The sequence below is a fragment of the Mesoplodon densirostris genome, chromosome 12 (assembly GCF_025265405.1).
Source record: "Mesoplodon densirostris isolate mMesDen1 chromosome 12, mMesDen1 primary haplotype, whole genome shotgun sequence".
NCBI classification, from domain to species: domain Eukaryota; kingdom Metazoa; phylum Chordata; class Mammalia; order Artiodactyla; family Ziphiidae; genus Mesoplodon; species Mesoplodon densirostris.
Genome location: NC_082672.1, coordinates 41,729,677 through 41,873,855, shown reverse-complemented (window position 1 = coordinate 41,873,855; position 144,179 = coordinate 41,729,677).

The window sequence follows — 144,179 nt, the reverse complement described above, 5'->3', positions numbered from 1 at the left end:
CGTGCCCCGGCTCCACTCTTCTCACTCAGGCTGTTCCCCTCTTCTTCCCAACCCTCCAGGTTCTGAGCCTTACTTCTCGCAGGCGAGCTAAGACTCGGAGCACAGGTTTTCCTTGTTTGTTTGCACAGAAACCTTTCCACAATGCAGAGATTTCACACTAGTTTGAAACTGAAGAAAAATAAAATGGTGGTGGGGAGGGGGTAGAAAAGAGAATGGAAAGACAGAGAACAAGGGAGAGAAGCCACACACTAAACCAGGAGAAATCCCTGGAAGCAGCAACCCTGTGGGGACTTTACAACCTACTGATGGCTACTTAGTCACGAGTCTGAAAGATCCCAGGCAGGTTAATAAGCTTTGACAACTGGTGGCTCCATCTCATTTTTTTCACGGCTTTATGAAATACACTACAGACCCCACCTTATTGCTATGGATATGGTAACAGCTGCACGGGCTCGCCTGGTGTGTTATCAAACGTTCTGCACTCAGCCCTGCCGTGTGCTGTACGCAGGTCCGCCTCGCAGGAGCTCTCCTGAACCTTCTGTGGATGTCTGGGGGCAGAGCTTTCTGCACAGGTGCACTCTGTCACTTCCAAATGGGGATCCTGGTGAGATATTCAGATTTGACACAGTTTGGTAGATTTTAAGGTATAATATGCCCTGAATTACAGGTGCTATGGAAAAGATGTGCCTTGTGTTTGTCCCAGACAGCTTTTTTGGCCTCGGTCTCACTAGGGAAACAACTCATGGGAAGATAATTCAGTGCGTCTGCCTCTTTCAGAAAGGAAGAGGTGACTATCTTTTTTTTAGCAAGTTCGATAGGCATGGTTGGGATGCATGAAGTGAGGTTTCACACTATAAACACAGTCCTGAGAAGTACATTGGCTTACTTTTAAAATTTAAGCATTTTTCAAGGGCGGAGTTTATCACCGAGGTCCTAGGAGATAGCAGATTATATTGGATTTACTAAAAATCACTTATAAGGAGTGACAGTGCAGAGGACATAGTACTCCTAGAGAATGATCTTAATACTGATTTCTGTTTGTGTTTCCTAATGGAAAATAGCTGCAGTAAAATGCAATAAATATTGATGGGGACAAAAAACTTGTATTGGAAAGGTCATTATAGCTTAAGGATACTATAATAATAAATTAGTGATTATCTCCAAACATCAACAGCAGCCCATACAAGACAATCAGGTGAAGAGCTAATAGTGACCCCAGATGGGGCACTGTGGAGGTTTGGGATCATCTTGATCTTTTCTGTTGAACCTTCCTTATTGTATGACATCTTTTACACAAATGTAGTGTTTTCACACAGAGGTGTGAAGACATTTATTTACATCCTGTACAGGAATCTGCACTGCAGGTACTGTGAGTAAAAGAGAATTTAGAAGCTGAAGCATAGCTTGAGAAAGATGGCAAAATGATGACATACCACACATGCTGTTGGGAAGAGCAATGCCACAGGAGAATGTATCCTCCAAGAGGAGCATATCCATCTTTGTTCTTGCCCATGCACTGCAATTCACTCTCCCGTGGTGGAACTTGGGGCAGGTCATTCCACCATTTGTGTTGATTCACCCATCTGTAGAATGGGAATAATCACATATACTCAACTTGTGTATGCAATACAAATAAGATAACATGAGGAAAAGCTTTTGAAAAGTTTATAAAACCTTTTATAAACAACAGGGACCCTTGAGTAAGACAGTAGCATGAAAGCTACCTTGCACGTGACACTCTAGGATGGGGTGGGGCAATAGGAGAACAGACATCTCTTTTAGGGTTAGAGCAAAGGCAAAGAGGCGCAAACAGCAACATGCTTTGAATGATTCACTGATCATGGAATAACAGGTGAATGGTTTGCTGAGGTCTGGGAGTAGTGGTCCTTGAAGAATAAATAGAATAAATAGAATTTTATCAGGCAGCTAAAGGAGGCAAGAAGGGGCAGCACAGTGGAACAGTCACTTATGTTTTTAAGGCTCCGGGATGCCTCTGCTACAAAATCTTTCCCTACTTTTAGTAAAATTGACTCCTTCCACTTTTCTGCCCCATTTGTACCCTTTGTAAGATTTTATAACAGTACTTATACCATATTTTAGAACATACTATTTACATATGTCTGATGAGTTCTACTAAATTGAGCTCCTGAAAGTTGGGGGGTGTGATTTAATTTTAAATGGCAAATTCCTACTATCAATACAATGCCTGCCATGTGGTGAGTACCTAATATGTATTTCTTGGATAAATTAATAAATGAGGTCAAAGGAGTGGGGGTCTAAAAACCAATATGTGAAATTGCACATTTATGAAACCGTGCAGTACAGCAAGGCTAATTTATAGGCCGCTTGGGTTGGGGAAAACAGAGTTATGTACAGGAAGTCATGACAGGTACGATTAAAGAAGGAGGACAGACACCTTGATCTTAGACTTCTATTTTCCCGAATGGAGACAAATTTCCGTTGTTTTAAGCCACCCAGTTTTTGGTACTTTGTTACGGCAGTCCTAGAATACTGTGAAGACTTTGGGAAAGAAGAAACTTAATACCAACTCCTTGAAGTAATTGCTATTAGCATTTTGGTACATTTTCTTCAAATCTTTTTAAAGCTTCTCCCAGGAGTAAATGACAGGGCCTGACTCACCACATTCTGTCTAGCATTGATCATCATTACTTTGCTAATTTTATAGGTAAAAATAATTTGTGTCCTTTTCCCATTGAGCCCCTTGTGTAGAAGATGTTGAAGTATTACAGGAGATAAAGATCCCCTTTCCTATGCCAGTCACTCATAATCCCACACTTTTGTGTCACTCTCAATATTTTAAAAGATTTCCTTTCAGTTTCCTACAAATTTTTTCCAGTTTAGTTCATATTGTATAAAAATTTTTGAGTTCTACTATTGAAAGGAAATATTACAATATATTTACTTTCTCATGTCATTGGAAACCTCAGAAACTTGATATTCCATAATACATTGTAGTATCCTATCAGCAGATGTACCATGACATATTTAATCAGTTCCTTAATGGTGGACCTTCGTGTTGGTTTTTGTTGTTGTTGTTATTAGTAAAAACACACTGAAATAAATACTCTTTTGCTTTCAGAATGTGTCTACATTTCTGATTATCTCCTTGGGATATTTTCACAGAAGAACAATTACTGGGTAAGAAGGAAATGTGCAATTATAAGACTCTTGATACGTATTGCTACTTATTGCTTTCTGGGATAGTTGCACCAATTTGTACTCCTACAAGCAGTATATGAAGGAGATTATCTCATCTAAGATCACTTGGAGGCTTTCATTTTAAAAGTCTTAGTAATTTGATAGGAAAAAACCCCATTATATCATTGCTGTTTTAAATTACAATTCTTTCATTGATAGTGAGTCTGAATATTTCCCCGTATCTTATTTAGACATTCATATTTCATCTTTTTAAATAATTTGTTCACATTCTTTACCTATTTATGCATTGGGTTTTTAGTGTTTTTCTTATCACTTTGAATTTATTATAAATTTAAAATATTAATGCTCACATACATAATTTCCTTTCATTCTTTTTTTAAATGCAAAGGAGGTAATGATTTTCAGAATTTTTTTTCATTTTTCTATTTCTTCTTTTTAATGTATCCATGTCTTAAGTAAATGCAGTAGGGTCTCCTAGGTAACCTAAGCTAAGATTCTGAGTTTGCCTGTTCGTGGAACTTGTGGGTGGAGCCACCTCATTTACAGAGAATGTAATTATTAGAGATGATATGTATTATAATTCAAGGAAATGGCTAGGCAAAAAATAAGAAGGTCGTTTTTGCCAGACATGCTGGCTCACTGACTAGTCTGGCAGAGAGAACTGAACACCACAGGTTTCCTCCTTGACTCTTTGAACTGGGTGGTAGTTCTAAGAAATGAAGCATGAGAAAAATGATGGGGTAGATTTCTGAGAGATGCTGTAAGAGCAGTAATTCTGCTCCCAGACCAGGAGACAATATGCAGCCTGAGTGGGGCGAAGGGCCATGTTTTCATTTGTACATAAAATATGACGCTCCCTGATGTCCCAAAGGGAAACTTGTGGGAGAACCTTCTAGGCGGCCTCATTTATTTTGTAACTTTGGGCACCATTAGTGGCAGTTATGAAGCACCTAAAGGTGGCATTCTGGTCAGGCCTTGTACTTATTTAGGGAAGCTAATGCAGAGAGAACAAAAACTGCAGGTGGTTTGTGAGCACATGTAAGGCTCTTGCTTTGCAGACGGGGGATATCAGAGGCCCACATTTACAGGTTGTAAAGGGAAAAGGAACTTGGATTATTTAAGTAAGTGTGATTATACCTACAGGTGCTTGAGTCTTAGAATATATAGTTAACGTTTAGAAAACTTTCCACTCTCCAGAAATTTGAAAAATATTGAGAGATATTTTGAACGTAGAATTGACTAGATTTCGTGACTGACTATCTCTGACATGTAGGAAAAGAGATGCTTCCCTGGGGCCTGACTGTGCTGGAATTCCCAGCTTGGGTAGCTGGGTGGATTCTTGCCTAATTCTTTATTGTGGTCTCAAGATGTATCTAGGTAGAAAGTGTTCGAAAGCACTTGGGAAAATAAGTGGTTGAGTTTAGGAGAGAGAGCGTTCAGGAGATACTTTTGGAAATTGTGAAATATGAGTAAAGGTTAAAGCCATGAAAGTAGATAAGATCAATTAGGGAGAATATTATCTATTCATGCATTCTTCCTGTCTTTTATTCCATGATTCATTCCTTGGCTTTTTCAGAAAATATTTAAATCTCTGAAACTCAGAGCATTTAGGAATCTTGGTTTCATGTGTGAGAGATGTTTCAGTGAAGTGATGGGGGAGAAGCCAGATTGCAGTGGGCTGAGGAGTAAATGAGAGGAGAGGAACTGTGGGCACAGAATTCAGGGTCTGGAAGGAAGGGAAGGAAAGAAAAGATGTTGTAATTAAGACTGGGAAACAGAGTCCTTAGAACTGATTCTGTTTCGGATGGGGAAGAAATAAAGGAAAGGAAGTATATTTACTGAGTGAGCATATGTATCAAGCATTGGGCTGAGTGCTTTATGTGCAGTATCTCATTTAATGCTCCTCCAAGCTCTTTTGAGACATGGATTATTACTTCCATTTTGTAGATGAGAAAACTGAGGTTAGAGAGCTGGTCCATGGTTACATAGCTTGAAACTGATGACACAGATCTGTTGTCTTCAAACCTCTCAGCTGAGACATAAAATGAAGGTACAAGAATGAGGTGCTTAACTGATGGAAAGAAACCCTGGAGTGTATTGAAAAGGAGAAAATCCATTCATAGGTGGTTCACATCAAATGGAATATGACATTTTCCTCTGAGAAAGGAAGGAAGGAAAGAGAAAAGGATGAGTATCGAGTTAAAGAAGTAACAAGGAGGTAAAGAAGAAAGAAATGGAAGAATGATGGTCTCTATTTTCAGTGGGGTATTATGACGTGTGATGGCAGTCAGATCCTGGAATTGGTTTTAGGGGGATTAGGAGAAGATTAAAAGATTAAAAATTTGAAATAGCTGCATAAGAGATAGAGATAGGCCAGGGAGTGGAAAAAGTGATAGAATTGCTGGGTATCACCATAAGCCCCTGAGGTTGAAAACTGTGTTTAGAATAGATCTAATTAGCATATGTGTATGATTATTCATCTGCCTTACCAAGTGACCTGGGAGCAAGAACAGATGTTTTAGCTCCTTCAGGTTAAGGATCCACAAGGAAATACCCCCAATCCATTCATTAGACATTTATTGAGTACCAGAACCTGTGCTAACTGCTGGGGCATGTGCACGAATAAGTCAAGGGTCTGCCTTTTGTGAGTACAGTGCCAATGGAGGCATCTAAAAGCAGAAATTATATTATTGGGATTTAAGAAATATGATGAACAACACTGCAGTGGAGGAAGCTATCTGGGAAGTAGGGAAAGATCTCAAACAGGTGCTTATTTAAAGTAAGCCTTGAAAGCATTCTAAGACTCCATTATTTCTGGCTCTGCTGTAGCTTTGTGTGTCTTATATGACTTTTTCTTCTGTCCTGCAACAACAGAGGCATTCCAAGTGGGCTTCTGGTTTCTGGCTGTTCCTTAATCAGACAAAACACACAAACCTCTTCTAAGTACAGTTGGTCTTAAAAGGTGAAAACTCTTCCTTCATGTACTCATATCTTGTGACTTGCACTGATTATTCTCCAGAAAGCATGAAATAGAACAGGTAAGACCTGCCGCAGGATGTGGATGGTCTAAAACCAAATAAATTGCTCATTGTTTTTGAAAAACAGGGAGACTACCCAAGGGTTACCCTGGAAACTGGAATGGATTTTCCTCCACTCTCTTCCTGGCACTTGGCTTCTAGCTGGCTCCCCAGCGTCTTAAGAGGAGGGAGGCCTCTGCTGCCTCAAGTAAATGCTGTGTGGGAGCACGCTGGGGGAGGAGATGTGTCTGCCTGCACGGTGGAGAGCTAATGTCCTTCTGCCATTTTGATAGCATTCAGTCAGTGCATTCTAGGCAGAAGCTACAGAACTGTGGATTAACATGCTTCTCTAGGTCAGACAGGCAGAAAGCATTCATTCTGTTTAATAAGAACAAAACCTCCTTAAAAGGTGGCCTTGGAATGATGGAGGGAGGCGAGGAGTTGAATAGCTATTTCTTGCTTCCCTTAAATGCAGTCCTAATATTCTTCTCAAAACTTTCTGTATAAAGGCTACAGTGTATTTTTTTTTCTCCTCTTTTCTCTGAGAATGAGTATTTTCCAGAATAGCTTTAATGGGTGAAAGAGACTTCAAGCTTCTCATTTGCATTGTGGTATTATGTTCTTTCATAGTTTCATGAACAATAACCTCCCACTTCACCACAGGCTGATGGGATAATTTGCTCTGCTGAGGAGATGAAAACCAAAATGCAGAGGTTTTTTTTTAAAGCATGTGGTTCAATGGAAAAGCTTTCAGCAGTGCCAGCAGTGAAGTTTCAGGTCTTTTAGATTATAGGCTGGGATAAAAGTTCTTCCAGTAAGGAAGACTATGTACAATCCATGCGATCGATACATTTAGACTTAAAATCCTTTAACAATATAGCTGTTTCTCCTGTGGTTTCCTGGTACTGATGCTGGGAGAGAGAAACATATCTAGCAGGCTTGGTTTCAACTTTGCCTGCCAAGGGTAGACCCCCTTTTTTCTTCATTTATAATCTGGGGTTTCCTTTATGAATTGCAGTCTTGGTGGTTGGGAAAAGGTAGATTGTGGAAGACTGCCCTTGAGAGATCAATTTAGCCCTGAGAGTCTTATTTAGGGTCCTGACTTTTCCTTTGGTGCCCCCTGTTGGTGGTACATTTGAGAGCTGCAGCATGCAGTTCCGTCCATTCATACTTTCCTATGAAAGGTACGTTCTCAAGGAGGGCCGTGGGAGCAGAGAGAAAAATCTGTGGATTTTTCTGATTTCCTTCCTAGAGGTACTCTTATTACACTACTGGCTAGTTAAAGGACTGTTCCACTCAGCTTTGGCCTCTGAGAGTATTTAAGAACAGCTGATGGGAGACTGTTTGTTCGCCCTGCACTTTGCTTAGTAACTGGGGGTTGGTCAGGAGAACCTTTCCTTCCTTTCTCTAACACTGTCATTTGAACTTCGCCCAGGGAAAGAAAAAGTTATGATGCCCACTAGGATACTTTCGTTAGTGCTCACAGGAGAGTCTAGGTAGCCCTAGGAAAGCATAGTGCCAAGAAGCAGTAATCATACTTTAGATTAATCTTGGGTGTTTGTTTGCTTCTGAGTGAGGGACTCATGGGGTGTTATAATGGGGGCATTCCATAATCATTACTGTTGTGTTTGCTGTAGAAAATGCCATTATCTTAACAGATGTTATTCATATTTGTGGAAATGTCTAATGCTTTTTTTGACTTTCACTAAAGCCTCATACTTCATAGCAGTGAAATCTGCAGTAAGCATCGGGCACAGCTGACTTCCATGCTACTTCTCCTCATTCACAATCCGCCCACACCTGCATCCATAGGAGAAATGTTGCCATCAGTTTGACACCTCAAAACACCTCCTAGGAAGGCCAGCGGAGTAGATGAGAGGTACATGTGGCTGGTGTGACAATATACTATATTTCTTTCTGGAAAATCTTCTTCTATACTCAATACCTCATTTTCTCCAGAATTAAACAAGGCTTCTTGCTGAATGAAATCTGCTGTGCAGGGATTTCAGTTAGAGTAGTAGGCTGTGGTAACAAATAAACCCCCGTTTTCCATTTCTCCTGGTAGTTCTAATGATGCTTGTTTGTAAGTTTTGAGGCTGTATTATTAGGTATTTTACAATGGTAAGAGTGCAAGTCCAGGCTCCCCATTCTGATTTTGCTGCCATGGGTTGGGCCCCAGTTTTTTCCGTGGCATTTGTCTGAAAGTTTTTTTTCTTGCTCGATCTTATTTTTGGTCCTTTGGCTAGAAAGAGCAGGGTTTTTCTGGGGCTTTTTTGTTTTTCCCTGTTGGTGTTTCTAGGTTGCCGGCTTCTTCAGCAACAACTCTGAGGTCTGTAAAACAAAAAGAAAACCTGGAGACACACCACTGTGTTGTTTCTTAGGTTTCAACGTTCCTAGCTGGTCTGCCTTCTTCCCTCTACTTTTCAGGGTCGTCTTATGTTTGTTTTATATATGAAGTTCCAATTATTAGTTGTACTTAGAGGGAGGAGTAGGGAAAAGTTAATTTCCTCCATATTCCTGGAAGAGGAAGTCTCCAGTGTGTCCTTCTCCAATGTGTAATTTTCTTAACACACTTAAATGTGTTTCTGAAAAGCATTTAGCTTTTGTTTTTCAAAAATCCATTCTAAAAATATCTGTCTTCTAAATGGAGCATTCAGTCCTTTTACATTTAATATAATTCTTTTTTTTTTTTTTTGCGGTATGCGGGCCTCTCACTGTTGTGGCCTCCCCCGTTGCGGAGCACAGGCTCCGGACGCGCAGGCTCAGCGGCCATGGCTCACGGGCCCAGCCGCTCCGCGGCATATGGGATCCTCCCAGACCGGGGCACGAACCCGTATCCCCTGCATCGGCAGGCGGACTCTCAACCACTTGCGCCACCAGGGAGGCCCTAATATAATTCTTGATACAACTATATGTACTGAACTGTCTTGTTATGGGCTTTCAGCTTGTTACTCCTTTTATGTTTCTCATTCTTTTTTTTTTCTTAGATTTTCTCATTTGTTTTTTCATCTATCTTTTTAGAAATTATACTCCACTTCTTTTTTTATAGTGGTAATATGCATATTTAATGTATCAAAGGCTACATCTAATAAATACCTTTTGCTCTCTCAGATAACATAAATGGTCTTAGACTCCTTAACTATATTCACCCTTTCTTTCAGTTTATTTTTTTTTTTGGTGGTTGTATATTTTAATTGTCTTATTTGTTTTATAATACATTGTTATTATAGGTTTGAATAGTTAATATTTATTTAACTGTGCTAATCAATTTATGTGCTATTCATTTCTTCTTAGAGCTCAGGCCGTCCTTCTGGGATCACTTGCCTTCTTCCTGAAATGCATCCTACCAACTTTCTTTTAGTGAAATAAATACTCTTAGATCCTGTTTTTCTGAAAATGTCCTCTTTTGTCTCTGTTCTTGATAGATATTTTTGCTAGGTACATAATTGGATGATTTTATTTCAACATATTAAATAATCAGTCTAATTTCTTTGCTTATGTAATTTTTTTCACTTTGTTTATATCTCTTAACCTTCTTTCTTATTTTTCATCTTTTTGTCTATGCTGTCTACAATCTAGATCATTTCTTCATTTTCCTATATCTATTTTCCACTTCACAAATTCTCTCCTCATTTATTTGTTTTTAAACCTCCCCACTTTGTTTTAAAATTTCACATCTAGAAGTAATGTTTGTTTTAAATATGTTTTGTCTGTCTCGCATATATTTCCTAGCTTTAAAAAGTTTCTTTAAAAACATTAAACGGGAGGTGGAGTCAAGATGGCAGTGTGGGAAGACGGTACAGTCTCCCCACAACTAGGGCACCTGCTGGCCGCTGGTGGGGGACTCTGACACCCAGGGAGACAGGAGGAACCCCAGAGTGAACTGGTAGGATGTAGGGGGACTGCGAGGGGAGGAGAAGTGGAAACCACACAGGATCTGTGCCCCTGAGGCTGGGGAGATGAGGAGAGGCAGGTGGGAGGGACTCTGGGAAGAGAGGGAGAGGAGCAGGGGCGATCGCCTGGCTCACTATGGCCGGGGAGCCTGCTGAACCCCCAAGCCAGTTGCCCCCCCCCACTCCAAAGCCCCATCCAGGCCGCATGGGTCCTGGGGGCATAGGAGGGAGGCTGGGGAGATCAGGAGTGGCAGGGGGCGGGGCCATCCAGGAGGAGCGGGAGAAGAGCAGAGGAAGATTGCCCTGCCCATTCGGGGCAGGGAGCCTGCTGAGCTCCCAAGCCGGTCCACTGCCCTCCAAACACCCCGCCAGGCCATATGGCCACATGGGTCCTTGGCGGCATAGGAGGGAGGCAGGGGAGATCAGGAGAGGCAGGCAGGAGGGGCCCTCCCAGACTCCAGACAGGAGGAGCAGGAGAGGGGAGGAGGGCATTTGTCCCCCTGACTGGAGCCCAGGAAGCCTGCTGGGCTCCCAGGTGAGGTCCCCTGCCCTCTGAGACCAGGGGTGGGGGGCACGCCTGAGCCCCTTCTGTTCCTTGAGCCTAAGCCGCACTCCCCACAGGCTCCAGGACCTTTTCCAGCCCTGTGGGTCCTGAGCATTGGCCCTGCCCACAACCCAGACCTCACCCTTGCTTAGGCCCTGCCCTCCACAATCAAGACCTTCCCCCCACTTCTTTTTTTTTCTTCTCCAGCCTCCTCTTTTTTAATACTGTGGTACTGATGTACCTTCCAGTTGTTGATTCATCTATATTTTTATTTTTACATTCTTTGTAACACATCTTTTAGTTTCCTAGTCTAATTTTATTTTTTATTTTGTTACTGTTCTCTCTTTTTTTTTTTTTTCCACCCCACATGGCTTGTGGGATCTTGCTTCATGATCCCAGGGTTGGGTGGAAGATCCTGCAGTGGGAGCTCCGAGTCTGAACCACTGGACTAACAGAGAACCTCAGACCCCAGGGAATATTCATCGGAGTAAGGTCTCACAGATGTCCTCATCTCAGCACCAAGACCCAGCTCTACCCAATAGCCTACAAACTCCAGTGTTGGAAGCCTCACACCAAACAACCAGTAAAACAGAAACACAATCCCACTCATAAAAAAAAAAAAAATGTCACAGATGAAGGAGCAAGATAAAAACCTACAAGACCAAATAAATGAAGAGGAAATAGGCAGTCTACCTGAAAAAGAATTCAGAGTAATGTTAGTAAAGATGATCCAGAATCTCAGAAATAGAATGGAGGCATGGACTGAGAAAATACAAGAAATGTTTAACAAACGATCTAGAAGAACTACAGAACAAACAAACAGTTGAACAACACAATAATTGAAATGAAAAATACACTGGAAGGAATCAGTAGCTGAATAACCAAGATAGAAGAACAAATAAGTGATCTAGAAGACAAAATGGTGGAAATAAATGCTGAGGAGCAGAATAAAGAAAAAAGAATGAAAAACATTGAAGACAATATCAGAGACCTCTGGGACAACACTAAATGCACCTACATTCGAATTATAGGGGGTCCCAGAAGAAGAAGAGAAAAAGGGTCTGAGAAAATATTTGAAGAGGTTATAATTGAAAACTTCCCTAGCATGGGAAAGGAAATATTCACCCAAGTCCAGGAAGCACAGAAAGTCCATACATGATAAACCCTAGGAAAAACACACCAAGACACATATTAATCAAACTAGCAAAAATTAAATTCAAAGAAAAAATATTAGAAGAGGCAAGGGAAAAAAAATAACATACAAAGGAATCCCCATAAGGCTATCAGCTGATTTTTCAGTGGAAACTCTGCAGGCCAGAAGGCAGTAGCAGGATATTAATTAAAGTGATGAAAGAAAAAAACTACAACCAATATTACTGTACCCAGCAAGGATCTCATTCAGATTCGATGGAGAAGTCAAAAGCTTTTCAGACAAGCAAAAGCTAAGAGAATTCAGCACCACCAAACCAGTTTTACAACAAATGCTAAAGGAGCTTCTCTAAGTGGGAAACAAGAGAAGAAAAAGACCCACAAAAACAAAGCCAAAACAATTAAGAAAATGGTAATAGGAACATACATATCGATAATAACCTTGAATGTAAATGTACTAAATGCCCCCACCAAAAGACACAGACTGGCTGAATGGATACAAAAACAAGACCCATCTATATGCTGTCTACAAGAGACTCACTTCAGACCTAGGGACACATACAGACTGAATGTGAAGGGATGGAAAAAGATATTCCATGAAAATGGAAATCAAAAGAAAGCTGGAGTAGCAATACTCGTATCAGATAAAATAGGCTTTTTTTAAAACATCTTTATTGGAGTATAATTGCTTTACAATGGTGTGTTAGTTTCTGCTATATAACAAAGTGAATCAGCTATATGTATACATATATCCCCATATCCCCTCCCTCTTGCATCTACCTCCCACCCTCCTAACCCACCCTTATCAGTGGTCACAGAGTACCGAGCTGATCTCCCTGTGCTATGCATCTGCTTCCCACTAGCTATTTTACATTTGGTAGTGTATATATGTCCATGCCACTCACTCACTTCGTCCCAGCTTACCCATCCCCCTCCCCAGGTCCTCAAGTCCATTCTCTATGTCTGTATCTTTATTCCTGTCCTGCCCCTAGGTTCTTCAGAACCATTTTTTTTTCTTTTTTTTAGATTCCATATATATGCGTTAGCATACGGTATTTTTTTTTCTCTTTCTGACTTACTTCACTCTGTATGACAGACTCTAGGTCCAACCACGCCTCTACAAATGACCCAATTTCGTTTCTTTTTATGGCTGAGTAATATTCCATTGTATATATGTGCCACATCTTCTTTATCCATTCATCTGTTGATAGACAATTAGGTTTGTTCTATGTCCTGGCTATTGTAAATAGTGCTGCAGTGAACATTTTGGTACATGACCCTTTTTGAATTATGGTTTTCTCAGAGTATATGCCCAGTAGTGGGATTGCTGGGTTATGTGGTAGTTCTATTTTTACTTTTTTAAGGAACCTCCATACTGTTCTCCATAGTGGCTGCATCAATTTGCATTGCCACCAACAGTGCAAGAGGATTCCCTTTCTCCACACACTCTCCAGCATATATTGTTTGTAGATTTTTTGATGATGGCCATTCTGACCGCTGTGAGGTGATACCACATTGTAGTTTTTATTTTTATTTATCTATTTTTTTTTTGTGGTACGCGGGCCTCTCACTGTTGTGGCCTCTCCTGTTGCGGAGCCCAGGCTCCGGACGCACAGGCTCAGCGGCCATGGCTCACGGGCCCAGCTGCTCAGCGGCATGTGGGATCTTCCCGAACTGGGGCACGAACCCGTGCCCCTGCATTGGCAGGCAGACTCTCAACCACTGCGCCACCAGGGAAGCCCCACACATTGTAGTTTTGATTTGCATTTCTCTAATAATTCGTGATGTTGAGCATCCTTTCATTTGTTTGTTGGCAATCTGTATATCTTCTTTTGAGAAATGTCTATTTAGGTCTTCTGCCCATTTTTGGATTGGGTTGTTTGTTTTTTTGATACTGAGTTGCATGAGCTGCTTGTATATTTTGGAGATTAAGCCTTTGTCAGTTGCTTTGTTCGCAAATATTTTCTCCCATTCTGAGGGTTGTCTTTTTTGTCTTGCTTATGGTTTCCTTTGCTGTGCAAGAGCTTTTAAGTTTCATTAGGTACCATTTGTTTATTTTTGTTATTTCCATTTCTCTAGGAGGTGGGTCAAAAAGGATCTTGCTGTGTTTTATGTCATAGAGTGTTCTGCCTATGTTTTCCTCTAAGAGTTTAATAGTGTCTGGCCTTACAGTTAGGTCTTTAGTCCATTTTGAGTTTATTTTTGTGTATGGTGTTAGGGAGTGTTCTAATTTCATTCTTTTACATGTAGCTGTCCAGTTTTCCCAGCACCACTTATTGAAGAGGCTGTCTTTTCCCCATTGTATATTCTTGCCTTCTTTATCAAAGATAAGGTGACCGTATGTGGGTGGGTTTATCTCTGGGCTTTCTATCCGGTTCCATTGATCTATAGTTCTGTTCTTATGCCAGTACCATACTGTCTTGATTACTGTAGCTTTTTAGTATCATCTAAAGTCAGGGAGCCTGATTCCCCAGCTCTGTTTTTCTTTCTCAAGATTGCTTCGGCTATTTGGGGTCTTTTGTGTTTCCATACAAACTGTGAAATTTTCTGTTCCAGTTCTGTGAAAAATGCCATTAGTAGTTTGATAGGGATTGCACTGAAACTGTAGATTGCTTTGAGTAGTATAGTCATTTTCACAATGTTGATTCTTCTAATCCAAGAACATGGTATATCTCTCCATCTGTTTGTATCATCTTTAATATCTTTCATCAGTGTCTTATAGTTTTCTACATACAGGTCATTTGTCTCCTTAGATAGGTTTATTCATAGGTATTTTATTCTTTTTCTTGCAATAGTAAATCGGAGCGTTTCCTTAATTTCTCTTTCAGATTTTTCATCATTAGTGTATAGGAATGCAAGAAATATCTGTGCATTAATTTTGTATCCTGCTAGTTTACCAAATTCATTGATTACCTCTAGTAGTTTTCTGGTAGGATCTTTGCGATTCTCTATGTATAGTATCATGTCATCTGCAAACAGTTTTACTTCTTCTTTTCCAATTTGGATTCCTTTTATTTCTTTTTCTTCTCTGATTGCTGTGGCTAAAACTTCCAAAACAGTGTTGAATAATAGCAGTGAGAGTGGGCAACCTTGTCTTGTTCCTGATCTTAGTGGAAATGGTTTCAGTTTTTCACCACTGAGAATGATGTTGGCTGTGAGTTTATCATATATGGCCTTTATTATGTTGAGGAAAGTTCCCTCTAAGCCTGCTTTCTAGACGATTTTTATCATAATTGGGTGTTGAATTTTGTCAAATGCTTTTTCTGCATCTATTGAGAAGATCATATGGTTTTCCTCCTTCAATTTGTTAATATGGTTTATCACATTGATTTGTGTATATTGAAGAATCCTTGCATTCCTGGGATAAATCCCACTTGATCATGGTTTATGATCCTTTTAATGTGCTGTTGGATTCTGTTTGCTAGTATTTTGTTGAGGATTTTTGCATCTGTATTCATCAGTGATATTGGCCTGTAGTTTTAATTTTTTGTGACATCTTTATCTGGTTTTGTTTTCAGGGTGATGGTGGCCTCGTAGAATGAGTTTGGGAGTGTTCCTCCCTCTGCTATATTTTGGAAGAGTTTGAGAAGGATAGGTGTTAGCTCTTTCCTAAATGTTTGATAGAATTCACCTGTGAAGCCATCTGGTCCTGGACTTTTTTTTCTTGGAAGATTTTTAATCACAGTTTCAATTTCAGTGCTTGTGATTGGTCTGTTTATATTTTCTATTTCTTCCTTGTTCAGTCTCAGAAGGTTGTGCTTTTCTGAGAATTTGTCCATTTCTTCCATGTTGTCCATTTTATTGGCATATAGTTGCTTGTAATGATGTATCATGATTCTTTGTATTTCTGCAATGTCAGTTGTTACTTCTCCTTTTTCATTTCTAATTCTATTGATTTGAGTCTTCTCCCTTTTCTTCTTGATGAGTCTGGCTAATGGTTTATCAATTTTGTTTATCTTCTGAAAGAACCAGTTTTTAGTTTTATTGATCTTTGCTATTGAAGAGATTATATTTGAAAACTTCCCTAATATGGGAAAGGAAATAGTCAAGTCCAGGAAGCACAGAGAGTCCCATACAAGATAAATCCAAGGAGAAACATGCTAAGACACATGTTAATCAAACTATCAAAAATTAAATACAAGGAAAAAAATTAAAAGCAGCAAGGGAAAAGCAACAAATAACATACAAGGTAATCCCCATATGGTTAACAGCTGCTCTCTCAGCAGAAACTCTGCAAGCTAGAAGTGTGTGGCAGGACATATTTAAAGTGATGAAAGGGAAAAACCTACAACCAAGATTACTCTACCCAGCAGGGATCTCATTCATATTCGATGCAGAAATTAAAACCTTTACCCGACAAGACAAAGCTAAGAAAATTCATCACCATCAAAACAGCTTTACAACAAATGCTAAAGGAACTTCTCTAGGTGGGAAACATAAGAGAAGGAAAAGACCCACAATAAGAAACCACAAACAATTAAGAAAATGGTAATAGGAACATACATATTGATAATTACCTTAAGTGTAAATGGATTTATACTGCAACCAAAAGACATAGACTGGCTGAATGGATACAAAAACAAGACCCATATGTATGCTGTCTACAAGAGACCCTCTTCAGACCTAGGGTTACATACAGACTGAAAATGAGGAATGGAAAAAGATACTGCATGCAAATGGAAATCAAAAGAAAGCTCGAGTAGCAATTCTCATATCAGACAAAATGGACTTTAAAGTAAAGACTGTTACAAGAGATAAAGAAGGACACTGCATAATGATCAAGGGATAAATCCAAGAAGATGATATAACAAGTGTAAATGTTTATGCACCCAACATAGGAGCACCTCAATACATAAGGCAAAGGCTAACAGCCATAAAAGGGGAAATCGACATTAACACAATCATAGTAGGGGACTTTAACACCCCACTTACACCAGTGGACAGATCATCCAAACAGAAAATAGATAAGGAAACACAAACTTTAAGTGATACAATAGACCAAATAGGTCTAATTGATATTATAGAACACTCCACCCAAAATTGGCAGTTTATATTTTTTTCTCAAGGGCACACGGAACATCCTCCAGGAATAGATCACTTCTGGGTCACAAATCAAGCCTCGGAAAATTTAAGAAAATTGAAATCGTATCAAGCATCTTTTCTGACCAAAACACTATGAGATTGGGAATCAACTACAGGAAAGATACTGTAAAAAACACAAATTCATGGAGGCTAAACAGTCCACTCTAAATAACCAAGAGATCACTGAAGAAATCAAAGAAGAAATAGAACAATACATAGAAACAAATGACAATGAAAACACAACAACCCAAAACCGACAGCAAAAGCAGTTCTAAGAGGGAAGTTTATAGCAATTCAATCTCACCTCAAGAAACAAGAAAAATCTCAAATAAACAAACTAACCCTGCACTTAAAACAACTAGAGAAAGAACAAAGGAAACCCAATGTCAGTAGAAGAAAAAAATCATAAAGTTCAGAGCAGAAATAAATGAAATAGAAATGAAGAAAACAATAGCAATGATCAATAAAATGAAAAGCTGGTTCTCTGAGAAAATAAACGTAATTGATAAACCATTAGCCAGACTCATCAAGAAAAAAAGGGAGAGGAGGCAAATCAATAAAATTAGAAAAGAAAAAGGAGAAATCACAACTGACACTGCAGAAATACAAAGGATTATAAGAGACTACTACAAACAGGTATATGCCAATAAAATGGACAGCCATGAAGAAATGGAAAAATTCTTGGAAAAGCACAATTTTCCAAGACTGAACCAGGAAGAATTAGAAAATATAAACAGATCTATCAGAAGTAATGAAATTGAAACCGTAATTAAAAATCTTTTAACAGACAAAAGTCCTGGACCAGATGGCTTCACAGGCGAATTCTGTCAAACATTTAGAGAAGAGCTAACACTGATCTTTCTCAAACTCTTCCAAAAAATTGCAGAGGGAGAAAAACTCCCAAATTCATTCTACAAAGCCACCATCACCCTGTTACTAAAACCAGACAAAGATATCACAAAAAAAGAAAATTATAGACCAATATCACTGATGAAAGTAGATGCAAAAATCCTCAACAAAATACTAGCAAACAGAATCCAACAGCACATTAAAAGGATCATACACCATGATCAAGTGGGATTTATCCCAGGGATGCAAGGATTCTTCAGTATACACAAATCAATCAGTGTGATACACCACATTAACAAATTAAGGAATAAAAACCGTATGATCATCTCAATAGATGCAGAAAAAGCTTTTGACAAAATTCAACACCCATTTATGATAAAAACTCTCCAGAAAATGGGCATAGAGGGAACCTACCTCAACATAATAAAGGGCATTGTATGACAAACCCACATCAAGCATCATACTCAATGGTGAAAAAATGAAAGCATTTCCACTAAGATCAGGAAGAAGACAAGGATGTCCACTCTTGCCACTCTTATTCAACGTAGTTTTGGAAGTCCTAGTCACAGCAATCAGAGAAGGAAAAGAATACAAATTGGAAAAGAAGAAGTAAAACTGTCACTATTTGCTAATGACATGATACTATATATGGACTATCCTAAAGATGCCACCAGAAAACTACTAGAACTAATCAAGGAATTTGGTAAGGTTGCAGGATACAAAATTAATGCACAGAAATCTCTTGCATTCCTATACACTAATGATGAAGAATCTCAAAGAGAAATTAAGGAAACACTCGCATTTACCATTGCAAGAAAAAGAATAAAATACCTAGGAAGAAATCTGCCTAAGGAGGCGAGAGACTTGTACTCAGAAAACTATAAAACACTGATGAAATAAAGATGACATAAATGGATGGAGAGCTATACCATGTTCTTGGCTGGGAAGAATCAACATTGTGAAAATGACTATACTACCCATAGCAATCTACAGATTCAGTGCAATCCCTGTCAAACTACCAATGGCATTTTTCACAGAATTAGAAAAAAATCTTAGAATTCATAGGGGAACACAAAAGATCCCGAATATCCAAAGCAATCTTGAGAAAGAAAAATGGAGTTGGAGGAATCAGGCTCCCTGGCTTCAACTATACCACAAAGCTACAGTAATTAAGACAGTATGGTACTGGCACTAAAACAGAAATATAGATCAATGGTACAGGATAGAATGCCCAGAGATGAAGCCACCCACATATGGGCACCTAATTTACAACAAAGGAGGCAAGAACATACAATGGAGAAAAGACTACCTCTTCAATAAGTGGTGCTGGGAAAACTGGACAGGTACATGTAAAAGAATGATATTAGAACACTGCCTAACACCATACACAAAAATAAACTCCAAATGGATTAAAGAGTTAAATTTAAGACTAGACACTATAAAACTCTTAGAGGAAAACATAGGAAAAACACCCTTTGACATAAACCACAGCAAGATCTTTTTTGACCCACCTTCTAGAGTAACAGAAATAAAAACAAAAATAAACAGATGGGACTTAATTAAACTTAAAAGGTTTTGTACAGCAAAGAAAACAATAAACAAGACAAAAAGACAACTCTCAGAATGGGAGAAAATATTTGCAAATGAAACAACAGACAAAGGATTAATCTCCAAAATATACAAGCAGCTCGTGGAGCTCAATATCAAAAAAATAAACAATCCAGTTAAAAAATGGGTGGAAGCCCTAAATAGACATTTCACCAAGGAAGACATACAGATGGCCAGGAGGCACATGAAAAGATGCTCAACATCACTAATTATTAGAGAAATGCAAATCAAAACTACAGTGAGGTATCACCTCATGCTGGTCAGAATGGCCATTATCAAAAAAGCTAGAAACAATAAATGCTGAAAAGGGTACCCTCATACACTGTTGGTGGGAATATAAGTTGATACAACCACTATGGAAAACAGTATGGATGTTCCTTAAAAACTAAAACTAGAACTACCATATGACCCATCAATCCCACTACTGGGCATATACCCTGAGGAAACCATAATTCAAAAAGAGACATGTGCCACAATGTTCATTGCAACACTATTTACAGTAGCCAGGACATGGAACCAACCTAAATGTCCATCAACAGATGAATGGATAAAGAAGATGTGGCATATATATACAGTGGAAGATTACTCAGCCATAAAAAGAAATGAAATTGAGTTATTTGTAGTGAGGTAGATGGACCTAAAGTCTGTCTTACAGAGTGAAGTAAGTCAGAAAGAGAAAAATAAATACCATATGCTAATGCATATATATGGAATCTAAAAAAAATGGTACTGATTGAACTAGTTGCAGGGCAGGAATAAAGAGGTCGATATAGAGAATGGACTTGATGACATGGGGTGAGAGGGTGAAGCTGGGGTGAAGTGAGAGTAGCGTCGACATATGTACACTACTGAATGTAAAATAGTTGGCTGGTGGGAAGCAGCAGCATAGCACAGGGAGATCGGCTTGGTGCTTTGCGATGACCTAGAGAGGTGGGATAGGGAGGATGGGAGGAACGCTCAAGAGGGAGGGGATATGCGGACATGTGTATGCATATGGCTGATTCGCTTTGTTGTGCAACAGAAACTAACATGGTATTGTGAAGCAATTATATGCCGATAAAGATCTGTTTAAAAAAAAGAAAAAACAAAACATTAAACATAATTATTTCAGTGTTTTTGTCTGAAAATGCTCTTCCTTATCTGAAGTCCTTTTAGATTCTGTTTTCTTTCTGCTGATTCTCAATCATGGTTCCTCTTTCTTTCTGTTTTTAGTTTCTGTTTGTGAGCTGATGATGTTCTTTGAAATGAGAGGAGTTTCTTTTGTGAGGATTTTCATTTGCTTTTGTCTGGCAACCAGGGAAAATTCATTCCAAAATAATCTAATTTTCATCCTTATGCTTTCCAAAGACTGAGGCAATGTATATTGTCCTGTGGACACTGATGAGGATTGGCTTGTGGTTCCAAATTCTCAGTGATGATTTTTTCCCTTCGTTCAGCCCTAAGTTTTGAGATACATAAATTTATTTTCAGGTCTCTATGGATGAAAGGCAGAGGGTTATATTTGTTTTTTTTTCTTTTTTTAAATTTAACTATAGTTGATTTACAATATTGTGTTAGTTTCAGGTGTACAGCATCAGATTCTTTTCCATTATAGGTTATTAAAAGATATTGAATATAGTTCTGTGTGCTGTACAGTAAATCCTTGGTGTTTTTCTATTTTATATATAGTGTTGTGTGTCTATTAATCCCATACCACTAATTTATCTCTTCCCCCTTCCCTGTCCCCTTTGGTAAACATACGTTTGTTTTTTATGTCTGTGAGTCTGTTTTTGTTTTGTAAATAAGTTGATTTGTATTATTATTTTTTAGTTTCCACATATAAGTGATATCATATAATATTTGTCTTTCTCTGCCTGACTTCACTTAGTATGATAATCTCTAGGTCTATCCATGTTGCTGCAGATGGCATTATTTCATTCTTTTTTATGGCTGAGTAATATTCCATTGTACATATGTACCATATCTTCTTTATCCATTCATCTGTTGATGGACATTTATGTTGCTTCCATGTCTTGGCTATTGTAAATTGTGCTGCTATGAACACTGGTGGGCCTGTATCTTTTCAAATGAGAGATTTTGTCTCTTCCAGATATATGGCCAGGAGTGGGATTGCTGGATCATATGGTAGCGCTATGTTTAGTTTTTTAGGAACCTGCAGACTTTTTTCTATAGTGGCTGCACCAGTTTACATTCCCACCAACAGTGTAGGAGGGTTCCCTTTTCTCCAGTATATTTGGTTGACTGTTCACTGAGGGTTTATCTCTTTGGTGTTACAGGCTCCAAAATCTCATGAGTGGGGGCTTCCCTGGTGGCGCAGTGGTTGAGAGTCCGCCTGCCGATGCAGGGGACACGGGTTCATGCCCCGGTCCGGGAGGATCCCACGTGCCGCGGAGCGGCTAGGCCCGTGAGCCCTGGCTGCTGAGCCTGCGTGTCCGGAGCCTGTGCTCCGCAACAGGAGAGGACACAACAGTGAGAGGCCCGCGTACCGCAAAAAAACCCCCCAAAAATCTCATGAGTGTATGAAAATTGAAGCTTAATTTTACCTAATTAAGCAAATGATCTCAGGGTGAAAGTTGGCTTCAGTGTTCTACTTACTTCTATGGATTCTAGTTCTCAGACTTTTTTCACTTGAGAATTTGTTTTATTCTTGCCAGCTTATTGTTTCTGTTAAGGATATTTAAACATATTTATTATATTCAAGATTATTAGTTATTTTCAGTAAAAAAATGTTCCAATTACTTAGCCTGCCATGTTACTAGAACCAGAAGTAAAACCATATTTGAATCTGAGCTATAGTAATTATATTGGCCCTATTTGGAGCACATGTACATTTTTCTTTTAATTGGTCAATATTTTCTTTATTGTCTTGTGTCTTAGCTTATGGTGATCCCTTCCATTATTTTTCTTTTTATTCTCCTTTGTCTATTCAAAGACTGCAAATTCTAATGCATAAATGTTCTACATGTGTATTTCTGACCTCTGGGGATACGTTGTAATACCTGAAGAGTCAGGGCAGTTAGTTTGCCTTTTTAATTCATTTTATTTAGTAAAAATAAAGTGTCCAATGAATCTTTGATTTAATATGTATTTGGCTAAGTAGTGTCTTCCATAAGGTTTTAATAGTATTGTTTAGCAGTATTCCCAAGCAATGATAGCATTTACTCAAATAAGTTAGCGATACATTTTTAAAGACCAAAGTAGAGTTGATTTAATTTCCTCACTCAAGAAACTGAAAGTGTTGATTTAAATCTTAATTTGAAAATCTCTAAAATCTGTTCCTATATAAACACTGGAAAGAGTAAGTTTTACTTCAGTGTAAGATTTTATAGAGGCATTAAATTTGTTCGAAAACCTGAAGTATGAGCCACTTAGAACTTAAATGCTTATGTTACTAGAAACTTGATATAACTTCTGAAAGGATGGTTATTCAAAAACTCATTCATTACTTAATGCTCAAAGTTCATTCATCATGAGTACTTTATGTCATTCTTAAAAAAAAAACTTTATCAGAGATTCAAATTTCTGCAAGGCACATTGTGATATGTCCATATGGTACATTTTGCAACTAACAAAAGGAGAAGGAAATAACATCCTAATCTGTTTCATTCATTCATCTGCTCTCTTTATTTCATTTGGGAGGATTTTCAACAGAAAGAGCTTCAGTGATGGTGGAAGCTGCAGAAATAATGTCGGGAATGCATTATTGGATGCAAATTTTGGAGAAGAGTGAGGAGCCTAAGTAATTCTTCCTGTTTTGCTTTGCATAACTGAGCCTATGTTCCTATCAGAAAGAGAGAGAGGTTTTCCTATAATATTTTCTGTAGGGGGAAAAAGAACCCGGGAGTTTTATTTTTTGCAGTGGGAGATTCAGGTTAAAGTGTTAACTTAGAAGAGTGTTTGGGGTAAACTTTTACAGGGAATGATATAACTCAAAGTACACCAGGGCAATTTAATGAGCAGTTTATGTAAGCCAGCACTCTCCAGTAGAAATACATTTCAAAACAGATATGTAGGGCTTCCCTGGTGGTGCAGTGGTTGAGAGTCTGCCTGCTGATGCAGGGGACACGGGTTCGTGCCCCGGTCTGGGAAGATCCCACATGCCACGGAGCGGCTGGGCCTGTGAGCCATGGCCGCTGAGCCTGTGAGTCCAGAGCCTGTACTCCGCAACGGGAGAGGCCACAGCAGTGAGAGGCCCGCGTACCACAAAAAAACCCAAAAACCAAAAACAAAAAAACCAGATATGTAATTTTAAATTATCTAATAGTCACATTAAAAAGATAAAACCAAACAGGTGAAAGTAACTTTTATGCTGTATTTTATTTTACCCAATTTATCCAAAATATTATCGTTTCAGGATATAATGAAAAAAAATTGAGAGTTTTTACTTCTTTTTGATACTGAGTCTTCAAAATCCAGTATAAATTTTATACTTACAGCACACCTTAATTGGCAAACTAATATGGAAATATTTTATCTGCATTTAGAATTCATAGAACATACAAGAGAAAAAGATTCATATCTAAGTTGTTCCAAAATTTTCTAATAACTGAAATGAATATGTTTCAAAATTTACATCTAAATAAATTAAAATTATAGAAAATCCAAATCACACTAGTTATATTTCAAGTGTTCAGCAGCCTCATGTGGCTAGAGGCTGCTCTGTTGGACAGCACAGCTCTAAGCCAGAGTTAGATTTGAAAAATGAAATCTTATTAAATACATACAAATGAGGTTAGCCTCATGTTACTGATGATGACTTGACAAACTAATATAATTTATGTAAAGTTGTGTAAACAGAGCAATTTTTATAGTGATCTTGTCCTCAAGACTAAAAATTCTATGCTAATTTTGGCAGAAACATAGATGCAGTCACTTGTTCCAGATTTGCTATTTCTAGGCTAATCAGAGTCACAGCTCATAGTCAGCAACAACAAAGCAAAATCTAGGTTAGGTGCTGGACTTGGGTCAGAACCCCAGAGTTCAGAGTTAAGGGTGGGGTGAGGCAGGGGCAGCAATGTAACAGTGAAAAGGGGTTTGCCTCTCACCCCAGAAGGCTCAGAGGCTCAGTCTTGTTAACCTTTGCTGCCCAATCAGCCTTCTGTCAGGTCCAGGGAAACATCTGCAGCTGGTAAGAAACCAAAATAACCAAATAATTGCACCATTCATCCGTCTGTCTATCTATCTACCTATCTACCTATCTATCTATCTATCTATCTATCTATCTGTCTAGTGAGTCATCTACCTACCTATCTAACGAAGAGCCATACTATGCCTTCTAGCCTTTGTGTTAAAGGTGAGTTATCCAAGGTCACCAGAAGAGATATTTTGATACTGCAGCATTACAGGTAGGGTTTTTGAATGGGCAAGAAGAAACTACACACACACCTGCTAAAATTCCCAGTTTGTTTAGCCATGCTACAGTATGTAACGAGAGTGAGGTTACTTTATGCAGCAGGAGCAGAAGCCAAGTATCTTTGCATAGCTTTTCCCTTCTCCTTGTTCCATGTGGGGCAAACTGTAGCCTGTGACAGTTTCTTCTCAGCTAAGATCTTGCCAGAATAAGAATGAAGATGGGTTTTTTGTCAGGCACAGTTCTTTTTACTGGCGCTTATAGCACTGTTTTAGAAGAATTACGTGAACAATATTGGTACTTCCATTTAAAGGAATGTCTACAAACAGAGTTTTTCAGTTCGTGAACCAATTGAGGCATCAGCAACTGGCCATCCTTGTCAGTACCCAGGTAACCCTAGACACACCCCCGACTCTGGTTTCAGTGACCTGGAAAATCTACTTCTCCATTGATATTTGCCCAATTTTGTTGATGTTGTTTCTCCAAGTAATTTCTTTGTACCCTTTGACCAGAATGTGCAGTAGAATCTGGGGGAAAGAAGGTGAGAGAGGACCTGAATTGACTTAAGATTTTTTTTTATCACCTAGCAAATCCAGCACTCAAAATGGAAATTAAATTCAACCATAAAATAGAAAATTACTTTTCTTAAACACCTAAGTTGGTTGACCTAAGATTATTTATACTTGTTCCGAGTTGGGACTGTCCAGAATTTTCAAGAATCCTCATGATCACCCATCTCTGCACCATATTGATTATAAACCCTGGTCCAAAATCATCTCGAGGCAATGGGCGTTATCCTGTGAGGGATCTGGTGTATAGAAGTGAGAGGGACTCAGAGGTTACTAAAGATTTCAGTGAAAGTTTTAGTGTGAAAGAGAACTATATGATATCTTAAATTTCCCCGTTAAAAGAAATCTTAGATAAAGGAGGACTGGCAAAGGAAGAAAGGGAGAAAAATGGAAGGTGATTTTGGAAGCTATTAGGGACTCTGAATTTCTAAAATAGCTAAACTTCTTCCTAGCCAAGGAAGAGTCCTTTCAGCAACATCAACTAAACCAGCCTACCCTTCAGTCTGCCTACATATATGGGAGATGCGTCTACTGTAATTTTTTTTTCATTACCAGGAATTATGTTTCAACTTGCTGTTCTTCCTCCATTTAAGGTAGAATTTGTGAAGCATCCATTGTCACAGGTCAGAGTTATTGTAATACCAAAGCAGAGAAAGGGATTTTGGGTTTTGAAAATCGAGGCTGTTGAATATCAAAAGAAATGATCATAAGGGAACTGGCTAACAACAGATTTGGAAGAATATATATTTTATTAATAAGAATCTGTTTCCACTAACTCAAGGTGGACACATTTTTTCCCAAACCAGAGGCAAAGGAGCGAAAACTCTATACAACCACAAGACAATTTAGGTTCTGTTGAGTCTCTGTGAGGGGACATTGTTTCTCCCTGTGTTGAACAAAGACCTGAGAGATGAGATATAACAAGATGACAGTGGCTTGAACAGTATGAAAGCAATGGAGGTGGTGGGAAAGGATCAGGTACTGAATATATTTTTGAAGTAAGAGAAAACAGAGTTTGTAGAAAGATTGGATGAATGTTATAAGAGTTAAAGTGGCCTCAAGTTTTTGACTTGAGCAATAGGGAAGAACTACTGTTATCTGTGATAAGAAACTGCAGGCAGAGCAGATATTTTGGCGAGTGGTGAGTGTGAAGATCAATGATTTAATTTTAGGCAAGGTAAATATGAGATGGCGATTAGGCATCCAAAGAGAGTAGTTAAATAGGCAGGTAGTGAGGTGGGGATTAGCAATGTGACTTTGGGAGTTATTTCTGTATAGATGATGGGACTGGATAAGATCACCAAGGAAGTGAGTATAGGTAGAGGAGAGAGGAGGTCCAAGGAACAAATGCTTTGGGAGTTTAAAGTTTTGATGTATGTTGAAGAAAAGGATAAGTAGGATTGGGAAGCAATCAGTGAGGTAAAAGGAAGACCAGGAGTCATTCTAAATGCACAGCAACTCAACAACCCCACACCCTAACGCATTTGTGTTCTGGTGAAATCTACTTGAAAGGAGGCCATTCTTTAGAATGGGAGGAAGAAGAAAAATGGAAAAATATTGATAGGACCCTCCTTCTTCCTTCCCCCCCCACTCTCCATGCCTCTTGATTTCCCATGAAGATATGGGGCTTTGTGGGATGATTGTATTTTACAATACCCTCAGCTTTGTTTCAGCATCTGCTCTTGACAGATCCAACTTTTTGTTTCCTGCCTGACCTCTCCATGAGTCACGGGTACAATTTTCTGTGGATTAGCAGAGGGTTTCTCAGAATTCAGGTCCAAAACATGAATACCTCAATCTTTCTGTTTTGTAATTGTCTCATCCCACCATTTCTGGAAATTTTTGCAGCTCTTGAACTGTTTCTTGTCATGAAGTTTTCTAAACAGATTTCAGAGAAGTATAACCCATTCTTGATGGATTTTCTGCTTCTGGAATGAACTTGGTTTAGTTAAGACAGATAATGTTTCTCATTCTTTTTTCCTTATTGTAACTTCCTATTTAGGAATGCTTGAATTCTATATATAAATTGCTCATGTTAAGAGATTATTATCAAATCTATTGATTTAGTATCTGAATTGAACAATCATGTAGATGAGATAGGTTATTTAGGAAGTAAATGAGGAGTAGAAGGCATGCCATTTTCTAGTGTATTAAGGAAGAGTACCTGAATAAAAGAGCTCTTGGGTGCAGTGATTCAAGTGGATGCATCATAAGCCTTAAATGTAATCATATAGATTCTGAGGCTTGTGAGAAGATGACTTCCAGAGAACAGACCATCCTTCACTGGCTGACTGATAAGGCAAAACTGGTAAATGCCAAAGGCATTCCCTACCTTGTAGTCCTTTGTATTTCCTCTGTGCTTCATTTTGACCTTTTGACATTGGAAAATAGTAAATTTAAGAGCTAACATTTTACATAAGAATAAATCCTTTTCTCCCCTTCTTATGTACAAATTTAGTGATAAATATATTCAGAACACAGGTAACTGGCTCTGAAAATAATGCAAATAATATTTTATGTCTTTCCTGGTGTCATTTATTTGTATATTGTACATTTGTGTCTTCCAGTGCATATAACAGTGTTTTCCTTTGAGCTCTGGAAAGGAAAGGATTATGTCTTTTCCATGTGATTTGTACAATATCTAAACCCAATATTCCACTTACACTTGGATTAAAATATAACTTAGGGCTTCCCTGGTGACGCAGTTGTTGAGAGTCCGCCTGCCCATGCAGGGGACATGGGTTCATACCCCGGTCCGGGAAGATCCCACATGCCGCAGAGCGGCTGGGCCCATGAGCCATGGCTGCTGAGCCTGCGTGTCCGGAACCTGTGCTCCACAACGGGAGAGGCCACAACAGTGAGAGGCCCGCGTACTGCAAAAAAAACCCCCCAAAAACAAAAAAATATAACGATGATATTATGCTTAGATAAATTAATGATATTGAATATTGCATAGAGTATAATACATATTTATTGGTCAAAAGCAGAGAAGTTTTCCTTTTTTGATCAATATTTCTATACAAGTATATAATTAGAATGATTTCTATATCTTTTCTTTGCAGAACTGCCTTCAAGTCTTAGTTATATCTTTAGCTATATGTTGTGCACTGTGACATAGTCTGTGGCACTGGAGTCTGACCATTATGGTATTTGCCAAGCAGGCACAAAGGTCAATTGAAAATCTGTAATAGCTACAATACTATACAGCAAAATCCTCATAGCTATTTTATTCCTTTATAAAGGCTTGAGCCTGTCTTACCATTAATGTCAGAAGCACAAATGATGCCTTTGAATGGGACTTTAGAGCATGGAATCTGCAAAAGAGGAAAGAGTTGATGCATGTGGGTTGCTTTCCAGGTGGTATGCAATTCCTTTTATAGGCTTACTTTAAAATGCCTTCCTTACATCTGCCTAAAACATACAAGTATGTACTAGTGGTGGAATAAGAAATCAATTGTAGAACTAACATGAAGTATAACTGAGTCATACAATTTGGTTTTTTTCCCCCTGGAATAACCAACTTTTAATTAGGACTTTCAGATGATATTGTAATACAAATATTCTAATTTTTGCATAGAAGAATAAAAATTTTTGTGACAAAAAAATGGATAGAACTAAACCCAGAGCCCACAGACCTTGAGCCTTGATGCTCTCAGGTGATTTTCTCACATAATACTCAGTGAATTGACCCTCTGGGCTGGGACTGTCAATTGAGACTTGAAAGACTCTGATTTTTTTTTTTTTTTGCATTACACGGGCCTCTCACTGTTGTGGCCTCTCCCGTTGCGGAGCACAGGCTCCGGACGCACAGGCTCAGCGGCCATGGCTCACGGGCCCAGCCGCTCCGTGGCATATGGGATCCTCCCAGACCAGGGCACGAACCCGCGTCCCCTGCATCGGCAGGCGGACTCTCAACCACTGCACCACCAGGGAGGCCTGAAAAACTCTGATTTTGAGATTGTTTGTTTTACTGACATTTGATCTTGGCTAAATCACAGAACCGTCTCATCGGTAAAAGAAAGATGATCCTTGACACCTACTCAGCTCGTAAGATGTTATTAAAGTACCTTTGGTTAACGTGGTATGAAAGAGAATTTTTGGTATCTTAAAAGCAGATTGTATCTAACTAAAAGTCTCTATTACTGTGAGGTCATTGCTGTTGACTTTTTGTACGTATGGGAAAAATTCATGTTGCCTATACTTTATAGTTCTTTGAAACACACATAAACAACAATATTCTGTTTTGTACAGAACAACTGATGTGGAATACATAAAGTCAGGCAGAATTGCTACTTGTTCCATCCCATTAATTAATTAAGGATTTTTCTTGCTCTTCTGCTGAAATTTGGAACATATTTGCTTCATTTAAGAGCTCTAGCTGGTTCCTGTCCTCAATTTGAATTTTGAAGTCTAACTTCACAGCAGAGAGCCTGCCATATAAATATGTTAAGTCATAAGTTCCCATCTTAAGCTAACAAGTGATTATCCTTCACAGTAGAACTACAAAAGGAGTCTAAATTAATGAACGTCTTAAGTGTCTTTTCCTATTGCTGTAGTATAAAGAAGGCCTAAACAGGTGAGGTAATCACTCAGATAAAAAAAGGGAAAGCAAATAAAACACATCTGAGGACTACACTTGACAGTTGTCAAGACAGTTCCTCCATTATTCAACTCACCTTACAGTTTAAAACATTGAAATGCCTTTGTGCTATTATTGCCTATTTTGAGTGTTTCCTAAGATTTTCAGTTCTTTGTTACTGCTTTACAGCTGAGAATTGCTTGCTTCTGGGATACTAAGATTATTTTTCATTGTGCTTTTCCTTACAACTTCATAACTTGAAGAACTTGTTCCTCTCAGCAGAAACTAGTTCCTTGTTATTTTCACATCTTCACTTATTTCTAATACACTAGCCAGCCAGGAATCCAATAAAATGAAAGGCCTGTTGGCAACATTATGTGTGAGATTTTCTATGGGTAAAGATTTATTTTACTCACTTTTTTTTTAAGGTGTCTGAGAGGAGGACATGAGGCAAAAAGCTCGAATTGGATTTTTAAATGTAAAAATATAGGAAAAGGCACTAGCTCAAAAACAGGAGACTAAAATGCATCTTAATTCTAAGAACTGAGTATAGCTTTCAGATTGAATTCTAGGGGTTCTTCATTTTGGGGTCAGCTTAGCTTAGAGAACAGAAGGCACCATGTGGAATGGCCTCCAAAGTAATTATACCAATAAGAGTTTGTAATGCAATGGTTTAGAAATAATAAAACCTAGATTAACTAGGACCTAGTTAACTGGAACTTTCAATTATCCATATTTTAGTCCCATTTTCTCTTTTAGAAGAATAGCTAAATGACGATAAAACTTTTGAGGTTAAACATCCCTTTTTTATTTTTAATTAATTAATTTTTTATTAGTTAGCTATTTTATACACATCAGTGTATACATGTCAATCCCAATCTCCGAGTTCATCACCCCCCACCCCCCACCCCCCACCGCTTTCCCCCCTTGGTGTCCATACATTTTTTCTCTACATCTGTGTCTCTATTTCTGCCTTGCAAACTGGTTCATCTGTACCATTTTTCTAGATTCCACATATGTTTTAATATGTGATATTTGTTTTTCTCTTTCTGACTTACTTCACTCTGTGTGACAGTCTCTAGATCCATCCACGTCTCAACAAATGACTCAGTTTCGTTCCTTTCCATTGTATATGTGTACCACATCTTTAACCATTCGTCTGTTGATGGGCATTTAGGTTGCTTCCATGACCTGGCTATTGTAAATAGTGCTGCAATGAACATTGGGGTGTATGTGTCTTTTTGAATTATGGTTTTCTCTGGGTATATGCCCAGTAGTGGGATTACTGGGTCATATGGTAATTTTATTTTTAGTTTTTTAAGGAACCTCCATACTGTTCTCTACAGTGGCTGTATCAATTTACATTCCCACCAACAGTGCAAGAGAGTTCCCTTTTCTCCACATCCTCTCCAGCATTTGTTGTTTGTAGATTTTCTAATGATGCCCATTCTAACTGGTGTGAGGTGATACCTCACTGTAGTTTTGATTTGTATTTCTCTAATAATTAGTGATGTTGAGCAGCTTTTCATGTGCTTCTTGGCCATCTGTATGTCTTCTTTGGAGAAATGTTTATTTAGGTCTTCTGCCCATTTTTGGATTGGGTTGTTTGTCTTTTTAATATTGAGCTGCATGAGCTGTTTATATATTTTGGAGATTAGTTCTTTGTCCGTTGATTCATTTGCAAATATTTTCTCCCATTCTGAGGGTTGTTTTTCATGTTGTTTATGGTTTCCTTTGCTGTGCAAAAGCTTTGAAGTTTCATTAGGTCCCATTTGTTTATTTTTGTTTTTATTTCCATTACTCTAGGAGGTGGGTCAAAATCTTTTTTTATTATATTATATATCTTTCTTTATTATATTATATTTTTATTATATTTATAATATTATATATTATAATGCGGCCCATGGCCTAAAGATTAGTGCCTATTTTTCTGCCTAAATTTGGAGCTCTAACAACCATCTTTTAAAAGAGATGTGTTAAGAATAGGAAACCCCCTAATTTGCAGATATCAAAGATCATTATAAAGTCAGTCTACTTTTCTGTAGTTTTCATAGACATACCTACTGTACTGCAAAAAGGGGACTAGATTAGGTGTCAAGACCTGATCCAAGGTCTGCCACTATCTAAGTGTGTGGCCCTGGACAAGTACCTTCTGTCCTTTATATCTCAGTGTCTTCATGTGTGGAATGAGGAGGTTGGATCTGTCCCCTTCAAGCACTAAAATTATTTTTAATCTGGTAATCACTGAATCGTTAGAATGATTGTCCTGAGGCACTGCCTGATCTTCAACTAAAATGAGCAATTTTGTTGTTGCTATTGTTGTTCACAATAGTTGTAGTGTATTGTGAACTAGGGAAATTGCATACCTACTTTCAGAGAAAACAATGGCTTGGAGAAGTTAGGTAACTGTCCTGTGGTCACATTATCAGAGTTGCAGTATCAGATTGGGATAAGAACCCAGGACTCTCTGAATACAGAGTTTATGTGTTTCCACTACATCAGTGGGTATATCCCAAGGACTCTGTTGAATTTGGGATTTTGAAATGGGAAATACTGATCCCACTCATTCTATAAACTGAAGGCAGACCAGAAATATCTAGAAATTCTCATGAATTTGCTCTGAAGACTAGGAATTGCAGAAAATAGGGAGATGGGTTCAATATGAATCAAAGACACAATATAATGAGATAAGTGTAAAATAAATGTTTAATTTCAAATCAACATTTATATAGTTTGGGCATCCAAATAGATATTATTGCCTCTGTTGAATTAGGATTACTTGCTTCATTGATGATCAGAATAATGTTAGAAAATTATATCTAAAGCCAGCAACACATTTTTTTTTTCAAATGTGTCAGCCTTGATGATGAATTCTCATCTTTTGAAGATGGATATTTTGGAATTGGTAAAATGTCAATAAACCTCTTAAGAGAAAACTGTTTATTTTCCTTATTTTATATCTCACGGTGCCTATCCTAGTATCTTTTACTTAATGGACAGTCAATAAATAATTTTTTTTAAATTTGATTTATTATTTTTTTACCAAAATAAATGTAAGTGAGAATTTTGTGAAATTCTTACTTTTAATAGGTGTATTAGTTAGGGTTTTCCAGAGAATCAGAAGCAATAGGATATATAGAAATATTTATTTATTATAAGATATTGGCTCAGGTGATTATGGAGACTGAGTTGTCTGCAAGCTGGAGACCCAATCTGGTTCTGAAGGCTTGAGAACCAGGAGCACCAAAGACAGGTGAAGGTGGGTGTCTCAGCTCAGCAGTCAGACAGAGAATGAATTCAACTTCCTCCACCTTTTACTTTCATTCAAGTCCTCATTGGATGGGGTGATACCCAGCCACATTGAAAAGGGCCATCTGATTTACTTAGTCCACTAATTCAAATGCTAGTCTTACCTAGAAACACCCTCACGGACATACCCAGAAATAATATGTAACCAGTTATTTGGGTATCCCTTAGTTCAGTCAAGCTGACACATAAAATTCACCATCATAATGGGTTTATACAGCAGAGGAAGAGGAGTCATTTAGGATAAGACATTTTGCTTGTTGTTTTGATTGTATCCAGGAATACTCTTAAACTTAGAAATACTCTTAGAAACTACTAAAATTGAAGTATGTTGTAAAGTCTGATATTTCTCCTGGGATCCATAGAGGCAGGTCTCAGAGGCAGCAGCAAAGGTTTGCCTCATAGGAAATTGCTTTTGTTTTTTGGGGGGAAACATTCAAATGATACATTTCACTATTTATAGTGTTTTAGGTCATAGGTGCAGAGTAGCCCTTCACATTTTTCATGTGGTGGCTCAGATGAAAACTGTGCAATGTAACATTAAAATTTAAGATGCCTGTTTATGCCAGTTCCACTTACGGATGACTTGCCTTGGGAAAGCTGTACTGTGGGTTCTACACCTGACATCACACAGGCAGTGACTCTATGTATCTGTGCTGTAAGGTATTTCTCAGAAAAAAACCTCATGTAAGGCATAGAACACTCAAACAATTTAAACTTAAGCAAGTGGGAAAAGGCATTTTCCTTGACTTTATTTGATGATAGTCACTCCCCTTTCATTTTCTCGTGTGAAAAATAAACCCAACCATATATTTTCCATGACGGTTTTAAGCATTTCAAATTATTTGTTTCAGGCCTGAGGGATTTTAAGCAAAGGTACAACCTACACAAATCTCCATGATCCTAAAAGGAAAAGAAGAGCTTTCAGGAATAGGGGACACTATGTTTTTTTGCCGCTAAATGAGAATCACACAGTTATCTTGCCTACTGAAATGCTATGCCTATTTTTCCTCTGGAAGAGTCCAAGCTTGTGTGTAAAGGTTCCCATTAAGGCTGATCTTTCAGAAATGGAGTTGGAAGGGCCAGAATTGCTGTAGCAGACAGGAAGCTTCTGGGTTTTATCCCTCCTGCCTGTGAATCAGCACATCCTATTATGTATGTTTCAAGGAATCACATTTTGCTGCTCCTTGCAGTCTTGCAGCATTTCTAATTAAAAGTGCCTGCTCTTCTGAACAGGTTTTGTAAGCTTTTAAAAGATACTTTTGTGTTTATTTCCCTTTATTTGTGTTTTTAGTGCCATTTTTTGATATCGCCTTTAGCAAAGGAGGAATATGGAATGCTTAGATAGAGTGCTGTTAAAGTGCGTATAGCAGTAGTATGTGGTTACTTACATAAATAGATATGAAACATCTGTTGGGGTATAGGAAGTTTCAACTGGACCAATGGTTTCCCAAGAGCAGCCTTTGAAGTGAAAGTATATAAGCTGGCTTGAAAGTTGATCTAAGATAAATTTTTTAAGGAATTGGAAATATTTAAGTTTAATTCTGGAGAGAATAAGAGCTGAAGTTGGAGAGATTGAAATAATAGGAAATAGGAGTATAGAAAGGAGAGTTTGAAATGGCCAGACTGGAAAGACCAAATTGTGGGGAGACTCAGGCATCCATCGGTGAATTGAGACATCTGGAGACTGCAGTCTAGTCCTCAGTCACTACACCCCTGTTCCCAGATGTCACAATGAAACACAAGGAGATTAAGCAAAATTCCTGAGATCATATGGCTAGAAGATGATGGATCTGGGACTGAAAAACAGGAGTTCCGAAACAATATTACTTTTACTATTGAAAATACCTTTGTGATTTGTGTCCACATTATACAATCTCTATTTTTGATATCAGATTCCCCCTCTGATAACACTTTTTGTTCATGCCCTTTGCCACCACCAAAAAATCTTCATTAGCTCTTTGTGTTTGAAACCATCTCTTAATCTTGAACAGAGTGCACATTTTGTCACCATGTTTCTGTCTTCGACCCTACCTGTACCATGGGATGATGGCTCATTGATGATGGTTGTACGTATGACTCAACGTTCTACAACTCCTTTCAATTGAGTAATTAACCTGAGACCTTGCTTTTAAATTTAAACCCATGTCTTTCTTTATTTCTCCTGTCCCATTGCTGCCTCAGCCCCAGCTCTGACAAGAAGAAAATATTACCAAAGGAGCAGTGGGAACAAGAATTTGAATACCTTAAAGAGAAGGAAATAACCTTATTTTCAGGCAGAGGAGGCTAGATAGATGTTGGGGAACAGCACTATTTCCCTGAGAGATAATTTTCATTTCTTTCACAGTCTTCATGCATAGGACTGTTATTCAGTTTGCCTTAGGATACCCCCGAGTGCTCTTTCACCTTCTTAATCTATTTGTTTGATTATATTAACTTGGCAGGAGAAGATATTTGAACATGTTAATGTTTAAATATTCTTGTTTGAAAAACAAGCCAGAAGAACAAACTATACCCCACTTGTGTTACCACATCTGTATATCTCCTTACTTTGAAAGTCAAAATATGTTCTTCACTAGTACCTCTTGATCTCACTCCAAGCTTTTATGAGAATATAAACGTTACTATATGTTAGATACAAGAGAATGCAATACTATTTATTTGTTTCATCAATTTGCTGTCATAAAATGAAAAATATTAAAAGAAAATTGATGGTCAACAGTGAAGGAGTAGGAGTAGATAGTTGGGATAACTGTCTTGCAGATAATAATTATAAGTTATGAACAAAATTACACACACGTATGTGCACAATTATTTAAAGTCATGTAGAGCAATCATAAACAGGCGTAAACGAGAGGTTTTGGCCAAAAAAGGTAAGTACTTTGAAGTCTATATTTATGGGGCTCCTTCTCCTGAGAGCATACTATTTAGTATGGCCTGCAGGGAGGCTAGACCTCAAGTAGAAAGTTACATCTGACTAAATTCAACATCCATTCGTGAACGAGGAGTAGAAGGAAGCTTCCTTAATTTGGTAAAGGACATCTACAAAACATTACAGCTAACTGCATACTTAATGGGAAAAACCTGAAATATTTATCCTTAAGAGTGGGAATAAATACAGTTTTTCTGCTTTTACCACTTCTGTCCAACATTGTACTAGATAGGTATAGCCAGTGCAATAAGTAAAGAAAAAAGAAAGAAATGGTATATAGATTTGAAAGGAAGATGTAAAACCAAATCTATTCACTGATTGTCCACAGAAAATCCTATCAAGTCATCTACCAAAAACACCCAAACAAACAAAAACAACAAAAAACTAACTAAGTTATAAATGGATTTAGCGATTTCTCAGGATATTAGGTCAATAAAGATAATGAGCTGCATTTCTACACACTAACTGCAAACAATTTTAAAATTAAATTTAAAAAGGTTTATTTAATATAGAATCAATAAATATAAAACATCTTAGGAAAATGTAACAAATACATGCAAGACCTTTCTACACTGAAAACCGTGAAACTTTGCTGAGTGAAATTAAAGACATTCTAAATAAATGGAAAGACTTAACCATATTCATGGATTGGAACACTAGATTCAATGTAATCCCTATCAAAATCTCATCCAATTTTTTATAGAAATGGACAAGCTGATTTAAAATTTATGTGGAAACGAAAAACTGACAATAGCCAAAACAATAGTGAGAAAGAACAAAGTTGGAAAACTTAAGAATACCTGATATTAACTCTTACTATAAGCTATTGTATTTAAGACAATGTGGTACTGGAATAAAGATAGGCAAATAGATCAGTGTAATAGAATAGAGAGTCTAGAAAGAGATCCACAATTATGCAGTAAAATGATTTTCAAAAAAATGTACCAATACAGTTGAATGAGGAAGGAAAAGTCTTTCTTCCAGTAGAACTAGAACAGCTGGGTGTATGTATGAAAACAAATGAACACTGATTTCTACCTCACATCCCACATAATAATTTATTCAAATTGGAGTGGGATTTAAATGTAAAACTAAAGGTATAATGATTCTAGAAAATACATTGGCAAATATCTTTAAGACCTGGGGCTAAACAAAGGTTTTATGGACACAAAATAAAAAGTACTAACCATGGGGCTTCCCTGGTGGTGCAGTGGTTGAGAGTCCGCCTGCCGATGCAGGGGACACGGGTTCGTGCCCCGGTCCGGGAAGATCCCACGTGCTGTGGAGTGGCTGGGCCCGTAAGCCATGACCGCTGAGCCTGCACGTCCAGAGCCTGCGCTCCGCAACGGGAGAGGCCACAATAGTGAGAGGCCCGTGTACCGCAAAAAAAAAAAAAGTACTAACCATGAAACTAAAATTGACAAATTAAATTTCATCAAATTTTAATATGTTTGCTCATCAAAATACACTAAGAAAGTGAAAAGTCAAGCCATCAATTTGGAGAAATATTCTCAACACATATCCACCAAAGGACTGTATCCAGAATATGTAAAGAACTCTCACAAATCAATAATATAGAGAGAAGAAAAATGGGTAAGAAAATTGGGCAATTAACAAATGAAGATGTACGAATAAAATGAATCTATGTAAAGATACTCAACAGTATTAGGTGACAGAGAGATGCAAATTAATCCAACATGAGGTATGATTTCACGCTCACTAGAATAGTTACAATAAAAAGGAGTGATGATTTAAATGTTGTTAAGGATATAAAACAACTTGAGCACTCATACTTTGCTGGTGGGAGTGTAAAATAGTACAGCCCCTTTGGGAAACTGTCATTAAATCATCTAATCCAGCAATTCCAATCCTAGGTATTTGCCCAAGATAAATAAAACCATAAGTTCACAAAAAGAATTGTACAAGGAAATTTACAGCAGCTTTATTCATAATAGCCCACCAGAAACAACCCAAATGTCCATTTGAGTGTGAATAAACAAATTATCCTGTATATAATGGAATACCACACAGCAATAAAAAATAATAAACAATTATACATACAGCATTTCAAAAAGCATTATGTTAAGTGAAAAAGTCAATATGATTGCAAAGGGTACATAGGGTGTAATTTCATTTATATGCATTTCAAGAAGTAGCAAAACTGAGATGCAGTAATAGAAATTATGGAGGAGGGGATTGACTGGAAGGCACATGTGAATTTTATGATGTGAAGGAAATGCTTTATATTCCTGATTTGGGTGGTGGTTAAATAGCTGTATACGTTTATCAAAACTAGTATTTTGTACACTGAAGATCCAGTGTATTTTACTATATATAAATTTTAAAAAATTGCTAGTTTCTTGTATGTGTCTAGAACAAGCTCTAGACCTACATTTGTTTCTTTGTCTATCCAATCCTCATTTCCATCTGTAGTCCTGTCTCATGTTTAGAGACCACACTTAGTACTGTGCTAAAGGCTTTATATGTATTGTGTAGTTTAATCATCACAACATTACGAGGTAGGCATTGTGGGAGCTTGTCCATCTGACTATCTGTCCACACCTGTCTCCTCACTTCAGCCTCTATCGTGTAATGCCGTTTCTTTTTCCAGCTTTACTTCATTCACGGCCACTCTAAAATCTACTGAGAGCCAATCAGATAAAACTTGTTTTCAATATTGGTCCAATCCCAACTAACGCCAAACTTCTTATTTTAAAGAGCTATCTCAATCAAGTGCCGACTTATTCCTGTCCAAATCACTTCATCTTGCTGTGCCTTACCTATTCTGCTTTTAATGAGGAAGAATACATTCTTATATCACCTAATATGTTTTGAACAGAGAAGCAGTGGCTTTCAGTGGTGGGATGAAAGTCATATGAATATCTATGGAAATATTGAGTATTTGTATTGTTTATTAATAATAATGATTTAGTTCATGCTCTTTAATGCCAGTTAACACCAAATTCATATAATCTAAATATTTACTAAAAAGGGAAAACTGTCCTTAACACTATATTTGTAGGAAAATCCAAAAAGACTATATGTTTATGAAATGGACTGCAGCTTGATGGGCTGATTTTTCTGCAAGCCAAATCCTAGGAAATTGTTAAGGAAAATGGAGATACTCTTGTTAAAGATTACAGCCAAGCAGCAGGATAGAAGCAGGGCACCCATCTCCACACTAATGGTTCCTGATACACAGAGGAAACTAGCAATTTTCCCTCTCATTGAGGGGAGGAACAGGGTATTACATTCTCCTGTGTCTAATCAGGAAACCAAAATAGTAAAACATATATTCTCATCAGGGAAGCTGTTGGGTGGTGTGTTTGGTGAAGGACAGACTGTGACTTTCAAAAGAGGGAGATTTACAAATGTAGTAACACAAAGGTAGTGACAGATGCAGAACTGAAGAACCACAGGGTAGAGGAAGACTAAAGAACCACAGGGTAGAGGAAGGCTTTTTAGCTGTTGCTTATTAAAATACTGTGTGGGAAGTGAGAAACTTTTCATTCTGCACCAACACATTCATCTAACGGTATTTGTCTTTGTGATGTGAAGGAAACAAAATCCTGTGATTCTTAAACTGTTCTACCAACGTGCCTTAATAGTGGATGAAATCACAAGTTTACCTGGGAATTAGAGGTGAGAAAATAGAGGGAGAGGCCCGCATACCGCAAAAAGAAAAAAAAAAAAAAAAAAAAAAGAAGACTATGTTATATTTTTGAATGAAAATCTCAAATATTAGTTCAGGCATCTTCTATAATAGAACTTATCCACAGTGCTGGTAAAAACTGAATTACCCTGGGCCTCCCTGGTGGCGCAGTGGTTGAGAGTCCGCCTGCCGATGCAGGGGACACGGGTTCGTGCCCTGGTCCGGGAGGATCCCGCGTGCCGCGGAGCGGCTGGATCCGTGAGCCATGGCCGCTGGGCCTGCGTGTCCGGAGCCAGTGCTCCGCAACGGGAGAGGCCCGCGTACCGCAAAAAAAAAAAAAAAAAAAAAAAATAGAGGGAGAGAGGAGGCTTGGCAGAGGCAGAGGGTATAGACTATAATGGTCCTATGCAAGCGGGAAAGTTTCTTGAAATCTTGTTTGATCTTTTAAAAAAAAATGTAAATAGCACCCACTTTTTATAATGCTTTTGATTTTTCTCAATTGAAGTTATTTACCCACAATTTATCATGTGAATTTTTTCTGTGACCTAGCTTGGGAAATTGGATGAGTACATTATCAATGGTCTTGATCTTTTTGTTAAGCTTTCCTTTTTCCTTTCAGAGGACCAGATATAAGTAGTCTTACGTTGTTCCTCTTTCTACTATTCCCTGGTACACCCAACCCTGGACAGGTGATGGTGGTGGGTCATGGTAAGGGTGATAAGAAGGCAGGCAAGCAACAGAGAGTGAACATGCACCTTCCTCCAGCCGTGGATCCGTGACTTCTGTGGTTTCCCTCCCAGCATCAGCCTTGGCAAGAGGGCCAGCTGAGAAAGCACGGAAATATATCTCTGGGATTTATTGCTTAATGCTGATGCCAGGAAGCCAACCAAAGTAATTGGAAGGAGCTAGAGATGAGTAGTCTCAGGATGCTAGCAATAGGCTGAAGTTAACTAACCTTTTATAATGTCATACTCTTCTTTTTCATGACACCATTCTTTGTCAGAGATACAAATTCTTTCAAGAGCTCTTCTCAGATGGTCTTTGAAGACACCACCCATGATTACACTTCACATGCATTTATATTTTATTATTCTAGTGTGGGTATCATAGGTGTGGGTGCTATAGAAGGACCAGCAATGGCACATGCAGAGAGCAGCTTTTGTCCTGAGCCTTTATCTCTTCTAGATCCTATTCTCATCATGATGTTTTCTTCCCTCAATCTGTGATTTAAAATATTTAAGTCATTTCACTGTTCTCTCCTTTTCCTCCCCTTGTTCAGTCTCAATACCTCCTCAAGGCCTGTCTGGAGATCTCTCTTTTCCTTTCCCAGTCCACCTCAAAGATTACATAATTTTCAAAACTTTCCCTGAATTTGCTAATTTAGCTTCTATTTCTGTAATCTAACTTGATGCTCTCTCCTTCTTGCACTAATATATATTTCCTTCTCTGATGAATATTTCCACATAAGTTTCACGTGGGTTGTGTTGGTGGCAATACTTTATTTGTAAGGCTTTTCAGGCATGTACTTGTGTGGATAATGATAATAGTCAGTATATATTGAGTGTTTGCTATATGCCAGACACTCATTGCATGTACTTATTTAATGCCCATAATTTTTGAAATTGTGATAATTATTATGGCATTTTGCAGATGAGGAAACTGAAATACAAAGAGCTTAGCAATTTGTACAAGGTCCCAGTTCTCATAGCAGTAAATATAGAGCTGAGATTTGAACTCATCAATTTGATTCAGTGTAGTGTGCTATGCTGCCATCAGCACTAATTCTAAGAGTATTATGATGGTGTCCACTTTGGGCAATCTCTTTTATAAGGCTTTGATAGAATAGTCAACATTAGATATTGATATTTAAGTACATTGTAATTTCCCTGTAGATTTCTCATTGTAGTGAACCAACAGTTTAAAAGTTAGAAATCATCCTCAGGAACCCTACTTATGTTAACAGGCAGGCAGATAAACGATCAGTTCAGTGCTGAGTCTTGAAGCAAGAGTATGTGTTCAGAGATTGATGGAGCTATTGAATATGCTGTCATAGAATATTGATTTTTAAAACTAAAAGCGATCTTAGATAACAATAATATTAGTAATAAACTAACAACTACCAGGCGCACCAAGCTTTCTATATCCTAGATCTTTTACTAAGATCATTATATATGTTATTTCATTAAACCTCAGAATTACACTGTGAGATAGGCTATCATTTTGTACTATGATATTTTACAAGTGAGAAAATAAACTTGTTATAGTTTGGTAACTTGCCCAGGTGGTAATTGGCAAAGTTGAGATTCAAATACTGTGTGCAGAATTCATGTTCTTAAATGTTCAGTTATTTAGTAATGTTTATTATATCCACAGATTTCTACAAATGATGAATTCTTGTTTAGAGAAACTACCTGGCTTTCCAGACCCTACGGCTTGTCAGTGACAGAGTTGAGGCTTTTTGTTGAGCCTTCTTCCCGTTACTGGTTACATTTTCTTTCATGTCACTTTCCTTTTTATACAAGGTTTTAACTATTACCATTCTTTTCTTCAGACATTATTTCATTCAGTGCAAAACTGAAGATCGAGCTTAAGCAGAGCAAAAGTACAATGAAGGATACAAAGATGAATATGTGTTCTAAGATCTTATAACCTCATGAGGGTAGAGAAGAAAAATACATATGCATCTGATTATGTTTGAAAGCAGAAACAATTATATACTAAAAGTACAAGCAAAGTATATGATAGTGCAGAGTAAGATACAGTCTTAAGTTGGAGTTGGAAAGAATACTTAGAGAATGTGGAGTTTGAAATTAGCCTTGAAGGAAGGGTAGGGGATTTGAAGGCAGGGTATTCCATCGAGGTCAGTGTATATGAGAGCCAGCTAGGTTCTGTGAGAGGTACAGAGGCAGTTCAGAGAATAGTCTCTCATCACAAGGAACTGAAATGCTACCTGAAGGTGCTAGACACATACATGCGAAGTGAAAGTGAACAGTGAAGTGTTTAAGAGTTGTAGGATGTCAGAATTAGAGAAATATCTGAGAGCTAGAATAATCAGGGAAGGTGCCTGGATGGAGCAGAGGCTGAATAGGACCTTGAAAGATGGGCAGGGCTTCTGGGGAGAGAAGAGGCAGTGCAGGTAAGGGGAGGGTCCCAGGCAGAGCCACATGGGAGTGCACAAGGGTGTTTACGGCTTAGTGAGGAGGTATACAATAGTACGTGTGTGTGTGTTCATGTGGTGGTTAAAGAATAATTGTGGCAGACGAGATGCCATCAGGCAGTGAGATGGCATGTACCAGTCAGAAGTGAGGGACCCAGTGCCATCTCCTGTAGACTACTGAATAATGACAGACCCTGGAGAAGGTTGTTATATAGCCCTGAGTGATTGCAGCTCATGCATCAGTCATGTGAGTGCCCCTGGCTGAGAATAATCTTGTTAGCAGCTTCATCTTTAAATATGAAGAGCAAAAATAGTCCACAGCAGACTATATAAATATACAAGTGGTGTATATTTAAAGTTTTTTTTAACACAAACAACAATATTCTGTTATGTGCAAAATTTTACAAATGCTGAAGTCTGCATCAACCTACATTGCTTTTCCATAAGTATTCATTAGAGTGGTCTCTAATATACTTGTATGAAAATCTAAATCAATTGCTAGTGGTAAAGACATTTGAATTCTGGCATATGAAAGTAGTGGAGTAGGAGAGGGAGCAGAGAGATGAAACTGACTTAGGTGAGAGATCTGTTACGAGGAGAGTAGAGAGCTGATAGTCTCCATCGGCCACGCTCTTGGGATGCAACACACTGAGGCCGTGAGATGCTTCCCGCTGATGCCCAAGCATTGGTGGGGAGGTGACAGGGACTGGAGACTTCTGCCCAATGCGGGACTCCTCTATGATTGATCTTTGCATTGAAGTGCCTGGTGGGCTGGCCAAGACTTTCTCAAGCTTGCACTGTTGTCTGAGACTCTTCCTAATGAATCCTCCCTCTTTCTTCCTTTCCTTTTGTAAATGTCAGTCTTGTATCTTGGTCTGAAAGCTTTCCTTGCCTCCTCTTGCTCCCTATCCACCCCCCGCCAAATAAATCTCTTGCCCTTGAATTTTTTCTTGATATCCGTTTCCTGGAAGTCCCAAACTTACAAACATCTTTATGATGATTGAAGTCTAATAATAGAACTATAGTCCAGAATAGAGGTCGGTAAACTTTCTGTAAAGGGTCAAATTGTAAATATTTTAGAGTCAGTGGGCTGCATATAGCCTCTGCCACACAATTCTTTGCTTTTTCTTGCAACCTTTAAAAAATGTAAAAACCATATTTAACTTGCAAGTTGTAAAAAAATTGGCCCTAGTTTGTCTATTCCTCCTGCTCTAGGATATAAAAGATCTAATTTCAGAGGTGTATTCTTATTTGCTGCGTGTTTCTATTTTATTATCTGTAAGAAAGTGGCTAATTTCTGCCCACCAAGCTCACAGGGATGTTTGTTAGCTTTAGCAGTGACATTAAATAATTTCAAAATGATTTGGGGGTCTGAGGGAGCAGTATTCTGAGATGTGGTAGAAATTTAAGAAGTGGAGGTGAATGCCAGTGAATATATATACGTCTCAGGCAATTAGACTGATAAAGAGAAAAGTACAAGAACAGTAAAAGTGGTAGCATCAGAAGCCCTTCCTTACATAACTTCTGTAAGCCAGCTGTGCACGAGAACCTTGAAGAAAAAAAATGAAAGAAGAAAGCTAGAGGATAAGCATAGATGGAGAAAGAAAGTAAAAAAGACAGTGAGAAGAAGGGCAAGAACATGGAAAGAAAGCAGAAATTGTTACGTAATCTTTTCTATTCCACATGATAAAATGGTTAAGAAAAGATGGAATGGAAAAGGGAAAAAAAGGCAGCCTATGGGAGTGGAGCAGGTAACCTAAAATTCGATTGAAAGAAGTAGTTGTCCAGAAATTATGTTTTACATTGCATAAAGGTAACTCCAGGAAGAGAACTGTGTCATGGAACCCTGATTAGAATCAGTTAAGATGAACCCAAGGAAAACATTCTTAATCATTTGGATTTCTGGAGTTTGATGAGAATGCAGAGAAGTGCTGTTATTTCAATGACTGTATTAGAAGAAAATGTTTTAGACCACTTAACAGAACAGTTGTACAAGTTTTGTTCATTCCCTCTAGGAAAATATATGGTTTGGGACGTAGGACTTATTGTTCTGCATTAAATGTCATAGTAAAAGGAACATTCTGGTGTGGTTTTAGATTAGAAAATGTAAATATTGGATGGAACTAAAGCAAGGGTCTAGATGGGATTAACTATCTGGGGCCAATATGTGCTGTGTTTCATCACACCATTCCCTTTTTCTGGGCACACCTTGCAGTTAGGTTTCAGCCAGTGAGATGAAGGCAGAAATCATACAAGCCACTTTCAGGCCTGGACCATAAAACATTTCTCTTGACCTTCCAGCTTTTTCTTTTGTGGCAGTGACCTTGGAGGCCAAATGCTGCAGTGGGAATAGCTACAAAATGCTGCAGTGGGAATAGCTACAATGCTATGCCTGGTGAGAAGTAAACTGTAATTGAGCTAACCCAATGATATTTGGTGGTTTATTTGTTATTTTACCAGAGTGTGGCCTATACTGATCAGTAGAGATTCCACAAGTACCAAGCCACAGTCAATGGCTTGCTGCAGGTAGGGCTCAGGAAAACATCTGAATGTTAAGTTTGGTTAGCCAATGTCATTAGAGTGGCATACAGAAATGCCGTCTGTTGAAAAGCAGATTAAAAGGACAGCAGATATTGCTGGAATCATTTCAAGGGTACAGAATTCTAAACAAGGAACAACAACAAAACGCTCAGTGAATGAACCTGCCCAGATGAATTCAAGCAAGCCTTGTAAGGCTAGAGGAAAAGAGGGAAAGTCAGATATGACATGTACGTTTTGGAGATGTCAACACTGAGGCAGAATACAATGGGAATTGCTGACGCTGTTAGTGCTGGTTGAGTGTAGGATCAAATTCTCCTTCCTAATGTTTAAAAACTAGTGACAAGGGAAAGTTCTCCTGAAGAGAAATTGTTGTTGCAAATAGGAGTTAATGTATTAAAGGGTAGATATCTGTGGTGTGGAAGCCTGATGTGGTAATTTACCTCACGTAAAGAGCTGATCTGCCCCGACCCCTGCCTAAAACTGCAGGGCTCCCTCTGTCTCCTGCCTTGAACACCATGCATGCTGAATTATTTATTGTCTCCCAAATTAATCTTCCATTCTCTCACTTTAATGCCTTTACTTATCTCGCTCCCTCTGGTGAACACGATCTTCTTGGCCACTTTTTTGCCTGCTGAATTCTAGCTCTTTTTGAAGGCCTACATCAAATGCCATCTTCACATAAAGGATTTCCAGATGACTCTTGTGTATCAGATTCTCTCTCAGTTCTTTCATAGAACCTAATAACTTTGATGCCACTTTCTTTCTACTTGTACTGTAGTTGTTTGTGTTCCTGTCTGTTCTCTCCCACTATTTGTAAACTTCCTGAGATCTTGTCAAATTTACTTTTTGTACACCTCCTAGGACAAATCAAAATCTCTGGTCTTAGAATGGGATAAATGAATGAACAGATAAATTGATAGAAAGATAAATAAATAGATGTTCAATTAAATTGAAGAGAACTGAAGAATGAAAAGAATACGTCTTTTTGCCATTATTAGATCGTAAAACATATTAAAAGTGATAATTAAATTAGCAGAGTAGTATTATAAGGAATGGGAAAGTGGGAGGAAGGGAAATTTTGGTAGCCAAACAGTTCTTAGTAAATACAGGTGATATAAGTAACAAATTTTCATAAATCAATGATGCTAGGACACTCAGTTTGCTATTTGTAAAAAAACAATGTTGGTTTAGAGTGGTTTAGAGCTTACCTTATACTCTATCAAAATAAATGGGGCTTCCCTGGTGGCACAGTGGTTGAGAGTCCGCCTGCCGATGCAGGGGACACGGGTTCGTGCCCCGGTCCAGGAAGATCCCACATGCCGCGGAGCGGCTAGGCCCGTGAGCCATGGCCACTGAGCCTGTGCATCCGGAGCCTGTGTTCCGCAACGGGAGAGGCCACAACAGTGAGAGGCCCGCGTACTGCAAAAAAAAAAAAAAAAAAAAAAAAAAAAAAAAAAAAAAAAATGGCAGAGCTAAACATTAAAAAAAATCAAGCCATAAAACACTGGAAAAGATTAATATTTATCTTGTGTCTAGATTTGGAACAAGATAACCTTAAAAGCACTGGAAGAAATTTTTGACAAATGTAATTGACTTGAAAAACAAGTTCAAACAACTTTGATTCTTCAAAGCAGTATAAACATAAAGACAAGCATTAATTTGGGGGAAATATTTGCAAGAAATATGACAAAAACAGAATTTACATCCTCTAAATATAGAGCTTACATAACTTAGATGGACAATAAGACTACAATAGTACCTGAACTGAAAACTGATAAAAGGGAAAATAAAATGTTCAATCTCATTAGCAGTTAAAGAAATGCAAGTTCAAAAAACAATGAGATACAATTTTTGACCTATCAGATAATATTAAAGATTTAACAATCGATAATACTGAGTGTAATGTAGGTCAGTGAGTCATGCATTTATACTTACGGGAGTGGAAACTTTCTAGAAGTCAATTTAATAATATGTATCAAAAGGCTAAAATATTTATCACTCTTGGCTCATTAATTCCACTGCTTGAAATCAATCCAAAAGAAATGGTGTATAATATAGACAAAGTTTTAGGCACAATGATGTTTGTAGAAATGTCACTAAAAATGGTGAAAATTAGAAACAACTTAGATATCTAGCATGAGGGGAATGGTTCAGTAAAATATAATATATTTAGTGAAAAATATTATGCAGCTACTAAAAATTTTTATAGAGTTTTAAATGATGTGAGGAATTGCTTATATGATGTTGAACAAAAGCATATGATACATACCTGTGTAAAATTTTATATAGAGAAAAATTTGTCGAAAGGTTTACTGTACTTATTCCTGGTACTAGCATTATAAATGAGTTTTTTCTTTGTAATTTTCAGAATTTCTACAATAATCATGCACAGATTTCCAAACAGAAAATCATAAGCAAAATCACAGATTTTAAAAAGACTGATAACTTGAATGAAAAACTGAAAAACTGGAAAAGTAAGATGATAAAGCACATACACATACAAAATAAATTCATGAATTTGAACATCAGAATGTTTTTAAAGGTCTTTAAGAAGCTATAGCATTTGGAAGCACATTCAATTGGGTAGTTTGAGGGAAGTCTGATAAAGGGATCACTTACTAGATTGTACAAAGTGCTAAATGAAACTAACAAAAGATAGTTCAGAATCCCAGGGTTAGCAAAATGAGGAGCTGTTTCTACCTCTAGATCTGAAGTGGAAACAAGACGGTGGTTTCCAGCCCTGGGAAATGGTAGCCATATGGAAAAGGGTCTCTGGCAGAGGCCGCCAATACAGGGACATCAGGATATAGATCGGGGGGACAATGACCTCAGCTTTACTGCCCTCTTGTCCTCCAAGCTCCGACCTATGCTCCCCCTTGGGTAACCTCTCAACTAGAAGCCAGAGAGCAAGGGAGCCTGTTGATGAAGAACAGCTTCTCACTGCACAGAGCAAGGTGTAAGGAGGAGACTGGATCTGGAGGATAAATAGAAAATACAGCACAGATGCTATTGGAAAAAAATCCTCCAGAAAATAAAAAACAACCCAGAGCTTGTCAGATCTCATAAGAAATTCTTTACATAATGAATTGTTGGTTCAAGTCAATATAAATTGGAGGATTGTTTGATACAAAATCTTCCAAATGAAGGAGACACCTGGTTGATCAAGGTTTGGCCATGTCACAAGTAGCAAAAGGATTTTTGGACACAGCTAATATTATAGGAGAAAGAAAATAACCTATAGAAACAAAAAAGCAGTATATGGAGTCTCATTAAAATAAAAGCTGAACAACAAAGAATCATCAATTTAGGGATAAAAATCCCCTGGAATAAGAAAATGCTATAGTTCACAAGTATGTGAGTGGGGATCAGGGAAAGAGCTAAGAAGGCTGGGACAAATTAGAGTAAAGAGAATACAGAAACTAATGAGAAGAAAATGATGATAATTAAAAAAATTGGAATGTAGGAGAGGTTTATATACATTGCATACATTTTGGTATATTTCTTTACGGAAAAAAGTATAAAAGTGAAAGTTTGAAAATGGAATTTGAAGTTAAAAATTACAGTTTTGTTATTAGTGCTTATTTAAAGCTAAACTGAATAATTTTGCAATTTTCCTGTCTGCTTTATTGAGTGTTGCATTTTCAATGATGTTTAATTCGTTTGAAACACATTTTTGTGAATTACTTAGGAGTGAGGTCATGTTATAAAATTCAGAATATGGTAGCCTGCCAGAGTTTTTGGATAATTGTTTTAAGTGGTAGTATTAACCTTGGAAAATAACATATGGCTGTTTTGGAAAGATAGCATTTCCTTCAAAGGTTAAAAATATATTGACAGACCCTGAGACTCAATAGGAATTCATCTTTAAGATACAGCCCACATAAAAATTTTAGATATTGCCTGATGGCAGAGAGATAAATGGTTGTCAGAAAATGGGAAAGACTCATTTTCTAAGTCTGAGTGGCAATTTTCCTATAGCTCTGTCACATGGATAAAGTACTTGCCTTTCCGAAGCAGGTTGCCTGAAGGGAAGGAAGGAATGGCCAAGATGAATGAGATAAGCCAAAATAATATTTATTTTCTGAGGTACACTATTAACATTTCAGAGTGGGTCTGCCAGAACTTTTCTTCCAGTGTCGTTATGTGGATGCCATAATTAAGACATTTGTTAAGTTAACAGAGGTGGAGAAGAGAGACCCTCTGCAAAAGCATATTTGTCAAAAATGAAGGCATCTGTTGCAACTCTACCTTGTGTCTGTTGCTCTTCTTTTGCCTGATCCTATCCCCTGTGTGCTTGAAATGTGTTCACTGTTCTTCCCTTCTATTTAGAGCTAGATGAAGAAAACTTGGAACGGATATTGTGTCATTTATAACTTTTTTTTAAATTTAATTTTATTTATTTTTTTATACAGCAGGTCCTTATTAGTCATCAACTTGATACACATCATTGTATACATGTCAATCCCAATCGCCCAATTATCACACCCCCCCACCCCCCTGCCTCTTTCCCCGCTTGGTGTCCATACATTTGTTCTCTACATCTGTGTCTCTATTTCTGCCCTGCAAACCGGTTCATCTGTACCATTGTTCTAGGTTCCACATATATGCCTTAATATACGATATTTGTTTTTCTCTTTCTGACTTACTTCACTCTGTATGACAGTCTCTAGATCCATTCACATCTCAACAAAGGACCCAATTTCGTTCCTTTTTATGGCTGAGTAATATTCCATTGTATGTATCTACCACATCTTCTTTATCCATTCGTCTGTCGATGGTCATCTAGGTTACTTCCATGACCTGGATATTGTAAACAGTGCTGCTATGAACATTGGGGTGCATGTGTCTTTTTGAATTATGTTTTTCTCTGGGTATATGCCCAGTAGTGGGATTGCTGGATCATATGGTAATTCTATTTTTAGTTTTTTAAGGAACCTCCATACTGTTCTCCATAGTGGCTGTATCAATTTACATTCCCACCAACAGTGCAAGAGGGTTGGTTCCCTTTTCTCCACATCCTCTCCAGCATTTGTTGTTTGTAGATTTTCTAATGATGCCCATTCTAACTGGTGTGAGGTGATACCTCATTGTAGATTTGATTTGCATTTCTTCTTTAATACTTTAATACTTCATGTGTTTCTTGGCCATCTGTATGTCTTCTTTGGAGAAATGTCTATTTAGGTCTTCTGCCCATTTTTGGACTGGGTTGTTTGTTTTTTTAATATTGAGCTGCATGAGCTGTTTATACATTTTGGAGATTAATCCTTTGTCCGTTGATTCATTTGCAAATATTTTCTCCCATTCTGAGGATTGTCTTTTCGTCTTGTTTATGGTTTCCTTGGCTGTGCAAAAGCTTTGAAGTTTCATTAGGTCCCATTTGTTTATTTTTGTTTTTATTTCCATTACTCCAGAAGGCGGATGAAAAAGGGTATTGCTGTGATTTATGTCAGAGAGTGTTCTGCCTATGTTTTCCTCTGAGAGTTTTATAGTGTCCGGTCTTACATTTAGGTCTCTAATCCATTTTGAGTTTATTTTTGTGTATGGTGTTAGGGAGTGTTCTAATTTCAGTCTTTTACATGTAGCTGTCCAGTTTTCCCAACACTACTTATTGAAGAGACTGTCTTTTCTCCATTGTATATCCTTGCCTCCTTTGTCATAGATTAGTTGACCATAAGTGCGTGAGTTTACCTCTGGGCTTTCTATCTTGTTCCATTGATCTATGTTTCTGTTTTTGTGCCAGTACCATATTGTCTTGATGACTGTAGCTTTGTAGTAAAGTCTGAAGTCAGGGAGTCTGATTCCTCTAGCTCCGTTTTCCTGCCTCAAGACTGTGTTGACTATTCGGGGTCTTTTGTGTCTCCATACAAATTTTAAGATTTTTTCTTCTGGTTCCATAAAAAATACCATTGGCAATTTGATAGGGATTGCATTGAATCTGTAGATTGCTTTGGGTAGTAGAGTCATTTTCACAATATTGATTCTTCCAATCCAGGAACATGGTATATTTCTCCATCTGTTGGTATCATCTTTAATTTCTTTCATCAGTGTCTTACAGTTTTCTGCATGCAGGTCTTTTGTCTCCCTAGGTAGGTTTATTCCTAGGTATTTTATTCTTTTTGTTGCAATGGTAAATGGGCGTGGTTCCTTAATTTCTCTTTCAGATTTTTCATCATTAGTGTATAGGACTGCAAGAAATTTCTGTGCATTAATCTTGCATTATTATTATCCTGCATTAATCTTGTATCTTTCAACCAAATTCATTGATTAGCTCTAATAGTTTTTTGGTGGCATATTTAGGATTCTCTATGTATAGTATCTCGTCATCTGCAAACAGTGACAGTTTTACTTCTTCTTTTCCAATTTGGATTCCTTTTATTTCTTTTTCTTCTCTGATTGCCGTGGCTAGGACTTCCAAAACTATGTTGAATAATAGTGGCAAGAATGGACATCCTTGTCTTGTTCCTGATCTTAATGGAAATGGTTTCAGTTTTTCGCCATTGAGAATGATGTTTTGCTGTGGGTTTGTCGTATGTGGCCTTTATTATGTTGAGTTAGGTTCCCTCTATACCCACTTTCTGGAGAGTTTTTATCATAAATAGGTATTGAATTTTATCAAAAGCTTTTTCTGCATCTATTGAGATGATCATATGGTTTTTATTCTTCAGTTTGTTAATATGGTGTATCACATTGATTGATTTGTGTATATTGAAGAATCCTTGCATCCCTGGGATAAATCCTACTTGATCATGGTGAGTTATCCTTTTAATGTGTTGTTGGATTCTGTTTGCTAGTATTTTGTTGAGGATTTTTGAATCTATATTCATCAGTGATATTGGTCTGTAATTTTCTTTTTTTGTAGTATCTCTGCCTGGTTTTGGTATCAGGGTGATGGTGGCCTCATAGAATGCGTTTGGGAGTGATTCCTTCCTCCGCAATTTTTTGGAAGAGTTTGAGAAGGATGGGTGTTAGCTTTTCTCTAAATGTTTGATAGAATTCACCTGTGAAGCCATCTGGTCCTGGCCTTTTGTTTGTTGGAAGATTTTTAATCACAGTTTCAATTTCATTACTTGTGATTGGTCTGTTCATATTTTCTATTTCTTCCTGGTTCAGTCTTGGAAGGTTATACCTTTCTAAGAATTTGTCCATTTCTTCCAGCTTGTCTATTTTATTGGCATAGTGTTGCTTGTAGTAGTCTCTTAGGATGCTTTGTATTTCTGCAGTGTCTGTTGTAACTTCTCTGTTTTCATGTCTAATTTTATTGATTTGAGTCCTCTCCCTGTTTTTCTTGATGAGTCTGGCTAATGGTTTATCAGTTCTGTTTATCTTCTCAAAGAACCAGCTTTCAGTTTTACTGATCATTGCTATGGTATTCTTTGTTTCTATTTCATTTATTTCTGCTCTGATCTTTATGATTTCTTTCCTTCTGCTAACTTTGGGTTTTGTTTGTTTTTCTTTCTCTAGTTCCTTTAGGTGTAACGTTAGATTGTTTATTTGAGATTTTTCTTGTTTCTTGAGGTAGGCTTGTGTATAGCTATTAACTTCCCTCTTAGAACTGCTTTTGCTGCATCCCATAGGTTTTGGATCGTCATGTTTTCATTGTCATTTGTCTCCAGGTATTTTTTGATTTCCTCTTTGATTTCTTCAGTGATCTCTTGGTTATTTAGTAATGTATTGTTTAGCCTCCATGTGTTTGTGTGTTTTACGTTTTTTTCCCTGTAATTCATTTCTAATCTCATAGTATTGTGGTCAGAAAAGATGCTTGATATGATTTCAATTTCCTTAAATTTACTGTGGCTTGATTTGTGACCGAAGATGTGGTCTACCCTAGAGAATGTTCCATGCTCACTTGAGAAGAAAGAGTAATCTGCTGTTGTTGGATGGAATGTCCTATAAATATCAGTTAGATCTATCTGGTCTATTGTGTCATTTAAAGCTTCTGTTTCCTTATTTATTTTCATTTTGGATGATCTGTCCATTGGTATAAGTGAGGTGTTAAAGTCCCCCACTATTATTGTGTCACTGTCGATTTCCTCTTTTATAGCTGTTAGCAGTTGCCTTATGTATTGAGGTGCTCCTATGTTGGGTGCATATATATTTATAATTGTTATATCTTCTTCTTGGATTGATCCCTTGATCATTATGTAGTGTCCTTCCTTGTCTCTTGTAACATTCTTTATTTTAAAGTCTATTTTATCTGATATGAATATTATTGCTACTCCAGCTTTCTTTTGATTTCCATCTGCATGGAATATCTTTTTCCATCCCCTCATTTTCAGTCTGTATGTGCCCCTAGATCTGAAGTGGGTCTCTTGTAGACAGCATATAGATGGGTCTTGTTTTTGTATCCACCCCTATAATGTGAATGTTGTTGCGTTTAATGTTGTCCCAGGGGTCTCTTAGGCTGTGTTCATTTCTTTTCATTCTTTTTTCTTTATTCTGTTTTGCAGCAGTGAATTCCACCATTCTGTCTTCCAGGTCACTTATCCGTTCTTCTGTCTCAAGTTATTCTGCTACTGATTCATTCTAGTGTAGTTTTCATTTCAGTTATTGTATTGTTCATCTCTGTTTGTTCTTTAATTCTTCTAGGTCTTTGTTAAACATTTCTTGCATCTTCTTGATCTTTTCCTCCATTGTTTTTCCAAGGTCCTGGATCATCCTCACTATCATTATTCTGAATTCTTTTTCTGGAAGGTTGCCTATCTCCACTTCATTTAGTTGTTTTTCTGTGGTTTTATCTTGTTCTTCACCTGGTACATAGCCCTCTGCTTTTTCATCTTGTCTGTCTTTCTGTGAATGTGGTTTTTGTTCCACAGGCTGCAGGATTGTAGTTCTTCTTGCTTCAGCTGTCTGCCCTCTGGTGGATGAGGCTATCTAAGAGGCTTGGGCAAGTTTCCTGATGGGAGGGATTTGTGTTGGGTATAGCTGACTGTTGGTCTGGTGGGCAGAGCTCAGTAAAACTTTAATCCGCTTGACTGCTGATGGGTGGGGCTGGGTTCCCTCCCTGTTGGTTGTTTGGCCTGAGGCAACCCAACACTGAAGCGTACCTGGGCTCTTTTGTGGGGTTAATGGCGGACTCTGGGAGGGCTCATGCCAAGGAGTATTTCCCAGAACTTCTGCTGCCAGTGTCCTTGTCCCCACGGTGAGCCACAACCACTCCCCGCCTCTGCAGGAGACCTTTCAACACTAGCAGGTAAGTCTGGTTCAGTCTCTGCTGGGGTCACTGCTCCTTCCTCTGGGTCCCGGTGCACACATTACTTTGTGTGTGCCCTCCAAGAGCGGAGTCTCTGTTTCCCCCAGTCCCGTCGAAGTCCTGAAATCAAATCTCACTAGCCTTCAAAGTCTGATTCTCTAGGAATTCCTCCTCCTGTTGCCGGACCCCGAGGTTGGGAAGCCTCATGTGGGGCTCCGAACCTTCACTCCAGTGGGTGGACTTCTGTAGTATAAGTGTTCTCCAGTCTGTGAGTCACCCATCCACTAGTTATGGGATTTGATCTTACTGTGATTGCACCCCTCCTACCATCTCACTGTGGCTTCTCCTTTGTCTTTGGATGTGGGGTATCTTTCTTGGTGAGTTCCAGTGTCTTCCTGTTGATGATTGTCCAGCAGCTAGTTGTGCTTCTGGTGTTCTCGCAAGAGGGAGTGAGAGCACATCCTTCTACTCTGCCATCTTGGTTCCTAATCTATTTTTAACTTTTAATAATAAAGATAAACTACAGTTTAGCCTAAGCACCAATTTCAGCAGTAAAATTATTGCTTATATCAGAGAGAGAGAGAGAGAGAGAGAGAAGGAGAGACAGAGAGACTTAGGGAGAAGATTTATTAGTATAAGTTGTGACCTAAAACTTCAAAAGCACTTTTAATTAGCCAGGTACAGTGTGTGTTTGCCTGTTTTACCCTTTTACTTTCTTGTGTATTAAAGAGTATTTCCAAGTCTGGCTGAGTGGCCTTCTCACATTGAGGAAAGTAATGCTTAGGGGAGATAGTGTTGCCAGATATCAAATTTATGACTGATAAATTTGTTAACATAGAATATAACTCAAATTTGGGTAATTTCCCCCTCGTTTGCCCCAAATGCTAACCCTCTGGTGCTAGTATAAGATGTGAGGTAATCTTGAGCTTGTATGTTATTTCCCTGCAAACGAAGTTATTATATCATGAAAGTGCAAAAAGCATCTAAAGATATCTTATGCAAAGTGCAGTAGTAAAATGAGCAAGAGCATGTGTGTGCCTGCATGGGCATCTTTCCTTGTCCAGCATGTTCTTTTGGTTGTTTTTGGTCCAATCCTCAGATCTGCATAATTGTGAGAGATTCTCAGTGGCCCATTAATCCCACTCTCCAGAGATAAACTCTGTTATTAGTAAAATGTTTATCTTTCCAGCCTTCTGCAGTGCACATTTAAATGTGTATATTTTCTATATTATGCATACTGAATTGTGATTCGCATTTAATGTATGGTAAGCCAATACCTAGCAACTACCTGATCCTTCCTAATGGCTGCATAGTATTTGGCTTATGGATATCCTCTATTTTAAAAACTTTATTAGACAACATTTACATTATTTCAAATTTTACTAATGAAACAAATGCTCCCAATCCCCCAGGGAACTTCACAGTAACATGTATCTTTGCATTTTTGCTTTTCTTGTTCCTGTAGGATAAATCCAAAATGTGGAATTGTTGTGACAATAAACAGTTAGATTGCTGGGATGGGTGCATTGCAACATTGCCATCCAGAAGCTTGTGCAGTTTATATTCTGAGTGTAAAAACTCTATTTCCTTGCACATTCTGCATTGGAATCTCTAGCACTTTTTAATTTTTGCAGGAATGATAGGTAGAAAGTTGTATTTTATTGTTTTAATTGTTACATTTCTACTAGTTGAAAGGTTGAGTAAAATTTTTAAAAGTTTAATGCCATTTGTAACAGCATGGATGAATCTTGAGGGTATTATACAAGTGAGAGAAGTCAGACAGAGAAAGACAAATTCTATATGATTTCACTCATACTTGGAATCTAAAAAAACAAAAGAAACAAGCATATAAAACAAAATAAGTGAACAAATCAAATCAAACAAAAACAAACACAGAGAGGAAGGGGTGTGGGGAGACTGCAAAATAGGTAAAAGGGGTCAACTGTATGATGACAGCTGGAAATTAAACCTTTGATGGTGAGCATTCTGTAGTGTATGCAGAAGTTGAAATATAATGTTGTACACAAAAATTATGTTAAAAACCAATTTAAATAAATAAATAAATAATAAGGCTTTGGGGTCATTGACCCTTTGCTTCAGCCTTGTGCAGCAGCTCAAAAAAAAAAAAAAAAGAATAAAATCCAACTAACCAAAAAAAAAAAAAAGGGTAATTTTTTTTCCCAGAATACACTCATTTTCCTCATTATGGAAGCTTTAGGAAGCCTTTGTGTTTGCCAGTGCTCTTCCTGTAATGTTGTGACTGGAGTTACTGATCCTTATTATAATTTGTGTGGACTCCTCTCTTTCTGGAAGAGTGCATTTCTCTCTGCAGTATTAACTGAGAGGGAAGGTTCTCTGTTCTTTGATGAGATTGATGCTGATCCTGACACGACTCACTAAGTGGATCCTGTTTCTTTCTAACTTAATGGTGATTTTCGCAGCTTTGAAAATAGCTTCTATTTAAGATTTGCCTATTACTTAGGGGTTTATTTTTTCTTGAACAATTTCCTGTGTATAGCAGTGTATATGATTTCTGGTTGTATATGTTATAGCAATGGATCAGAATTTTAGTATGGATCAAAGCATAAATGTCCAAACTCAGTAGTCATTAGATATTGATAGCTATTTAAATTTCCACCAGACACATTATTTCTCTGTATGTTCAAACTTGGATTTCACAGTAATTATAGAATACTTTTTTGCTTGTTTTATTTAAGAAATACATTGAACTTTATGAATCTTCTAAAAGGAATGTGCTTGAGATTTAGAACCTAGTGTATTAACATTTCAGTGATGTAATAGTATGTATTGAGGTGGTGAAAAAGGCACTTGCTCTGGCTTTGTGTGAGATTGATACTACAGTATATATGTGCATGGGAAGAATTGATGAGAAAAGGAACTGTGAGTAAAATTTTTCATATCAGTTATGCCTAAGACCATGAGAATATGATTACCTAGAATAAGAATTTTTGAGTTATTGTCACACATTGGTTTCTAAGTCCAAGATCTTAACCTGTAAGCAGTTTAACCTCTTGGAACAAAGGTTACTTAATCTGGAAAATTAGGATAATAATATTATTCCTGTCCCACATGTAAAACAATGTATTTATAATAAAACAGATCTGTATTTGAAATGAAATCAAATATGCATCTAGTGTTGACTTTTTCTAATCTTTATTATTACCTAAATCCTACGTTTTTGCTGCTAGTGTAAAAGGTCAGGAATTTTAAATGGCTGTTTTAGATGCTTCATATTAATTGCATAAATTATTCAAGTGCATAGTTTATGGGCTCATCTTAAAAAAAAGGATCACTTTCTATAGAGAGAAATAGGGACATAATTGAGGGGAGAAAATCGAGGCAAATATGCCTCCATTGTACTTTCATTTCACTTTGCATTCTTCTTTTCCATATTCTGGATGTGATTTTTAATGCAGTGTCAAACATATATATTAACTAGTATCTGAGACTCTGCATTAGACACTTTTAAATAAAAACAATTTCCATTTTACAGATGAGGAAACAGATTCACAGAGAAGTTAAGTGACTTGCTGGAGCTCATACAGTTAGTAAGTAAGTGAGCTGGGCCTGGAACCCAGAGTTCTTTGGTACCTAAACATTGTTCCTAACCTCAGTGTTCCTTGTCTCATGGGGCACTTGTCTTTGTATACCAATATTGTGTAAATTTGTATTTCATGAGTACCAGCTGAGTAGTAGAAAGAATGTTGCTACTAAAAGTCTGGAATCTGGGGTTCTAGATCGACTTTTTCATCTCATTAGCTCTCTGGTCTTGAGTTATAATTTAAATGTCCCCTGAACTTCCGTTTCATACCCTGGAGAATGAGGCTAGTAATACCATCTACTTCTTCCTCCCCGCTTCACAAGAATGATATATGTGCATAATGAAAAATTTATGTAGATACTGTAAAGCTTTGTGATAAACTCTATTACTGTTCAAAATTTTCACTGTCCCTCCCTATGGAAGGATTTATACTCCTTTTCCTGCTGATATCAGATTGGGCATGTGTTTTGCTTTGGTCAATGAAATATGAGCAGAACTGATATGTTTTAAGTGGAAGTTTTTTATTTCTTTTCCCTGACTCTATTCTCTTTCATCTGTGCTTGCAAACAAGCCACTTTTTTTTTAGAGTTCATCTCTTTTTTTATAATAAGTTGTTGAACATAACCAAGAGTAGCCCAAACATAGTATTAAACAGGTTCCAACTGTTAGAAGATAAAACTGTGAACATCTGGTAGCAACTTAGGCTAATTAAAACTGAAAAAATGGCTTGAGTAAAAGCAAGAGTGTGGCTATAAATCCCATTGCTTAAGATCTTCAGATTGACTAAGGTGATAGCCAAATTCCTTCAACTGGTTAAAATTTCCCAGGAAGATGAGACCAAGATCATGGTTCTCTTATAGAAGCCTGACAAGCTTAAACTAGAGTGGAGGCATGTTCCAAAAAGAATTGCTATATTGTCGTTCTGGACACATGGTTCTGGTTTCAGTCAAACAGATGAGAAACTATGTTTTTATAGACTAGTATGACCCAAAAATCCACTAGGCTCAATTTTCAAACTTAATATGACCCTTAGGCTTCCAATCTTTTACGGGTAGAAAACAGGATGTGAAATTTTCTCAGATTCCAAAAAGATCATTTGCTCTAATGTCTTCCTAAAGAAGTCGAGGGAGATGATGGAAAAAGACTTTCCAGAGGGTTAAGCCAAAGGCTATTGATAACAATGGAATAGAAAGCTCTTCCTCCAGGCAGAAACATGGCTTAATCAAGAAACATGCTCTACTGTATTGGTCTGCAAGGGCTGCTGCAACAAAATACTGCAGACTGATGGTTTAAACAATAGAAATTTCTTTTCTCACAGTCTGGAGGCTGGAAGTCTGAGATCAGGGTGTCAGCATGGTCAGTTTTGGGTGAGGACTTGCAGACAACTGCCTTTTTACCACGTAATCCTATGGTCTTTCTTTGGTTTGGAAAGAGAGACGAAGCTCACTGGTGTCTCTTGTAAGGATGCTAATCATATCAGATCAGGGTCCTAACCTTATTGCATCATTTAGCCTTATTCACTTCCTTAGAGGTCCTATCTCCAAATAAAGCCACACTGGAAGGTTAGAGCTTCAACATATGAATTTTGACAGTACACAAACATTAAGTCTGTAATACCTACCTTCACGGTGAGGTCCTTACGATGCCTGTTAGCAGGATTTTGAATTACTATGGATCAGTGGCCACTTGTGTCCATCATTCTTCCTGTTTCTGAATGGGTGTGATTATTATGAAGCGGGGTGGGGTAGGGAGGGCTGATAAATTGTTTTTTTAGTTCTGTCTGGGTCTTTGGATCAAGAGGATCCACATATGAACCTAGTGTTGAAACCCTCATGTGAGTGTGAACCTCGTGCCTTGATGAGATGATGGGACTTTCAGATTGCTTCCTTTTGGAGATAGTATGGGAATTATATTTTAAATATGGAAAAGAGGATATTAAATATTTGTGAATAAGAGAGCAGACTGTTATACTTTATACTATGGTTTAACTTTTTTTTTCCTGCCCTCCTTGCAATGCCCCTTCTTGTCATGTATCTCCCTGTGGAAGGATTATATATTTGAATCCCACTGATGTTAGACTTGGCAATATGACTTGTTTTGTTTGGCCAAGAAAATGTGAACAAAAATAATGTTTGTCACTTTTAGTGGAAATGTTAAGACAGAGTGTGCTCGCTATGAGGTGGACAACATCTTAGATGAAAGCTACTCTATCAGTCTAAACACTGTTGAGAAGGTAACATTGAGCAGAACCATGTGGTATGAATAAGAGGAAAAGTACAATAAAACAAAACTTTTGTTGCTATGAGCCATTGAGCGTTTGAGATTGTTTGTTATCACATATAACCCAGCCTAAGCTAACTGATAGCATCCTACGTATATATGGGGAATTAATGTTACACTTAGTATGTAAGTTCCAAGTTTCTCCAAATTGACCAAAGGATTAAACATGCTATTTTATTTAATTTGCTAGAATCTTGAGGTTAAGGCCGAACTATAGAAGGGCACATTTTCGTATTGAAAAGCAGCCCAAAGAAGAATTGAATCATTTATTTTACTTCATTGTTAGTATTATAAGATCCACTAAGCTGTTCTTAACACAAGCTTGGTGAGTCTCAAAATGAAGAGTAGAGATTCTGGAAAATCTCCTAGAGAGTGTTCCATGACTCTAGCTCCTTTTCCATATCATGATAGGGGTATAGTGCACTATTTTTATTTCCAGGATGACAAACTTGCTGACTCATCCAGTCCCATTTCATTATAATAAATTTAGGATGATTTCAGCAACATTTTCTATGAACTGGCCAAACCTATTAAGAGGCCAATTCTGCTTTTTCCTAATTTAAATTCAGTTGATGCTCCAGTGTGAGATCTCTAGCTTATCTGGTCTTCATTAAAGGCCTATTAAACTATTTTAAAAAGTATTACATTTTTGGAAATTTACACCATTGCATACAGTATTAATTGCCGAAGTGTACTAATTAGCTGATTAGAATAACTGTTCTTTGTATTTACATCATTTCACTTACTATAGAGTCCACATTCTGAGTAGCATTAAGAGTAAAGAGAGAATTTTTATGTTATAAGGGAAAGGGTCACCCAAGTGTTCCATGATCATCAGTATTCTTTTCAAAGTTGTACCAACTAAAACTCCTTTAGTCACCACCTTGCTTTCAATCACTTGAAGGGACTGGGCCCTCATTAGTAAGCTTCTCCATCCAGTTTCTGGTGCTGAGCATAGTGTTGAAGGAGGGAGATAAAATAGGCTTACTCAGCACTGCAGATAGAGTCAATTGATCTTCCAGGCAGCGAATACTTGATCAGCTCTTCTCATACTTACCAGCATCTCTACATGGAGATGTCTGAAGTCAGTGAACAGCAGCAGCTTAGCCAAGTGGGATACTAATAGGATGTGCTGTAATTGTGAGGATGTTCTGTCTGCCTACATTAAGACCCATAATAATTTGTGGTCATGAGAGCCCAGGCTAATTAACAAGACTATTTTTTTTATCCTATAAACGCTCTGTTAAGTTTTTATTAAGTGAATATAAAATACTGTCCTAGTAGAAAATCTTAATTTTATAGATGTGAAGTATGAATATTTCCTTAAGATCATATCATGTGGAAAAAAGAAAATCAAAACAGCATGATTCAACAGGACTATTGAGTATAATGTGATCACTGATAATAGCCCAAGTTGGAGAAATCTTGGTAGAGAGAAAGCTAAGTATTCTGGGGTCAGGCTACGAAGTCCTGCGATGAGAATATCTGAAAAGAGGTGACTTCCTTTAGGAAAAGAGAAAAACTAGTTCTAGCATCAACAATATGTTATTTGAGAAGTCTGTGTCTATGTTTTCTGAATAATGGCAATAGAAATGCTAATAAAGCTCATGGAATTTTCCAAATGTTGTGGTTCCCAAACTTCTAATATTATGTATTGCTTACTTACTTTCTTGTTTTGCTGTTTATTTAACGTTCACTTTATTTTCATTTTAATCAGTTTATGCTTTCCAAATATTTGGAGAAGGTAAATCCTTATTGTCAAAACTTCCTGCACTGTAACAAGGTTAATTTAATGTTCTTGTTCATATTTATTCAATACCTAGTTCTAAGTGCTTATTTAGTTTTAACAGTCAGCTTTTGTGATGGCAACAGATTTCTATTGATCACTCACTTGAGTGCTTTCTTATACAATGGCTTGACTGAGGCCTATATTTATTTTGATGCATGTATTCAGCATTGACATTCCCTGCTGTGTAAATAGGACCATTGTTAAAGAAGAGTATGGTTTTTCATAAGTATATGTTCAAGAAAGGTTAAGTCCTCACCATTGGGAAACACCTGTTAAGAGACCATTACCCAAGAAATTGCTCATCTGTGTTGCTATTCGCCTACAGGATATAGTGTCTAGTGCTGGATATATATATCTAGTATGGGATCTCGTGTAGCAGTCTGGGAAAATACTGAGAAATAGAGAAGCAAATATGAAGATATTTCTGCATGGTCTCAACTTGGTTCAAATATTGAGAATATTTAATAACACTAGAAGTAATTTAATAACATTAGAAGTAGAGTATGAAACTTTAGAACTGAAAGAGCCCTCAGAAAATTACTTTGTTCAGCTCCCATGCTTTAGAGACGAAAAAAATGATCCAGGTATATCCAGTGCCATAGTGCAAGAGAGTGACAGTTTTAAGGCTTGAATAAAGGACTTTGTGACCAATCACTGCTCTTTCTCTGGCTCAAAGTTGACTCCTTATGGTCTTAAAAATCACAACTTGGTGAATTTATTAGGGAAAAGTCAGGGCACAATTCTCCTATCAGTGTGTTGGTTTTTTGTGTTTTTTTTTTACCAGATCAGATGGGCATTGTTTGCTGTTATGACCCAAACCGTAAAATGATGATTCTCCTTGAACTGAATTCTAAAATTCATGGTTTCTGGAAGAATTAGTGATAATTAAGAAATTTAATTGTCCCAAGGTAGATGTAATTTCCTAAAGTTATTTTTTATTTATTATTATTTTTTGCGGTACGCGGGCCTCTCACTGTTGTGGCCTCTCCTGTTGCGGAGCACAGGCTCTGGACGCACAGGCTCAGCGGCCATGGCTCATGGGCCTAGCCGCTCCGCGGCATGTGGGATCTACCTGGACTGGGGCATGAACCTGTGTCCCCTGCCTTGGGAGAGGACTCTCAACCACTGCGCCACCAGGGAAGCCCTCCTAAAGTTATTTTTAATCTGGCCTGTAACTCATCTTTTCTTTCTGTGTGCAACTTCGTTTTCTCCATTTACTGCACTAAAGGCCTGGATAAAGGATCTTATCAAAATTCTGTTATTCTGTTGTTTGTGATATGTGGGAATGTCTATTACAATAAAGTGAGGAGCATTTATTTTTCAAACATGTTCTTGCAAACACTGTAACGTGGGAATGTGACTTCCTTACACCATTATCTCTAATATAGGTCCATGGTAGGAGAGCTTGATTAGTATAATGCTCCCAGAATCTCTCCTTTTCTTTACTTGCTCCACTCCTGGCAAGTAAGGGTGACTTACCTGATTGAAGCATTTGGTAAAAGTAAACCTATCGTGTTTGTCTTAGTTCTGCTTTTTTTTTTTTTCCTCTCCGGTTGGGGTCTAGCTGTCCCAGGAAGCAGGAGTTCTGCAACCTTACTACCCAGAATAGGGAGATCATCTGCTGTTTAGTTTTTCCTGTAACAAGCTGGTAAAATCTACTGAATTACTGGGCTTAGTTATAAGGGTTGTCATGGTTCTCACAGGAAGTTATCTTCTCTAATGGTCTTTATGGCTAACAAATGTGATATTTTGATCTATAGCCCTTTCTTATCTAAGTTTTCAATTTGTTTGAAAAAAACAAGGACACTACAGACCTCAACCGATGCTCCTGGCATAAAATAATTAAATACATAACCCATGAAAATATAATGTTTAAAAATTAGCTTAAGAGCATGGTAAGGAGAAGGAAAACTCCAATTTTTTTCCCGTTTCCCATCAACTCTATCAGTGAACTCCTGAATGAGTGACCACTCCTAGGCCAGTTTTTTTTTTTTTTTTTTTTTTTTTTGCTGTACATGGTCCTCTCACTGCTGTGGCCTCTCCCGTTGTGGAGCACAGGCTATGGACCCTCAGGCTCAGCGGCCATGGCTCACGGGCCCAGCCGCTCCATGGCATGTGAGATCTTCCCGGACCGGGGCATGAACCCGTGTCCCCTGCATCGGCAGGTGGACTCTCAACCACTGCGCCACCAGGGAAGCCCCCCCCCCCAGGCCAGTTTTAAACAAGGGATTTCTCCTTCTTGGTTTTGTACAATGAGATCCTCCTCTTCCCACCTTCTGGTTGTTGGTACTGGGCTTTCTCTCTCTTGCTTTCTCTCTCTCAGCAATCCATCAACTTTGCACATCCAGTATTCCATGGAATCCTGGCTATCTCACACCTGTAAGCCTCCCTCTGAAAAGAAGCTCATATTTCAATTTTTATTTATTTTTATGTCCATGTTTTCTCTTCTTCCCCTAAAATTCTGTTCTCCTTGGAGTCTCTCTTTTTCACATAATTCCTGCAATATTCCTTCCCCTCAGTCCCCCACACGCACATGTAACTTACATATATATATTTCTGTATACTGTATGTAATCCTTACATTTTGTACTGTAAAAAAATGAAGATTGATGTTTAGTGACTAATTCTCCTCTACTTTGCCACTTATGGTATCTATATATCTGATACTGCTCTCCAAACTCACCAAAGAGGAGTTACTGGAACTGACAGTGTGAGAAAATCTACCTGACTTCACTTACAACCCTCGAAGAAGGGGGTTCCTTCTTCCTTGAAGAAGGAAGTCAATAATGTATATCGAGTGACCACTGCAATCTGCTGAGCTAGATACAGTGCTTGATGTTGAGGTGCATTTGCAAATTTGATTTTCTTGAGAAGGAAATATGTGCTACTGAGTATTAAGGGAGCTTCAGTGAAGAGTCATTTAAAAAAATCTATTGCACTTTCTTTGTTCTGATTACAACTTTCAATATTTCATATCCTACAAATCTTCACTTGGAACACAGTGAAAAGAAACAATTGAAATTTCCTTCTTTTGGAGCCATATTGTTAGAAGAGGAGCGATTTTTTTTTTTTTTTTTTTTTTTGCGGTACGCGGGCCTCTCACTGTTGTGGCCTCTCCCGTTGCGGAGCACAGGCTCCGGACGCGCAGGCCCAGCGGCCATGGCTCACGGGCCTAGCCGCTCCGCGGCATGTGGGATCTTCCCGGACCGGGGCACGAAGCCGTGTCCCCTGCATCGGCAGGCGGACTCTCAACCACTGCGCCACCAGGGAAGCCCAAGGAGTGATTTTTAAAATATTAGAAAATGATCAGTGCCTCATTTGACAAAATGGTATGGAGTAATATGAACTTAGGAAATTTTTCCAAGATGCCAAAGCTAGGCCACATTTAACTAGTGTTGCAAGAATCTTATCCATAAGGGCTTGAAATTCAGGTCAGCTATTGAAGCCAAATTAAACTACTTAGCAAGTTTTATCTATGACACTAGAATTACATGGATTCATGGATCAAGGCTAAAGTTACTTAAAGACTGAGGCAGGGTACTTCCCTTGTGCCGCAGTGGTTAAGAATCCGCCTGCCAGTGCAGGGGACAGGGGTTCGAGCCCTGGTCCGGGACGATCCCACATGCCACGGAGCAACTAAGCCCATGCGCCACAACTACTGAGCCTGCGCTCTAGAGCCCTCGAGCCACAACTACTGAGCCCAGGCGCCACAACTACTGAAGCCCGCGTGCCCTAGAGCCCAAGTGCTCCGCAACAAGGGGAGCCACCGCAATGAGGAGGCCATGAACCACAACGAAGAGTAGCTCCTGCTCACCGCAACTGGAGAAAGCTCGTGTGAAAAATGAAGACTGAAAGCAGCCAAAAATAAATTGAATAATTAATTAATTAAAAGAAAAAGCCCGAGGCAGGGTTCACTGAAAATCAACTGTGTTGGGAGGATGTTGAGTAAATTGTTCTGTGATGGACTGAAGAGGGGGGACTCTGTGTAAGGGAGGATCTCTGCTAAGGAGAGCTCAGTCCCAGCTGGCAGCACCTTTGAAGACTGAGAAACAACTCATGTCACACTGATGTGAAGATGAGAGGGTGATCAGGAAAGACGTCCAATTGATTGGGAGGTGCATGCAGAACCCAAAGCAGTGTTAATCCTAATGGGGAACTGAGAGTTTTAAAAATAAATCTTTGGTTTCATTAAAAAAAAATTAGTTCTGAAAGATCAACAGGAAATGAGGTATTGACTATGTGTTGACATTTCAGGCCATAAGGGACCGGAAGGAAAACAAACATACCCTTCAAATATGCTGATGCATTTGAGTGACATTTATATTGGAGAAAAATATTAAAATCATATTTCCCCCACTCTTAAGGCTATGCACCAAGGTTAGGGAATTAAACAACTGGCCTTTTCTAAGGAGTTTCTAATTTATAATGCCTGGTTTTGCTCCTGTGGCTTGTTGGGCATTGAGACCAATATCCAAGTTGGCCCCAGGTCCTGATAACTTTCAGGTCCTCTCTGATTACAGACAGTGTCCTCTTAGGGTGATTTTGTGTATCTTTTTCCCAACATTAACCAAAAGTATAAGGTAAATTGAATCCTCTCCCAGAGGTAATGATAAAAAATAGTTTCCAAAGTTTTGTTATATTTTTGTTAATATTAGCTGAATTACAGAGCAAACCTTTCCTTATATCATGTAGTTATTTCTTTCTAGAATAGAGGCCACATATAGCAGAATTGGAGTTCAAAATGGCTTATACATAATTTTTGTTTGCTTTCAGTTTGATAAAAATTGAGAACATTAACACAAGCATCCAGATCTTCAGATTCTCTTGAAGAGAAATTAAAAGATCTGGGACCACTTTTCCACTTCCCTCATGGCATTGCCTTAATAGAGTAGAATAGTACTGCATATCCAAGCAGAGCAGGTGTTTTCTGATATGGCACCACTCCCTATGATTTTATGTTAGACCAGCCTCGTTACTTACTTTACCCGAGTGGCCTTGTAAGTTTTTGAATTTGTGACTTGGATTTTGATAGTCTAGCCTGATCCTTCTTCAAATTGTCTCCTTCAGGCCTTTTAACTTACCTTGCCAATAACATTATTTTCCTAAATATTTAAAAACCAAAATATTAGAACAGCCTTGGAAAATCAATCCTTATCATCCTTACCAGCAATTTTGTTAGACTTTGCTATTTTGACCATCCTTTATTTTTAAAAATTTACTGCATCAGTCATATTGATGGGGTGGATGGTGGTGGAAAAAGATGATATATTTAACAAATAAGTAGAAGATGATAAATAGAAATGTTTCTTTTGTGCAAAACAAAATTCTTATTGTCCTTTGGGTCCCTATCTCTTATTCTGACAGGACTTTGATATGTTGGTTTTTCTCCTGAGATCTAACTAACCTATGTCACTTTGCTACCTTTCATCTCTCCGGCAATGTGCTATATTAATGATTAAATTTCAGTGGGTGGATGTGTGAACACGTTAGGCAAACTGCTCTGTGGGGAAGAAAACTCTCCTAGCAGTCTTTTATTTTTCTTTGACTTACCGTGTAGCAAAACCCTAACTTGTGGCCCTGATTCAGTGAGTGGAATAAAGTAGGGTTGGACAAATCTGTATTGTAATTCCAGTTATGGTGCTGACCCAGTGTTAAATGGGTTTCAACTTATTGACTGTAGTAGTACATTATGCTTAGTTTTAAGGTTTTAGTTGAATCTTCAACTAAAGATTGAAGCTAGACGTTGACCACCATGACCCTTTTCCAATGGATGTAGAGAAAATCAGTACCTTTTCTTTTTTTGTACAAACACATAAACACACCAGGATTTGTATTCAGATTACTCTGTCTTCCATGGCTTCTTTAGTTAGTGTGACCTGCTCATGGATGAGAACACCTGTGGTAGGCAAGATCCTAATATGGTCCCCAAGATTTCCTGCTCCTCTAGTGCTCAGGCCTTGCATAATCCTTGGGATGGTAAATATGATGGATTTTCTCCCATGGTTATGTTGTTATATGGCACAGTTGATCTTAAAATAAGATTTATCTAATGACCCAACCTAACACATGAGCCATTTAAAAGCTGAGAGTTTTCCTGGCTATTGGCAGAAGGGGAAGTCTGAGATTCAAAACATGAGAAGGATTTGATGCTCCATTACTGATTTGAAGATGGAAGAGGCTACATGACAAGAAATGTGGGCAGCCTCTAGCAGCTGAAGGTGGCCGCCACTAATAGCCAGCAAGGAAATGGGGAGCTCAGTCACACAAAAGACTTGGAATTAAGTTCTGCCAATGAGAAAGCAATAGAATTTCCCTCACAACCTCCAGACAAATACTCAGCCCAACTGACACCTTGATTGCAATCTTGTGAGCCCAAAGCAGAGAACCTAGCGTGCCATGCCAGACTTCTGACGAAAAGAGCTGTGAGCTAATACAGTTGTGTTGTTTAATGCTGCAAGTTTGTGGTAATTAGTTATGCAGCAATAGAAAACTAATTGCACTGTAGATCCTTTCATCATCTTTTATGTCTTTTATCCCCTTTTTTGTATTTTTCTGTTTTTTTTCTTTGTGCATCATTTAGGATATATTATTTTTTGGCTTATTTCAATATTGTAGTTCAATGATTCTTTCTTTAGCTGTGTTTAATCTACTGGTACAATGATCCACTGAGTTCTTAATTTTGGCTATTTTATTATATTACTTTATTGTCTAGAATTTCCACTTGGTTAATTTTTATGGTTTCCAGTTCTCTGCTGAAATTTCCAGTCTTTTCTTTTATCTCTTTATATAAAGTAAGAACACCCACTTTAAAGCCTGTGGACAATAGCCTTAATTTGTATACCCTAAAACTGTGTTTCTCTTGTCTTTTATTGCTGTTGCTTTTAAATCATATCCTCTTGTTCACATATGTACAAGATAACTTTTTATTTTGAGCCTGACATTATATTTTTAATATTGTGTGAAGAAATAATTCAATGCTTAGAGTGATGTCATCTCCCTTTTGAGAGAACTTATATTTATTTCTCCCTGGAGATCTACCACTCTGGATGCTAGAGCCACTTGCTCTCAGATCACCTTAATACAATTTCAGGGATTGACAAGATTCAAAGTTGGATTACAGTTTCTGTGAGATCCATTTCCATTTCCAGTTCACCTTTATTTGTAGGTTCTAGCCCTTTTAAGTCCCAATCCACAGTGAGGTGGATTCACCAAGAACCTCCTACATGGTGAATCTGGAACTTCAGTCACTGTCCCCCTATCTTCATGAGACCATCCAAAGCTCTGCTCAATCTTTTAGTCTCTCAACCACTCCCTCCACAATCAGTCAGTGCTCTGAGGGAAAAATTAGCCCTCAAAGTGAACTCATCTTCCTGGGTCTCTCTGTTTCTTTCGATGGTGTTTTAGAAATTTGCTTTTAATACCTTTAGGCAGCTTTAAAAATGTATATTCTGTCCAGCTTTTTTAGCTGTCCTCAACTGGAGAGTTGGCTTAAATTACCTACCATTACCAGAAATAGATGTCTTCACAATCCTTACTTTACAGTTTCTACCTTATTAAAATGAGTGCTCATGACAAAAACTTTATATGAACAGAAGAGTGTATTTATGTTGATAGATCTTTTTGAATTGAGTATCACATTAGTCCCCTCTTGAGTGAAAGTTTTTGAATTGCTTTTCCCTAGAAAAACATTCTCCTTGAGGTGGTAATTGCTTTTGCTGCCCAAATCTGAAATAAACTTCACTGTTTACCCTGATAATAGTACTTTTAAGCTACCTACAGCTGTAGTTTTGGCTTCCTTTTTTTAGGGTATTATATTAAAAACTTTAGACAGGTTTGTTGACATCCTTTTAATGCCTACCCAGTGGCTCTGGAGAGACTCGTTGGTCCCTGAGCTTACCATTATTGTATTATTTTTGGAGAACATCCTGTTTATACTATAACTTTGACATTTGCACATTAAAATTTTTGGTTTCATTTCTTCATAATTAAACTGAAGATTGATGACAGAAACTAATTTGTGATTTTGCTGAGGCAAGATCTTGACTTATGAACTCTTCGAGGCTGGTGTGGTGATTGGGAAAATCAGCTGTTAGCCAGTGATTGAGCCCTACTGACAATCCGGCACTCAGCTATACTGCTCTCTATGCAGAGTTTTGATTCTCTACGGTGATATTTTAAAATTTCAGGATTGTGTAAGTTCTGGGAACTATCTGATATAAATGTCAAGGGCCAAGTGTATTTCATTTTAATTAGTAAAGAGAATGTGTTTTCCTCACTTACGTTTTGAAATCTTACCACAACTTTCACAGAAAAACAGTTGGAATATGGGGTAGCAAAAAATCTTGAAGAAATGAGATTGTGAGCTAAAAATTGTATGAGGAACTCTATCCTAATCAACTTTGGAAACCAACCACATTAGACTATTTGTAAACATGTGCAACTTTATCTAGAAATATCTCAGCATTCTCCCTTTAATATGTCAAAGTAAAGCAGAAGTGACTCAGTGTCCTTCAGAATATGCAGATTGATTTTTGGAAGGTCAAAATCATTCTGATTTTGGGCACTGAAAGCTAAGTTCTTAAAATAGATTTTGATAATTTAGTTAAAAAACCTTTACTAGTATGGTATAGTGTAATTATTGCAAAGTTATTGAGCTATTTTAATTTTCTTTTTTGTGTTATTTCTGACTTTTTATAAAAGCTTAATAAAATTCTTAGAGGACAGGTGTTTGGGGTTCACTGAATTTTCTGATTAATTTCTGCTCAAGCTTATAATCTTTTTATGTTGATGGGAATAAAAAAAATAGCATCCACTTGACTGACTTAGTAGAATATACTGAACATAATTGAATTTCCTTTTTTTGATTATGACACAACAATAAATGATTCATGGTGGTCATTCAGAACATCAGAGTTTCCTGTGTTGTTTAGGAAACCAAACTAAATTTCTTCTGACTTTTGGACTCTGCGGAAATGATTTTCTCAAACTGCATGATATCAACTTGTTTTCTTGCAATTTGACTTTGTTCCTTAGGGTTGTAGACCATGAGAATGTAATCGCATCCAAATAATGGTTAATGGAGATAGTATATGTATGTGTTGGGAATGGATTTATTTATATTAATTTTGGAAGGTGGAATATTCTTTTTCTTGGACAAGGATTAGAGAATCAAGCTAAAATGTCTAAATATACCTAAATTAGAATTTACATCATTTGATATGATATTAGTATAAGTTTGGCATCATTTCTGGCTTGGTATGATTGATACTTAATCTGTAATTGGAGAAGCTATGGCAGCAATTTTCTTTAATGGCTTACAAGCTGTATCTGATTTCTCCTTGGGGGAGAATTTCAATTGTGCATTACTCCCCACATACGGACAAATTTGGCTGCCAGCTCTTTCTTGAATCTGGTATTAATCTTTCTGGTGAGCCCACAGTTTTATGTTTATCACAATTAATTTTGATGTGAAGAAACAACAAAACCTTTGATATTTTCGTGGCCAGGAGTTAACATCTTGGTTCAAGAAAAATTCACAGCAAACATGAAAATGAATCTCTTTAGTAGAAGTCTCTGAGTTCAGCCTTCAATGTTAACAATCATAATCATAATCATACAATAAAGATTACTGAGAGCCTGCTGTTCTGCTATATGTCAGACACTGTGATAAGCAGTCCTATAGATAAATTGTGGAGTATGGTTAAGTAGAGCTTTAGATCTCATTTAGATCGCATGTATTAGCAATGATACCATTTTATATATACATGTGCACATACACACAGGTTTTCTATGTTTCAAAAAGCTTTTAGCATCTTGTTTGATGGTGAAGCCCACACTCACTGAAAAGATGGAGACCCTGAAACAAAAGAAACCTGTAAAAGGTTATGAGATTTCTGAGGATGCCTATTTCTGTGTTGATAGTCATATGAGGAAATGTAATCATTTGGAAATGTCATTGAGACGGGAATCATTTTTTTTCTCCTTTTAAATTACCTCAGTGAAAGACAGAATAATAATATTGTTCTTGTGGTTATAGAAGTTGTGCTCATGGACTGAGGAGTCAGGGGTAAAATCCAGAGTTTAAATTCTGACTTCAACTTTATACTGGCCCAGGTTATCACATAAAATGTTTACACTAGGAAATTGTTGTCGGTACTTACCATCTACTTACTTTCCCATTTAGGTATGATTATGATTTCTGTTTCCCATTGCCACATTGCCTCTTGTTTGAATGTAGATTCAGGAGTTAATTAATGGTTTGTGAATTCACAAATATTCTATGTGTCATTTATTGCTCCAGTTTGCATCATCTCATGAGTCAAGCTTATATATTTTAATATGACATAAGAGGACAAGCAATTTAGGAGAAGATTTTGTTTTCTTTGACCTTCAGAGAAAAATTTAATATATTTGTAAGAGACAGAAGTGTAACCAAGCCTTTAATCCTGCTTCACTTGTAATAGTTATTTTACCACAAGCAGATATCATTGTATGTATGTTACTGTCTGACCCAAAGAACTCCTTCCAGGACAATCATTTATTTGTTGGGTATTAAGTTCACAAGAAAGCAATATAAAGCTGCTCTCAAGCATTAGCTGGGGAGAAAAAGCTCCCTGTTTTACATCAGTGAATTTTGAAAGGGTGACATATTTAGTTACCTGTGTGTGAGGTGATTATACAATTGCTCTGTCTTTTTATGTAGTGATCAATTGAGAAGGCTTTACAAACTTATTTGAATTTATGGCTGTTGCCTGGCCCTCCTCTGGTTTTATATCAAGCAAGGTAAACAGGGTGAATTCACCCATGCGGGCTCAGTGTTTGACAACTTCCTGGGGCTTGCAGTCACTGTTGCATGCTCTCCGGTCACTCCATACGAAAATCCTTATTAACAACATGGTGAAAGCTTCACTGTCCTCCAGGAGCTTCTTCCTAATCAATGCCTGTGGCCAGTCTCTTTAGAACTCCACAGCCTGCAGCCTGGGACATGCTTGGCAGCCAAATTCTGACTCACAGGTACAGTAGTTTGCAATGAGATTGTGAACATGCCCGGTGAAGAGGTTGGCACCCTGCCCCCCAGGATGTTTCTCTTAGACAGCTGAATGTTATTCTGCAAAGTAATCTGAAGCATTGATTTTCTTTTTTCCCCTATTCTAAAAAAGGTATTAGACACAAAAAAACAAATGTTTTTCATTTTACCCATGTGGGACAATACTGGTGTTTTATATAAAAATAATCATATAAATAAGGTGGTCATTTTTTGTTGCCGGAAGCAAGAAGAACTAAGCGTGTTAGTATTCTTGGGACATTTTCCTTAGTTGTGAGACTGAATCAACCAAGTAAATAGGATCTTACAACCTCTAATATCTATTACATAGATGTCTATATAGTTGTTCACAAAGAGGTCAAGTCTCTGACATAAAATAACTACAGGAATTGTGAAATGAGGCTATAGAACCTCTTTTGTGTCACTATTCTAAATAAGACACGTTCATGTAGGGTCTCTGGACTAGAAGGATGAATAAACCTTGCTTTGGAAACAAGTTTAAAAAAATCTTCTGACCAAAAGAATACATTTTTCTGGCCTATTAAATCTATGTGCATTTTAAAATCTAATCTCAAATCATTATATCTTGAATCACTCCAATTTTAAATCAACCATAAATAGTAAACAGTGCTATCCTACTTCACATTTGAGGAGACGTAGGTTCAAGACCACATAGCTAGTGAGTAAGGAAGCCATTCTATCTATAATGAATGATTGTTTTTAAACATTTATTGAGTTCTATCAGGGTGTTTTTAAAATACTAGACACAAATCCTTTCAGATTTTCTCTTCCTTGTTTTGGGTGAGTGACCTTCATGACTTTGTGCTAGTTTGTCAGAGGATGTGAGATGTTTCTCTTTGTTATGATTTTTGTTTTATGTTCAATTCTGACTTTTCTTCATAATGGTAATCTAGGCTGCTTTGGGGAAGAAAGAGAATACCTGGGATTTATATCAAAGACATTGTCAGATACTTTTTTTTCCTCTTTGCTTTCACTGCTTGCCCCATCCCAGAAAGATGTGTCATGAGAAACAAAGAATTAGAAGTTTTCAACTGGCCCAAGGGGAAGGAACAGCTCATTTACTGTGCTACATGGCATCATAAATCAGCAAGGATAATACCCGTGTGACTGTAATCTGGTATTAATTCTGGCACTAAAATTTTAATGCTTCCCTGGCCAACCCTCAGAAGTATTGGGGGTTAATAAGGGATTTTAACTGGGGGACACTGAGTTCCTCTGGAGGTAAGTATTTGGGAATTTGGAGAGTCCTCCTACAAGTGAGCTTTATGAGGTCTGTGTATTAATACAAATGGCATCAACAACAAGCAAGTCAGGGCCTGTGGTCATGGGGGGTTGAGTGTCTTTAACAGTTCATTCTTTATTATTACCTAGATGCTGAGATCAACTCTGCTCCATTGGGTGTATAATAAACCTTAAAAACAAGAGTGTTGAACTGTTTATAAAAATGTACTCTTCTTCATGGACTCGTGGACAAATATTCATTGCCAAATGAACCAAATCAATGTTTTTTTTTCTGCAAGTTCAGTAATTTAGACTTGTCATGTGGGTAACTATTCATAAGGCTGGACTACATATTCTGAACTGCATATATTAGACTTAATATATATATTTATTCTTCTCACTGCCTAAGCTGATACTATAAACAGTGACATCCTGTGTGGAAGAAGGGGCTGACTAATAAAATCTGTATATTTTGATAAGAATGCAAAAATATGTAAAATTACTTTTGGCTGAGCCCATGATAAGAAGTTTCAAAGCGAGGCGCTAGACCCCCTAAGTAGGATTGTAAAGAAGGCAGTAAGAGCCATAACTACCCTCATCCAGTGTGAAAAGGAGAGAGAACGCAGTGGTATAGAACTACTTAACTAAAATAGCCACCTGGAGCCTGACCCATCTACGGGAGTGTTAAGGGACCTCTGGGGAATTGGGACACTCCAATAGCAAGAATCTGATTGGAGGCCTACTGCCTAGACTGGGGGCGAAGGGGGACTCCTTGGTGTTCAGAGGGAGGGTGAATATTTACGTCAGGGAACTGCCGGGGAGATTGTGGTTTTGAAGAATCCATAGGTGTGCCCAGGAAAGAAAGGAGAAGAGAGAACTTAAAATAACTGCCAGGACCAGAGGAAACCAAATCTCGACAATACTGGCACCGATCTTGGAAGGTTTTTCCTCATTTTTTTCTCTTCTCTCCTCCTCAACAATGGAAAGGGCTGGAAGCTGCAGCAAGGAGGAGAGAGTGGAATGGTCAGTGGAGGATGGGGAACTAATGAACATAGAGAGAACCTGCCCATGCCTTCCTTTCTACTGTAGAATTCCTGCCTGCAGCAGGCCTAACTGGGCAGAGATATTCTAATGTCAGTTGAATTTCTGAGTTTTTATATTCTCTGGGACTGGATGTGTCAGTTACTGATTTGTGACTTCTGGGGAATCAGGGTACAATTCTTCTCTGAAGCAGATTGTTTATGTAATCCTATAGACTTTGTAATTGAAGATTTTATTTCATATCAGTATATTTCTGTGGCATCAATTTATGTAAACATCAATCAAATAATCAGATAAACAAGAAAAACAGAGTAAGTGCTTTTCACTGAACTGAAATACAATGACTTGGAAGCTTCTTTGGATTAGAAACAGTTCTCTGAGGGAAAGGAGCCACACAAATACTGTGTGGCATTTTTGCATTTCAAGCAAAAGAAATAGCTAGTGCAAAGACTTTCAGGATGGAATGAGCTGGTGTACTTGGGGAACAGAGAGAAGGCCAAAGTGGCAGAAGGTAAATTCCTGAAGTCGAGAGTGGTGTGAAGTTGGAGGGGTTAGCTGGGGCACATCACATGGAGCTTCCTAAGCTAGAGTAAGGCAGGGAGAGATTGGAGGGCTCCAAGCAAGGGAGTGACATTGTCTGAGTTATATTTATAAAATTATCTCTCTAGCTGACATATGAAGAATAGGTTGTAGGAGGGCAAGAATTGAAGAAGGAAGACCAATTCAGAGATCGTTTCAAAGTTTAGGCTAAATATGATTATGACTTGAATAAGAGTCGTAGGGATACATATGGAAAGAAGTAGTTGGATTCTGGATATGTTTTGAAAGTAGTTACCTTAGTGATGTTCTGGATGTGGGATAAGGGAAAGCGTTCTCAAGGATGTGTCCTAGAGTTTTTACTGGAGCAACTAGGTTGGTGTTTCAGCCATCTGTCAGTCCACCACTGAGGAGACTTGTCTTGGTTCTACCATAAGATGGATACAGTAAAAGACTCATAGGAGCCATCATCAGAGCCATGATAAAATCAACACTGGACCTCAGAAGAGTGGTTGTTGTAATCCCAGCATTGGCAGCAGTAATGGCTGCAATGCTTGCTGCCTTTATGGCAGTTCACATGGGCATCTGTAGCACTGGGGGCAGTAGTGATTAGTATAGGGTTATAGCAATGGAGTTCGTGGATGGGGCTCTAATATTAGTCATCATACATGGCATGGACTTCAGCATCATTTCTGATGCTGAGAAGAGCAACCGAAAGAGCAATGCCTATGACTGACATCTGCAGCTGTGGTGGTCATGTTCAACAATGATGGTGGTCATGCCTTTGAAAAGCTGAAGCCATGTAGCTACCACTTTTGATGTTGGCTATACAACACATAAACAATAAAGACCTAAAGCAGGAGGACAGGAAGATGGTGGTGGCCAAGAGAATTAACTAATTCTTTGTTTACATCAGAAAAAATCCTATGTTGATTCCTAGACATTTTCCCAGGAATTTGTATGATGCTTGAGTTCTCAAAGAACAAGTAGGAGAGGATTAGAAACATTTTTGTTTTGTGTTTATGTGCTTGAATAGCCTGCAAAATATAGATCACACATAAGTATAGCAGCTCTTGAGAGAGATAAAGTGTATACCTGTGATAATGTGTAAAAGCACACAGGTAGAATATAAATGGCTTAAAAATGCAAGCTATTAGTTATACAAAAATTATGGAGTGGCATCCAGAGATGCCATATGAAGTTTTTTAGGTGGGCGTGAACAAGTTATTTTGGTTGCAGTGGAGATTTTAGTTCTGAGCTGTGATTTTGGTATCTTATCCCAGTGGAATTTGAACTTTTAAAATGCTCCAAGGGCTTTAGGACTTCCTGCTTCTGCAGAGGATTTTAGGGAGATAACTCACCATCAAAATGATGTTTCAGATTCTGAGAAATGAGGAAATACAGCTTTAGAGTAAGTCAAGGTTTTCTTAGGGTGTGATTTAGTGGACTGGCCATAACATTTGTTAATGCCTGGTTTTCGGGGACAGAGTCTATTCCCAGCAGGGCTGAGACTCAACCTTTCAGCCAACCAAATGGAATACCAGAAGGATGAGACCATAGAAAATGAGGCTTTACCTGGACCTTGTGGGGATTTAAGAGCTCATGGTCTTTTCTGTAATGTGTTTTGACCAAATGAAATTGGTCCAAAATATTCCCTTTCTTTTTTCACCATTAGGCTCTTTGCTTTTTTTTTTTTTTTCCTTCTGATTTTCTTCTATTCCTGAAGGGTTTACATTTCTTTTGTGAAAATGCATGTGTGGGATTTTGAGAAATGCTTCAGGATGAAGTGCTATCTATCAATCCAAAACTCTATCAAGAGGTTTATTTGTTGATTGCTGTTCTTCCCCACAGGCCCACCACTTCGCTTCCTAATACGTTTCCTTCCATTTCTATTTTTCTTCCGTCCACAGCAGAAGGGCTGCCTGAAGCTTTTCCCCAGAGCAATTCAGCAGAACAGTCTTAGAGAGGAGTTAAAGTCTTCAGTGTCTCCCCTGACAGGCACTAGAACATTTTTTCTTTAACTCTAGCATCACTGATTTTTGACACCAAATAGCCTGCTCCTCTGCCTAAAATAAGACATTCTTACTGATGGTATGTGGATGGCAAAGAGCAGTATTAGCCAGACAGTTTTCATGTTTTTACAGAGGAGAAAGTTGCCTTGCTAGACACGTTTTTAGGAGGAATTAATAAGACTATTCACATGATTTAATTTGGCAAAATAACTCACCTGGCAAATTTTGGCTGGGTCGGAAAAGCTACTGAAGCCCAGCCAGCTTAATTATGACGAGGGTGATTAGTGTATCTGTCTCAGCGAAAGACCATTGCAATTATTAGAAAATCAATAACATATAGAATCACCGCCACTTGGCCCTACAAATATGCCCCTGCCCATGATGCTTTAGGATGTGAACATCCACGGTATGCTAGCCCTTCGTTGTCATATTGTATACGCTCTACCAAGGAAACTATATTAAAAAGCTTTTGCTCAGCACGACAGCAGTTTTTAGGTGCTATCCTGTCCAGATTCTTAAAACAGTTAATAGTGTTAAGAGAGCTTCACTGATTGAAGCTCTGACCTGATTATAAGAATCAAAAAGCTTTGGTGATTATCTAAAGCCTATAGGAACTTAATCACATTGCTTTAGTTATGGAAATAAGCCAGGATTCAACAATCAGCTTTGCAAATAAGATATCTGTAGATCAGGGGTTGAAAGAGAATAATGCCATCCTTCTTTATAAATCAGACCTTCCTTTTAGAGCAGGCGGTGATGAATTTTTGTTGCACCAAGTTCAGGATGTAAGGGGGAGGTCCTTGCTGCTATCATTAATGCTATTTCACAATTTCTGAGAGATGATACTAGATGAATCATGGTTGAGAATGTCAAATATCCAAATTACTTCAATACAACTAAATATTTCTTTCATTAGGGTCTTACAAAGAGCCATTTTAGAAACACCTGGGTTCACTTTTAAGAGATATTTCTATATAATTTTAAAAATAGAATTTTTATTTTAACTAAGTGTTCAAGGTTTTAGTTAATGCTAATCTAGCCTCTACTGACAGGTGTATATCACTACGCCTTTTTCTTCTTCTTTTTTTTTTTTCTTTTGGCAGTGCTGCGTTGCTTGTAGGATCTTAGTTCCCCGACCGGGGATTGAACCCAGGCCCTTGGCAGTGGGAGCACAGAGTCCAAACCACTGGACAGCCATGGAATTCCTGTCCTTTTTCTTCTTGTTTAAGGCCAAGATTTGCTATGGATCCCACCCCTTCTGTCTGCCTGAGGTCACTTAGGGACCAGCAAACTATGGCCAGAAGGACTGCTTCCACTCTTTTTGGTAAATAAAGTTTTATAGAAACACAGCTATATCCATTAGCTTATGTACTGTTTCTGGCTGCTTTGTGCTCCCATAACAGAGTTGCATAGTTGCAACAGAGACCTTGTGACCTCTGAGCTGAAAATATTTGCTATCTGATCTTTTAAGAAAAAAATTTCCAAGCTCTCTTTCAGCCAAGAACATGCAAATCTCTTTCTACCTCACTAACGCTTTGACTCTATAGAGCTTCTAGACCTTTCTAGTCGATTTCAGTTCCCTTCTATTCATACTTCTTGGAAAATACTAGCCACTCACAGGACTAGCCAGACACTCCCTGTTTCCCATTCACTCCTCAATTCTGCATTCTTGTTTCTGCTCCTACTCTATTGCAGTTGCTGCTGTTTAGGCTAAAAAAGTTTCCTTAATTACTGAATCAAATGGCCACATTTTGGGTCCTTTTCTATGACAGTTGATTCTGGGGTCAGTGGTCCTCATGCTGGACTCTCTACACTCTAGGTTTCTGTGATGATATAGTCTCCTTTTTTAACTCAGACCTCTGTGGTATTGCTCCTTGGGCCTCTTTGAGGCTACATGTTAAATGCTATGACTCTATTTCAGGCCCCCATTAGCTGTCACTTGGACAACCTCAGCAAACTTCTAACTAGTTTTACCCTTCTGCATCACTGTCCTCTTTAAATCTTTTCTCATATAGAGTGATCCATATTGAAACCCAGTATCACCACTTCCCTGTTTACAAAACCTTAGAAATTCCCATTGCCTACAGCTACAACGAACAGGTCAAATTGCTGCCTTACCCAATGTTTCTGTCTGAGAATTGCCCAAGACCACTGTTTTATAACCTGGGTTATATCCCAGTAAGAGCAAAACACATTGTAAACATAGAGTGGTGATAGAGAATGTTGGGTGCAGTAGTTCAGTATTTCACAGGGTTCCTAAGGAAGATGGGTAGGAGATGAGGAGGGAAGCTGAGTAGGGAGAGGCAATGAGGAACCTGTTGTGCTATGTTAGAGAACTTATGTTTTATTCAGTAGGAGCCACTAATTTTAAGTCAAAGAGTATTGTCAGTTTTATAGTAAAGAAAATCCATTCTTAAAATTGCATAATATATCTGGAAAACAATTTTTATAATATGTATTAAGATAATTAAGGAATTACAGGTCTGAGCCCTTGTTACTTTAAGTAGGAGAGATTTGAACATGCTTATGTAAACTACTAAACATGAAAAGGCTGAATTACAGGAGAGAGTTGGGATAATTGATGGAATGACTTACCAGGGGGATAGGATGCCAGTTAAAGGATTAGTATATATAGAACAAGGAGCACCTCAATACTAGGCAGGAAGAAAGGAAGGGAGAATAGTGGGAATGTCTGTGATATCAAGATGGGCAAAGGAAATTGAAGGAATTCTCATGGGCTTTACTTAACTTGTGAACTAGGAAGCAATATGGTCATCTGAGAATGATGAGGGAAGTAATGGCAGATGGTGCTTAAATGAGATTTTGGAGTAACAGCTGAGGAAAATGGGAGCTAGAGATAAATGTGGAAAGACAGAAACAGAAGGATTATTTGGCAGTGTTAAAGATCACCTGAGATGGTATGTCATCAATTTCTAGTGACTTCAATAGAAAACTCTTCTGCTGATGACACTCAGACTAAGGAAAGTGGGAGGCAGCCATTTGGTTGGTACAGGCCTGGAATTTCATCATGTGAAGAGGCCACAGGTAAAGGGTATTGACAAGTATCATTTTTTTTTAACATCTTTATTGGAGTATAATTGCTTTACAATGGTGTGCCAGTTTCTGCCTTACAACAAAGTGAATCAGCTATACATATACATATATCCCCATATCTCTTCCCTCTTGCGTCTCCCTCCCTCCCACCCTCCCTATCCCACCCCTCTAGGGGGGCACAAAGCACTGAGCTGATCTCCCTGTGCTATGTGGCTGCTTCCCACTAGCCATCGGTTTTACATTTGGTAGTGTATATATGTCCATGGCAATCTCTCACTTTGTCCCAGCTTACCCTTCCCCCTCCCCGTGTCCTCAAGTCCATTCTCTAGTAGGTCTGCATGTCTATTCCTGCCCTGCCTCTAGGTTCTTCATGAACATTTTTTTTTGATTCCATATACATGTGTTAGCATACGATATTGGTTCCTCTCTTTCCTACTTACTTCACTCTGTATGACAGACTCCAGTTTCATCCACCTCACTACAAATAACTCAATTTCGCTTCTTTTTATGGCTGAGTAATATTCCATTGTATGTATGTGCCACATCTTCTCCATCCCTCCATCTGTCAATGGACAACCAGGTTGCTTCCATGTCCTTGCCACTGCAAACAGAGCTGCAATGAACATTGTGGTACATGACTCCCTTTGAACTATGGTCTTCTCAGGGCATATGCCCAGTAGCAGGACCACTGGGTCGTATGGCAGTTCCATTTCCAGTCCCTTAAGGAACCTCCATACTGTTCTCCATAGTGGCTGCGTCAATTTACATTCCCACCAACAGTGCAAGAGGGCCCCCCGCCCTCCACACCCTCTCCAGCATTCACTGTCTGTAGACTTTTTGATGATGGCCACCCTGACCGGTGTGGGATGACACCTCATCGCAGCTTTGATTTGCATTTCTCCAGTAACTAATGATCTTGAGCACTCTTTCATGTGTTTGTTGGCAATCTGCATATCCTCCCTGGAGAAATGTCTATTTAGGTCCTCTGCCTATCCCTGGACCGGGTCGTCTGCTTTCTTGACATTGAGCTGCATGAGCTGCCTCTAAACTCTGGAGATTCATCCTTTGTCAGTTGCTTCACCTGCAAATATTCTCTCCCATTCTGAGGGTTGTCCTCCCACCCTGTCTATGGTTTCCCTTGCCGTGCAAAAGCTCCCAAGTTTCATCAGGTCCCACTTGCCCATCCTTGTCCCTATTTCCATTTCTCCAGGAGGTGGGCCAAAAAGGATGGATCTTGCTGTGATTTATGTCATAGAGTGTTCTGCCTATGTTTTCCTCCAACAGTTCCACAGTATCTGGCCCTACATCTAGGCCCCCAATCCATCCCGAGTTCATTTATGTGTATGGAGCCAGGGAGTGCTCTAATTCCATTCTTCCACATGTAGCTGTACACTCCTGCCTCCCTTATCAAAAATAAGGTGACCATATGTGTGTGGGTTTATCTCTGGGCTTTCTATCCTGTTCTATTAACCTATATTTCTGTTTTTGTGCCAGTACCATACTGTCTTTTTTTTTTTTTTTTTTGCGGTATGCGGACCTCTCACTGTTGTGGCCTCTCCCGTTGTGGAGCACAGGCTCCGGACACGCAGGCTCAGCGGCCATGGCTCACAGGCCCACCCGCTCCGCGGCATGTGGGATCCTCCCGGACCAGGGCACAAACCCGTATCCCCTGCATTGGCAGGCGGACTCTCAACCACTGCGCCACCAGGGAGGCCCCCATACTGTCTTGATTACTGTAGCTTTGTAGTATAGACTGAAGTCAGGGAGCCTGATTCCTCCAGCTCCATTTTTCGTTCTCAAGATTGCTTTTGCTATTCAAGGTCTTTTGTGTTTCCATACAAATTGTGAAATTTTTTGTTCTAGTTCTGTGAAAAATGCCAGTGGTAGTTTGATAGGGATTGCATTGAATCTGTAGATTGCTTTGGATAGTATAGTCATTTTCACAATGTTGATTCTTCCAATCCAAGAACATGGTATATCTCTCCATCTATTTGTATCATCTTTAACTTCTTTCATCAGTGTCTTACAGTTTTCTGCATACAGGTCTTTTGTCTCCTTAGGTAGGTTTATTCCTAGGTATTTTATTCTTTTTGTTGCAATGGTAAGTGGGAGTGTTACCTTAATTTCTCTTTCAGATTTTTCATCTTAGGTGTATAGGAATGCAAGAGATTTCTGTGGATTAATTTTGTATCCTGCTACTTTACCAAATTCACTGATTAGCTCTAGTAGTTTTCTGGTAGCATCTTTAGGATTCTCTATGTATAGTGTCATGTCATCTGCAAGCAGTGACAGCTTTACTTCTTCTTTTCCTATTTGGATTCCTTTTATTTCTTTTTCTTCTCTGATTACTGTGACTAAAACTTCCAAAACAATGTTGAATAATAGTGGTGAGAGTGGGCAACCTTGCCTTGTTCCTGATCTTAGTGGAAATGGTTTCAGTTTTTCACCATTGAGGATGATGTTGGCTGTGGGTTTGTCATATATGGCCTTAATTATGTTGAGGTAGGTTCCCTCTATGTCTGCTTTCTATAGGGTTTTTATCATAAATGGGTGTTGAATTTTATTGAAAGCTTTTTCTGCATCTATTGAGATGATCATAAGGTTTTTATTCTTCAATTTGTTAACATGGTGTATCACATTGATTGATTTGCGAATATTGAAGAATCCTTGTATTCCTGGGATAAACCCCACTTGATCATGGTGTATGATCCTTTTAATGTGCTGTTGGATTCTGTTTGCTGGTATTTTGTTGAGGATTCTTGCATCTATGTTCATCAGTGATATTGGCCTGTAGTTTTCTTTCTTTGTGTGTGACATCTTTGTCTGGTTTTAGTATCAGGGTGATGGTGGCCTCGTAGAATGAGTTTGGGAGTGTTCCTCCCTCTGCTATATTTTGGAAGAGTGTGAGAAGGATGGGCATTCGCTCTTCTCTAAATGTTTGATAGAATTCACCTGTGAAGCCATCTGGTCCTGGGCTTTTGTTTGTTGGAAGATTTTTAATCAATGTTCAATTTCAGTGCTTGAGATTGGTCTGTTTATATTTTCTATTTCTTCCTGGTTCAGTCTCAGAAGGTTGTGCTTTTCTAAGAATTTGTCCATTTCTTCCAGGTTGTCCATTTTATTGGCATAGAGTTGCTTGTAGTAATCTCTCATGATCCTTTGTATTTCTGCAGTGTCAGTTGTTACTTCTCCTTTTTCATTTCTAATTCTATTGATTTGAGTCCTCTCCCTTTTTTTCTTGATGAGTCTGGCTAACAGTTTATCAATTTTATTTATCTTCTCAAATAACCAGCTTTTAGTTTTTTTGATCTTTGTTATTGTTTCCTTCATTTCTTTTTCATTTATTTCTGCTCTGGTCTTTATGATTTCTTTCCTTCTGCTAACTTTGGGGTTTTTTGCTTTTTGTTTTTTGTTTTTTTGTGGTACACGGGCCTCTCACCGCCGTGGCCTCTCCCATCGCGGAGCACAGGCTCCGGACACGCAGGCCCAGCGGCCATGGCCCACGGGCCCAGCCACTCCATGGCATGTGGGATCCTCCCGGACTGGGGCATGAACCCATACCGCCCGCATCGGTAGGCGACTCCCAACCACTGCGCCACCAGGGAAGCCCCAACTTTGGGGTTTTTAAATTCTTCTTTCTCTAAAAGAAGAAATCAGAGAAGATACTTGATATGATTTGTGGTCAAAAAAGATACTTGATACGATTTTAATTTTCTTAAATTTACCAAGGCTTGATTTGTGACCGAAGATATGATCTATCCTGGAGAATGTTACATGAGCACTTGAGAAGAAAGTGTATTCTGTTGTTTTTGGATGGACTGTCCTATACATGTCAATTAAGTCCATTTTGTTTAATGTATCACTTAAAGCTTGTGTTTCCTTATTTATTTTCATTTTGGATGATGTGTATATTGGTGAAAGCGGGGTGTTAAAGATCACCATTATGATTGTGTTACTGTCGATTTCCTGTTTTATGGCTGTTAATATTTGCCTTATATATTGCGGTGCTCCTGTGTTGGGTGCATAGATATTTAAAATTGTTATATCTTCTTCTTGGATTGATCCCTTGATCATTATGTAGTGTCCTTCTTTGTCTCTTGTAATAGTATTTAATTTAAAATTGATTTTGTCTGATATGAGAATTGCTACTCCAGCTTTCTTTTGATTTCCATTTGCATGGAATATCTTTTTCCATCCCTTCACTTGCAGTCTGTATGTGTCCCTAGGTCTGAAGTGGGTCTTTTGTAGACAGCATATATACAGGTCTTGTTTTTGTATACATTCAGCCAGTCTGTGTCTTTTGGTTGGAAGATTTAATCCGTTTACATTTAAAGTAATTATTGATATGTATGTTCCTATTACCATTTTCTTAATTGTTTTGGGTTTGTTATTGTAGGTCTTTTCCTTCTCTTGTGTTTCCTGCCTAGAGAAGTTCCTTTAGCATTTATTGTAATGCTGGTTTGGTGGTGCTGAATTCTCTTAGTTTTTGCTTGTCTGTAAAGGTTTTAATTTCTCTGTTGAATCTGAATGAGATCCTTGCTGGGTAGAGTAATCTTGGTTGTAGGTTATTCCCTTTCATCAATTTACATATGTCCTGCCAGTCCCTTCTGGCTTTCAGAGTTTCTGCTGAAAGATCAGCTGTTAACCTTATGGGGATTCCCTTTTATGTTATTTGTTGTTTTTCCCTTGCTGCTTTTAATATTTTTTATTTGTGTTTAATTTTTGATAGTTTGATTAATATGTCTTGGCATGTTTCTCTTTGGATTCATCCTGTATGGGACTCTCTGTGCTTCCTGGACTTGACTGACTCTTTCCTTTCCCATATTAGGGAAGTTTTCAACTATAATGTCTGCAACTATTTTATCAGTCCCTTTCTTTTTCTCTTCTTCTTCTGGGACCCCTATAATTCAAATGTTGGTGCGTTTAATGTTGTCCCAGAGGTCTCTGAGACTGTCCTCAATTCTTTTCATTCTTTTTTCTGCTCTGTGGTAGTTATTTACACTATTTTATCTTCCAGGTCACTTATCTGTTCTGCCTCAGTTATTCTGCTATTGATTCCTTCTAGCGAATTTTAAATTTCATTTATTGTGTTGTTCATCATTGTTTGTTTGCTCTTTAGTTCTTCTAGGTCCTTGTTAAACGTTTCTTTTATTTTCTCCATTCTGTTTCCAAAATTTTGGATCATCTTTACTATCATTATTCTGAATTCTTTTTCAGGTAGACTGCCTATTTCCTCTTCATTTGTTTGGTCTGATGGGTTTTTACCTTGCTCCTTCATCTGCTATGTGTTTCTCTGTCTTCTCATTTTGCTTAACTTACTGTGTTTGGGATCTCCTTTTCACAGCCTGCAGGTTCATAGTTCCCATTGTTTTTGGTGTCTGCCCCCAGTGGCTAAGGTTGGTTCAGTGGTTGGTATAGGCTTCCTGGTGGAGGGGACTAGTGCCTGTATTCTGGTGGATGAGGCTGGATCTTGTTTTCTGGTGGGCAAGTCCACGTCTGGTGGTGTGTTCTGGGGTGTTTGTGGACTTATTATGATTTTAGGCAGCCTCTCTGCTAATGGGTGGGGTTGTGTTCCTGTCTTGCTAGTTGTTTGACATAGGGTGTCCAGCACTGTAGCTCGCTGGTTGTTGAGTGGAGCTGGGTCTTGGCATTGAGATGGAGATCTCTGGGAGATTTTTGCTGTTTGTTATTACGTGGAGCTGGGAGGTCCTTGGTGGCCCAATGTCCTGAACTTCGCTGTCCTACCTCAGAGGCACAGGCCTGACGCCCCGCCAGAGCACAAAGACCCTGTCATTCACAGGGCTAAGAATAAAAGGGAGGAAAGAAAGAAAGAAAAAATAAAATAAAATAAAGTTATTAAAATAAAAAATAATTATTAAAAATAAAATAAAATAAAAAGAAAGAAATAAAGAAGAGAGCAACGAAACCAAAAAACAAATACACCAATGATAACAAGCACTAAAAACTATACTGAAAAAAACCAAACCAAAACAAAACCCCCAAAAAACAAAAAAGCGGACAGATAGAACCATAGAAGAAATGGTAAAAGCCAAGTTATACAGACAAAATCACACATAGAAGCATACACATACACACTCACAAAAAGAGAAAAAGGAAAAAAAAATCTGTATATTAAAAAAAAAGTAAGAGAGCAACCAAATCAATAAACAAATCTACCAATGATAATAAACTCTAAATACTAAACTAAGTTAAACATAAAAGCAGAAACCAGTCGGTTGCATACAGCAAACCTCAAGTCTACAGTTGCTCCCAAAGTCCACCGCCTCAATTTTGGCATGATTTGTTTTCTATTCAGGTATTCCACAGATGCAGGGTACATCAAGCTGATTGTGGAGATTTAATCTGCTGCTCCTGAGGCTGCTGGGAGAGATTTCCCTTTCTCTTCTTTGTTCGCACAGCTCCTGGTGTTCAGCTTTGGATTTGGCCCCGCCTCTGCGTGTAGGTCACCTGAGGGCGTCTGTTCTTCGCTCAGACAGGATGGGGTTAAAGGAGCAGCTGATTCGGGGGCTGTGGCTCACTCAGGCTGGGGAGAGGGAGGGGTACGGATGTGGGGTAAGCCTGTGGCCGCCGAGGCCTGTGTGACGTTGCACCAGCTTGAGGCATGCCATGTGTTCTCCCGGGGTAGCTGCCCCTGGATCATGGGATACTGGCAGTGGTGGGCTGCACAGCCTCCCCGGAAGGGGGGTGTGGACAGTGACCTGTGCTCACACACAGGCTTCTTGGTGGCGGCAGCAGCAGCCTTAGCGTCTCATGTCCATCTCTGGGGTCTGCGCTGATAGTCGTGACTCGCGCCTATCTCTGGAGCTCGTTTAGGCGGTGCTCTGAATCCCCTCCCCTCACGCACCCCGAAACAATGGTCTCTTCCCTCTTCAGCAGCTCCAGACTTTTTCCTGCACTCCTTCCCGGCTAGCTGTGGTGCACTAGTCCCCTTCAGGCTGTGTTCACACAGCCAACCCCAGTCCTATCCCTGGGATCCGACCTCCGAAGTCTGAGCCTCAGCTCCCAGCCCCCACCCACCCTGGCGGGTGAGCAGACAATCCTCTTGGGCTGGTGAGTGCTGGTTGGCACTGATCCTCTGTGCAGGAATCTCTGCGCTTTGCTCTCCACACCCCTGTTGCTGCACTCTCCTCTGTGGCTCCGAAAGCTCCCCCCTGCCACCCCCTGTCTCCACTAGTGAAGGGGCTTCCTAGTGTGTGGAAACTTTTCCTCCTTCACAGCTCCCTCGCGGAGGTGCAGGTCTCATCCCTATTCTTTTGTCTCTGTTTTTTCTTTTTTCTTTTGCCCTACCCAGGTATGTGGGGAGTTTCTTGCCTTTTGGGAAGTCTGAGTTCTTCTGCCGGCGTTCATAGGTGTTCTGTACGAGTTGTTCCCCATGTAGATGTATTTCTGATGTATATGTAGGGAGGAAGGTGATCTCCATGTCTTACTCTTCCGCCATCTTGAAGCTCCTCCAACAAGTATCATTTTTGAATCCCTGAATCACAGTTCCTAAGGCTGGCTGCAGATGGAGTTAACCTTCACAGATTCAGAATTATGATTGGTACACAAAGCATCAGCCCATCATGTTAATACTCTTCAGTGGTTCCTAATTGCTTTGCATGTTAATACAATCTATTGGTAATCAGCTTTAATGTCTTCCAACTGTTAGCTCTCTTTTGTCTAACAGTTGTGGATGTTTTCGAAGGGAGCCTCTCAGGCAGAATTGGAATGAACTATGAGTAACACCATAGTTTATGGAGGCAGCCAGCCTGCCTAACACTGTGTTCCTTCTTTTTTTCTTCTGAAAATATTTCCTTATCGTCCACAGACTTCCCTCCTTTCTCTTCTACCTCAGAACCTTTTGTTGTTCATTTACTTAGTCAATGAATATTTGAGTGATGTGTTCCAGGCACAGTCATTAAAGTTCAATCACCTGAGCTGTAATGTTTAGTCTTAGTATTTTGGGACGTGGAAGGATTTGAGAATTATTCTTGGTTCTAACACGTTGGGAGCAACCAGTTATACCTGGGGCTTTTTCAGAGCTAATGGGTCATGCAGTATAACAAGGTGTCAAACACTCACAAGGAGAAGTAAGATAACTATATGACACCACTAAGGGCGCACATCTCCTACTTGGAGGGAAAAGACTCATATGCACTTTTAATCTCTTCCTCTCTCATAATCTCTCTACTGTGTATTATTAGATTTGGTGGCTGTGGTGATGGGGGTTTTAATCTATATAAAACTTTCTTAATGTTTATTTATCTGAGCTAGACTTGAGGGAGCCCCTTCCTGTCTCTTCTCCCTCCAGACTACAAGTCCAGGAGGACAATGAGTGGCACAGGGTCCTGCTCAAAAATACTTGTTAAATGAATTGATGAATCATCCTAACAGATATCATGAGTCTAGTAAAGTGTTCTAAGGCTCTGCAAGCCAAGACTGGGTTCTGTTAAAATCCAGTGACCACCCCCCACCCCACACACCCGGGGGAACCACGGCTCCTGGGGAGTGAGGTTCCTGAGATGATTAACACAAATTACCAGAAACTCTGTGGTGTAACTTCAGACAGGTCAGCCATTCTCACACCCTCTAATATGATTGGCTCCCTGTTCTTTCTCCACTTTCCATCTCAAATGTCCTCTAGGTAAATTGCGTCTGAGAAAGTCATCTGAAGAATCCATATCATTACAACTTATTTCCTGCCTACCATTACAATCACTGTTAAAGGCTTTGCCTACTTCTTTTACTCTGTTTCCTCATTCCCCAGTGCTATCAAGTTCTGGGGGAAACAGAATTGTGTGATGATGTGTTAATTATATTTTTATGCCTTAAATATCTAGTGCTTAGGACACAGCTTGGTTTCCTGCATATGTTAAAAATAAGCAAATGAACAAAACAAAAAGCAAGTAAACAAATAAAAATTACCAAGCGCTACTATATTCAGATCTTTGGAATACACAAAAGCCATTGTTCTGCTGCCTATGTCTATAGCTATATCGTACCTTTCTTTATTTTTCCTCTCAATAAATGTAAGTCAAGAATTGTTACCAGGCTTCCCTGGTGGTGCAGTGGTTGAAAGTCTACCTGCCAATGCAGGGGACACAGGTTCATGCCCTGGTCCGGGGGGATCCCACATGCCACGGAGCGGCTGGGCCCGTGAGCCATGGCTACTGAGCCTGCGTGTCCGAAGCCTGTGCTCCGCAATGGGAGAGGCCACAACAGTGAGAGGCCTGCATACCACATTAAAAGAAAAAAAAAAAAAAGAATTGTTACCTGCTGGGACTTTCCTGGTGGTCCAGTGGTTAAGACTTGTGCTCCCAGTGGAGGAGGCACGGGTTCAATCCCTGGTTGGGGAACTAAGATCCCCCATGCTGGGTGGTGCGGACAAGAAAATAAAATAAAATATCAATAGAAAGGTGTTATTAAGGATAGGGAGCATTTATCGAAATGCTACAAAATTTGAATCTACTGAAATTAAATCTACAAAATTAAAATCTACTGGTACCAATGGGAAAACTCTTAAAAAAAAAAAGAAGTTACCTTCTAACATTCTATAGTTTTTTACTCAGTGGGTTTTGATAAATGATATAGCTTGGGGAGGTAATTTTCTTAGAGACCTTATTTAATTTTCATCCTAAACCTATGAGATTATTATTACCTACATTTTGCAGGTGGGAGAGCAGGTTCTGAGAGGTTAAGGAACTTGATAATAAAAACAAGTATTGTGACAAAAGAGTAACATTCAAATATATGATAATGCAGACTCTAGGCCAGGTAGGTATTGTCATCACCATTTTAAAGACAGTTTAAATTCAGGGAGAGAAAGTACTCTGCCTAAGGCCACTCAACTGTACTAGTGTGTGACAGAAGCTAGTGTTTCAGCTTGGTCTGTCTGACTGCATAGCGTGTTCTCCTGGCTGACTGGCTTGTTTAACTCAGGGCTTTTCTCTCAACAGGGGACCATTCGTGAGCAGATACAGCTTCTTCCCTGTAACAGGAAATTACTGGATAAAATTGTATGCTGTCTTGTCCAATTATAAGACAATCAGTGCTGGGAACACCTTACTGGCTAAAAGTGAGTGTTAATGCCTCTGTTCTTTTACTGTCATAGTTTAGTCTTGATCTCAGGAAAGTAAAACATGATAAACAAAAACAAGTAAAAATTCTATTGCTGCTTACTGCCTTTGCCTTCTTCCTTCTTTTCTGCTTAGCTAGTGCCAAAGTAATCACCTAATGCACAACCCCCAGAAGCATTATGTTCACAGATCCTGATGTTCCATTTCTGTGTTTTCATTTGAGCTGTTCAGTCAAATGGAGATATGTTGTGAGAAATGCTGAATGGAATTTTTCTAAAGGCAGTGAGGATCACAGCAACTACTTCTTGCTGACTTTCGGTGGGGAAGGAATAGCAGGAAAATAAAATAAAAATGAAAAATTGTTGTTTCTTCCATATTGCCATGTAAAGTTACTTTTCTAGCTGTGTTCTGTATACATTTAATCACATCAATCTAGCTGATAAAATAAAAGCTCTCCTCCTGGGCTTCCCTGGTGGCGCAGTGGTTGAGAGTCTGCCTGCCGATGCAGGGGACACGGGTTCGTGCCCTGGTCCGGGAAGATCCCACATGCCGCGGAGCGGCTGGATCCGTGAGCCATGGCCGCTGGGCCTGCGTGTCCAGAGCCTGTGCTCCGCAACGGGAGAGGCCACAACAGTGAGAGTCCCGCGTACCGCAAAAAAAAAAAAAAAAAAAGCTCTCCTCCTTTGGCCCCATGCTAATTAATTATTCTTGTTAATTATTTTTTAATTATCTTTCTATCACTGCTTCTAGAACGACTGTCATAATTTCTACCTCAGAGGCTCCAGACATGACATGCCTATAAACGTGGTATAAAAGATGCTGGCTGGTGTGTGAATGCTTTAAAGGAAACATAAAGGGAAATCAAATCCAACTGCATCTCCTACTGCATTAGTGTGGTGAGTCTCTCAAATTGCTTCTGTTAATTATTCATTATAGGAACACATACACACTAAACCCCTTAATTATTTGAGGGTTCATGGTACCTAGTTCATATCTCTGTTATTTGTCAGGTGTCTAACAGCATGTTGGACAAAGCAGAGCTCCAATAGCCTGCTACGTTGTCTAACCTTACTTCTGGAAATAAAAAAAAAAGGTTAGGCACCAATTAATTATGCAGACCTTTGAGGTCTGCTGTGTACTAACTAGTTCTTTTGTGTTGGAGTGAAGCCATTAGCACTATGCTAGGCACTCTGGGAGGGTACAAAGTCATTTGATTTCTGTTCTCTATTCTTTTTTTTTTTTTAAAGTAGCCCTTGAGTTGAATATTTATTTATTTATTTATTTATTTATGTCTGCATTGGGTCTTCGTTGCTGCACGCGGGCTTTCTCTAGTTGTGGCGAGCAGGGGCTACTCTTCGTTGTGGTGCACGGGCTTCTCATTGCGGTGGCTTCTCTTGTTGCGGAGCGCAGACTCTAGGTGCGTTGGTCTCAGTAGTTTTGTCATGTGGGCTCAGTAGTTGTGGCTTGCGGGCTCTAGAGCGCAGGCTCAGTAGTTGTGGCACACGGGCTTAGTTGCTCTGCGGCATGTGGGATCTTTCCGGACCAGGGTTCGAACCCATGTTCCCTGCATTGTCAGGTGGATTCCCAACCACGTTGCCACCATGGAACCCCCCCTTTTCTCTATTCTTAAGTAATTTAAAATGTCAATAGCAAGGCAAAATATACACATGTGACATTAAAAAATTTAGAGACCAAAGGTGTGAGAAAGAAGTCCAGAGGAGACTATCAGGGCAAAGTTTTCCTAAAAGACGTTTGGGTGGGAGGACATCATGAAGCATGGATAAAAATTTAGAGGGTTTATTTAGTGGTGGCAGTGGACATGGGGTCTTCGGTGGATAGCTGGCCTGATTGAAGACTGTGTGTAAGAATCTTATAGGTAAGGTGAACATATAGCATATATATCATATAAAGTATTATCCATTTGCTCAGAATATCCTTGGTCAAATTCCGTTTCAGAGGCCTGAAGCCCTGTAGTACTCACAATATAGTTAATAAGTTTTTCTTCTCTGGTATGAGATTAGCAAGTTGTACCTCAAGTCAGTCCCATCTGTGTGCTTGTTTTTTAGAAAGGTAAATTTTGTATCATTGTCACAACTGGGATGTATAATATTTATAAAGTTTCATGCAAACACTTTGTTGAAAAATTGAACCAACCTACTTGTTTAATTAATGTGAAAGATCAAGGAGGGAACTGCTGCTTAAAAATATTCCATATGAGATCATCATGTTTGCTTGAATGTCATCTCTGCTTATTATTTCTAAGAGAGATTATAAGGAGTTTGTTTCCCCCACTCCAATAAAGCAGACAGTCAATTGAAGGCAAGCCTAGTGCTTACTCTCAAAGAGTTGTAGTATCTAGTTATTCTTCAGTATTATGAGAAGATTGATCATCTTTAAAGCGCAGAGACGAATGCAGTGCTATAATCCCTAAATGTCTTGAAATGGTTGAACAATGGAATAACACTGACTGGCCTCCAGGTTTGTTCATTTTCATTTTCTAAAGATACAGCTTCATTGGCTTATTTTTTTTTTTTGGTACACGGGCCTCTCACTGTTGTGGCCTCTCCCATTGTGGAGCACAGGCTCTGGACGCGCAGGCTCAGCGGCCATGGCTCACGGGCCCAGCCGCTCCGTGGCATGTGGGATCTTCCCGGACCGGGGCACGAACCTGTGTCCCCTGCATTGGCAGGTGCACTCTCAACCCCTGCGCCACCAGGGAAGCCCCCTTCATTGCCTTTTTTTCCAACAAGAATTAGAAGCCAAGCTTAGAGAAGAGTTACTCCTGATTTTGATAATGGTATAAATCATAGTTCATATGCATTATCATATTTAATTCCCATGTAATTCTACGAGATAGTTACAATTATCACAATCATTCCTGCCCTTAGATATGAGTAAGAGGTGTACCCAGTCAATGCTCTGAGCCTTAGCAAACACTGCAAATCACAGATATTGAAACACAAAGAAAGTTTTTCCGTTTCAAGCTAAGATTTTCTTTTATTTTTTTTCTCTTTTATGTTTGAAATTAATTTGACTACACAAGAATTATGGGAAATAAATGCATTAGCCAAAATGGCTGTCCCAGGCCAGAGGATGCTAGGCTGAGTGTGTGTGTGTGTGTGTGTGCGTGTGTGTGTGTGTGTGTGTTGTCACATTTTCTGCCCTGGGAAACTAGAGAAAGAATTGGTGCTCTTGCTTACATCCAGCTATCCAGACACCAGAGTGGGTGTCTATGCAGACTAAGATCCCCACATAGCTGCATTCTCTTCCTCCCTATTTCACCCCCTCTCCTTGGATGGTCTAGTTTTGGTAGATGCTTATAGTCTTCTGTAAATCCTGAGTCAGAAGGATATCCCTCTGGCACTCCAATCATCCGCCAGGAGGCCTGGGAAGTTTCTACCTTTCTGGCCCCAGCAGATCTGTAGTCCCACCCAGGCTTTCAGGGAGGCAGGGCCAGGCTCAGGGAGAGCAAAGCGCCTCTCTAGCCTCTGGGTGGTGAACACATTCTAGAGGAGCAGACTTGAGGAGGAGGGGGACGGGGAGGCTGAGTGGAAAACAGGCAGGTAGGGGGCATAGTCTATCTGGTAACTTTTAGGTATTTAGACATATGCTGTGTTGGCCCTCATTTGTCCTTTTGGCTTAGGCTGTGCTAATATTAGGGAAGACCTGTTCTCACTTCTACAGAGGAGCAAACTGAGGCTAAAAGGGATTAAATTAATTGCCCAATGGCTGGTAAATAACAGCTGGGATTTGAACACTGATCTGCTGACTTTAGAATATCAAATTTTGGGTAGAGTGGAGGCAGTTTATAGTGGGAGCACCTTGAAAAATGTAGGTTTATGTAATAAATGAAATTTCTTGTAGAAGTCTGAGGAGAAAAGCAACATGAGAAAATCTTGTCCTGGAAAGATTTGTCCCCTGGTCTAAAGGCTATTAATCTTAGATGCATAAGAATTGGCCTTGGTTCTTAATCTAAAGATTTCCAGAGGATTGTCTCTTGAAGCTTGATTCACTAAACGTTAATAGTTTTTACACATGTGCACAACGCAAAAAATGATCTCAAAATAAGAAGAGTAGGAAATTCAAAGTTAAACCAAGGGGAATAACATTCTTTATTGCAGTACTTCTCAGAGTCTTAGATTTCCTTATTTGGATTTCTATGGAGTAAATAACATGCATAACTTCCCCAGACTGCTTGCTGATTGACCTGTTTTTGTGGAGCCCTTTACTGCTGCGGAAGTACTAATACATAGCCCCTCTCCTGCTGACTCTTCCACCGGAGACAGTAGAGGGGAGCAGCCCAGTAGCTGCTCTGTCTGACCCATCGTGACCAAAATTAATGGTTCCCACATCTGACTAGCACTCAGCCCTCTGGCAAGTGAAGGGGAAAGACTGATCACCACAGTTCTGCCACAAAACTAGTTTTCAAGTTACAGTGATGGTGCTGATAGCCAAGAGAACTGATCTGAACAAAAACTTAAGAATGCTTGCTTTTGTGGGTTAAGCTTCTAGGCTTTCCACATAAATGGAAAGTAAACTGAAAATGCTGTACCTTTATTTACTTTTATATTTCTGTTTTGGGAAAAATAGGAGAAGTAATGATTATCCAGATAAATTTGGACAAAGTCAGACAAGAAAAGGAAATGAAAATTATTGAGTGTCTGTGCCTGTAGGCGAGTAGTATTAGAAATAAAACATTCACAGTATGGGTGACAGAAGAAAATTATGAGATATAAAGATTTTATGTTAAAAAAAAGCAGTCTTACTGCTGCAGGATAGCAGAGAAGTCTAGAACATGTTATTATGCAATGTGCTTGCAAATGGAAAGGTTAATGATGGGGTATAAATGGGAGCATTATTGACTAATTTTCATATAAGAAGAATTAGATTAAGAGAATAAGTTAGTACTTCTCTAAAAGGTTTAAAAAAAGCTACTAGAAGTAGGTATACTACAGACCTCTAGGACAAGAGATAAAGCAAAGAAATATGTGAAATAAGAGCAAGAGAAGATAACAAGATTAGGCTTATGGGTGATTTCAAACTCCTTGTTGTGATTTGTGAAACTTTGAGACAAGGTTAGAATGAGGGAAAAGAACATGATGGATTTTCTAAATGGAGATCATAGATTTTTGTTTTTAACTTGCCAAGTCCCAACTGATAAGGGCTGCCCAACAAAGTTTGGGTAGCATAAGATTTTCAGTCCAGCTATAAATAGGTGTGTAGAATTCCCATATACATCAGTAGAAGTATAAATCAGTACAAACTTTTGTAGAGTAGCATCTGTCCCCCCAAAATATTCATTGTGTTATGCAAATGTACAGCAGTAATCTCTGCCACAGCAATCCCCTGAAGATCTCCCTAACATTCAGTATTATTCTCCAAGTAGTATTAGCTGGCATGCCCAAAGTTCCTCATGGCAGCTGTGAAGAAGATGAATTCATCCATTCTGGGGAAATCCCTGCTTGGGCATCAAGGTTATGGTCAGTAGGCTTTCCACAAGCTCCTGGATATTAGGAAACAAAGGAATCAAATTAAAAGAACAATGTAAATAGCTTATAAAGTAACTAAGTAGTTAACCTTGGTATGTGTATATATATGTAATTATGAATATACTGCTGATTTTATGTACTTTTTATACAGGTAAGCTTGTTTATTAACAATTCTCTCAGTAGAGACTGGTCACATCTTTCAGAATCCTGGGTGGGTAGGAGCCAAATTGCAGCCATGGTTCACAAATTTATGTCTTCCTCAGCCTCTGTGCATTTTGTTTCTGCTCACTGAGTTGGCTGAGCTCTGTTGATGCCATTTACTTGTGTTATACTATGGAGTTAGAGATATCTTTGTTTAGTCAGGAAAAATGGGAACTTCTGTCTGTTCCACTAAAATTTTTCTGGCATAAAATGATGAGCTATCAGTGTAACACATTTTTCACCAAACAGCAAATTCAAACATTTAATTGCAAACCACGCATATTCATTGACTGCTTGCTATGGGCCCAATACTAAGTAAAATGCAAGAAGAAAATATGTCTGCCTTCAAAAAACTCATAATCTAGCAGAGAAGCTAGGAAAGAATCAAATAGTGTGAGAGCTATCATAGAGGTGATTGAATGCTCTCCTTGTCCTCTTTGACAGAACACTCTCTTGGTTTTCTCCCTATTTCTCTGGCTTCTGTTTATTTTTATTTTTTCCACTGCAAACTTGTACTCTATGACCAACAATTTGGAGTACCTCTAAGGTTGGTTGTAGCCCTCTTCTCTTCTTACCCTATGTATTGTCTTCCCAAGTTGTTTCTCTGTATCCAAGTCTTTTATTTTAATTTATATGCAGAAGACTCATACTTTTTCCCTTTACTAAAAACTCTACTCTGAGTTTCAGACTGATATATCTTAATTTTTGTATTTGACACCTCTCCAGGGAACCTCAAACTCAATATAATAAAAGACTGAACTCAACATCCAATCCTCTCCCCCTCAAAATCTGATCACCCTCCAGTACCACAATTTCAGTGAATGGTACCAACATCCATTTCCTTGTTCAACCTAGAAAACTAGGGACTATGCTTTGACATCTCTTTTTATTTGTCTCCAATACTAAATCTATAATTAAGCTCTATTGGTTTTCCTTTCTAAATTTCTCTCACTTGTATTATTATAATAGCCTCCTTTCTCTACTCGCAGATCTATTTTTTCACACTGAAGCCAGAGTGATCCTTTTAAAACTCTAATCTTATCAGAGAATTCCCTTTTAAAATCTTTAATACTTTTCCACTGTTATTTTTTAAATAATAACCTTATCATGATATAATTTACATACCATAACATTCACCCTTTTTAAAGTATGTAATTCGGTAGGTTTTAGTATATTCACAGAGTTGTGCAATTATCGTCACTATCTAATTTTAAAATATCTTTTTCTTCTCAAAAAGGAAACTTGTGGGGCCTCCCTGGTGGCGCAGTGGTTAAGAGTCCGCCTGCTGATGCAGGGGATACGGGTTCGTGCCCTGGTCTGGGAGGATCCCATATGCCGTGGAGCGGCTGGGCCCGTGAGCCATGGCCGCTGGGCCTGCGCATCCAGAGCCTGTGCTCCGCAACGGGAGAGGCCACAACAGTGAGAGGCCCACATACCGCAAAAAGAAAAAAAAAAAAAAAAAAAAAAAGGAAACTTGTATCTATTGGCAGCCACACTCCATTCTCCTCTTCCTTCAGCCCCTGACAACTACTAATCTACCTTCTGTCTCTACGGATTTGCCTACTTTGTATATTTCATTAAATTAAATTATATAATCCCATTGCTTTTTGGATAAAGACAAAACTCATAAACCTTGGCTTTAAAACCCTGCAGAGCCTGGTCTCCATTTCTTCTTACGTCTCATCTCAAACTGTGTTCTCCTCCATCTCTTGAATCCATCACATTGGGCTTCTTTCTTTACTCTCCACTTACCATGCTTGCTTCCTACTGCTAACGGTTTTTGCATGTGTTGTTTTCTCTTTCTCTTCTTATCTAGTAAATTCTACCTCATTGTTCAACCAAAGCTCAAATGTTAAACTCTTTCAGGATGGACATTCCTGACCCTTCTGACTATATCAAATCTCCTAAGTATAGGGTCTGATGACACAGGGTGCTTCTACTTTACAGCATTTGTCACAGTTGCAATGTTCATTTTTCTTTTGCCATTATTTGATTAATGCTTTTTCTTCACTAGTCCAAGCTCTGCTTTAGTATCTAGCACAGTCTGACACATGGTAGGAGCTGATTAATGTTTACTTAATGAATGAAAAAAGTTTGGAATAAAAAGATTTGTAGAAAATAGGTACTGAAGTTGAGCGGACATTAGAAAAAGATGAAAAATGGAATGCAAAATTTGGTAGTGGGCGTATGCAGCAAATATTATCAGAATTGGCTCCTGGAATCCTGGGATATAATTGTAGTCCGTCCTTCTGCACCTTCTTGCCTCACCTTCTCAATCTGTAAAGTGAGAATTATATTCGCCTTTTTATGTCCCAGACAAATTCAAAGACTCAAATGAGGTAATGTATTTAAAGAAGGTTTGTAAACCATATATCAGAGTTATTAAATTAAAAAGTGTTCTTATTAAATAATCAGGAAATATATACTCTATATTCTTGGTTATTTATAGGATATAAAACTAGATTGTGTGGAAAATAGGAAGAATGATAACTTTTCCCATTTGTGTATGTAATATTTGTCAGTTATAAAGATTAAGTCTGTTTTCTTGATTGATGAAAATGTGAAAGACATTTTGCAATTTTATGAAAAAGAGAAGTGATTGGATCTAAAGTAAGAAAGATGACCTATGTGACAACATGACTAAAAGTAGCAAAACAATGAATGCTGGCAGAGATCTCTAAGATCACAACTATAGCTGAACCAATAAGATGTTCAAGGTGAGTTTGCTGAGTTGGGTAATGTGAGATTTAGTTAGGAAGAAAAAGCAAAAGCTGTATATGATAATGGATGTTTCAGTTGAAAATCCTATTTTTGTTTCATATTGTTGAATAAATACATTATACACTGTAATTCAAGTATTCCTCTGAGTTCTGTGTGATTAAAAACCATCAGTAGGTTGTGTGGGATAAGAAAAGTTTATGTGCAGACCAATCAGAGTATCCTGGAGAGGAGAAAAATTGGTGTTAGCACTAAATACAGTGCCTGTTTAATAAATGTGTATATAGATATGTAATATATGTTGATATGTCATTTCTGTGGTCTTAATGTTTGATTTTGTTATACATCCTAGGAGCAGAAAGACCATTTATGAACACTTAAATTCCTACTATTATAGAATTTTAGGATAGGTAGGGCCTCAAGCATTATCATGTTACAATCCAAGGAGTATATGGCTCTCTTACAGGTTTATAGTTAGTTGTTAGTGGCAGAAGTAGGCCTAGAGCACAGGCATTGAGATTTCCAATCTAATGTTGTTACTTTACTACAGTCACTAAGACAGTAACTTAAATTATCTTATTGGTTCCATCCTATATGTGGCTATCTTTATTTCTAGCTCTACATCCAGAGATTGGCTTGTTTACATTTCCACTTACAGGCCATTGTGTAAGGGCATCTAATCTAGTTCCAGCATTATTACCCTTTGAATGTTAGGACTATCAAGATTAATGCCCATTGCATAATTATTCAGGGTTTTCATGTCTGAGAATTTAAAAGAAGCCAGTCTTTAAGTTCACAGAGAAGCCTCTTGGAATGGCAGAACTATGAAAAAGTTAGGGGAGCCAATGTTTAATGCCTGTAAGCATAATATTTGATTTATAAATACAAGTGGGAAATCAAGAATGCACATATATTTGAGTAAAATAAAAAGCACGAAAGAAAAAGACATGGATCAATACAGAGAAAAAACTAATGCTTAATCTTTTTCAAATGAAGAAAAGAGAACTTAAAAAAGTTTTAATTTGTACATTTGAAGTATTCCATAAAATAGCCCCTTCACAGAATTAAAAGTGGCTGGTATGTAAAATAACCAACCAGAGGACAAGTGTTTATTCTAAATTAAAGGTATGATCAGTAAAATAAAAATCAAATAGAAGGGTTAAAGGATAAAGTTGGTAAATTGTTGAAAAGGTAGAAGAATAAAGGCAAAGAGAAAAAGGGAGAGGTATAGAGGGCAATCTAAGTGGTCTAATATTTATCTAATAGGATTTACATTATGAAGAGAACAGAGACAATGGGTGGGAGGGAATAATACAGAAAGACTGCAGGAAGTTGTCAGAGATGAAGAACTCTTAAAAGAGGTGATTAATGACCAAATGGAATGAATGAAGCTATATACATTCTAGACCTAACTTAATGAAGGCTTACAATTTAGAATATAAAGAAGACATTCAAAGCTTCCAGGGAATATGAAACAATTTACCAACAGAGGGATGTGAATCTGATTGTTGTCAGACTTCTCACCAGCAATATATATTAGAGGCCAAGAAGTAAAATTTTGAAATTCTGAACAAAGTTATTTTGAACCTAGAAATCTTACCCCAGCTAGTCTGTCAGTTGAGTGTGAGGGCAAAAGGAAAACATATTAAAACAAGAAAGAATATTACTTACTGTCAACTTTAAAAATAGAGTTAAGAACATATGCCAACAAAACATAAACAGAAATGAAGTAAGCAGACAGCATGGAAATAAAAGAAAATGGGATTGAACTTGGAATACTATAAAAAGAAATGTCAGAATGAAAAATGTGCATCAACTTTAGAAAATATAGCAACAGTCTTCTTTGTGTAATTAATTTCTAAGTTCATACAATTGTGATTGGAAAAGATACTTGATATGATTTTAATCATCTTAAATTTATTAAGACTTGTTTTGTAACCTAACCTATGATCTCTCCTGGAAAATGTTCCACATGCACTTGAGAAGCATGTGTACTCTGCTGCTTTTGGATGGAATGTTCTGCATATATCTGTTAAGTTCATCAGGTCTAACATGTCATTTAAGACCAATATTTCCGTATTGATTTTCTGTCAGAATAATATATCCATTGATGTAATTGGGGTATTAAATCCCCTGCTATTACTGTATTGTATTTATCATGTACTTATTTACACAAAGCAAATTGGAAAATTCATAAATACGTGGAGATTAAGCAGCATACTATTGAACAACCAATGGGTCAAAGAAGAAACCAAAAGAGAAATTAAAAAATACCTTGAGACAAATGAAAATGGAAATACAGTTTTCCTCCAGTTTTCAAAAGTTTACTTTATTCCACTTCACTTTTATGAAAGACCTACATTCGTTTTTGTTTTGCTAACAGAAAGAAATCTGAAGAGGATTTTTGCTGTTACAAAAAAAAATAATAATTGTTTCTTTGCCTTATACTGTTTTAGCATATGAAAGCTTTCATAGGAATGCTCTAGTTTTGAGTAGCAGGAGAAATCTGTATAACATACCAAAATTTGTGGAATGCAGGAAAAGCTACATTTAAGTTCCAAGAGGGAAGTTGATGGTGATAAATACCTACCTCAAGAAACAAGAAAAGCCTCAAATAAACAACCTAAACTTACAATTTACAAGGAACTAGACAAAGAAGAACAAACGAAGCCCAAACTTAGAAGAAGGAAGGAAATAACAAAGGTTAGAGCAGAAATAAATGACATAGAGACTAAAAAGACTATAAAGAAGATCAAGAAAACTAAGAACTAGTTTATCAGAAAAGATAAACAAGTTGAAAAGCCTTTAGCTAGACTCACCAAGAATAATAGAGAAAGGACTCAAGTCAAATCAGAAATGGAAGAGGAGATATTACAGCTGATACCACAGAAATACAAAGAGTGATAAGAGACTTCTATGAACAATTATATGCCAACAAATTGACAACCTAGAAGAAATGGATAAATCCCTGAAAACATAGAACCAACAAGACTGAATCTTGATGAAATAAAAAAGTCTTAAGAGACTAATTACTAGTAAGGAGATTGAACCAATAATCAAAAACCTCTGAACAAACAAAAGTCCAGGACCAGGCAGCATCACTGCTGAATTTTACCAATCATTAAAGAAAAATTAATACCAATCCTTCTTAAACATTTCCAAAAAATAAAAGAGGAAAAAATGCTTCTGAACTCATTTTATGAGGTCAACGTTATCCTGATACCAAAATCAGTCAAGGACACCACCAGAAAACAAAATTACAGGCCAATATTGCTGATGAATATAGATGAAAAAATCCTCAACAAGTTATAAGCAAATTTTACTGAATTCAACAATACAGCAAAAGGATCATACATCATGAAAAAATGGGATTTATTCCAGGGATGCAAGAATGGTTCACAATCTGCAAATCAGTCAGTATGATACATCACATTAACGGAATGAAAGATAAAAATCTTATGATCATCTCAATAGTTGCAGGAAAAGCACTTAACAAAATCCAATATCCATTTATAATAAAAACTCTCAACAAAGCAAGTATAGAGGGAACATATCTCAACATAATAAAGTCCATATATGACAAGCCCTTAGATAATATCACACTTAATGGCAAAAAGCTGAAAACTTTTCCTATAAGATCAGAAACAAGACAAGGATACCCACTCTTGTCATTTTCATTCAACAGAGTTTTGGAAGTCTTAGCCACTACAATCAGACAAGAATAAGAAATAAAGGGAATCTAAATTGGAAAAGGAGAAGTAAAATGGTCACTGATGACTCAATCAAAAAGCTTTTGGAAATAATAAGTGAATTCAGTAAGGTTGTAGGATACAAAATCTATACTTAAAAATTTGTTGCATTTCAATACACTAATAACAAACTATCAGAAAGAGAAATGAAGAAAACAATTTCATCAAAAAGAATAAAATACCTAGGAATAAATTTAGCTAAGGAGGTGAATGACCTGTACATTAAAACTATAAGACATTAATGAAAGAAATTGAAAAAGGCACAAATAAATGGAAAGATATTTCATGTTCATGGGCTGGAAGAATCAATACTACTGTTAAAGTGTCCATACTACCCAAACAATCTACAGAGTCAATGCAATCTGTATCAAAATTCCAGTGGCATTTTTCACAGAGATAGAAAAAATAATCCTCAGATTTGTATGGAACCATGTAAGAACTTGAATAGCCAAAGCAATCTTTAGAAAAAGAACAAAGCTGGAGGAATCACACTCCTTAATTATTTCAAACTATATTTTAAAGCTATAGTAATTAAAACACTATGGTGTTGCATAAAAACAGACACATAGGCCAATGGAACAGAATAGAGAGCCCAGAAATAAACCCATTCGTATATGGCCAATTAATTTATAACAAAGAAGCCAAGAATATATTATGGGGAAAGGACAGTCTCTTTAATAAATATTCCTGGGAAAACTGGACAGCCACAAGCAAAAGAATGAAACTTGACCATTATCTTATACCATACACAAAAATTAACTCAAAATGGATTAAAGACTTAAACCTGAAAATTTAAGACTCCTAGAAGAAAACATAGGTAGTAAGCTCCTTGACATAGGTCTTGGTGGTGAGTTTTTGAATCTGACATCAAAAGAATAAGCAACAGAGTAAAAAGAGACAAGTGAGACTACATCATACTAAAAAGCTTCTGCACAGCAAAGGAAACCATCAACAAAATGAAAAGATGACCTACTGAATGAGAGAAAATATTTGCAAATCATGTGTCTGATAAGTGGCTAATATCCAAAATATATTAAAAACTCATACAACTCATTAGCAAACAAACAATTCAATTAAAAATGGGCAGAAGATCTGAATAGATATTTTTCCATAGAAGATACACAGATAGCCAACAGGTACATGAAAAGATGCTCAAAATTATTAATCATTGGGGAAATGCAAATCAAAACCACAGTGATATCACCTCACACCTGTTAGCATGGCTATTATCAAAAAGACAAGAAGTAACCCGTGCTGGCAAGGATGTGGAGAAGAGGGAATTCTTGTGCACTGTTGGTGGGAACGTTAATTGGTACCATCACTATGGAAAATAGTGTGAAGTTTCCTCAGAAATAGAACCACTATATGATCCAGCAATTCCACTGCTAAATATTTATCTGAAGAAAACAAAAACACTAACTTGAAAAGATACATGCACCCCAATGTTCATTGCAGCATTATTTACAATAGCCAAGATATGGAAACAATCTAGAGTCCATCAATGGATGAATGGATAAGAAATTATATATGTATCATATATATATTATATATATATATATTGCATCCATATACAGTATGTTGTGTATATAAAAAATGGAAAAAAATGAAATTTTCCACTTGCAATATATGAATGGACCTCAAGGGCATTCATTATGTTAAGCAAAATAAGTCAGACAGAAAAAGACAAATACCATATGATCTCTCTTGCAAGCATGCGGAATCTAGAAACAAACAAATAAAACCCAAGCTTATAGATATGGAGAACAGATGGGCAATTGCCAGAGGCAGGGGGTGAGGGTGGGAAAAGTGGGTACAGGGGGTCTAAAAATAAAAAAAAGATGAGGTTCTGTCAGGATTAAAGTTGATCATATCTTTAATTTCCATGTATAAATACATAAGGAGAAACAGGCTCTGTACCCAATGGGGAAAAGAAATAAAGAAGTTTCATTACTGTAAGCCTTCTGAAACGTTATTAATCTGGTCTCTGTGTGAAGTAAGGCTGCAGTGATACCACACAGGGCAATACCATGTGGCCTCATCACATGAGTGAAAAAAGAAAAGGTAGCAGTAGGATTCTAAGAATGTTGTTTTCAAGAAAAAAAAATTTCATTCAACATATTTAATTGATTAAGAAGCTGGATGACTTAGTTGTTTGGCCAAGGAGGGAGATATTTATTTGGTAAACAAGAAAATAAATGAGTGGGTGGGGAAAAACATTAGACTTTCAAAGGAAATCAAGCAAAGGGCTAACAAAAAATTCACCCTAGATATAGAAAGCAAATTGAGTAACTAAGAGTTTAAAATAAATAACTCATTTGACCACGAGCCTTTAATATTTTCCTTCCAGAGGCAGTGGCTTCCTGAATAAAATGACTTGTCTTTTTATAATTTGCCCAGTCACTATACTGGGTTCTGTAGTGAATAATATTCACATAATGATAATATTAATGGTTTTCAATTTTTAGCATTGAAACTTAATTTTAGTTATAAAACCATGAGATTTAATTATAGTCGTATAAAAGAATATAAATGTTACAAACTTTGGTAGTGGAAAAGCAATGGTATATGATGACGAAAGCTGGCCGGTTGGAGCATGGGAGGGACACCCAGAGAGTGATGTAGCAGTGATAATTTCTTCATTGTCTAGAGTAGAGAGCTAAATGAGTCTGTCTTAAGTTCTATCTCAGTTCAGGGGCTAGCTTGGTCATTAACCACTTCAAAATTCAGATCAGGTAAAAATCACTCTGTGATAACATTTCAAGCATAAAATAAAGATTTTGGAGTATATAATACCCATGGTCATTGAAATAATATCTCAATTTTAGACATATACTTTTAAATAGCAATCTGAGGTGAAAAAGAAAAATCTCTAAATAAAAATTTAAAGCTAACAAACTGACTAGTACTCCTAAAAATACTGGAAAAATACTTAAAATGTTACATATATATATATAAAACAGTGTGTATGAGACTGATAACAAAGTGTACTTGAAGTATTTATCAAAGAAGACAGTATTATAACCATAGAAGCTAACATTCATTGAGCATCTGGGTGCTAGGTACGTTGTAAGTAAATAATATATATAACACAGAATAAATGCACGTTCATAGTTATCACCAGAATTTGCAAGGATGGAAGTGAACACTAGTAAAGAATTGGTGTATGGTTTATGCAAGGTGTTTATGATTCAGAAGAAAATGAATTTAAAAAATAAGTTGGAAAAATATTGACTTTGTGGAAAACCCTTTCCTTGACAGCATAAACACAATAGGAAATATTCAAGAGGATTATAGGAGCAGAGAATAGAAGTGATACTACAGAAGCACACCAATGAGATGACAGATAAGGGATGACAGTAGGATCAAATTACCATAGTGTTTACATTCAGATTCTCTCTGGCTATGTTTAAAAAAGTTAAGTAACTGTTTTTTAAAATTTTTTTAATGTAAATATTTATACTGTGACAAATTACATCTTTGGTAACCATTTAAAATTCAGATAGAAAAAATTAGAAGTCAGTTTTATGTTTGAGGGAATATGAAATTATTCAGTATTATGTGGGGTAACACAGGCAAATGTGTGAAGATCAGTTCAATAGTTAGCCTTTAATTTCTCTTCCAATTTTTAAATTCTGTGATTCAAGGCACATTTATTTAAGAATACATAAACAAACTCTTTTTCTTTATTTATTTGTTTGTTTATATATTTATGGCTGTGTTGGGTCTTCGTTTCTGTGCGAGGGCTTTCTCTAGTTGCGGCAAGTGGGGGCCACGCCTCATCGCGGTGCACGGCCTCTCACTATCGTGGCCTCTCTTGTTGCGGAGCACAGGCTCCAGACGCGCAGGCTCAGTAATTGTGGCTCACGGGCCTAGTTGCTCCGCGGCATGTGGGATCTTCCCAGACCAGGGCTCGAACCCGTGTCCCCTGCATTGGCAGGCAGATTCTCAACCACTGCACCACCAGGGAAGCCCAACAAATTCTTAACAGTTTAAAAATGTATATTTTTTTCTTTGATCTCATATTTCCATTATATTTCTCCAATAAATTTTTACTGTAATATAATGTACTTTTATACTTCTGAAAATCTTTTATTTGTCACCTATCATATTTTTCTGCAACAAGCAAATTTGTCTGTATAAATTAAAATTTAATTATTTTTAATTTTTCTGGCCATAAGGCTCTAAGTGTTAAAAAAATTCTTCAGATTGAATTTCATGAAAATTATTATTACTACCCAATTGATCCAAAAAATCATACTATAAATTTTAATACTTATTAAATGCAAAAAGCAAAATATTACTGAAAATTAATCTCTTAATAAGAATAGCTTATTTTTTTCTGGATGAATATTAGTTTTAATGTAATTGAGGCAAAGTTCAACATCAATTATATTTATATATTTATATTTTATATATATATGTAAGCACTGAGAAAACATTATAAATAAGAAGATAAAAATGGAAGTTTTAGTATAGTAATGTCACTCAATTCTTTGAGTTCTTTCTGAGTTCTGTGCCAAAAATTCATATAGTGATCTATCATCAAAAATATTTTTATTAATCTACCAGCTGACAATTTAATTATGTTCTCTTCCGTTTTGATCCTGACCTTCAAAAGGATTTGTCACCCTGTCATTAGAGTCATTTTCTTTCTCAATTTATAGGCAGTACACCAAAAAGGCTTTACTGAGATGTATTCAACACTATTATTATTAATTCTGATGCACATTTACCAATAAACAGTTTTGATAAAACACTTTCTTTTCATGCACTTTAAATATACTATTGTTAAAATCTCAGAACTACAGAATTAACTAATTTATGGGAAATATTTAAGTTGCTTATTTGGCAAAGCCAGTCCTGAAATCAAATCAATCAGCCAAATCAGATTTACTGTCAGAAAAAGTCTGACTTCACTTCTCAGTTCAATTACATGTGTTAATACATGTCTTCATGAAATCCTCTCACATCTGAATTCTAATTCTGAGAGAGATAGTCATAGCAGTGAGCCCTACCAAGACTTTATTGCTTGGATGGAAAAAAATGCATAAAAAAGTAAAAAAAAAAAAAAAAGACTGGTCCCAGACAAGCATACCTCTAGAATTTATGGAAGCCTGGCTCCAAGAGTTGGGAGAAAAAAAAGAGATAGGCACATCACAAAACCAGATACTCTTAAAGGGAGATGAGTTCCTCTGGAAAAGAACAATGTGAAAATCTGATAGTAAAATTGCCAATTATCCTTAGAAGAAAAATAAAGGGGAGACAACCAAAGAAATCAATGACACTTCACAGAAAATGCTGTGATGATTCAGATTCTAAGGGACCCCAAAGATGGAATGCCACAGGCATGTTAAAGAGTGGCAGAAGTCTGAAAAATATGAAAGCAGGCAAAAGGCTAGAATAGTAGAGAATTATAAAAAACTGCTACAGAGGGCAGGGAGCAAGACGCACAAAGATGAGGCAGCCCACTGTTTTCCTAGGTGGTGTGTTACTCAAGATGGTAGATACTTCTCTACTCAACATTTTCAATATTGCTCTTGAAAATCAGTTTTCCAACTGGAAAAGTAGAATTAAAGTCTGAAATATATGATGAAACAATAAATGACACTGGTCACCTTTATACAAAAATCATCTTAATTCCAACAAATGACCTTATAGTCTATTGAAAGGACTTGTAAACATAGTTGCAGAATATCTATCAGTAATATTTAACAGTCATGATTAATTGGGAGACAACACATGAAGAGACTGATACTTTCCTAAAAAAGTATATCAAGAAGTCTTAAAAGGGCTTCCCTGGTGGCGCAGTGGTTGGGAGTCCGCCTGCCGATGCAGGGGACGCGGATTCGTGCCCCAGTCCGGGAAGATCCCACGTGCCGCGAAGCGGCTGGGCCCGTGAGCCATGGCCGCTGAGCCTGGGTGTCCGGAGCCTGTGCTCCACAACGGGAGAGGCCACGACAGTGAGAGGCCCGCGTACCGGAAAAAAAAAAAAAAAAAAAAAAAGTCTTAAAAAATGGGTGTTGATATACTTAATGCTAAAAACTGTCTAGAACTAAAAACTATTATAAATAGTTTACTAAAGATCTCTTAGAAAAATGCTCTTCTCTCTCTCTCCCTCTCTCTTTCTCTCTCTCTCTAGGACTAGTCAGAATCTCCAGGTAAAAAACAAAGGGAAACAGATGTCAAGTCAAAGTAAGAAAAATTTCCCTAAGATATACAGTGGTCCAAGCCTGAACCAATATCACAGTCATGCTCTCAATGCCTTCAGTGGACAGACTGAAGCAAGGCCATCATCATAGTCAGAAGGGCAATTGAGGGGATTCTTTTGGGGTGGGATTGGATTTAGGTGATCTCAGATTTTGGCTCCAATTGTTAGTTCCTTAGAATTCTATTCATCTGTCTTGGGTGAATGGAATAGACCCACTTAAAAAGCACACATTTCTTTGAATGCTTTCTAGGTTTCTCCATTAGCACTTAGCAAGAGATGGTGTGAGTTAGTAGTTCCAGAGGAGTGTGGAAGAACACATGTGCATCACTGGTGAGGGTAGGGATGGAGAAGGAACTGCTCTCTACTAACCTGGGCTGTGTGGATCATCAGCGGGATCTACAGGGAAAACCAATGGGATGCAGGGCCTGGATTCTCTGGGGTTAAGATTTATCTGCCTCACATATGGTCTCTGGCAGGACCCTGCTGTTTTTGTGGATTTGGAGGCCGAGGACAGTTTGGGTAATACCTGAATCATTGACAAAATCTCCCTTTTTTTGTTTGCTGCTATTGTGTTACCCCTCACTCCAGCTGAAAAGAAAAAGTCAGTTCTGGGTTTCATTGATCATTCCTTGTGCAGAGAGACCTATATTGACCTCATCCCCACTGTGTTTATGGTCTTCAGCTTCTGCCTTTTGGGAAAAGAGGGACTATCCAACTTCCCTCCACATTTTGATTATATGCAGTTGTAGAAATTCATTAGTTTTCCATGGGAAAAATTATTTGAAGATTATAAGCCTTGTTAAAAGCAGATATGGAGTAGCTTATAAGAAAGCTCTAAGGTGTGTGTGTATGTGTCTGTGTGTGTCTGTGTGTCTGTGAATATTGAGATGAATAGTTTCAGGTATCCATTGAAGTGAAGCTGCATTTTTGTGTGTGCGACAGACCCTACTCAGCAATCTCTTAGCTTCCTTTTACTTTCAAACCAAAAGCTTCAGCTGTTTTATTAAAGACTGGGTGTAAAAGCTGAAGTGCTTTGCCAACACAGACATCAAAGGGTCCTAAGTGTACTTTTCCCCATATGTTTTAGATAGTTTTTCCCTTCATGCCTAATATCAGTCAGAGGGTGCTAGAATGTAATACCTCACACCTTGAAGATTAAACACCTTCTCAGCTGGTATTTCTGTTTCGACTTCATTTCCTGCCACCTTCTATCATAAGCACCTTGCACCATGTCATGGTTCTGTCTGAACAACGAGACTTATGTTTTTCAAAAGCATTTTTCTGAAAATAAGTAGTCTCTGCCTTGCCTTTGACGTGAGCTTAGTTGCCGAATGAATTGCTTTGTTGGACAGTGAGATAAGATTATAATAGAGTCTGTAATAACGATGCCAATCACGATTGGCAGGAAGGCTGTTATTCTTGAACTGTTGTATTTGTAAATCATGCTAGATTTCCCACGCCTTAATCTAAAAATGCCACCTTGTCAGTGGTAGAAGCTTACATTTTTAGTTCCCAAGAAAAATATTTCATAAAGAACATCCTTTTCTTCTTCATTGTGTAATAAAAAAGTTCCAGGAAAGATTCATATTATCTAAAGAATCACTCAGGTGGCATTTTCACTTCTGTACCTAACCCTGTATGAGTCAGGCAGTTACCACATTCTCTTATGTGTAGAATGATTCTTACTTGTATTGGAGGTTGTTGTTGTTTTGCTTTAGTTTTCTTTTTGCTTGAATTGGAAGCACATGTTCTAAGATGGGCTAAGGAGTGTGTTTGGGAGCTCTGTGGCCAGGGGACAGACCTCTAAGGAGGAAGAGGCAGGTTGGAGGACCAGTTCAGGGTGAGGAATCATCCCTTCAAAATAGAAAGACTTGAAGTTAGGTATTAAAAAAGAAAAAAAAAGGGAAGTGTTTCTAAACATTCTATACATCTTCATGGAATTGATGTGTTCTTAAGGGTAAAACACCAAACAGAATAAATCAGATTTTGTGTTTCATTTGCCTTATATTTTCAGAGGTGTTTCTTTTTTTTATCCTGAGAAGGTAGCTTCTTATATTTTGGTTTTAAATTTTTCTGTCCCTTTGCTATACACCCCAGTGACTAAAAAGCAGAATACTCACCACTTTGTAGCTATAAAGGGACTGTGGACTGTTCCTCTATAAGAAGATGACCTATTTCAAAGTATGTTCCTATGTAAGGTCTAATTGTGAATTTAGGAATCTAAAAGCCAGAAATAGTAGCTAATATTTTGTAAATAACCACTTAACTGAATCAATATTTAAGGGGACACTTCAGGAAAATTATAAGGAAATTATAGGCAAATTTGGAATTTAGAAAGAAATTTAGAAAGAACATCAGATTATTTCACTCCATCATGGCAGTTGAAAGATAAACAAAATGAGGCTCAGAGAAATTAAAAATGTGTCGTAAATATTGTTGAATGAGCTAGCTGTGAAATCCTGGCCTCTTTAATGTCATTTCTGGAGCTCTCTTAAATATGCTTGGTATCTCCTGTAATATAAGTAGTCATAACCAAATCTACCTATTTTGAAATACAAGATTTTTTCCAAACCAGAAAAATGTCTTTAATCGTAAATTGTCATTGTAATAAAGTAGCAAAAAAATCTAAAATATGACTAATTTCCTCGATCAAAAAAGAAGTTCTAAAAGGTTAAACTCATTTGAAAGAATAGCATGTTATACAAGGATTTATTATATATCATAAATTTTAATTATAAAACACTTTCACAGATGTTTTATGTATCCTTTGTTAAAAAAACCTGTGAGGTGATTGACTGTTAACTGCATTTTGCAGATAAGAATCCTGAAGCTCAAAATTGAAGAGGTACATCTGAGACAGCAGGATTGGGTAGTAGGTCCAGGTCTTCTGGCGGCAAATCCCAGCGCTCTTGTCACTACCTCCTAGTTTGTTCCTCAGTGGATAATAGACCCACTCTTCTTCACCTGCATTCATTATCTCTCAAATTTCATTCCAGTTCAGGAAATAATAATGAGCATTTTTTAAAACCAAAGAGGTTGTAGTAGGGAATTTCCAAAGTAATGTTACAGCTGAGGAAATACACCTAGAAAGACTAGTTAGAAGGGCAGCATGCTGTTCTGCTGGACGTTGGGATGGGTAGCGGCAGCTGGCATGCTCCAGCCACCTCCTACTGGCTCTCAAGAGCCAATTGTTAAATTTACAGTGATTTTGCTGTTGGTTAAATAGCCATTATTAAAAATGAAATTGCATAAACTTATAACTGAACATTATGTTAGAAACAAATATAGTAAATATGAAAGACTTGTCACTTCTTAATTATTTTACTATTATCTATGTTTTTTTGGGGTTTTTTTTTGGCGGTACGTGGGCCTCTCACTGTCGTGGCCTCTCCCGTTGTGGAGCACAGGCTCTGGACGCGCAGGCTCAGTGGCCATGGCTCACGGGCCCAGCCGCTCCGCGGCATGTGGGATCTTCCCGGACCGGGGCACGAACCCGTGTCCCCTGCGTCGGCAGGCGGACTCTCAACCACTGCGCCACCAGGGAAGCCCTATGTTGTTGATGTTATTTACATGTCTGGTATCTATATGGTGGAAATGCTGTGTAATGCCATCTGCTCTTCCCAGTCCTGCACTGGTAGTTTGGAATCAACTATGGTGGAAATATTTATACCATGACAATCACAAGTGCTATAAAATTATTGATTTGTTCATTGTCTAGACTTAAAAATATTAATATTTTTCATATTAGCAATGCAGATTAAATTTTAAATTGTTTTGTATCTGCAGCTGTTACATTGTAAATAGCACATAAAATTGAGAAAATATTCTTTTAGTGTTTGAAAACTGCTATCCGATTTAGCAAGAAATTACTCATGTCATTGAAAACTAAATGAAGTCTGACAGACATCCTTGTTGTTTTACTTTAGACTCACCCTATAATATAAAAAATATATATATCAGCCACCATCTATGTCAGAACTACACTCATTTGTCAATGAGTGGACATTGACATGAGGACTTCTTTTTTGAATCAGATTGTAATTAAACATTTATCCATAATCCAATTTTGTGGCATTATTGTTGGGAACAGAATGAAAATGAAACTGATGGTGGATTTTATAGGAAACAGCAAGCCGCACTGAAGTCATTGGAATGGAATTTATGATGATTATTATATATTTTATCGTTATTTGTAAATCATGTTGCTATATGTTGTTTGTTTTTTTTTTTTTTTTTTTTGCAGTACGTGGGCCTCTCACTGTTGTGGCCTCTCCCATTGCGGAGCACAGGCTCCGGACGCACAGGCTCAGTGGCCATGGCTCACGGGCCTAGCCGCTCTGCGGCATGTGGGATCTTCCCGGACCGGGGCACGAACCCGTGTCCCATGCATCAGCAGGCGGACTCTCAACCACTGCGCCACCAGGGAAGCCCTGCTATATGTTTTTAAAGCAGTGAAATTTATAATAATTTTTTTTCTTGGAGAGTCAGTTGTTGAACCCTTGTCAGCACACCATGGATAGAGGGCATGGTTTGTTGGAAAGATGAGTGCTCTTTGCAGACGAGAATGCAAGAGAAATCCATTCTTGTCCCTTTGTAGTTTTCCTTCAACACAATCTCTAAGTCTAAATAATGATCCCAGTTTTATGTAATAGACCTCTGTGACCTTTTCCTATTGTATGGGGAGGGTCTCTTTTCTATTTGTAGCATCTCAACTTCAAATTCCAGAATGCATTTTACATTGTAAAAAGTAACCAACTTACACAGACAAATGGAGGACCAAAAAGCTATCATTAGTTGTAGGGAAACTTCTGGTGTTGACCCCAATATTCTATCTCAGCTCTGTCCTTTATTTCACTTTCCTAGTACCCAGTACCTAGTACAATGATTCTACCTTCTGGAAATAAAGCCCAAAGCTCTGGTGCATTTTTGGTCCTTTACTCCATTGATGTGACTTCTCCAGGATCAGTCATAACTTATCTGTCTTTTATTCTATCCCCTTGGAGCTCTGCATTATATTATGCTACTGCAATAATAGTGGCCAAGGAGTTACTGCTATCCCATCTTCAAGTAATACATATTTACATTAACACATACTCATTCTCTTGGAATTCTTTAACCCCAATGGGGTTAAAGGGCTGGGATTCTAAGAATTGTGGCATAATGGTAGCTAGTGGTGGTGGATATTCAATAAGTAATTGTGGATTGATTGATAGGATTCCCTTCTAGACTCTTTCAATCATACCAATTCCAACTTCTCCTGCACTGACAGGCAAATTAGTCTTATGATCCCTTCTTCTCCTTTTTATTGACTTCTGATTTCAAATTAATTTATATAAAATCCAAAATTACAGATTGAACATCTACTAGTTTTCTCATAAAGCTATCTTTGGTTTTAGAACTAGCTTGCTTTGCCATTCATATATGGGGTTTAGCTCGTACTGCAGTTAATCATACTTAAGTTCCATTTGTAAAGGCCTTGATGAGATGGCAGACATGTCGAAAGAGAAGAAGAAATCATGAGATGTCATGGTCTTTTGATTTCCAGTTGAAGAGTGGAGGTTAGTTATAGGTCAAAGTAAATGAAGGGTTATTTTGTGGTCTTAAGAAGCAAGGTAAAATAGGGGACTCTTACTGAGAATACATTTTTACTTTTAAAACTTCCATGGCTCCTGTAAGATTTAAATAGGGAAATCAGGGTGTTACATATTTTTAATACATGAAACAGGTAACTGAATATGAGCATTGCAGAGAGAGGTGGGTTAAGTAAAGTGCTTTGCAATCAGCAGCGTGATTGCCAATCCTAGCTCTGCCTCCTCAGTAAACTTAGTTTCTCTTAACCTCAATTTTATTATTTGTAATATTGGAGATTATTTACAATGTAGCTACTTTATTGGATTGTTTTAATTATTAAATAAGATAATAAATACAGAGTGCTTAGCAAAATTTCCACTCACAGATATTGATGACAACATGTTGCCAAGAGGGTTTCCATGATGCAAAACCTTATCGAGGAGACAAGTTGGGGAACTGTTTCCCTTCAGAGAATCTTTTATTTCATGGGCCTTATAACGACCTTCTGTATTATACTAAAATGGTGTTATTCCATGAAAATATTTAAATTAACTGCAAATAGATTTAGCCACTTTAAAGGTTATTTGTTGAGTTTTGAAGAATTGCTCAAAACTTTTTATTATGTGCAATTTGTGAAGGTGGAAATTATTGAATTTCGTTGAGAATTCTCTTTCTGTTACAGAAATCATGAAGATCTGAGGACAGTGCATCACATCTCAGGGGAAGGTTATGGTACAAAATGCTGTGGTCTGTCATGGTGTGTGGTTTAACTCCAAATTCAGCCAAAGAGTTTCCATTTTGTATCCATGTGTTCTGGGAACTTAAACTTTTAAAATCTGATTAAATATTATTAATATTATGTTATGTTTTATCATGGTGCATTCTGTAGCTATTCTTGAAAGAGTTATCTCTTCCTTTTACTAGAAGTGATTTTCTATATTATCAAGAGATAAAAGGTCACATAAATGTAAAGCTTTTCCAGAATTTATTGCTTAATCTTAGTTATATTAACAGATTGTAATTGGGAAGTGAATGCAAAGACTAAGATTATCAGACCTCACTTACCTGGTCTGCTGAACACTCTCCCCCACTTCCTGCCCCACTGGGACATTATTTTCTGCAGTTTGCTCCTTGGAAGTCTGGGGGTATGCTATTACAGAGGGTCACCTTGGAGGTCCAAGTAGTTATGGAAATACTGCTTTTGGAGATTTATGAAGCATGTCAGCACATTAAAATCTCTGAGAAGTCCAGTAAAGCAAGTTGTTTGAGCCAGTGTTTGCCTCTTTTATTGCATAATACATATACCTTGTATTATTTGTTTGATGAAACATGTTTTAGGAAGCTTTACTCTGGATTACAATTCCTCAGCCATAAGCACGAAAAAACCTGAAATTGCTTTTTTTTTTTTTTTTTTTTTTTTTTTTTTTTTTTTTTTTTTTGCGGTATGCGGGCCTCTCACTGTCGTGGCCTCCCCCGCTGCGGAGCACAGGCTCCGGACGCGCAGGCTCCGGACGCGCAGGCTCAGCGGCCATGGCCCACGGGCCCAGCCGCTCCGCGGCATATGGGATCCTCCCAGACCGGGGCACGAACCCGTATCCCCTGCATCGGCAGGCGGACTCTCAACCACTTGCGCCACCAGGGAGGCCCCTGAAATTGCTTTTAACAAAGTCCTTAGAGTTGATTTGGAATGAGAAGAATTGGGTTTGAGACTTTATGCTGTAATTTTACAGCTAGGTAACATTGAGTAAGTTATTTCATTTCTCCAAATCTCAGTTTCCTTTTCTTTAAAAGCATAAAATACCTAATACTTATGTACAGGTTTTTGTAAATATTATGTAACAATGTAAGTGAAAATAATATGTAAAACCAATGGATGATATTTACTGACTCAAATACTTCCCTTATAGATTTTTGGGGGCCTTATTTAACACACATTGGGCCTTATGCACATTTAATGAACTTAGGTCTCCAGTGTCTTAGCCCATGATAAATTAGAATTAGGAAAAATTACTAGAAAGCTACTGAGGCTGTTATGGAGCAGTGGCAATAAGACCAGCAATCCCCAAACTGAAAAGCAGACTGACTATATCGATACATGGCGTAATAGCCAGTTTTTACAGTTCATCAAGAAATGGTTAAATGATGATAGGAGTCCTCCAATTAAAAAAGGTAGGGTATAATATTTTAGGAAAAATACCATAATGTAGCTCCTTTAGATGAGGATCTCTGTTATCCATATTTGAACATCTGGTTCTTGTTCTGAGGTCAGGACATACTGAGATCTCTAAATTTCTGCTTAAAAATTTTTTTTCAGTATTAGTTGACTTGTAATTATTTGTTTGGAGCTACTCTTTCCCTGAAAATCCTAGATGGATGTTTTTTAAAAAAATTGTTGTCAAACATGTCTGATTGTTTATGTAGATTTTATATATATACATATATAGTACAATATATAATACAATATATAACGTGTATAAAATTAACAGTGAAAGTATAGGAATCATATTCATATGAAATATTTTTGTGATATTGAGTGTATAAAAATCAGGCTATCAAATAATGTAAAAATATATTTGTTTAAAAATATGTATGCAAAGAATATAAATCTGGTAGAAAAAAAATTGGCCGAAAAATTAGTGTCTGGGTAGTGAGTTTATGGTGAGTTTTTATTTTATTGTATTTGCTTATCTTTATGTTCCAATTTTTCTATAATTCATACCAATGTGGAATATTTCATACCAACATAACCAAAAATAAAATATTCACTCTGATATTTTATCTTAGTCCATTTGGATTGCTATAACAGTATACCAGAGAATAGGTAGCATATAAACAAGAGAAACGTATTTCTCGCAGTTCTAGAGGCCAGGGAGACCAAGGTCAAGGTACTAGCAGATTTGGAATCTTTGAGGGCCCACTTTCTGGTTCATAGACAGTGCCTTCTTGCTGTGTCCTCACAAGGTGGAAGGGGGGGAGGACCTCTGCAGGGTCTGTTTCGTAAGAATGCTAATCTCATTAAGGAGGGCTCCTCCCTCATGACCTACTCACCTGCGAAAGGACCCCCCTCCTCATATCATCACATTAGGCGTTAGGATTTCAACACGTGAATTTGGGGGGGACACAAATATTCAGACCATAGTACTGACCAAAAGAGTTGAGCAGAACAAATGGTAGCCTTTACATGATAGTCACTCAGGAGTGCGAGGATATGTCCTTTAGTCACCTCTGTGTCTCTCTGGCCCTCTGCCTACCTGCCTCCCTGAGTGCCTACCTGCTTACAGTCTCAGAGGAGATGATAGGCTGTTACACCTCCAATCAATCAAGTTCTTACCTGAATGAATTTTCTACGAGAAGAAAACATATACATCAACAGAACTCTGAAACCTCTTAATCTTAACATCCCCATAGGACACTTCAAGAAGTTTCCAGCTCCTATATTAAACAGTTGGGCAAAATAAATTAAAAAAAATAGAGAGCGAGGAAGAAAGGACATTGTGAAAACTGTAAACAGTTTTGTAGACTGTCTTTCCACTGAGCTCTTCAGGCAAATGTGGCTCTAAACTTTTAATGATTATTCAGTAGGTATTGATATGGTGCTCTCAGTGACATAATAGAGATATAAAAATTTCTCAACATACCATCTCTTACAGATATATCTTGAAAGTTACCAAGAAGGACTCATCAAATATCACCTGAGTAAGACAGTCCTGAGAGCATAACCCATGAATATAACTCATCTGAGATAGCACTTAACTCCAGGTAAGAGAGAAATGACATAACCAGTAATGTATATATTTCTTAAGAAACTTCGATCATTCTCCTTTATTCAAGCTCTCCTTTGTCAGAGAGAACAAAACCATAGGCTAAAAGTTACTTTCCTGTAACTCCTACAGAGCACCCTGCTGTTGGTCATTGTGTTTCTATTTAATGATGAAGAGGTAGAGGAAGGCTCTTGGGTTTATATCACTGTCAGATTGTTAATTCATTTAAGGTTTTTGTGATTTGTTGCACTTAGGAAATTAATGAATTTTTTATGCTACACTGGTATGAAGCCTTAGGGCTAGTAGGCTAATTACTGGTCATAAGTGAAAGGACAGTCTGTACACTTAAAGCCACATATTCCAAAAGGTAGGTAGTTTCCATATGCAAACAAATTATATGAATACATAATTTTAAAAACCAGATACTTTGATGGCTTTTTATTGATTATCAAAGGGGAACTAAAAATCCAATATGATTTAAAACCTTGTCTTAGGCTTGACTTTATGCAGACATTTCTATCCCTCACATTCTCTTTTTATTTTTGTTTGTTTTTTGCTGATTAGCCAGATGGAATGTGGATTTGCACCAGTAACCCTGGTCAGAGATGACCAAAAGGATGCACAGTCCATACAGATTCTCCTCTTGTTCTCTTCCTTAGCTCACTGGCTTTGCTTTTCTGTTGCTTTCCTTCTATCTCCTTTTTCCCCCTCTGTCTTTGATTAATTTTGTTCTCCTTAGACCCCTCCACTCCTTTTCTTTTTATTTTCTCAAGTGTTTCTCTTGTGTCCTTTCTTACTTCCTCATTTCTCTTTAGCACCGTGATTCTTTTTTCCCGACATCACCCTCCAGGTCCTGTTTTCTCATCATCTTCTCACAGCAGTGCCTAGTAGTCCCCCACCACACATTATTGTTTCTTTTCTGCTCCATCACCTCTCTTTCTTTTGATCCCCATGGAGCCAATTTGACACTTTCATCCGTGTGTACACTGAGACAAGGCTCATTCAGATTTGTCTGGTATTAGCAGCAGAAGAGAGTTTTATTTAGAGCAGGGGACATGAGGCGCAGTGAGTGTCTCTAGTGTCTGGCTTAGCTGAGATCTGGCTTCTTGCCAGTATCAGGAATCAGTCAGTGTTCTGGAAAAGTGAATTTTGGTTGCAGGGACCAGGGTGATGTGTGAGGCCAGCTGTGGTAGGTGAGGCGACAGCTTTTGCACCCTACAGATCTGCAGGTCCTGGGCTGACTAGGTGTGTTTCAGTGCTGAAGGGCATCATGCTGACTGTAGCAGGAAAAGTGATAATCCCTGTCTGCTCCATCATGCAATTTATGCCACATATCATTCCCAAAAGAATTCACCAATTTTGCTGCTTTAATCTCCCCTCTCTTGATCCTGGTTCAGAAACTCCAGTTACTGCTTTGTGCAAGCCTCTACTCCTTAGCACCTTTCGTGCCACCACACCACATGGAAGCCGTGTCTTCCCTCTGCACTCCCCACACCAAATTTTCTTCCTTCTTTCACTTATACTCTTTGCATATATTTATTTGACCTTATCTCTCAAAGTGTCCTTCTCATTTTTTGAGAGACTCAGGCCAACTTTTTTTTTTTTTTTTGCGGTACGCGGGCGTCTCACTGTTGTGGCCTCTCCCGTTGCGGAGCACAGGCTCCGGACGCGCAGGCTCAGCGGCCATGGCTCACGGGCCCAGCCGCTCCGTGGCATGTGGGATCTTCCAGGACCAGGGCACGAACCCGTGTCCCCTGCATCGGCAGGTGGACTCTCAACCACTGCGCCACCAGGGAAGCCCTCAGGCCAAATTTTTTTAGGAGGATTTGTTGCATTTAAGCAGCACCACCCATAATCCCCAAGTCTTCAACACCCTTCTAAAAACTTATCATTATGCTTTTCCTACATATTAATTTTAATCCCATCTTCCCTTTTTTCTCAAATTGTAAGCTCTGTGCATACACTTTGCACCCATCCTGCCTATATCTAATAAATATTAAAGGATATAATTTCACTTTTGATGAGGATATAATTTCACTTAAAAATTTTTTGTGATTAAAGCAATCTTAGTGTTTCTACTGATGTGTATAAGTAAAAGTACTTATAGAAGGCAGTTATCTTGGTAGGATTTTATAATATTAAGTTTAATTTTTAAGGATTAAATATTCTTACCCATGCTCCTTTACCAGAAAAAGTGCTGGTAAAAAATACATTCTTTGCTGGCCAGGGTCTCCATCCAAAGTCTTGAAGTCAAGTCCTTTCACATGCTTCAAGTGAGTGCCTTCAGGAGCGGTCTGTTGGTGGAACAGTCCAATAGCCCTTGTGGTTTGGGCCATTCACCTCTTTCTAGGTGATGTCAGGGGCTCTTTTCATGTTTTTAAAAGGCTTTTGTTTTTGTCCTCTGGTATAATTTCCTGGATTGGTTTTTGGACACTATCTTTAATGTCAGAATCAACTGGATATTTCAAGTACTTTAATGAATAGTTGCTAGGAGAAACTGATGTTTTGGGTCCTTAATAGACATGTAAATAGACATGTTTCCTATAATACCCATGTCCTTCTCAGAAAGTATGTTCTAACAGCCACTGTTGAGTGGACAGCCACCCATGTGACACTCACTCCAAACTAGCCACAGCTTAACATCGGTGGTCTGTTAAACTGTTCCCTCTCCTAGAAATATGGAGTTGGGACACAGGTCTTCTCCCTAATCAGCATTTACATTTGTAAAGGATGTTAAGCCAGAACTGGGAGTAGTAGTCTTTGCCTCACATGTAAATGGGTAGATAAATCTGGACAACACAGAAGGAAGATAATAGAGACATGAAAGACAGAAGTAGAGATAAGACCTCATGGTGTGAGGGACAGACACACATATACAGAAATACAGAGATAGAGGGAGACCCGTCAGCCAGTAGGGGGAGAGAGAAAGAGGGAGGGAGGGAGGGAAAGAGACAGAGAAGGAGGGTTAGAGGGAAGGAGAGACACACACATGGAATAGCCTCAGATCCCAACGACTCACCAGTTCCTGATTCCACAGCACCCCACCCCCAACTCCCCCTCCCTGCTGAGGACAGAGGCAGAACCCTTGTGCTGAAGCCAGGTTGAATTGGTTCTATTCCATGTATCCAAAAGGTTCTAACACAAGATAGAGCCTTCCTTTAATCTACACACCTCTAACTCAGAACAACTTGTGTCGGAACAGTTGCGTGTTCCTGCTGTGAATTAAGGTTCATGAGTTCTGTCTTGGTATTTAATAAGTTGCTAAAGCTCATTAGCAGTCATTATCCTAGTAAATCCACAATGAGGATTTTTTTGCTGAATGATATTGAAACATTATTGCCAATTTTTGTAATTTTGTGTTCTTTATTAAATTCATTGGTTGATCAAAATAATTAATCAATGTTTAAAAAGAATTATCTAAAAATAAGTAACATTAACAATGACAAAAACCCAAATGGTGGTCCATCATGTTCTAAAGCATCTATGTAAACCATGTACTTTTTCCATGAAACTAAACAGTGATTTGTTTTAAATTTAATTAAACCAAGTAAGCAAATAATTACTTGTCATATTGTCATACTAATTTTTTTTGTGGTATGCGGGCCTCTCACTGTTGTGGCCTCTCCCGTTGCGGAGCACAGGCCCCGGACGCGCAAGCTCAGCCGCCATGGCTCACGGGCCCAGTCGTTCCCACTCCGTGGCATGTGGGATCTTCCTGGACTGGGGCACGAACCCATGCCCCGCAGACTCTCAACCACTGCGCCACCAGGGAAGCCCTGTCATACTGATTTAATGTTTTAAATTACAATTTCATTGGCTTTGTAATTTTGCCATCATTTAACATAAAATTCTTTATTTTAGCTCTGTAAGAGCATAAGCATAAGGACTTTATACCTACTTTTATGTTTGTACATATACATATAATATTAGGAAAATAATGTATGTAATAGTGGGTTGTCTAATATTTTTCCCTTCAAAGAAGTTCCATGCATTATTCAAATTTAAGAAATTTTGAATTAAGTAGTTGTTTTCTAAATGAAAGTTTTTCTTGATTCACTTTACTTTTTCAATTTTTTAAGGTAAAATTCCTAAATTTATCCATGTGCACTCAATATTTACGTACCCTGTAGTGGTCTTTCTTAAGGGTCACATAAGTTTGTTTTGAACAGTTATGTGGAATTTCTCACTCTCTCTCTGCATTTTCTTCAGTAATTTCAATCTTTTGTCTGAAAACCAAGAGGCAGTTGATCAGTTCTTCTGGTTTGGACACTGTATCAGTGAGGCCAAGTTTATGGGGTGAAGATAGGAAGCTAAGTGGTTTCCATTTGTGGTTACTTGCTGCCCACGGCAGCTGGCCCCCCACTCCTGGACATGTTGCACTATGATTCATAGGAGCACCAGGTACAAATAATCCATCTCAGCTACAGGTAAAACAACTCATATTATTGGACCCAAAGCTGCAGTTCAGCATGCCACTGTGACTTACAGAAAACTGGTGCAAGTAGCACAAATAAAATGAGAGATCATCATACAGATATATATATATCTATATATATAAAGATATGTATCTATATATATATATATATTTCAAGGAACTGGCTATGTGACTGTGTACCAGCAAGTCTAAAATTTGTATCGCAGGCCACAACATCTGATGCTGCAGTCTTGAGGAAGAATTTCTCCTACAGGGAAATTTGTTTTGCTCTTAAGTCCTTTCCACTGATTGAATGAGGTCCACCCACATAATCAGGGATAATCTTCTTTACTTAAAGTCAACTGATAGTAGATCTTAGCCAGATCTAAAAAGTGCCTCTACAGGAACACCTAAATTAGTGTTTGTTTGGGTACCTGAATCCCTTGGCATAGCCAAGTTGACATAAAAAACTGACCATCATAGTCTCCAAATCTGATCAGAATCTTACACATGCAGACTGGTAGGATCTCAGCTTTTCTCCTGTAAAATGTCCTCAGAATCCCCAAGAGGGGGAAGATCTGATTCACATTTAGTTGAACTGCTGTACCAAGCTGTTCTTCTCATCTCGGTGACTCTCAGCCTCCATACTGCAGCTGTCTTCAAACATCTGGTGCTTTAATGAAATTCTAGACCATCTGCTCAGGCTGGCCTTCCAGTGGTGCTGATGAATCCTTGATCTTTGAAAACTCCTTTCCCCACCACCCATTCTGAGTTCTCTTACCTCTGCCAGTGCTTTAGCTGGTTGGGTTCTTTACCCAGTGCGGTGGCCCTAACCTCTATCACCAGAGGATTTGAACCCTTTGTGGCTTTACCTTTATTGCGTTTCTACAGATGCTCTTAAAAATTATTGTGAGAATAATGAGGCACTCCAGTGAATCTACAGACTCCCCCCATCTCCCTCCTTATTCCCTTTCTGTAGCAGCAGTAAAATCACCCCTTGACAAATGGAATGGATGACTCCAACAATGTTACACACTCTTTCTCTGCTTTCAATTCAGTGGCTTAAGAGCCCTAAATTAACAGGAGGTAGAATTAGTCTCCAATATACTGAAATCGTGACTTCATTCCCATTTGAAGGCGTTATTCTCTTAGGAACTCATATTTCCAAATTTGTGGAACCCAAGGGTGCAGGAACAAGAAGCAAAATTTTTAACATAGAGATTTCAGGTTTAATATTGAGGGACCGCTACCAGTTTGTTCTGGGACTTGGCTATGGGGTAAGTAGGGGGACATTACTGTACATTAGTCACTGGTTTAAAGTACCCTAACCCCACCCTCCTCAGCTGGTACCATAGCTGTCCACTTCTAGATGATGGGACATGTGGTAAAACCCATGAATTCCATAAGCGTGAGCCCATCACTGTCTTTGTTTCATTATAAAGTGAGTGGCTTGATTGAGGTTGATGCTTTGCGATATAACTTTTAACTGAATAAGGTATGAATAAGGATGTGTATTAGATACCTGGGACTACTATGACAAAATACTACAAATGGGGTGGCCTAAAACAACAGAATTTTATTCTTATACAGTTCTGGATGGAGGCTAGAAGTCTGAAATCCAGGTGTCAGTATAGCTGTGATCTCTCAAGGGACTAGGGGAGAATCAGTTCCATGCTATGAGCTTCTGGTGTTGCTGATGTTCCTCGACTTAGAGTTCCATAACTATAATCTCTGCCTCCAACATCATGTTACGCTTTTCCCCTGTGTCTTCACATCATCTTCTTATAAGGACATCAGTCATGTTGGAATAAGGGCCCACCTTGCTCCAGTATGACCTCATCTTAACTAATTACATCTTCAATGGCTCTATTTCCAAATAAGTTTACATTCTGAGGTACTGGGGGTTAGGACTTCAACTAAGGACACAATTCAGCTTATAGTAGGGTGTTAGAAGAAACACTGTAGACTGGGATGCCAAATGCATATCTGGGACAGGTATTTGGGTTCCTGAGGACAAATATCTACCCCACTCACAAGTAGAAAGGATAATCAACTTTCCATCAGGGAGCTTGCTAGTCCTTTTGGAGAATGATGTCATATCAGAGCACATCATTGGTCTCTATGACTGAAAGGTTGGGTACATAGGCATTGTAATAGATTAGCCTTGAGAAGAGCAAGTCCATGTTGCTGAGTTCCATGTATATCCTTCCACCTTGCCACCATGGCCATTTTGAACACACATGCTGGATTGGCTGGGTAAAGAGGCTGAATGGCATCTGTAATAGGAATCTTTCTGATCATTAAGAGATTCCTCAGCAATAGATACCCTCTGGTGGACTTTTATATAGGACATAAATAGCCTAACAGTCCATGACTATACCAAGACATCTATTCACATAACTTTTCCCCAGAACTTGTCACCAATACTATAATCTTGTTTTTCAAATCCCTGGTGGGAAAGGCATCCCATTAGCTCCTGCCAGGAGTCATTGTGGATCCATACAGTGGACCATCTCTCCCTCCACACAAAGTGTACAGATGTACAACACAAAATTCTGCCAACTAGAAATATTTCCCTTTAGGAGCTTCAGACTGTCATAGATGGGGCTGGAGTGTAGCAGCTGTCAATTTCTGGATGTGGTCAACATCCATCAAAAAGACAGGTAATTTTTCCTTCTTGGCTAACAGTCATAGCTAACTTCCCAGGAGGCCACAAGTGTGGTTTGAGGAACTGATGACAGCAATAGGAGTATGTACTTGTGTGTGTGTGTGTGTGACTTGATTTATTGCAATATTTGCTTTATTGCAGTGGTCTGGAAGTAAACACACAATATCTCTGAGGTCTGCCTGTACTTTGTTAAGGCAGCCTGAGCAAACTTATACAGAGGGGAAATTAAGGATCTTATAGAAACTAAAGAGAAACGAGATGTGCCAACCCCTATTTCTTCTCCCACCCCACTACCAACATCCATTTTAAAACTGCACAGTACTGACAGAAAGAGGTGTTTTTGAGCTAAGAATCCTGTCCACATAATACCTAGGAATATGAAAAATCAATCTTGCTTTGTGCAATTTTTTTTGTTATGGAATTGATTTTATTTGAGCTGAAAGAAATCTTTTGCCTTCTTCTTAATTGATTTATTTTTAAAAATTAAAAAAAATTTTTTTTAAATTTTACTGGAGTATAGTTAATTTAAAATGTTGCGTTAGTTTCAGGTGTACAGCAAAGTGAATCAGTTATACATATACATATATCCAATCTTTTTAAGATTCTTTTCCCATATAGGTCATTACAGAGTATTGAGTAGAGTTTCCTATGCTATACAGTAGGTCCTTATTAAATCTATTTTATATATAGTAGTGTATATATGTCAATCCCAATCTCCCACTTTATCCCTCCCCCCTTCTCCTCTGGTAACCATAAGTTTGTTTTCTACATCTGTGACTCTATTTCTGTTTTGTAGATAAGTTCATTTGTACCATTGTTTTAGATTCCACATATAAGCGATATCATATGATATTTGTCTTTCTCTGTCTGACTTACTTCACTCAGTATGACAATCTCTAGGTCCTAGGAGTATGTACTTTGAAGCCTGATTCTGCTCAGTTGGGTTATTTGAGTTTTCTGGACTTCCTTGGGCATGTTAGATATATTCCATTCCAAATTTAATCATTCAATGCACACATCTACTTTTAGACCAAATAATACCCAATTCATGATGAGCAGCTCAGGTCATATGGTCTCCTGGTTGTTGTGCTCAGGTGTTGTTTTGTTGTACCAGGGCCAGTAGCAAACCAGAAATAGTTTTACAAATGGGATAGTTTTTTGCAGGAGAGAGTTTGGATTGCTCTATAATATTAGGGTCTATACTGTGTTTCTCCTATTGTGGCACAGTAGAGGCCTCAAAGGGAGCCTTTCAGGTTGTACCAGAGAGTTCAAGTACCATTTAAATATTCTAGTCTATGAAATCCAAAAGGTGGGGAAGCTTGCACCATAACCTGGTCCTATTGCTAAGCCTTTTTTGCTGTGGGCAATAATAAAATTGGTAACATTGTGGATTATTCAGGAAATGGGTTACAACAGTGTTGCCAAATGTAGTGTAGTCTTCCTCCAAAACCCAAAGACTTAAGCTAAACATGCTGCCTCTTTCTTCATAGTAGTAAATTCAAGGTGCAATTAATTGTAGCTTGCTTTAGAGGGAATATCCACACATGCTCCACAGTAAAGGATTACTAGACATTTTGCAGTTTGACAGTATCCCAAAGCTTTGTGTGGTTTGTCTTCTACTCACTAGCACACATGGTTTTGTTAAGGCATCTTGGAACTTGTGACCTCCTGGTCATCAGGTCCAGTTGGCATAATGTCTTCAATATACTAGATCAGGGTGATGTTTTCTGGGATTTCAAAATGGTCAAGATTTTTTCAGGAGAGTTGACATAGTCCTGAGTTGAGACATTGAAGGTATAATTATGTTCCTACTATTTAGATAAAGATGAACAGTTTCTGATTGTCTTTACTAGTGCAAATAGGGGGAAAAAACCCCACAAGAAAACAAACCACTTCTTAGATCAATAACTACATTCCAGGAGCCAGCAGCTGTGTTGATTTGCTCCAGTTAGGGTACTACATCTGGATCAGCAGCTGTGGCTGATCACAGTAACTCAGGGTCATTCTTAAGCATCCATTTGGCTTTTGTGACCTCCAAACTGAAAAAGCCAGTATAAAATGAGGAAGGGACCGGAATTACCACCCATGCTGCTTTTAATCTTTGATAGTAGTACAAATTGCAGTTTTTTCAGGGTATTGCTTTCTGTTTACTACTTGACAGGGGAAATTCCAGAAACTCTACTTGGCTCTTCCCACCATAATAGCATTTACTTCATAGGTCAGAGAACCAGTGTAAGGATGTTTCCAGTTGTTAATTTATGATTATTCCAAGTATACAATAAGAAGCATGGGAAATAACAATCAGAAGGGATATAGCCCACTGACCACTCTAAGGTAGATTTGGGCCAAGATTCCATTTATTTCCTGACTTTGTGCCTACAGTGATTAGTGCTAAATTGAGGTAATAACTCCTAGGTAGTACGGTTATTTCTCTTTCCCAATTCACTGTCACTCTGTTAAACAGCCATGGATCTTGTGAGGGAAGGTTTGGAGGAAGATTTGCAGTGTATCTTTGTGTCTACCTTTCAGAATGATTACTTCAAAAACAAAACAAAACAAAACTAGCCTCTATCTGAAAAGGCTCTGGGTTTGTGAACTGGGTAAGAGGTCATGAATTCCCACTATAGTATTTTTATTTGGATATTGCCTACCAGGGGAAGAATTGGTGTGATAATGTAGAATAAATAATATTTTAGAAGGTGGATAATCTGTTTCATTCCTAAAATTCTCACACACACAAAATTAACCACAATCATATATCCATGTAGGTCAACACACTTGTATTGCTGTTCTGTCTTTGTGGTCTATTGCAGTAGTCGTGCCACCCTCACCCCTGAAACTGGGCACTGCCGCCTGGCCTCTACCACTCCAAGACCCCATCATTCTCATTGAGATTAGGGAGCCTGATTCTTCAGTAGCATATCTAGCCTACAGAGGGCCGCCATGACAGAACTTTTGGTGGATACTGGTGCTCACTACCAAGGTATTCTTTTTGCTTGGGGAATGAAATGTCCTTTGGTCCTTCCTAGAGGTATGGTAAGAGTGGCTGAGTAGGTTACAGATAATAGGTCCACTCCAGCATTCCCACCTCTCTATGCCTTTAATTTCTTTCCTCTTTGTTGCAGAGAAGTCCCAGCATCTCAACCTCATTACTATAGGTCACCATGGAGTTCAGGCTTCAAGCAAACTAATTAGAGCTTCAGCTGACATAATATATCTAGAATCTTAGATAAGCTTTCCCATATTGATAAATTCTTCTTGAACCAACCTCATATTTTTAGCTCCTTGATTTAATTCTGTCAGAATCTATTTGTAAACATGCTTCCCCTACTTCCATTTCTTGACTATAAAAATTGGCAACTTCCTATCACCCCTTTGATATTGAACCTATCTTATATTTGAGAGTACTTTGCAATTCTCCTTGTGGCCATGGAAGCTATGGATGATGGTGTGGGTTAACCTTGAGAATAATGGGAACGTCCTGGCTAGGTAAGCGTTCCAGATGAAGCCACTGAAAGTAATTTTTTTAGTCTGGAGAGACTGTATCACCTAGCAATGACGATGCAGGGAGATTTGAGAATTCAAGTTAAGGACCTCATCTCAGGTGTCAGGGTTCCCCTTTTTTCAATCAGTGCTTTATTACAACAAGTCTCTTAGATTACAGTTAGAACCCTGGTTACAAAGAAGTGGGATCCTGAGACTTGAGAAGGGCTGCTAACCTTAATTTTAACTTGGACTTTCAAAGCCCACTGAATGTATATATTTAGTTGGTATTGCAGCTCTGCAGCTCATATCATCATGTCATGATTCTGATCATCAACTATGTTTGTTGTACAATACGCGAGATAAGAGATACATTTAAAGCTAACTAGAAACTTTCCGGTTCTCCACCATGCCTTGAGTTGAAAGTTCAGGCACTAAGCTTATATTTTTATTCTTATAATCTCTCCAGCACAGTGAGAGGCCACCTATAATCTTTATCACCACAAAGCTCAAATGAAACAGATACTTAATCTCTCCAAATCTTGCCCTCTGCTCTTTACCCTCCACTCCTCCTCCCACTTGAGTAGGTAAATCATCTGTATGTTATAAAATAATATGTGTGGAATCAATACTGGAATTCCAACCTGAGGGTCTGTTCCTGGAACCAATTACTGCATCAGCCAGGGGCCCAGCGAGAGACAGAATACACACTGATGGAATTGTGAGGAGAATTTAATGAAAGTACTTGTTAGAGAAGTGTGAGGTTGGGGAAGATAACAAACAAGAGAAGTTGAGGCACCCCTGACTAGCAACATTTGGAAGGTGTTACAATCCCTAAACCCGAGGAGAGGAACACACATTAAAGCCCTGTGAGAGACAGAGCCCTGAGGAGAGACCGCCTGTCCAGAGCTGTGGTCAGAGGGAGCCACCTCCACTGTTAGAATCCTAGCATTGAATCCAGGCATGAGCAAGCCAAGAAGAACCCTGCCCTCTTTCTTTTCCCACTTTCTGATTTCCTGCTGGGCTACCATTAGCCCAGGTGATGCAGTTTTGCAGGCGTCAGCCTTTTCGCCATACACAGAACGCTACAGAACATAGATCTGGGTAGCAGGAGACTGGAGAATGGCTGAATGGAGAATGATCACTGCGTGGTGGTGGCAGTGGGAGCTGTCTGCGCAGTCGTGGTGAATTCAAGGAACGTCTCCTACTGTATTCAGAAATACTATTCCCTTTTTTGTATTGCTCCTGGTAGAAGATGTATAATATTTTTTCAGGCTCATTGTGCCAACATAGCAATCACTTTTCATACCACATTCCACCCCAGTATGTCAGAAATTCTCTCCTACAGGCCTAATGGTCCCCAGGAAAATCAGGAATATGGCTAGAAACTCTTTAAGTGTCCTTAAGAATTCCCATTTAAGGTGATTTTATGCAGTCGTGGCACGTGAAAGCCTCCAGAGAGATTGTTGCCTAGCTCATCTTAGCCTGAGCCAAGATAACTTGTTAGAGTAGTGAAGTAAAAGAAAGTTAAGGTGAGCATTACTTGGAAACAAAATTAGTTTATAATGCGATGTGGCAGCAGAAAAGCTGAACGTTTTTTGAAGAACTATATGAAGAATAATCACAGTCCTGAGTGTTTCTTCCTGCACAATTCAGTTACAGTGCTTCAGACATCACATCTGATTTGGAATGTCGGAGTTACAATCAGTTGCAGATATTTGGTGGAAGAAATGGTGGTAGAAAGGGAAAATGTACAATTAAATAAAGGAAAAAACCCTGACTAGTCAAAAATATCCTCCTCCCCACCAAAAACCCAAAGTGAAATAGATTAATTGGCTTGACTCTATAGCTGGAAAATGAAGTTTTACCTTAATAATCATAAAAAGTATAATATATTGAAGGTATATTACATAGACACTATAGGGAATATATACCTTGGGCATGAGAAACATGGCTAGAAATGATCACTCCTGTATCAGAAACATAATCTTTTCTTGAGAAAAAAAAAATCAGACATACATAGAAGTGTGTCAGGGGTGTTGATTGTCATTTCAAGTATACCTTGTTTATTCAGAACTATGCATCCCTTTCTATGATGCACCTTTTAACTCGTGAAGGTGAAAATTCACACTGGGGATAGATCTGCAAATGAGGAAACAGGAATCTTTATACTCTCCTTCCATTCCCATAAGTAGAACAAATTTAGCTGTATTTTGCTAGAGGCAGGTTTGCTGAACTTGAATAACCTTTACATTGATTGCTAGAGGCATTCAGGTAAGATTGCGAAGCTTCTGTGGCGATGCAGTTTTACACGGTGTAGGTTTTTCCTCATTGGGTCAATTTACATTGCTTGCCTCATACCATCTCTATTTGAGTAGAAAGTGGCCTTTACTCGAGATATTGGGTTTCTCATCACTATGCTGTAGGGGAGAGCATGCAAACTTTGAGGTCAGTCGGTCATGGTTTGAGTCTTGCTTCTTCTGCTTACTAGCTGTGTGACATTAGGCACATTTTTAGCTCCTATGAGCCTCAGTTTTCTTTTCTGCAATGTGGGATTAATGCTCATAGTAATGTTGTGAAGCATCTAACATGGCTGGTATATAGTGGGGATTCAGTAAATAAAAGCTGCTGTAATTCTTCATTGTTGTCTTCTCATTTCTCAATTAAGCAATTAATATACCTTCCCTGTGGAGTAGAGTGGTGGTATTTCCAGGAGAGAGAATGTTGGCAGGGCTGGGACTTGTCTCTGTTACCAGAGTTAGACACCATTTACCTGAAGTAGCTTCTCCATTTCTACCTCTCAGAATAGACTGATTCAGCACCCCCTGGAGATTTTAACTTCTTCCCTAATAAATAAAATGTCTGAATCTGAAGTCAGGTAACACTTTGCCTTAAAACATTGTCTTAAGTGGATTTTTCTTTTCTGCCTAAAAGAAACTCAGGAAAGATTTATTATAAACGCCCTCAGGAGACCTCTTCCAAAATGCTTCCCTTTAAAGAGGTAGTCACAAAAATGAGCACTGAACATTGCCATGGAGATTTGTAGAGTGACAGCAAAACCATTTTCTGAATGTCTATTAGTGGATTTGGGATTAGTTTGAATATGCTAAAAATTAATCTAAAATTCCACATTTGATTAAATTATGATCCACATATGAAGACATGGATAATAATTCATTTTTTAAAAATGAGCCAATTACTAAAAAGAGATATGTATTAGAAAGCTGATAAGCAAGCCAGATTAAATTCAATAGCTTTATAGTTACATCTTTAAGGCCGGTATCTCTTTAAGAGATAACTTCACCAGTATTTAGTTAACTTACATTTATATATTACATTTGTCTCAAATAGCATTTCTGAATTTAATTCAGATAACATAAGTAAGTTTTTCTTTTACTCTTTGACTTTTTATAAATTTTTGCAAATAATCTTTTAATTTGGGGAGGGAATCTGGATAAAAATCAAGAACATGAATTTTGCCTGTTCAGCTGCCTTTTTCTGTCTTTAGGCTTTGAGTAATTTTTCAATGTTTGAAGGAAGAGAAGAGCTTGAAGTTTACAAGTTTGCTTCATCTATACCCTAAACTCTATCAACTGCTTAATATCCATTGAGAAGGAGTGCTGTATATCTAGAGATTTTTCTAAGTTGATCTCTTTGAAACATAATAATAGCCTGATAGATGAGCAAATACATGTCAGGAAATGTTAGGCCCTCTTACAGGTGTAATAAATTGTTTCTTCTTCTGGTTTAATAATCCCTCATAATTAATACAGAATGGCAAATTGGAAAGTATTCTGGTCATGGCATAGAAATTCCTGTGTTTTATTCCTGGTAATTCAATTTATTTAACACTGAAGTCTTGTGCAAGTCACTTAAATTTTTTGAATCTCAGTTTCCTCATCTGTGAAATGGAAGTTCCAACAAGCTCCCTGTGGTGGTATGGCTGATTGGTCTGTTCTCAGCATCCATTTCTTTTTTTAAAATTGTATTTATTTTTTGGCTGTGTCAGGTCTTTGTTGCCACACACGGGCTTTCTCTAGTTCTGGTGAGTGAGGGCTACTCTTTGTTGCAGTGCGTGGGCTTCTCATTGTGGTGGCTTCTCTTGTTGTGGAGCACAGGCTCTAGGCACGTGGGCTTCAGTAGTTGCAGCACACAGGCTCAGTACCTGTGGCTCGCGGGCTCTAGAACGCAAGCTCAGTAGTTGTGGTGCATGGGCTTAGTTGCTCCACGACATGTGGGATCTTCCCGGACCAGAGCACAAACCCGTCCGTGTCCCCTGCATTGGCAGGCGGATTCTTAATCACCACGCTACCAGGGAAGTCCCAGCATCCATTTCTAACTCCTTCTGCTTAGCCTTCTTGTCCTGTAGAAGCCGGAAAGCTAAATATCCATATTTCCCAGGCTCCCTTGCTGCTAAGATTTGTAAGCAAATTTGATTCTATCATTTAGAAGTATTGATTCAAGATTTATAAGGTGGGAGTAATAAGGGAGCCATCTTCCTTTTTTTGTTTTGTTTTCAGAAAACAGGTTGCAAAGATGTGGAGTTTTTCTTCAGCAGTGTTCCAGTGTCCAGCTTTACCTAGTAGCTAGGGTGACAATAGCAGTTACTTTCTCATTTCCAGGTCACAGCCATAGCATAGTCTTTTTTTATGTTTTATTTTACTTAAAAATTAAAAAAAAATTTGTATACAATTTTTTAAGGTTACTTTCCATTTACGATTATTACAAAATATTGGTTATATTCCCCGTGTGGTACAGTACATCCTTGAGCCTATTTTATACCCAGTAGTTTGTACCTCTCACTCTCTAACTCCTACATTGCCTGAACCCTGCTACCCCCGCCGCTGGTAACCACTAGTTTGGCCTCTATATCTTAGTCCATAACAGAATGTTCTTGACTTAATAGTTCCAGTAGTGGCCTCTTGATCTTTACCCTGACTGTGGCAGAATCAGCAGCCCTCCTGGTGTTTTGGTTATGCAGTGTTTGGAGGTTATTCCTGGAGGCCCAGTCTAGAGCCCATTCCTTCCAAACTTCTAGTTATTTTGTAAGCATCTTATTTCTTGAATTAAACCCATTTCTCTTAAAACATCTAAAGTGTTTCTATTTATTATATTGAACTCTGTTACTTGGCCTAAAGTCTTGTGAATATCATGTGGAATTAATCATGTATTTTAAGGTGCTTTGTTAAAACGCTAAATATAGACGTAGAAATTATTACAATTAACACACACAGAAGATTTGCCACATTATTTGACTAGTGGAATTTAACTTAAACATACCCTATGATATGCTCCCTGAGGCTTTAAGGAATTAGATCAAAGTGGGTAACTCTTCACATAGGGAAAGGAATAACTGTGTAATCAAGTTACATTAAGTTTTCTGATTACGCCTTGGTAGTGGGGTCAGGGCTGAGTGAGTTGAGGGTGCAGGAGGGTGGCCTAATGCTTCTTGAGTAACTTGGGGTCTGGCAGTGCAGGAGCACTTGGTCCTGAGTGATTAACTTGCTTCCAGGCTCTTCCTGATCTCCGCTGCCTTTGACTAGAATTTTCTGCAGCACTTGTGAATTTGAAGTTCCTGAAAGTCTGAGTACTGGACTATTTCTTGTTTTCCTCTTTTTCTTATAAGTAATGTTCCTTGGGAAACTTAAGGGTAAAGGTTTAAAATTGTAAAGGATTGAGCCAATTCCTAACATCACTGGCTATTCCAAGATGCAGTTTCCTGCAAGAAATCAAATTATTCATTTAGAAAATATGATGATTCTTGAAACATACCAGGAAAGTTACACCTGCTAAATCAGCACTCTAGGTCTCAAGATTTCTGAGTTATGATTAGCTATCTCAGTGTTACTATTCACTTAATGCAGTTGCCTTTAGCATTTGTGGCTTTGGATTGATGGTTAGTATGATGAGTCAATCATAATCTTTTTCCTCACCCTTGGGGAAGATAAGATTTATAATCAGTGGACTGCTCTGATCAGACACAATCAATTTTAAAGGAAAGATAGTCCTAATACTATTCTGAATCGATAAGCACTTATTTAAAAAAACAAGTGTTAGTTTAACACTGAATAATGTATACATACTTTATGTTACCATATATCAAAATCATGCTGAAGAGGTTTTTGATTGCAGCACGTGGTAGGAATTAGAAAGATAATACCTGGTAACCCTGTTTAACTGGCTAGTGGCTTTAATATCTGAAAAGTAAAGCAGGATTTTACTGTATGGATTCTTTATCCTTTGCCTAATGAAATACATAATTGTACAAATTCTGATGTAGTCTGTTTTTCTTCTAGAAAGAGATTTTCAAGTCAAGGCTTAAGCCACACCCATAAATGAGGCTACATGATTTCTCAACACTTTGATTTCTCAACACTTTCTCAACAATCTCAGGCTTTCTCAACACTTACCCAGGTAAATTAGAATATTGCCTGAACAGCTGTGAATTTAGAAAATCACATTGTAAAAATGTTTTTAGTATTTATCTATAAATATAATAAATGTTGGGCAAGTGTGAAACACTTCTAAACCTCTATTAATATTTAGATATGTATTATCTGCAGGCTAATTTCTATCAATCTCTTTCTCTTTGTATATCTATATCTCCACATCTACATCTATATCAACAGTATTTATAAATACGTGTATATATACAGATATATATGTAAAAAATGGAACATGAAATAATAATAATGCCTTATAATTACTTGCAGTATCAAAGAACATTTACTTCTCTCTTCTGTTCCTCATGACCATCTCCAATTTAGCTCATGAGTTCTTATAGAGCAGGGAGGGCTGCGGAGACCAAACACATCTGCTGAGGTAAAGAGCTGAGGGACCTCAGCTCTTTTTACTCCCCTTTACATAATAAGGTACTTTGAACCACATTGAGCGTAGAGAGGAATCAAGTTTTAGATGAAGAAGAGAGAGGAAAAACTGGCCTGGTGCTGTTTTATTCCTTGACTCCTTGTGCGCTGAATATCAAACGGAAAAGCAGGACACAAATATTAGAAGCCCCCAGCGAGTATGCAGAAACTTGAGAAAAGGAGATGCATGCACTGTCTTCTGGCTGCAGTTTAGATGTGGCAGCCAGGCAGATGTGCACCGCACCATCCTGCACTGGTAACGCAAGGGAGATGGACACATGGTTCATTTATATATGAGAGGGGCCTCCAACCACCCCCTGCCCTCCGCTGAGTCTCCAGGGTATTACGTGGTCCAAGAGTGATGTGTCAGGGAGTTGCTCACACCAGTGAGTTGAACGTGGATGGACCTCGTGACTTAACCTGGGAGGGGCAGCTCATGTGCAGGCTGAGGAGAGAAGAGCAGAGCTGCTGCATCTCTGAGATGTCACCCTTCCCGTTTGCTGCCAGCAACCAAATGTGACCCCTACCAGCACCCCTCCTGATGTGGTTCAGAGAAAAGAGACTACGCTGACAGAAGCAGTGGAATACCACACAGAAAGTAGATTTTGTCACTCTTCTTCACACCCTCTCCCCACTACAGAGAGGCAGCCAGCTGCTGCCCGTGGAAGGCAGGTGCTTGATACCCTGGAACACTGACAGCTCGATGAGGTGAGAAAGAAATGTCTAGGAGGCACTAGAGAACCACACAGTAACTGGTTTACACAGTCTAAGTGGACTATTAAATCACTGGATGGGGCAGAACTAGAATGCAAGAACTCAATTAAATTGCCTGATATAAGGCCGGTGAGTTGGCGATCCAGATTTAGAAAATAAATTCACTTCAAGACAAAAAAGCATTATGTTTTAAAACATCCAACGTTGTGAGTGTATAATATAGTCATGTTATTCAAACATATAATTATTGATTTTTTTCCAAAATGAGATCACGCTATAGATGCACATCATCTTTGCTTGCGTATATATCAACACTGTAATTTTCAATAGGTGTCTAAAACAAACATTTTAAATTTATGTGAGGTCAAATATATTTTTTATGATTATTAATTTTTATGTCATGTGTATATTTTTGCATTTACAATGTAATATAATATAAAATTATATAATGCATTATACCAGACATATAAATATCCTCTCTGTATGCTTATAGCACTTTATGATTTTGCTTTTAAATTTAATCTTTATTTCCAGCCAATTTTAGGGTAAGGATGAAGCAGGAATCTACCTGTTTATTTTTTTCCCATATTACTCAACCATTGTCCCAATTCCATTTATTAAATTATTTATCTTTCCTGTGTCAACTTGAAAAGCCATCTTTATCTACCAATTTTTATGTATTTGTATTATTGATTATTTCAAAAACACCACAATTACTCAATTATGACAAATTTAGGCTACGTTTTAGGTTCTGAAAGGGCAAGTCCTCTCTCATTCTTCTTTTTCATAATTTTCCTGGATATCCAGCAAACTTTAGGATAATTTTTATCAATTCACTGAAAAAATGTTCAGTATTCTGACTGAAACTGAAATAAATCTATAGCTTAATTTGGAGAAGAATTTCTATTTTTCTTTAAAAGTTTCTTTCTATCTCATAATCTGTATGTTTTCCACATATTCATTTTGCTCCTATGCTTCTGACTAAAATTTTATAATTTTATTCAAGTAAGTGATCTAACGTCTTGTGAAGTTAATTTCCTCTGTAGTTCCTTTGCATTTCTTGTTACTATTTTATGTGAAATATTTTTTCTTTGCATTTTTAAATTTTGGAAACATTAATTTTTTAGCTTAGTTGTCCATTTTACTGAATTTACTTTCTATTTCCAATGGCTTCTTAGTTGATTCATTTATTTTTTTTTTCTAGGTAGACAAATATATTTAAGTGTTTTCATCTATTTCAGTACTTTTTACTTATATTTCATTTTCTTATTTGATTGCATTGACTGGCTGATTCAGAGTAATCATATGTGCATTATTTGTAGAGAGAATGATTATTATTTTGGGCATACTAATACTATTATCTGGCATTAATGGGCAAGCATGAAATGCTCAAGTATGAGGCTAGCTGGAAAAACTGTGATTGATTTTAATATACATCTTTCTATTCATGTTTTTAAGAGATTTTTCCTTTAAGAGTGGATGGTAAATTTTATCAAATGCCTTTTTTCAATGTACTATAAATTGAGTTGTTTTTTTCTTAGTTGATCTGTTTATGTTATGAACTTTATTAATACATATCTATATGTAACCTATATATTCCTGGAACAAACACAAAGAATATTAATTTGAAATATACAGCTGGATTTGATTGGTTAATACTATATTTTATTTAAGATTTTGATGCATTATATTCACCATTCACATTAAGGTAGGACCCAGTTTTTCATGGTTTCAGAGTTTGATATGGTTTCAAAGATATTGGGAGAACTTGACTGTGTACCCTGGAGGTTTTGGAGGCACAGAGGCAGGTAGGTACCAGACTTTAGCCTGAAAGAGTCTACAGAGTAGATAGAAGCTGGTTAGAATTGCCTGCTGTGGTAGAGTCAAGGGCACGTGACTTTTATGGGGCAAAACAGAGCTGTTGCTAGCCCATTGTGTGAATAAGGAAAAAACACTCCTTGCTACAGGCACACACAACCCCATTCCAGGATGCACTGTTTGAGGTCAAGAATGAGGGTCTCCCCTTTGTGTACATCACTGTGTGGGGAACACAGTGCACGGTGTTCCGTGGCTACATTGGGCAAACATGCCAAGGGTTTATCAGTGCTAAAGAGACATTGCAGAAGAGAACCAAGTTAGAGACATTTTGAAATCCATTAAATAGGACTATCTATTAAAGGGTGAGACAATCCCAGCAGAAGAGGAATGCTGGTTTGATAGGGAAAGACTAAAAAAAATAATAGGGATTCTTACTGATACAAACAGTGTTTCTCCATGACCTGTGGAGATGATTATGCAAGTTACATATGGAATGGCCAGTCAGTAGTTATAGAAAAGAAAACGAACTCTCCACTTGGAATAAAACGAAAGCAAATACATGGCGCAAGTTGGGACAGGAGTCTTGTGGGAACAGATACGACACAGAATTGGCAGATCTTGTTAAATGGCCAGGGATTGAATGTGCTTCTGCCTGTCCTCTAAGGGTGCCCCACTTCCTGCCAATAGTAGTATTTTCTTGAATCAGCAATTTACTTAGTTTTTATTCCAGGGAGAAAAACAAAATAGTCTCCTAGTTTTTAGGTTAGTGTATGATTTACAGCTGGCCTCCATGTGTTCAAATGAAAAAATAGCGCAGAATATTACATGGAAACTTGGGAAGTCAAAGCTCCGAATTTGTTCCAGAGTGTCTGATTTATGATAAAAGCCCGTGGCACACTGATGTTGCCTGACCCTGTGTGAAGCTGCATTTGATATTTGGACTGTGAGTAGAATTTCCTTCATTTATAATAACATGAAACTCAGCAGTAAATCTTCACAAGATTATTGTAACTCAGACCAACTGGAAGCTGTCCTTAGGGTTTACTGAGTGGCGTAATGGCAAAAATTTCAAATTTTAGGTGATAAACAACAAAAGAAAACTCCCCCTATTTCCCTTCCTCAAAAATTCTATACAAATGGAATGATGCTTCTTGCCCTAGTGTCTAGTCTTTGGATCTTTATAAAACCATCAAGAAATAACTCTTTATTACATGTCTAGAGCCTTGAATTTAAGCAGCTAGAATATTAGTAAAAACAGATTTAGTGCATGTTCCTTATGTGCAATACTTTACATCAGAGATAAAAGGGAAGCAGAAATCCCTAAACTTGAAAAATGAAACAAATTTAACCTACTGTAAATGGGCCATGTGGATGTAAGAAAGGACATATTAATCAAACCTTACCAATTAAGGAGCGGGTACTTCACTATTAAACTCTAAGATGAATTTCAAGAGCCTGGCTTGATGGAATGGATATTTATGTTATTAAGATATCGTAGCAACCAATCTTTACTCTGAGTGCTACATAGAGGTCAAGTTGAAAGTTCTCAGCTGATTACTGTCGTGACAATGAATAAAGATGATGTAGCTTGTCTGTTCTAACTTCTTTGAAAACGAGTATCTAGAGGTAGGAGAGTCTTTTATGCTAAACAGTAATGTCTTCTGCTAAATAAGTGAGAGATAAATGAATTGAATCATTGTTAATCATTCAACAAATAACTTTAAACCAATTTTAATTAATGTTAGAGCTCTTAGAATTTGTGAAATTTGAAGCTAAAGTCCTGCAGTAGTCTGAAATGATTTTCAATTATGCGTTCTAAAGATGATTTTTCTTGGGATGTTATTTTCTCCTTGTTCCTGCTCTGATTACTATTGCTACTTTTAAAAATGCTACAGATTTGGAATTTGAAGTTATGTACTTATTATCACTTACATAAACAGCTTGCAGTGGTATTAATTTGTACTTTTTTGTTTTTTAATTACCGAATTAACATTTGTGGAGCATCTGCTCTTGAGAGCCCTATTCTAGGCTTCTCCCCTAGTCTTCCACATCTCATAACTGCATCACTATTCACCTCTTTTCAGACTCATAACCTAGAAGGCATCCTCAACTCTTATTTCCTCACAATTAACATGAAAACCGTTAGAAAGTCTTGTCTTCCATCTCTACTTTCAAAATATGTTCAAAATGTGATCCCTTCTTATTACCTCCAGGTAGTGCCAATCCAAGGCACTACTACTTCTTGCCTGGCCCCTTGCAATACCTCCCAACTTGTCTAGCTTCCATTTTTGCAACCCGATAGCCTATTTGCCACAGAGCAGCTAGGGTAATCTTAAAAGACACATCAGATTATGTCAGTCCTTTGCTCAAAACCTTCCATAAGCCTCTCACTGCATGAATATAAAATCTAAACTACTCACCACAGCCTATGCTGGCCTTCCATGATCTGGCCCATTCTACCCCTATCTTATACCCCTCTGCCCCTCTCTCACTCAACTCCAGCCACACCATCTTTCTGATGTTCTTGGAACACACAGGGCTCATTACCGCCTCAGAGCTTTTGTACTTTTTGTTCTCTCTGCCTGAAACATTCTTCTACCCAGATCTTTCAATGCTTTCCTCAATACATTAAGGTAATTGTTCCTTGGCCATTTCATCTTAAATAACCCTCATACTTAGCAGTTCCTAACCCTTTATCCTGTTATATAAGTTTTTATGGCACGTTTTCTAGCTAACGTATTTCATATTTGTTTGTTTACTTGTTTCATCTTTGCTCCACCCCACCCCCCACATACACATTCAATATAGCTTCACGGGAGTGGGGACTTTATCTTGTTCTCTATATCATGGGTCTAGCAGAGTAACTGACACATAGCAGACATTCAATAAATATTTGATGAGTGAATGTATGAGTTGATACAGTAAGAAAGAAGGACAAATGATGATAAAAAGGAGTTAACCAAAAGTCAAGGTGTTTGTAGCCAAGGAAATTCAGGTCTAATCAGAGGAAGAAACCCACACCTATGCAAAAGAATATAAAGCATTACAGATTGAATGCATAATATCTAAGTAAGGCAGAGCAAAGCAGGACATTTTATTATGTATATTACATGGAGCCATCTGTCTCCCTCCTGTTACTTTTGCATTTCTACATATTGCCTAATATGGTCTCTGCACATAAAGGTTGACTATGACTAATTGATTATTTTTTTAAATATGCAAATATGAGTAGAAAGTAATATAGAAGGCAAAACTAAAGTGAAGGTTTGGATTACTCTGAATTACCTGTGATTTAATTTTTCCATGTTTGATAATAAACATAGATAAATATGTATTGACTTTTGTTTAGCTGCTGGACATACATCAAAGCTTTTTTTTTTTTTTTTTCCTGTACGCAGGCCTCTCACTGTTGTTCCCTTTCCTGGATGTGCAGGCTCAGTGGCCATGGCTCACGGCCCCAGCCGCTCCGCGGCATGTGGGATCTTCCCGGACCGAGGCATGGACCCGTGTCCCCTGCATTGGCAGGTGGACTCTCAACCACTGTGCCACCAGGGAAGCCCCAAAGCAATTTTTTTATGGCATGGTACAACATTTTCAAGATACCACTAGTCAAAAATAAATTGTATTAAAAAATCTAAATTCTCAATGTTTTCTTCTATTCTTCCATGTCTCTGATCCTTATAAATTTTGGGAAATTAGGTTATACACTTTCCTTGAGAATCAAGTTTGTTATAACTTGACTATATTTGTAGAGTTATAAATGAATAACACATAATTTACTGAGTTCATCATTGAGTCAAAAAATTGCTGCTCACTGACTCGGATAGACTGGGCATAGTAATTTGAATAAGATATGGTTCCAACTTTCAAGAAGCTACTATGCATTTATTTATTCACCTGATATTTTCAGACAGTTGAGAACTAATAGATTTCAGGCACTGTCCCAGGCATTAGGGATGCAATTGTGAACAGGATTGTTAAGGTCCCTACAGTCACAGAATTTAAGGTTCCGGGAAATAGAAACAGTACAGCGCTAACATGTGATTTTATATAAAGGAAGAGAACACAACAGAATGGGAGCGTATAACAGAGAAAACCAACTTTGAGCCTTCAGGGAAGGTCAGCCTGATGAGTCACATTAAGATTAGACCCCAAGAAGACATCTAAGGGCAAAGGCAGGGCCAGACGTGCATATAGATCACCATAGGGCAGTGTAATCAGTCAGGGCTTTAGCAGAAGTAAGGAAGTGAGTACAGAATCTGCTGGTTGCATTGAAAAAGGGAAGATAAACAGAGCCTTGTGGCATCAATAAAGGCTTGCCCTGGAGGAGATACTTGGGCTTCAGGAGTGTGGATTTTCCACATGGATAAGGGGGTAGGATTCAGCTTGTACAACATTTGAAGATTGTAACATCGTACGAGAAAGTAAGCAAGTGATGTAAGCCTCAAGCAAAGTGCACCAGTAGTGTGAACTGGTCTAGGGAGCTTGGCTGGTGGAGTCCTGCCTTTCTGTCCACATGTCAGGCACCATGACCTTTAGAAAGGTGATTAATACTTGAGAAAGGGTACAAGGCAATGTTCTGGGCTGATCTGGCTCCAGAGCTGCCTGGCTCCAGAGCTGCCTGTGGCTAACTCCTGGCATGACAAAGTGCCATCGCTGCAGACCAGCCATTAGCACTTGCCTGTTTGCCTTGCTGGCTGAAAAATGGGCACAGTTACAGGAGAGAGAATGGACTTTGTTATTCTAGACAGCACAGCACTTGGTCCTGGACATGAAAACAGAGAAGTAGAGCTAAAACCTTTTCACAATATTTGGGAAGTACCTAAATGAACAAATTCTGTTACATAAATGTAGATTATGCTGGTATTTTATCAGTGTAGATTAGGGTTTATTTTAAACATGAGAAATAAATGGGCCATTAATTTTCCCTTTAAGGAGGTAGTTAAGAAAATGGTTAATAATCTGTCTACTAAAAATAGTAGACAATCCTCAAGAGAGATTTTTTCAGAAACAGCAAATTATACATCTAGTATTGACATCCATTTTTATGAACAAATTCAGAGTAGATTGGGAGGAGAGAGATTCATGAAAACAACTTGGATTTTCTAAGGCAGATGTTTAAAAAGGATTTTATCTGCTTTAGAGAGAGTTGTTATTTCATAAGACTGTGATTTTCTCCATGGTGCCCCGTTTTGAGAACATGGATTTACTTGGCTGTTATATGCAATTGCTTGCCTTCTGTGGTTCTCTAGTACCGGCATTTTTCATATACGCAAAAAATGAGG